General features: G+C 39.1%; 8 protein-coding genes across 10 annotated transcripts in view; 3 read left to right on the top strand and 5 right to left on the bottom strand.

Annotated features, from left to right (window-relative positions):
- The window catches only part of enc3 (ectodermal-neural cortex 3), an 11215-nt gene extending 4927 nt beyond the window's left edge, over positions 1 to 6288 (bottom strand). The window contains exons 1-3 of the mRNA XM_042006568.1: positions 6032 to 6288; positions 3818 to 4852; positions 2956 to 3730 (exon numbers count right to left, since the gene is read on the bottom strand). Coding sequence (XP_041862502.1) covers positions 2984 to 3730; positions 3818 to 4840 — 1770 coding nt within the window. The 5' untranslated portion in view covers positions 4841 to 4852; positions 6032 to 6288 and the 3' untranslated portion in view covers positions 2956 to 2983. The remainder of the gene's footprint in view (positions 1 to 2955; positions 3731 to 3817; positions 4853 to 6031) is intronic.
- A 4984-nt stretch (positions 6289 to 11272) lies between these two features.
- On the top strand, positions 11273 to 13232 carry timm13 (translocase of inner mitochondrial membrane 13 homolog (yeast)). The gene is made up of 3 exons (XM_042007078.1): positions 11273 to 11507; positions 11768 to 11836; positions 12138 to 13232. The coding sequence occupies exons 1-3, from the start codon at positions 11388 to 11390 to the stop codon at positions 12234 to 12236; spliced, it is 288 nt and encodes a 95-aa protein (XP_041863012.1). The 5' UTR covers positions 11273 to 11387; the 3' UTR covers positions 12237 to 13232.
- A 1051-nt stretch (positions 13233 to 14283) lies between these two features.
- On the bottom strand, positions 14284 to 25336 carry tmprss9 (transmembrane serine protease 9). Its single transcript, XM_042007077.1, has 16 exons — positions 24912 to 25336; positions 23218 to 23442; positions 22884 to 23011; positions 22739 to 22806; positions 22478 to 22653; positions 22316 to 22360; positions 21557 to 21670; positions 21248 to 21413; positions 20133 to 20407; positions 18859 to 19001; positions 18129 to 18408; positions 17924 to 18037; positions 17679 to 17847; positions 17325 to 17590; positions 15415 to 15551; positions 14284 to 14746 (listed from the first exon to the last, which is right to left on the bottom strand). Exons 2-16 carry the CDS (start codon positions 23363 to 23365, stop codon positions 14585 to 14587), a joined length of 2391 nt encoding a protein of 796 aa, XP_041863011.1. The 5' UTR covers positions 23366 to 23442; positions 24912 to 25336; the 3' UTR covers positions 14284 to 14584.
- Positions 25337 to 26902: 1566 nt separating this feature from the next.
- Positions 26903 to 29210, bottom strand: lsm7 (LSM7 homolog, U6 small nuclear RNA and mRNA degradation associated). The gene is made up of 4 exons (XM_042006908.1): positions 29138 to 29210; positions 28822 to 28912; positions 28623 to 28694; positions 26903 to 27336 (listed from the first exon to the last, which is right to left on the bottom strand). The coding sequence occupies exons 1-4, from the start codon at positions 29141 to 29143 to the stop codon at positions 27194 to 27196; spliced, it is 312 nt and encodes a 103-aa protein (XP_041862842.1). The 5' UTR covers positions 29144 to 29210; the 3' UTR covers positions 26903 to 27193.
- Positions 29211 to 29460: 250 nt separating this feature from the next.
- On the top strand, positions 29461 to 31665 carry LOC121653426 (kelch-like protein 23). Of its 2 annotated transcripts, XM_042006905.1 has the most exons (4): positions 29461 to 30130; positions 30236 to 30477; positions 30694 to 31105; positions 31235 to 31665. In XM_042006905.1, exons 1-4 carry the CDS (start codon positions 29493 to 29495, stop codon positions 31536 to 31538), a joined length of 1596 nt encoding a protein of 531 aa, XP_041862839.1. In that variant the 5' UTR covers positions 29461 to 29492; the 3' UTR covers positions 31539 to 31665. The 2 variants fall into 2 exon arrangements, with proteins under 2 accessions (XP_041862839.1, XP_041862838.1); XM_042006904.1 differs by having other exon boundaries at positions 29461 to 30477.
- A 7-nt stretch (positions 31666 to 31672) lies between these two features.
- Positions 31673 to 46083, bottom strand: LOC121653427 (ceramide synthase 2-like). 2 transcript variants are annotated; one of them, XM_042006907.1, is made up of 11 exons: positions 46015 to 46083; positions 44973 to 45149; positions 42576 to 42693; positions 40666 to 40784; positions 39135 to 39192; positions 38846 to 38896; positions 36603 to 36695; positions 35948 to 36076; positions 33999 to 34105; positions 33607 to 33763; positions 31673 to 33532 (listed from the first exon to the last, which is right to left on the bottom strand). In XM_042006907.1, the coding sequence occupies exons 2-11, from the start codon at positions 45146 to 45148 to the stop codon at positions 33326 to 33328; spliced, it is 1215 nt and encodes a 404-aa protein (XP_041862841.1). In that variant the 5' UTR covers position 45149; positions 46015 to 46083; the 3' UTR covers positions 31673 to 33325. The 2 variants fall into 2 exon arrangements, with proteins under 2 accessions (XP_041862841.1, XP_041862840.1); XM_042006906.1 differs by lacking the exon at positions 46015 to 46083 and adding an exon at positions 45519 to 45921.
- A 27540-nt stretch (positions 46084 to 73623) lies between these two features.
- fbn2b (fibrillin 2b) lies at positions 73624 to 139799 on the top strand. The gene is made up of 64 exons (XM_042006764.1): positions 73624 to 73835; positions 86898 to 86980; positions 87163 to 87264; positions 95221 to 95316; positions 96511 to 96606; positions 103768 to 103965; positions 106756 to 106881; positions 111887 to 112012; positions 114890 to 115042; positions 115784 to 115996; positions 116131 to 116274; positions 116460 to 116579; positions 116693 to 116818; positions 116904 to 117026; positions 117258 to 117533; positions 117625 to 117678; positions 117788 to 117913; positions 118330 to 118455; positions 118651 to 118770; positions 119176 to 119313; positions 119687 to 119737; positions 120063 to 120188; positions 120273 to 120500; positions 120648 to 120773; positions 120879 to 121007; positions 121176 to 121301; positions 121513 to 121638; positions 121795 to 121917; positions 122060 to 122185; positions 122433 to 122558; positions 123540 to 123662; positions 123803 to 123925; positions 124840 to 124965; positions 125064 to 125186; positions 125522 to 125644; positions 126161 to 126322; positions 126467 to 126535; positions 126682 to 126807; positions 126912 to 127037; positions 127156 to 127305; positions 127400 to 127471; positions 127573 to 127698; positions 128318 to 128443; positions 129255 to 129380; positions 129507 to 129623; positions 129911 to 130039; positions 130134 to 130253; positions 130462 to 130587; positions 130711 to 130863; positions 130953 to 131021; positions 131123 to 131248; positions 131608 to 131727; positions 131832 to 131954; positions 132110 to 132241; positions 132335 to 132460; positions 132543 to 132749; positions 132881 to 133006; positions 133183 to 133305; positions 133499 to 133615; positions 133751 to 133879; positions 133979 to 134098; positions 136334 to 136565; positions 136675 to 136828; positions 136951 to 139799. The coding sequence occupies exons 1-64, from the start codon at positions 73657 to 73659 to the stop codon at positions 137326 to 137328; spliced, it is 8640 nt and encodes a 2879-aa protein (XP_041862698.1). The 5' UTR covers positions 73624 to 73656; the 3' UTR covers positions 137329 to 139799.
- Positions 139800 to 139856: 57 nt separating this feature from the next.
- LOC121653347 (cortexin-1-like) lies at positions 139857 to 141300 on the bottom strand. The gene has a single exon (XM_042006765.1). It carries the CDS (start codon positions 141296 to 141298, stop codon positions 140918 to 140920), a length of 381 nt encoding a protein of 126 aa, XP_041862699.1. The 5' UTR covers positions 141299 to 141300; the 3' UTR covers positions 139857 to 140917.
- Positions 141301 to 143835: the final 2535 nt, after the last annotated feature.

Raw genomic sequence — 143835 nt, 5'->3', positions numbered from 1 at the left:
CTGCCGTGACCTTTCCATTTTACAGCAGCTGTCTGGGGATGCAACGAGCCCGCCAAAGAGTCCCTCTGTGGCCTCTGACCCCTCCAGGTGTACCCTATCACACAGAGCCGTGCCCACCTCATAAGAGCTTCGGTTAAAACCGTTAAAAAGGGAGAAGACTGCTTATGTCTGTGGGCTTTTTTTTCTTTTTTAGGCAAGGGAGGGGGGTTGTTAGGAGGAATGAGATGAGTAGGAGGGGTAATGAGGGGACAAAGGCTCAAACATGGATAGCAGGCATTTTGAGGCTGTTATAGTTCAGTGTTTAAAGGGGCGCCTGAGTGCTAAAGTTTTGCAAGGATCTCCAGTTACATCCTGTCTGCCTGTCGTCTGGTACCAACAACTAACCAAACTATACCTGATGCTGCAGCATGGAAAAGTCCTAATGATGGCTGCTGAGGCTGTTGAAATGAATTATGTTTTAGTTCTGCAGGTTTTAAGCCAGTTTGAGAAAAGTTAAGAAGTTCCATCTGGACTACAACAAATATAAACGTCACTGTTTTAACGTTTAGAAATCCTTTTGTAAACGGTCCGGCTCGGCCCTCAAGGCTGCGGTTAGTCACATCTGGTGGAAATGCAAAAAGAGCAACAAACTACAGTAGGTGGTGACAAAAAGAGCTGAGTGGCTGGTAATCCCATACAGGCAACAGTGACAAATCTTTACTAATGGGAATGCAGGCCGCACCTTCATTCTTCCCAAATTAGAGCAAGGTTGGCTGGCTCTTTAAAGAACAGGCGATGCCAGTAATGTGTGTATGAGGGAAGTAAAAGTGGAAAACAAGTGGTTTTTACAACTGTGTAAAAACTTACAATAATACCAGTGAATACTTGGAACAGCGTACTGGTGGTTTTTAGCAGCAGCGACACTAAAAAAGGGGAAGGGAACACACAAACACACACTTGCTCTCCTCTCTAACCCCAGCTGAAAGTTGACAGCCTCGGGAGCAATGTATTTTTAGGCAGGCGTTAGTCCCGGCTGTGTAAAATATAGCTTTGCTTCTGCTGGTCTTACTCACTTTATCTTCTCCTCTGTGAGCTTCGTAGTCCTCGTATTCTAATGGGGGCTTAAAAGCTGATAGGACACTAACTAATTGAGACCCCCACCCCCATAACAGTTCAGATTGCTTTTAAGGTTAAGACTTGAGAAATTATTATGTCAAAGAATCTTCATGGAAACAAATGTGTGTGTATTGTTATTCCGACACTTGTGCTACTTCACCCCCTCTCTGATCCCATGTCAGATGAAAAAGAGCCGACCAGCATCACGACGGGAAGTCTGCTTGATGAGCTGGAAACCTGAGCTTTTTCCATCACTACTGTAATTAAACATGAAGGCAGTCAGCAGTGGGCTGGTGGCTACGTAACAGTGAGAATTCATAAAGATGTGGTGCCTTGATCTTCTACTGTCAGCCTGACTGTCTCCATCTTGGCACCAAAAACCCTCAGCTACCATGGTTACAGCAGCCTATACCAGCAGCCTCATAATGCTAAGCCCCCAGCGCCTTCATCTCCAGCTGTTTACTGTAGACACAAGCCACACATAAGCCCTCAGCTGCTCACTTGCTTCCCCTTAAACTCCTTGCCATTAAAAAACTGTTTTGAGTCAGATGGAAAACAACAAGTTGTGAAGAGGACCTGAAATATTGTTTCTTTGAAAGAAGAAAAAGAAAAAAAAAACACACCACATGGATGCATTATCTTATTATGTTAAGCAGAATGAAACTACTGGGCCTGTGAAGTTTTATTACTCTATAAAAGATAAAACACCTAAACCAATAAAGAAATACAACAGTGTCTCATTCTTTTATTGCAAATCGGTCGTACTGAATGACTTTCCATCGCTTGCATCAGTGCTTAAATCAGATCACAGGAAATACCTCATGCCATGAAATTGAAAACTCATTCTACAACCACAGGGCATGTGTAAAAACAACCAGCAAAGCTCCCAAATGCCTCCAAAATGTGCTTCCTCTTTCCACTTCGGCTACCAGCCTCCTCCTTTCTATCCTTGTTCAAAACACTGAGAAACACCTCAGGGAAATCTCTTATCTAACAAGAAACTGTGAAAACAGCCACCTGTCCTTCCTTCAGGCAGCCTGAGCCTAGCAATTCTTAAGTGGCTTTGCCATGATAGACGTCAGTAAATCACATTTACATAATTTTGAGAAATGGTTTCTCCTTCTCTTGTTATGTTTCTGAATTCCTGATAAGATTACTGAACTGACGTTTTCCCTTTGAAAAGATCGCTCTGTCAGCATATTTGTTACTGATAAAGTTCTATTGTTATCCTGTTAATGGACAATATATTGTTTTATGAAGGACAGAGTTAATGATGAATGGAAGTCTGTACAGAGAATTTTCTAGAGATATTGGGTTCTTAATGATGCAAGACTGCAATCCCAAAAACCCTAACCCTAGCTATAAAATTATATGTTTAAATCCCTTCTGGAAGGTACATCCCCTTTTCTAACTTACACCTGGTTTAAGTTTATATCTCATGTCAAACCCTGCAGAACATCCTGCCCACTTGCCTCTTGGCACTACAAGCACAGACCTGATCCCCCTGCTGCTCCACCTCACTCCTGTCAGTGATGGAGGCCTCATGTTGGAGCCATTGGCTTTGTAATTACCGGCACTGCCGACATTCCTTCTGTTCTCTAAACTCCACTATGTTTATCTAACACACAGCAACTAGATAATGTATAACCACTGTAACCACTAGCAACCGTGACAACAGTGTAGGGCTTTGAAGTGGCCGCCTCGGGTTCAAAGTGTCACCTACCTGGGACCTGGTAGCTATGTAACAATATCTTACAAGCTAATTTAAACACACTCCTTTAAAAGATGGATCCCACATATTATCTGAAAATATTAAGACATTTTGTTTGTTTGTGTTTGTAGGAAACTACAATCACTCACCAGGAAGTCTGGGAGAGTCAGTGCATCTTTATGCTGGGAGGTACTTCCATGTGCTGACGAAGGCAGTAGGAATGAGAGAGTAGGGCACACTGGTTACACTGTCCCAGGAGTCTGATGATGGATCGTAACAGTCTAGTGTCTTACACCTCTGAGCTCCAAAGTACCCCCCAACTACATATAGTCTGTTTCCTGATGCCACTGCATGACAGCTGATCCGTTTCGCCGTCACGTCACCAAACTTTGACCACTGGTACGTCTCGCTGTTGAACCGGTATGCTGAGCTGGCTGAGAATTCTGTGTCGCCTCCGATCACGACCACATGGTTGCCAACCACGGCCGCTGCCGTGTACCGCCACAGCTGCGGACAAGCAGCCGGTACCGACCACCGATTCTGGCAGGGATCAAAGCACTGCACCTTTGGATATTTGTCTCTGTTGACGCTGGTGCCCCCAAAGGCGAAGAGTTTGTTTTTGGCACCGACAACGGCAGCGTTGCTCACTCCTTCCCTGAGTGGAGCCACCAGCGTCCACTTATTGGTCTGCGGGTCGTACTGTTCCACCTGTTTAAGAGAGACAGATGGAGAGGCAGGGAAGGATCCTGTGAGAGATGTGTGTCCTCCCACGACGTACAGCATGTGGTCGAGCTCTGCAGATCCGTGCCCAAATCTGGCGACCAGCATTGGCGCAGCTTTGGACCACTCGTCGTGTAACGTGTCATACACCCAGACATCTTTTGAGGCTCCGTTCTCAGAGCCACGGCCTCCAGTAACATAAACCTAAAGCACAGAGAATCAAATCATAACGTGAAAATTATCAAAACATTTTGTGAGACGCAGGCATTGCAGTGTACGTCACACACATACCTTGCACCCTATAGCACAGGCGCTGCACTCTTTCCTGGGGCTGGGGATGTCGGTTTTTGGTGTGATCTCCTTGGTCTTGTTATCGATCATGTAGACTTTATCACACATGAAAGTCTGTCCTCCCAGCAGCAGAAGGGCCTGGCTGACTTTTCTGGGCCGTGCACAGAACCCTGTTACAATGCCATCATTCTGAAGGATCCTCATCTTACACCGCACAGCATCTTCAACGATCTCCCGCCCCACTTTGTGGCACATCACAAGCTCCTCCGAAGCAACGTTCTTCAGCAGGTAGGATTCAGGCAGCAGCGCCAGGCGGACACAGCGCAGCAGCTCAGGCAACTCATTGTGCCGCTGCTCCATATCGGCTTTGACCCAGTCGATAACAGCCTCGTACACCAAGCTCTCATCCTCCACCTCCAGTTCTTCACTGAGGATTAGCTCCTTGACTTTGTCTCTGGGCAAGCTGAGGAAGTCTTCTGTCTTGAAGAGAGTAGCGAAGTTTGCCAGGCACATCCTCCATGACAGCTCGTACAGTCTCTGGCACTGGTGGGCGTCTGACAGCAGCATCATCCCCAGACAGTTAGATGGGTGGAGGTTCTTTTCTAGGAACTCTGCCGCTGCATCTCTGATGTCGTGGAACTGAAGCATATCTCCAGCTTCAAGGAGCGACTCTGCATTCTCCTCATTGATTATGATTCTAGCAGAGTATGCGTAGTCGAGCAAGAGCTCAAGCACCTCTGGGTGGAGAGAGTCGTGGAAGTTGACATCAGCGTCACGACTCTCCCTGAGCCCGCCGCTGAACATGGCCTCGAAATATCGGCTGCAGGAAGCCAGGACGGCCCGGTGGCAGGGGAAAGAGCGATTGCCGGCTTTCAGCACAACATCGGTGAAGACTTTGCGTTTGCGCAGCAGGTTGAGTTGAGTCAGCAAGCTGTCAGCATGGGACGTCTTGTGGAAGAGTTGGATATTCATGGAGCCAGAGCTGGAGCGAGACTTTCTGTTTTCGTGGTTGCTGACAGACATCTTGGCTTTGATCTGGTAACCGGAAACAGCAGAGAAGAGCCACTGTTTAACATCATTGTTTGACTTTTATAAGAGCCGGACAGAAGGACGGATATTATAAAGGTCATGCATGCATCTTTTATGTAACACTCCTCCCATGTTATGATTAAACCCAATAAAACACAATCAGTACAGCGGAAATGAACTTCAGACTTAGCAAGATCAAAGGAGATCAGATAGGGAGCACTTAACAGAAAGCCAATGAGTGCACACTGTGTGCTAGAGATTTACATCGATCAATAAAACATACACCTGTCATGACTCCTGAGAAAAAAACAACCAACACCAACTGTCTCTAAAGAAAGTTTTCTGTAAGTAATGTTAAAACAGAAGCAGCACCTGGGTGTGTTGTCTTGAATCACATCTTTCTCCCCCTATAAACATTTCAAGGTTGTGAGTCACTTCAAACTAAAGAGAGAGCCAATAAATTCTTGCCAGCTTGCTCTGTTCCTCAGCTGGCTCACATACAAAATGGTGCCACAGGCAAAGCTTTCAAGCCCACATATGATGTGACACCTCAAATCAGCTGCTTAAGGATAAAATTATGTCACCCCACTGCAACAGATCAAAACAAAATCCCTTTTTCTGATCATCTATACAGGGTCTGAGCAGACCTGCTGCTACCACACTGAGTGGGTGGATGTGTTATAATGATTTAAATTATGGGTTCAAATCGGGAGATGATGTAAGGAGTTATGAAGACATGTCACCGTATCTTATGGATTATCTGTAGGAATAGTCGAGGCATGGCTCGAGAGTTAAAGACTCCTTCTGTTTGAAAACGACCAAATAAATATCTTCCGCTTTAAAGCTCCTATTGTTTCACAGCAGATATATTTAAGTCGGCTATTCAGTCCAGCTGAAAGAGGGAACGGTGGACTTCCGTGGAGGGGGTCGGCGTGAAATCCAATTAGTTTTGTGCAGTAAATGTGAAACTCTGGTCAGCATTTTCACCATGCGCTCAACTTTCCTCCCAAGTTAGCAGCAGCAGCCTAAAAACATCCAGGCTGCAACTACAAACATCCGACTTCAAAGACACCCCGAAGTACAGCCTGTAACTAAACGCCTCACATTTCGGAAGTCAAAGAAGCAGCTGACAAACACAAATGTCCATGCTTGATATTTTAGGAAGATTACGCAGCTAATGTTTACCTTGATAGGAGCAGGACCGATCCAGATTCCTTTATCTCGGCTACAACTTGATCCGTCGCCGATTTGTATGAAGTTGCACCGCAATTTAGACAAACCCGCTTTTCGAATTTAAAACTATATCACGTCCTAAACAGCACAAAAACGGAAAAGCCATTTGTCTATCCTCGAACTTCTGGTTTGTCCGCGCAGGAACAACGTGGAAACTTTGTTGCTCGGTGAGCTACTGTTTGAGCCACGCAGCGAGTCTGAGTACAGACAACTAACCGAAGCAGCAGTGGCGTTCACGCTGACTCCGCCCACTCCTGCTGCTGCTGACCAATGAGCTGCGTCCCCATGGAAAGCTTTTGTTTCTCTCTCTCTCTCTTTCTCTCTCTCGCTTTTGCTTAAAAAAGGTGTCCTTATTGTCACAAATCACTGCTATAAATCATCCCACAACACCTGCCCCTCTGTTTGTCGCTTGTCTACCACTTGAATTTTACTTTCTCATGAACTCTCATAAGGAAGAAAACCTCAAACTAAATTATAAAGAAAAATAGAGTTGTCAAAAGAAGCATTAGCCCGTTTAAAGTATAAGTAATATTTTCAATATGAATGTTGTTTTTTTAATCACGTGCTTTTCATTTTCTAAAACCAAAGCTCTATTGGAACCAGTTAAAATGCCAACTCTGAGCTGTCAACACATTTTGACTGTAATATAAGATTACTTTGACTAATATTTGGTCAGTTTTTTTACGGACTGTAATGTATGTATAAACAATCACTGAAACTATATTTATTTATTTTTTTTACAGTAGGCAAAACCAGAAACACATTTTGCAGCGATGACATGCACTAACAGACCATCCATCCATCCTCTAAACCTGCTCAATCCATCACAGATATAAATGACACAAACAACAATGCACACTCTTACTTAGAAATACCAGTTTACCTAACATGCATGGTTTTGCATTCTGGTAGGAAGTTGGAATTTCTGGAGAGAATCCAGGCATGCAAACTCAACAGAGAAATGCTTGAGCTGTGATTCAACCCTGAAAATATTCTTGCTGTGAGCGATTGTTTGACTTTCATAAGAGCTGGACAAAGGGACTTCCACACTACTGCACAACCTACTGCCATTTCTTCACACATACAGCTGGTAATCACAGCAGAATGCATTTGTTCATACTGAGAACACTCAATATGATGTTATCAGTCTCATGAAGGAAGTGACTAATAGCCTTCTTTGCAGCAAGGGATTAAAGTGTCCAGTGTATCCACCACACCCATCACCATCCTCAGACAATTATGACCTCTGTTATAAATGTTTAATTATTTATGCGTTTTTTTTTTTTTTTGGTTAACAATTGAAAATCGTGTTTTCTGTAAATTGTAAAAGCCAGCAAAAACCAATACATATAGCATTAAAACATTAATTGTACACTTCTCAGATCTACTTGGAATGTATTTTTGTTTTTGTTTTTTTCTTTGTTTCTTTTTATTATGATATTACGGCAAAAACAGCAGAAAACCTGAAAAAATCTATTTATATTTCACATTATTTTTGTTTTGTCAGTGGTAGTCACCACCTTTTTAAGTAAGCAAAATATTCCACTAGGATTTTCTCACAAGTTCATTATATAGCCATCTGTAAGGCCAACCAGCATCTCTACTCCTGCAGTACCAGGCGTGGCACAGCCAACTCCACATAACCAACAGTCTTAATCATCATATGATTGCAGGTCAAGCCCTTCTGAGGAGCATGAGATTGTTTCTTCAGCTGAATTCCTGGCATTTTCTGAAGGATTTCAGTACTTGTGGGGTTTACAAGAATTTATAAAGAATGTCTCTCCAATCCATGCAGACTTTCTGAGTAACAATCAGGTTAGTTTGGAATGAATCAGGCCAGCCTGCACATACTTAAAGCAAGATACAGGACTTAACACTGAAAGCTTCTTTCAGCTTTTAGACATGCTTTTTTATTCTTTTCTTTAAGTGACAGATATATTTTAGTAATTGAGGAATTAAATTTTTTTCTTCAAAAATCTTTGTTGGACCTTGTCCCTACATGTCATTTAAAAGGGCTGCTTTTCATTTAGGTGTGCCAGTTTCAAGGCTCTGCTATTGTGCTCTGGTTCACAAATGGAGCAGAGCTTTTGTCCATGTTATTAGCTGCACCTGTGCTTTTCATGCTTTGACAAGTCAAAATATCTGCTGTGAAGAAGCATATTGAAAGCCACCAGAGGAGAATAAGATTAAGAAAGTGCATGCTTATTGTTCAGTGACTGGTGGTAATTTTAATTGTTGAAGAGGCATCCTGTCTTTGCACGGTGCCGACTGAACTCCAGCAGCAGGAGCCCCTCTTCCAGAGTGGATGCCACACTTCTCATGTTTCCCCATCCTCTCTCCCCATTCTTCTTACTGTCTTACTGTCACTCAGCAATTGCTTTTGAAGATTAAAAGCCACTGCTGTTTCTCACCCGTCAGAATTTTTTTGGATGAGAGCATGTCTCTGGGATGTTTTTTAGTTTTTTTTTTCGCTATTTCCAACTGTTTCCATGCTGAGTGATGTACATTTTAGTGCCACTGATGTCTGAGGTTACTAAATATCTCTGTTTTTTTACAAAGTCCAGGGGTAACAATCTGATATAACTTCAAAGCTTCACATCACATTCAAAGCTACCAACACTCACTGGTAATTCACATTATCATAACATTACAGTCTGTGCCTGTTGAAGCCTTCTTTGTAAGCTGACTGGGCAAAATACTTTCATACATACAAGTGTGCCTAAAGGCGATTAAGATTTTAAGAAGATTAGATTAATGAACTCATGATTATAATCTTAGGTTAATTCATTTTGCTGCACTTTAACCCTCCCCTCCCTTCTTCCACCCCGGTGGCTTGAAGCCAAATGGTTTTGAAAACTGTATGAATGTGTGTGTGTGTACATGTATTGTATAACTGGTCATTAATTACTCTCAGGCAGGCACGCCACCAATCAGACCCCCCACAATTATTCCTCAATACCCCCATCATTGTATCAAACCAGTGAGTGAGTGTCCGTTTAGATGACATTAACCGTCACATTATTGTTGCCAGCAGACTCACTGTAGCACATGTTTGTTCACTCTAGGCAGGTGGTCTTCTCAGTGAGGTCATCACGCCTGAAACATTAGGCGGGGGTCTTTGGAGGGGGTCATCCTCATTCCCAAGGCCTTAGCACTTAACAATGCAGAGGTTTTTATTTTAGTAGCAGGTCTTCTTGTAGCTCTTCTTGTAACTTAAGTTTTAAGTAAATGTTTTATTTAACTACTCCTTGTTTTGTCAAGTTTTTTTTTGCCAAGTGTAGGTTTTTAAAACTTATTTTGTTATTTCATTCAAGAGACAAGAGAAACCAAACCTCCTACTTTAAAGCCAATCCCTTAAAATGACAAAAGATAATGTTATGCTTAAAGGGAACATGGAATGTTCTGACTAAAGCTATTTCATAATTCTCCACACAGCTGAGTTATTAAATTTAAAATAACCAAGAGGGATAGAATTAAAGGTAAACTTCATCTGGACTGAATCAGTTGTTTCAGATTTTAAAGATGATGCTTTCTGTGTGTTACAAACGAGCTGCACAATCAAATAGTTAGGTCAGTAATGTGTAGAATGCAAGGAATACTGTTTTATAAGTAGTTAGAAGTAGTTGCTGGTTTTACATTTCAGAACAGGTCCAACTAGAAATGGTTCACTTTTGGTTCAGAGCTGAAGAGAGTTTTATTAGAATCCAGCTCCACCTTGTGGCAAATATATAATGGTGCGTGAGGAATTGAATGTTTTTAGGAGTAAGCTACAAGTAGACACTTTTAAAAAAAATTCTGTTATAAATTTATTTTACTATCATATAGAGCACTTGTGAATCCAAGATTAGATAATCAATCCACAAATGTCTGTGGATGTTTGTGTATTGATTTACTACATGAATCCTGCTGAAGGTGTGGTGGTTAGCACAGTCACCTCACATACAAAAGGTTCCTAGTTTGAGCCTTAACTGGTGCCCTTCTGTGTGGAGTTAGCATGTTTTCCATGCATGTGCAGGTTCTCACTGGGTACTGCTGCTTCTTCCCACGGTCCATAGCCCAAAGCCCAAGGATAGACTGGCGACCTTAACCATATGTGGGTAAGGGTTTCCAAAGAACAGAAACATGACCAAAGCAAGGTTATAAGGTTTTTATCGGGAAGTTTTGTTTGAATATTTAGGGATTGTTAAATATTTTAACAACATATTCTGACACAGCCATTTTCTTGATCAGTAAACTCAGTCAGGACAACTCTCTCTTTAACCTAACCCAGGGGTGCCCAAGTTCGGTCCTCGAGATCTACCATCCTGCAACTTTTAGATGCAACCCTTCTCCAACACACTTGAATCAGATGTCATCTGCATGTCATTCAGCGCTGCAGAGGCCTGGTAACGAGCCAGTCATTTGATTCAGGTGTGTTGGAGAAGGGTTGCATCTAAAAGTTGCAGGATGGTAGATCTTGAGGACCGGACTTGGGCACCCCTGACCTAACCCCTGATGGGGCACAAAGTGGACAGGGCTGTAAAGTCATTTGCTGCTTGCCTACAACTAAAAGTAGGTTTATATGTAGTTCAGATTGGAATCTTTTTCTTTTCTATACTATGTGTTTGGCACATTAGCAGAAAGACTCACCTTTCACTTTGCCTAACTGACAAATTCATACATCTTGTATCTTACATACATACAGTAGGAACCTTAACTTTTTCCTGCTCTTTCAAAGAATACTAAAAATGAGACTAATGTCTGCATGCCAGCACAGTGAAGATATCACTTTAGGGACCAATTTCATTCTGTCATCTTGTCTGTTTTGTAGTTGTTTGAAAATTAATTATCTTGCAAGTCCATACCTTAGATGTGTCATCGTATCACTTATTTTATTAATTACTTGAAATTAATTTTTAAAGATATAAAAAAGGAAAAATGGTAAAATTTAACAATGTTAAAGTCATGAGTCTATTTGATGTAATTAAATGGACTCAGGATAGCCTGGTAAAACTGATAGTTAATCAGTACCAGCGACTACACTACCCCGTCTCTGTTGTTGGAGGGAAAACTAGTCAATCCCATTCCAGAATTATCTAAAAGAGTCGGGAGAAGTAACAAATAAATGACACACTATTTTTTAGAGCCCACTTTTAAAAAAACTACATTTCTCATGATGCAACCGACTCATACGGAAGTGACGTTATAGACAGCCGCCTCTGTCAAGGGCATTGGAAGCTGTCGTTTACCAAACCTAGCGTTTACCATCTGCACGTGCAGTCTCTATAAATCCCCCAAAGTCGAATATCCGAGCAGGACGCAGATAGAAATGGATGGGTTTGGTACAGACTTCTCAGCAGGAGGGTCCGGTGGAAAAATGGACACCGGTACCATCATGGAACAGGTTAAAGTCCAAATCGCGGTGGCTAACGCACAGGAACTTCTCCAGGTAAATCAATGGACTTAGCTGCTAAGCTAACTAGACTGAGTTGAGGCTTTGCTATGTTAACATCAGTAGTTGGTTTATTTGAGATTAATTTATTGATCTTGTCAGCAGGTTAGATGGAGAGTTAGTATTACTTTATAACACATGTTAAACATGGCTCAGAGAAACAATCTGTTATTGAAACATACGAAACCAGCGACTCTTACCCAGAACCTCACTGTCTTAAGTAGGACACTGGCATAATTAACGTGTCCTTGTTTCAGAGAATGACAGATAAATGCTTCAAGAAGTGCATAGGTAAACCTGGGAGCACACTGGACAACTCTGAGCAGGTATGTGTTTGGGTGACGTGAGTTTATTTGGTTTTAGCTTCAGACTGGAAATGTGATTACAAGTTCACTGATTCCAGTTACATATCTTTGGGTTGCTGGTTATACAGTAGACATGTTTGGATTATCTTTCTTGTTTCTTCATATTTTAGTAAAGAATAACTGTCAGATTAATTAATAATGATGATGAGCATTGATAATAGCCCTAACATCATTAAGTACTTTCTTTTTGAGGCTTATTATTATTATAATAATTATTATTATTTTTTAACATTGTTGTTAACATCTCTGCATCCCCATATAGAAATGTATCGCCATGTGTATGGATCGGTATATGGATGCCTGGAACACTGTATCCCGAACATACAACTCCAGATTGCAGAGGGAAAGAGCTCGGATGTGAACATCCTTCTCCTCCTTCCCTTCCTTGGGCTGCTGCTGACAGTGAGGATAAGTGCAGCGCATCACTGGAGGTCATGAACTGTGCACACACAGGTGTATCATGGAAGCAGCACATCATCAACCTCTGCCACAATACCTCACAGACAGGCAGACAAGGCCTTTGGACTCCTAGCCATAAGAGTGTCTCTGTGGAGAGTTTGATTTCTGCTGAGGAACAGCTTACCAATAAAGCTTAATTATTTTATCTTATATGTAAGAACTACAATAATTCATCCTCTGTGGGTACTTTCCACATTTTGTGCGAATGTTTATACACTAGCCATGTGTTTAAATGGCAAAATAGTGTGATGTGGTAGAAACGCTTTACTGACTTTGACATCAGACAGAGTTTGAGTTCCACATGTGACAATTTAGGACACATAGAGCCCATAACTGAACAGGATGACTCCTAGTCAATATATGTTTCCAAAACAGTGTTTGGTGCACATTATTTGTGCTCAGAAAAGGACAAAATATTTAAATCTGAGATAAAAGCAACATTTCAGGAGTCCTTTACAGCCAAGTGTCTGAGATCTATTGAAACTCCCTCTCCAAGCATTTATAAAACCTCTATAACTTGTCTTCACTCATCTAAATTGCATTTTGAATTTTTGTTTTTTCTCGAAAACAATGCCAGTGTGCTATTAGATGGCATGGACATAACAATAAACCTTTACCTAAATAAATGTCATTTTGAGTTTGCATATAAGACCTAGTTCTGTCCCCTCTTCATGCCGGACTGCAGCTACTGCACCTTTGACTCCATCACTAGCTCTGGCAAGTCCCATCCCACAAGTTGACAGGAGTGTTTTTTTATGTTTATGTTTCAAATCCTGACTAATGTTAAAAACTTTTTTCCACACTGCTGTTCCAAAGTAGATCTGCTCCATCACACCGTTTATGACTTGTTTCACTTGTTATTTTATAACAAATAAAATATGGGCATGTGAAAGTTAAACTTGGATTTTCATTTGAAATCATCAGGAAGAACTGAGGAGTTTTCACAGCTGTGAATCTGACATTCACCAGCCTCCAGACAGCCCTATATCAAAGTACAGCAGGAGAACAAAACTGTTTTGTCTGGCATGTTTTCCAGGTGTCACTCTATCTGCTGCCCTCCACAGTAGTGGACTTGTTTCAGCAGAGGTCTACCTCACTCTAGATGGTATACTGCACCTTTCACAGCTTTGTGTGTGCAGTTTATCTGGTGTCTGGGAACCTCAGTCACTTTTTCCTGCAGAGTAAGAGCCAGAAAAGCCTGTGAACCTCATATGCAGTATGACTGAGAAAAAAGGAATTATTTCCATGGGAAAAAGCTACAAAGCAATAAAGGATGTCATCTTTTTTTTTTTCTTTTCATATGTTTGCCATCAATAAAAGAGCATCATCATCAGTTGAATTTATCAAGCTCAAGTCAGAGGGTGAATTACTCAAAGCTAAATCTAGCCTCACTTTTTCACATAGAATTATTTCTCCCCCCCAAAAGCCAAATTTTAGCGAAAACATTCGAAGTACAGATATTAAATAGACAAAGAAATGTACCCATAAATGACCACATATTCCAATCATCCACAACATTAAAACCAGCTTTAGAATATTTCGTCTCTAAACAGCCCTGGTCCATCAGGTCATACTCAGGACCTTTGGGAATATTGATTGGTAGTTAGTAGCAGGTTCCTGGATATTGTGGGTAATTTACTCATTTCAGCACATCTCCTGGATGCCTGATTAGATAGGGACTTTAGTTTCCTGAGAGTTTTTTTATTTTTATTTTTGCAGTATGCTCCAGTTTATTCCAGTTGGAGCACAGGTTTGGTCTGTAACTGTTCATGTTGGTGGTAAAAATCCCCGATTTTGTAAGTACACCAAGCAACATATGGCACTACAGAGATGTTATTCATGTCACCTGTCAGTAGTTTTGATGTTGTGGTTGAATGGTGCATAATCTCAAACCCACATAAAATATTGATAAAAAAAACAAAACAAAACACCATTACCAGTATTCTTTCTTTTTACCAGTCAGGAAAATAAATAACTGTAATAAATACTTTCAGACATGCATGCATTGGCTAAATGTCCATAACCCACAGCTTATGATTATTTTTTCAGTACATGATAAAAGAAAAATGTTCCGAGTCAGACAATTGCACAGTGTAACAAAAAGCACCTATTACCAGTTGGTCAAATATATCAATAGTATATATTAACCAAGTCTGTGTGTGTCTTTATTCCTTGTACAGTACAGTTTTGTAGAGACGATGCACCATTATGATCCTTGGCGCCCACAAGTGTTTGTTTTTTTTCCCCACTTTAGAAAGGTAGGTATGTAGATATCCATTTCCTGATGGATGTGACACGAGTGTAAACACCTGGGAAACCTATTCGTCCACATCCATGTCCCCAGCTGGTCACTCCTGCGATAAACCACTGGCCAGAGAGGTGACGGCAAGTCAGCGGCCCTCCAGAATCTCCCTGGAAGATTGAATCGATGAAAGAAAAGTTTAACAGCACAGTTATTTTTTTAACAACAGCAATGCTTTTAGGTCTCCAATTAGTAAAGGTGGGCAAATTAATTGATCACAGAAGAGTGTTGAAGCAGAAGAATAATAAAGAAGGAGCAGTTACAAGGAGAATGTCAATTGGATCACTTTTGAGATGCCTTGTGCTTTGACCGAGACAGGAATGCATGAGTGTTTCCTTACATAAGAAGATTACAAGGAGAGAGGAAGAAGGAGAGGAAGGGAGAAGGTGCAATGTGGGGTGTGTATTTTTAGGGAAAAAATATATTTTCATTTTAGACAAACACAAGCAAATATTTTTGTTTTTCCACTTAAAATGTTTTAAAATCCTTTTCTGTTTATATACATTAATATACATAAATTTTTTTTTTCAAAAAGTAAGTCCTGATAACCTTTAAAGAGTAAATAACAAGATTAACTTTGCTCTGACCTGGTTAATCATCCACTGTAAAAAGATGCAACTCAGCCATGGCACAACGTCCTAATTCTCAGGGCCTTTGAGAAGTTGGACCACACCTTGTGATCTTCTATCTTACAGCTAAGAGGCTGCCAAAGCTGTAACAATGCAGATGTCCAACCCATATCCGAAGAGGTAAAAGTGTGTTACCCAGCGTGTCTTACCAAACAGGTGTCCCTGCCTCCCTCCATGAATCCGGCGCACATCATGGTAGGAGTCAACACGCTTCCATAAGACTGCTGGCAGTCTGCTTGGTCAATGATGTTTACTGCAGCTTTCTGCAGCAAGTTGGTCAGTGAACCTGTGAAATGATAAGTGTATCATGCATTTTCACAACTATATGTGACTTTTTATTTAAAATGCTTCATTTTAGTTCGTCTATCTTTTAAGGGTCCTAGCCAAACGTGTGTTAAAGGGGCAAAAAACAAAACCATTTCACTGCAAACTTTGCTGTTGTGCACTGGCTGGAGACCAAAATAAAGTGTGTCATGAGCTACACCTCCCTCCACCTCTTCCCCCATCCCCAACTCGCCTCCTCTGCAAGCGAATGTTCAAAGTGCAAACACACTGAAGAAAACAATATCATTATGTTATGGAACATGTTAAAGTAACTTATTATGTTTATGTTGTTACTAACAGTTTAGGAGAAGAGCTAGCGCCAAATCCAATTGAACCCCTTTAGCTCTTGCAGTGCTCTCCAGTTTGGAAAAACAAGGCCAATGTTCATCCAAATTATGTCCCTTCCCTTATCGAATAACTCTAGTTCTTCACATAGCGGTTTTTTAAAATTCCTTCAATCTAGGAATGAAGAATTTCCGCTTATTGTCCCTTTAAGAACTGGAAGGGATGACAGCCCGCTCTGCAGTTTACTCACAACACTGTTAGGGTCTTTTGGTTTTGCTTTATTTATATTTTGTTTTTCAGTTTCATGTAGTCATGCTTTGTTCACTAGTTTAATTAAAGTTGCTTTTATTATGCAAGAGGCCATAACTACCCAGCACAGTAGGAAGTGGTAGTACACTAATTAGTCGTAGAAACAGGAAGAGAACAGGGATTAAAAGCACACACACAAAGCAGAGCTGGTTTTGTGTTTTTCAGTGATGTCATACAGAGCCAGTCTCTCTTGAGTAATGGCTCTCATTGGTCTACAGTTTCTTAAGTCTTCATGAGCATGTTTTTATGGAAAAAAATAGCTTGTTTTGCTTGTGTTCTAGTGGTTATTTTCTATAATCAGTGCTGACTTCTATCTCATACACTCATTTGCTCTTTAACAGTCAATCAGAGTGATCTCTTACTGTGCCAGTTCACTAACATAAACTGTTTGGAAGATGTTGAAGGAATTGACAATGCAAATCACTCTGCTGTGTTTGGTTAGCTGGTTGGTTACTTATAGAGGATGGTTTCTAAATGTCTGGTTTGATTTAACACAGGTGGCGACTGTGAAGTGCCCTAAAGACGCACCACTTTTAGGCAGTCTGTTCTTTCAGTTAGGGGCTGTAACATTTGGATCAATGTACCGCTTTCCATAAGAGAATGCCCTACATATAATACCTTCTACACTCAACTTAAAAACTGGCTGAAATAAAATCAACATTGTACTTGTTAAAACTCTGCAGATTTCCTGATGCATGATGTATGTTTCCTGCCTTGTGCCAGGATCATCTAATGGCTGCAGCATGCTTCATTTACAAGAGGTGCTTTAACTATGTAAATAACTGTCTTATTTTCATTATGATCAAATATTCTGTTTTTGAGTTGCATGATAACCTGCCCATGCACAAATGTTCTCATTTTCCCTGTAAATATTGTATTTTGTGAAATGCTGTGTCATGTGTATAGGTAGCCAGAACTTTTACTGTTGTCTAAACTTATGATTTTTTTATGAATGTTGGTATTTTACTCCTTGCCCAAGGACAACAGTTGAAAATTAGCTCTATAGCTAACACTGGCACATTTACAGCAGTGTTTATCAATGTGTACTGTCCTTGTCAAATAAACTAATAAAAATGTATCTAATTTATTTCCTCTTGAAATCAGAGTATGTGTCAGTGTGAGTCTACAGTTCCTCTCTCACCTCCTTCTCTCATGGATCCCCAACCTGCGATGTAGCACTCTGCATTCTTCAGGAAGCGATGCACCGGTGAGGGCAGACACACAGACTGGATGGTGTAGGACATGGGGGCTGGAACTGCCAGTTCCAGCAAAGCCACGTCATGGTCCATGTTGGTGCCATTGAATGATGGGTGGATGACTACCCTCTGGATGGGAATGACTAGGGCACCTACCCCAGATCGTAGCACAGATCCCAGGCTTACTACCCAGTTAGTTGGACTGGGATCACTGTGGACAAGAGTTATGCATGAAAATGATTAAAGCAGGACCAGTACCAGTCAAAGTGTGATGGCTGTTTTCCTAAATAAATTCATACCTTTTGAAGCAGTGTGCTGCAGTCAGTAACCACTTATTGTGAATGAGTGTGGCACCACAACGGTGAAGTCTTTGGTACTGGAGACTGCCAATCCAAGGCCACTCTCCCCTCCGAGCTGTTATTCCACCTATTATCCTATGAGATCCCAGTGCAGGACGCATACCGCAGTCTGCGGCACAAATACAACTCAAAAACATGTCCTTCAACACAAACAAACACACGGTTCTCTTTCTACATGAACTCACCACAGTTTCTTTCATCAAGCTTGTTGGGGCAGTCAGGAACTTTGTCACACTCTGGGTTGACTTTGTTAATGCAGAATGTGGAACTACACTGGTAGTTTCCACTGCAGTTCACAGCTGAAATACATAACAAATAATTCACTCATGTTGTAACAGTTTTAAATGAGGAATGAGCTCATAAATGTATGTGGCTCTAGGATGATATTACCAGGTGATGCTAGTACTGAGGAAACATTAATGGAAACAGTCCCAGGAGTCGGACCATAGGGCTCTATTTTTGCTGGTGGTAGCACAGATGCAGCATACTGGATGGAGTCATGAACCAGACTAGGATCTGTGTGCTTTAGAATCCAGTTTCGAAGCCTGGTGACGCGGGAATAAACCCCAGGCCTGTTGATCTGGGCACATCCCACACCCCAGCTCACTATCCCAGCCAAGAAGAACCTTCCCGGGGCCCCCTCACACACCAGAGGCCCTCCAGAGTCGCCCTGCACATAAAACACATAACTTCTGGTTTTCCAATCAAGAAGTTAATGAAACCTGAAAACCTTGCAAGTGTAATTTTGGTGACATGTAACTGAAGATTGGTTTATTAGCAGGTAATAAGTGTTTAATTAGGATGTCATTACTAGAAGCTAATTTCTACAGTCTCATAGCCTTTCCATCACTGAAGTGTAATGACATCCCTTCTGTCATTTAAAGCACATAAAACATTAGGCTGAGATCATCATAATAGACACTACATCCACTTTTAGGGTGGGAACAGTATTAATGTACAGTTTTGGCCCTATTTTTAGATTCATTGTAAAAAAGAAATGAAAGCCACATCATTGGTCTATGAATAAAAAAACAAGGAAGCATTGTCAGAAAATGTAACTGGATAGCTCATACTATAAAAAACAACCATCTGTTAGTTGTTTTTCAGAGTGTGCACTGACCTGACACGAGTCCACCTTGCCCTGCAGGAATCCAGCGCATATCATGTTTTGAGAAATAGCACCTCTGTACACAGAAGATTTATTGCACTCCTTGGAGTCGATGAGTTTCACCACTGCTTTCTGCAGAATGGGAGGCACTGCGACTGAACAAAAGAACAGAAGCACAGTGCAAATTAATGTCTTATTTCTTCAGATTTCTTCAAAAGAGAGATATTTTATGAAGGCAGCCCTCTTCTTATATAACTCTCCTGGTTATGCCAACCTAATTTCATCTGGTGTTGGAAACACACAAGCCTTGCTTTCTCAAAACCACCACCACCTGATATTCTTCCCTCTCACTTCTATTATGTTTCAAAGTATGATACCTTTATGTATTTTTTGCAGATTAAATAGCAACTCATGCCAGACAATCACTTCAACCATTTCCTTGGGTATTAGTTAAAATCGTCAATGCTCTGTCAGCTGTCTCTAGTTTACTTTCCATAGTAATTCCCCTCAAACTGACTGTTGCTGTTGACTGAATTTCTCCTAACATATTTCTTAACCATTTCATACTAACACTCAACTTGCTCGTTTCCATCTTAACTCTCTAGCCATAATCAATTTGCACCCTTCAGTCATTGGTGGTGTTCCCCATTGTTCTGTCCTGAGACTCGTTATCTTCATTATTTATCTCTTCCCTTGGAAACACTAATTTTCCCTTCTATGCAGATGACACCCAGCTCTATCTGTCCATCAAACCCACTTTTTACTTAGCAGAGAACATTTGTTTTGCTCAAAACTTTCTAAAATTCAACAGTGACAAAACTGAAATTTTTCTTTCTAAAATAACAAATATCGGAATTAATCACTTGTCACTGATAATTTTACAATTCCTCCTTACCCCTCAGGACAAGAGTCTGAGTCTCTTCATTGTTTGTAATGCTATGAATATGCTATGAATAACACTTTAATAATAACTCAGTCAGCTTATTTTCATCTCTGCACTATTAACCATCTTTGCCCATTTCTTTAACCCAACAGTATCACCATTTAAATAAGAAGATACAAAACCTTGTAGTGTAGTACAGCATGTGCTTGTTAGGTTTTATCCCTTTCTTTAGTGTGCCATAGCTTATTTGCAGATGTAAATTTAAAACAGCCCACCTAAAAGAAAATACTATATTTAGTTATAAATAAAATCTAATAACCATCTCTAAGTCTGCCACTCAGCTCCTTTCTGTTTTACATTACTTGTGTTTGCTGCTGATGTGTATGTATGCATGGAAACTCACAACTAAACTGGTTCAGAGCACCCCATCCAGACACCATGCAGCTCTGACCAGGAGCAAAAACATGAGATGAAGAGGGTATGCAGATAGGTTGGATGTTTGAGCTGAAGGTGAGAGGGGTCTCCAGCTCTAGCACAGTCACATCATTGTTGGTGGTCATGGGGTCGTAGTCTGGAGACACAATTATCGACTTGATGTTAACTACTTTGGACCCTGACTCCTCACCACTGACCAGGTTTGCCCCAACTAGGGCTGTCCACTCCTTGGGGTCATTGTCTCTAAAAGAAGTAAAGAAACAAATTACAGTATATTTATAGGGTCGTTGAAATGCATACATACAAGAAATGCTGTTTTAATGCGGCGGTACAACAAAGAACTTAAGTGTTTTCAGGACTTATTTGGTACATTACTTCTGCAGTTATGCAGAATTAATACATTTGGAAACTTAACAACTCATTTATTTTGTTAGCCAACACAATTTCTTTCTTCCTCCCAAGTACACCCTCAACAGCCCTAAAGCAACCCTTGGAGGACTTATTTAACTTAAACCTGAATACCAGTAAAAAAATCAGATACCCAGAATTTACAATTTTCTACTAATATTTGATGAAGGCTCTTTGAATACAACAAAAGTCATTAGGGGAAGGGAATTAAGGATGGGATTTACAGAAGAACAACAAAAAGGAGTGATTAAGAGGATTAATAAAAGTTCTATACGTTTTTTATTTAGTTAAGTTTTCTTAAGATAAATAATCCCAAATATTCCCAGGACTAGATGACAGATGTGATAAAGGTCATCAGTCCCAGTGCAATTTAAAGGATTTTTTTTTTTTTTTTTTTTTTTTTGGTCTTTGATTATTTAACTTTTGGCAGACATATCAAAATATGTCTAATATTCTGAGGGTGAAAATATGACCTCTAATTGCAGTTTTTAGAGGCATCAAAACTGGGTTATTCAATTCTAAACATTTAGAAATCCAAGCTATTATGTATTTGATAGCACATTGTCTGGAAGTCAAGGGCCCATCTATTTCTCAAAGGCTTCGAGATGTCCTCATAAATATAGTTGTAAAACAGAAAGAAAATATAAAGAGAAAGTTGCTCCATTCTCTGCCTACCTCTCAAAGCAGTGTGCTGCAGTGACTAGCCAGTGCTCGTTAATGATAGAGGCTCCGCAGGTGTGTTGTTCTTGGAGCCTCAGACTGACCTGCCAAGGCAGCTCCCCTTGCCGAGCATCCTCACCACCCACCACCCGACTCCCCATGGCAGGTCGTGTGCCACAGGCTGAGAGAGATCACAGGAGTTTGGGTGGATCAAATGAATGAATAAAGGTGAGCAGCAAATGTTAGTGTAGTCGGCTGCAACTTGTAGAAACTACATGCTTGATATCAACTGTGTAGAGAAAGGAATGCTAAAGAATCATTTACCACAATGAGCTTCATCAGATTCATCTGCACAGTCTGGGATGAAATCACACTCTGGATTTATTTTAGTGACACACTCTCCATTGTCACAGGTGAAAGCATTTTCAGGACACCTGGCTAGAAGGTCCACGAGAGAACGCAAGCGTGAGATAAATAAGAAATAAATTATGACAATTAGATAATTATTCATAAGAATACTGAAAAAGTCCAGACCAGGTATAAGCAATTTAACCCTGGAATAAATCAACATTTTAAATTAATCAGATTTGCTGAAAAATAAATTGTTTTAAACTGAATAAATCAGAATCCCAATCACTTTGTTATTGTGTAACTACAGTAGAAATGAAGGAGGCAATCCTTTAAGGTGCATGAATAAAAAAGCATACCAGACAATTTAAAAACAACATTATAATAAATAATATGATTACACACACATTCACACAGGCATACAAGTCCACATGTATTGCACAGCACACAATTCCTGAGGCAATTGTATTTTTTAAGTGTCTTGAGTGCCGTTACTGCTTTTGTATAGAAACTGTTCTTTAGTCTGCTAAGTGCTGCTTTGTGTAGCTCATAAAAAGATTTCAGACTGAAGATGCATGACTCTGATTCAGTGCACCTCAGATAATATTAGAGAAACAAAAAGCAGCAGAATAACGTGCATTTAATGAGTCATGTCAAATTTGCTCCAATATGAACATTGTAACCCATTTAGTATTTTAATCAGTTGTGAAGAAAACTTGTTGCATGTTCACTCACCTATTGGATCATCTCCGATTGCATAAAATGACTTCCCACTGGCTCCTGCAGGAATGGAAGAAAAAAATTATGTGTGGAAAATTATCTATTTTTGTCTCTAGCACCCAGTCATTTCCTTCTGGTGCCACAGACAGATGTATGATGATAATGCAGTTGTACTACCTAATAAGAAGATAGCGCTAATCTCTCCGAAGCCCGGCACCTCCAGTGGTTTCCCGTTCATTTCTGAGCTGAGTCCTGCTCTCAGCAGGTCCAAAACAAAGTTTTCTGAATACTGCTGGATTTTAGACACCCTGAAGACCAGTCTAAACGTTACCATCACATTGCCATTAGTGTTACTGGAAAGACAGGAAAGTCATAATGTTGGTGTCATTCTCTAGACATTTTTATGGGCTAAATGACCTCATTTCAGTGTCCACTCACCCATAGGCAACAATGCTGCAGTCATCATAGTGATGTGATATAGATGAGGCAATGAAGATATTTTTAATCTAAAAGAAACTTTGGAGTTTAACATTTGTTTATGGAGAAACGTTGTGATTTTATACTGTTGCAAATCAGCTCTCACCTTGGATTTTAAAGCTGAGGAAAGTATTATGAAGAAACCAGAATTCTCATCCTGTAGATCAGGACTATACTTCAGACCATTCAGCTCCACTGTCTCCATGAAATAATGTGGCTCCTGCACCGAGTATGCTAGCAGTGAAAGATAAAAATCAGCTCTCAATGATATCCTCTGTTATTAATAGACTAGCAAATATAAGGAAACAGAAGCTGATTTGATCAGTTGAGAAATTTACCCTTAAATCGTGGATTAAATCATCTACATAATTATTTGATTTACGTGGAAAAAAAAGTATTGGATGTGGTGATGAGTGTAATGTTACTGTGTGCAAACTCACCTATAAGAAGACCCACAAGGATGCCTATAATAAGAAAGAAGAGGAGGCAAGCTATAATGGCACTCCTGTAGCAGCCAGGGCTGCAAGTAGCAGAGGATGTCCCTGAAGATGACCACGACCCTCCTCCTCCATCCTTCTTTACATCCATGTTAGACTCACAGAACTCACAGCTCACATTCAAATGTCTTCAGTATCATAACTTGTGACACACAAAATGACCCAGACCTGGTGGAAATAAAACAATAACTGTTCTGTGAGTTGCTGCATTCTCCCCAGCATCAAACTCTTAAAGCCACTCTGGAACATGATTGATTTCGGTGGTCATACTTTTATCTCCAGGTTTGAGGTTAAAAACTAATATGAAGAGCCTATAGTTATGGTCCAATTTTCCAGTTCCATGTGGTGTGTAGGGTAGTGACATCTAGCTGTGAAAAGGCAGATTGCTACCAGTGCCATTTAATAAGATCAATGGAGCAGTGATTGTGGCTACCTAGGACTGATGCAACTTTTTAGATGTAAATAGTAATAAATCATGTATACTTGTTTTCATACAATTCTACATTTGTTACATTGCATTTAAATATATTATATTGCATTTCTACTTAAGCTGAAACTTCTATATGATGATGCAGTTTTTCTTCTAGAGGTAAATATATTAAATAATGTGTAGGCCATGCAATTCTACATTCATTATCTTGCATTTAAATATTTTATATTGCATTTCTACCTAAACTGAAACGTCTTTATTATGAGCAGCCAGGTAGTTCAGTGCAAGTACATAATTGATTCGTATTGACATACATTCTTTTAGAAAATTGAACTAATGAACATATTTTTGTAAAGAGAGTTATTTTGAAAGCATATATGTTGGTACAAAACATAAATATATATTTTATTGTCAGGTTGTCTGTGTTGTAATTTAGAATAGACTTGTGAAGTGGACAGGGATCATGCCTGACAAAAGAATTCAATCCTTTTAGAAAAACATGTTTTTTATTTATTTATTTATTTTATTTTGTATGTTTGTTTTTTTCTTTATAATGTGAGAATTTTTTAAATGAGTATTAAACTTATTTGTCGTCTCAAGTGAGAAAATGTGTCAACGTTAAATGGATGAGAAAGAAAAACTTTATTTATCGCCTTATGGAAATCATAACTTTTAAAATGAGAAAATGAAATAAAAAAAACTAATTTAAATTTATGAGATTAAAATATTCTGTAGTGTTGAATTGAATCAGAAAGCCCCCCCACCCAAAAAAACAAAACAAAAAAAAAAACAAAAAAAAAAAAAAATAAGTTTGGGCTACCTAGTTTAAGATGCACACATGGATGGAAAACTAAAACAAAAAACATGGTTACCGAACAAACATGCACTGTGGAGGGAATTGATGTGATCGCATCCAAAATGAAAACAGACATATGTGGGGATTAGAGTTAAAAACGTCTAACTACTTAGAAAAGTCCAGCAACAGTTCCCAGGTTGAGGTTGGGTTTAGGTGAGCGTAAAAGACACCGAGGGAGCCATGATGCTCGGCAATCACCAACCAGACGTGGGGAGGAAAGATTGCGCAATAACTTTTTAATTTCAGTTTATAGCTTAACTGTGCGCCGAGGAAGTTACTCCACTCAAGCTCTCTTCACGAGCACCTCGGTGTGAAGCGAAAAACATTGTGAATGAAGTTGAGCGCACTCACCTGTCTCCTCTGTCATTGCTCTGAACGTTGACACTAGACGAGACTGTGCAGCTCTCAGCGGGCACAAGAGGCAAAAACACGGCTGGAAAACGAGGCAAAGGGGCAAAAAGGTCCGCTATTTGTTCCACCTGAGCTGGGGCGTGCCGTGCCCTTCCCGCAGGTAACTCACTCTTTCTGTTTGCTTTGAGAGGTCCACTTTAGCCTCAGAAATCCCCGGTCCATCCGTGTTGATCCCTTTGGTCACACCCCAATGTGCACAGGCGTTTCTCCTGTCACTTTAAAGCTCTAATAGTCTCCAAGTTAACATCAGACACCACCTAATCCGTCATTATTCCCAAAAATGAATGATTAGAAATTAGTCATTAAAAACACTCTGCAGCTCTTCAGGGGAACTCTGTGCTCCCTCTAATGGGCTGCCTCTTTGTGCTCCATTGACACAGTGACTGAGCAGCAGAGGAGGGGCGAAGCCTCCTGCAAGCCTTGTTTTTTATTTCTGGGTTTACAACTCCTGGCATCCGTCCTTTCACCAGGATTAAAGCGCTAAACAGATCAAGGGGGCGTTCTGTGACCTGCATAACCCTTCAAACTCACTCTTCTCTCAATTAATAACATATTTAAATCTACAAAGTTGTGTTTTACAGAAAGCTTTAACAGCAGCCCGTCATCTCAAAGCATCTGGAATTATTTTTAACATAAATAAATAATCCAGATGTTTATCTAAAGTCATGAGCCACAGTAAATCCCTCCTACCCTTCTCCAAAAGAACAATCCCAAAGATAAATAAGTACAGTTATACAATTTCCCCACCCTGCTTAATATACTTCTGACTTAAAGCAGTTCATACCACAAATGTCTCTTTGTGAGTGTGCACACAGGCTTGAATGGCTTATCTTCAAACACAGAAACTCCCTTTATTCCTTTAAACACTTTCAAAGATCACAATCAAATTCTTCCATTACTGCATGAAAAAGAGGATAGCGCTGTATCCAGTTCAGTGGCTGGTCGACAGATCACTGACTGCTCACACGGGCCAGTAGTTACAACCAGCAGATAGATGAGACGTCTGTCAGGTGATAACAATTGTTCTCTCTTTTTGGCTGGCCGAGTTTAACAGCAATGACTCTGAGCTGTTGGAAAAACAGATGTTATTGTCAAGAAGCTGGTGGACAGCCAACAAGCAGCTAGCCTGGTTCAGCTTTCATGGTTCTACGTTTTTTTAATTTTGCCTTAACCTTGGAGTGTTGCTAGATTCCGTTCTGACTTTCAATAGCCACATCAAAGCTGTCACCAAGGCAGCTGTTGACAAACCCCAAAAGACCAACAGAAACTCATCCATGCATTCATCTCCAGTAGACTGAATTACTATAACGGTCTTGTAACAGGACTTCCCAAAAAGAGCATTAAACATCTGTAGCTCATCCAGAATGTTGCCATTTCAGTTTTAACAAGGACTAAGAGATCTAAACACATCACACCAGCTTTAAAATCTCAATTTTTAAAACCCTACCAATAGTTTACAATTCCCAGAATGGTACAGGACCAGAACACACGGGTCAGCGAATCCAGACCAAAGTCCAGACTAAACATGGAGAAGGAGCATTTAGCTGTTACGCTGCTAAGTGGAGCAAATTTTCAGTGGAGGCTAAACTTTCACCAAATTGCAGACACATTTAAACACAAGTTAAAAACATTTCTTATTCCCTTATGCATGAACTCTTAAGTTTTTTTTAAACGTATCTAGACATTGCTTGCTTTTAAATGACTAGTTTTATGATTTGTGCACATCCTTTTAATTATAGCTTAATATGACTCTTATGTACTTTTTAATGCTTCTTCTGCACCCTGCTGTAATGCTTTTGTTTGAGGTAAAACACTTTGAATTGTCTTATACATGAAATGTGCTATACAAATAACCTTGCCTCATCTTGGTCATGTTTCTACAGTTCCTCTGTGTACAGGCTCAGGAGAAAAAACAACTTGTAAGGCCAGCATAGCTTTCTTTTCCCCTTTATTTTCTTATCAAAAACAAATAATAGGAAAACATCTAGTCATTACAGATAAAAAGAACATTTCACTGTTAACACACGATCTCTTTACAACACAAATCTTTGTACTATTTGCATGACAAATTTTTCTTTGCTTATTATTCTTAACTCAAAACAGCATTGTTAAAAGAATAACTGTACTGTAATTATTAAAACAAAATTACAAATAATGGGAAAATACCTCAATAAAAAACAAACAAACAAAAAAACCACTGGTCTCCTAATAGCCTTAGCTAGTTAACCATCTTGCTGCTGTATGAAAGGATTTGGTATGGCCTCCATGCCATCCTGGGGACAGATGAGCACAACAGAGGTTCCTCTGCAGACCACCAGCCCCAGCTGTCTGGTGTCTTCTGTCAGCTTCAGCTGATCATCTGGATCTGAAGAGACATAAAGTTGTGTCTAACATGTTAGAATTATCATGATGCATCCAGTAAAAGGAATGTAAAAAATAAATAAACAAACAAGTAAATAAATAAAAAAATAAAAACAACTCTAATTTTCTCTTCTTGGTGTCAAAAGCTTTCTTTCCCCCCTTTCTGGTGTCCTCATTGTTTTAAGGTTTTGTCTCAAGTTAGCAATTTGTTCTTCAGTCTATCACAACTACATGTAACTATACTGCCACCTACTGGCAACAATTGGTTAATTTTGTTTACTCTGAACCAGTGTTGTGCCATGAAGTGATCTTCTACCAGAAACCAATTTGACGGTACTAGTAAGGTACTAGTTGGCCAGTAATTTGTACAGTATAACTCTTGAATGAAATCAGACCACTTCCATGTAGATTCTGCATTTTATTGACAAGAAACATACTAATTAAATGTTAATGTACTAATTAAAAAAATAAGTCATGAACATCAGTGAAAATAAAACTTTGTAAATCAACACATAAATCATAAACGAACTGGACTTTACATTCTAAAAACAAGCATAAGGCAAACACACATGAAGCCTAAACAGTGAAGCAACAACATGCCTGAATATCGTTTCTGATTACTGTACCTCTTTGTCTACAGCTGTGATTAATCCATTAAAGCACTCGCAAAACCATACATACTGTCATTAGCATTTGCATGCTGTGTCGGTTTTATACCGAGAGGAATATCTGCAGACCAGAAAGAGAAACTGGGCGACAGCGTTAACAGACTGAGTGGCCGTCTAATCAGTTTCTGGCAGACGATCACTTTATGGCATAACACCGGAAAACTAACAGCCTGATGCACATTTTCTGTTAATTGTCATTTTAAAGGCTTGCTTCAGATTTGCTTAACAGCTAAATGGAAACTTGTAATAAATATGATGGTCATAAAACACCAGACCTCTTGGTCTAAGGTTTGGAGCTGGTGATCCCTATTTGAAATATTACTATACGTATTGTGTCTCCAGAACAAATGAATGCTCAGCCTGTTACCAAACCTGTTATTTTTAGCCAGAAGTGTTAAAACAACAGACAAAAACAGCAAACATGTAGAGTGAGACATAATGATCAGGATGGGAAATGGTGCTCTACAAGCTATAAATTTATAGTTTTCCATGCCATTTCCCCTCAGTTTGCAGTGTTATAATGTTCATAAATAACTAAAAAAAAATTCTCATCACTGATTGTATCACACCGACCCTAGTCTTCGGTCTGTTATTTATTTATTTAGGATATTTTTCCACTTACCACGCATATATTCGATTGTTCCATCCAGTACGAGGTTAAGCAGCGGATCAAATCCTTTCAGGACACCACTAGCTGAAGGGGGAAATGCTCAGTGTCAACTTTTCACTAGTTAGGATCAATTAAACAACTTCATATACACAGTGATTCCACTGGCTAGCCAAATAGGCTAGTAACAACTTCCTAGCACCATTACACATACCTTCTCGTCCTCCTTGAAACTTTACACGAATCGGCTTGTCAATGTATTTGGACAAGTCAAAGATGCTCTCCTTCTTCTTCTTTTCTTTATCCTGCACACAGAAAAGTGCACGTTGTGTTTAGGTCACATGCAAGCTAACTGCTCACAAACACTTAGCACGAGCTTAGCTTAGCTTAGCAAGTTACTAAATGTACAAAAATTACTTTGGATATTTTGGAAAACATGCTTTCCATCTCTGGTGATATTTATAATTTTTACAATATATTCAAGATCGTATTTAGGCATAAAGCTAAAAAAGAATAAATTGTGAACTCACCGCCATGTTAGCTGTATGAAACGGAAGTTAAAGTTTGACCCCAGAGCCGTCCAACCAATCAAATCCTTAAGCTCATGAGTCTGACGTCATTTCCTTTTCCCTCTTTTTTTAAATTTATTAACTAGCTGCTTTACTATTTACTATTGTTTATTAAGGATTTTAATTAAATCCATGTTAACAGATTCCTGCCAACTGGGAATTTATGTAGCTTCTATTTTTCAGACTTATTTTCTCACTTGTTTTGGTGGAAGTCAGTCAGAGTCTAATAATACACTCAAGCTGTACACCAGTTGGTATTTTGTAAACCAGAAGGGGGGGAGAGCAGAACACATTTAGTGTGGCTATTTGCTGTGACATGGCCTGCAAAGCTAACACTGAGCTGAAATCTCAGGAGCAAAAATTCACACTTTTTTCTGAGCCAGTAAACAAAACTGAGGAAGATGAAACTGCTTTACAAGTAAAAGATTCTGAACCTGATCTAATCCCTGACATTGTCCTACAAGTAGAAGGAGAGAGATTTTTTGTCAACCGTCAACATTTGTCTCTACAGAGTCCTTACTTCAGGGCTCTCTTCTTTGGCTGTGGCGTGGAGAGCAACAAAAGACAGATAGAGATAAGAGGTGTGGGTCTGCAACAATTCAAGGTCTTGATGGAATACAGTAGGACATGCAGCCTAACTTTGGACAGAGAAAATGTTTTGGGGATCCTGGAGACAGCAGACTTTTTACAACTGGAGCGAGCCAGACTGTTGTGCTGTAAGTTCCTAGAGCGTGAACTGCACCTCAGTAACTGTTTGGGAATGATGACCTATGCCTGGCAGCTGGGCTGCACTCAGCTGTACACAGCAGCACGACAGGTGGTGCTCACACACTTCTCTGCAATCTCTGCCGAAGAGGATTTCTTGTTCCTTTCCAAGGAGACAATAGCAGATCTACTTGCCAGTGATGACCTGGCCATCCACAAAGATGATGTGGCCCTGGAAGCCACCCTACGGTGGGCCTCATTTGACTCTAAACGTGAGGAACATTTTCTGGAGCTTGTAGAGCTGGTGAGGCCGGAGTCTCTCTCTTTATCATTTATCACTGATCTTTTGACCAGAATGAAAAGCTCTGACCCTCGAGCCAGGCTCATCAGCAAGCTGAATGAACATTTCCCACCATCTTGGTCAATGGGGAGGTCAATACGGAGGACCAGGGCCAAAGAGACCCTCTATGTCCTTGGTGGGCCTCATGATCAAGAACAACAGGCACTGTATCAGTTTCACCCTCTGAGTGGTAGATGGCAGAGCTGTGCACCACTACAGAGGAAGAACTTAACCCAGTACTCTGTTGCTGCAGTAGGTAATGTTTGTATAATTAATATACTTGTTGTGATGAGGATAGTAATGAAACTAATAAATACAGAGCTCTGAATGTGTACAGGGAATAAACACAGGTTTTCATCACTCATTTCAGTGCTATTTTCAAATTGAATTTAAGATTTTTTAAAAACATACTGGTCATTAGAATAGTCAGTATCTTATAACATGAAATCTTATTTATTTTCTCATCATTTAGGAGACAATGTGGTTGTGACAGGTGGATACTTCCGGGATGTGTTGTGGTTCAGCGTGGACTGGGTCAAAATATACGAATGTGGGAACCAGCGCTGGGTAGATGGGCCGGCTCTGCAGAAATCCAGACACAGTCACTGCTCCACAGGGATGAATTCAGCTCTATATGTCCTAGGTGGCTGTATGGATGAAGGTCTTGTGGCTGATGTAGAAATGCTGGTCCTGGGGTCAGAGGAGGGCTGGAAGGAAGTGAGGCCCATGATTACTGCCGTGGAGAGGGCAGCCACTGCTGCTCTGGGGTCATGCGTCTACGTAGCATGTGGCCTGGATGAAAATGGGGAAGCTTATGCAGGAATTCAGAGGTATATGGTGAAAGAGGATCAGTGGGATGTGGTCTCTTATTCTCCATTTCCACGGTGAGTGAATCATCAAAGTGCACCAATTCCTCATCTTGTCTTTCTGATCTTGTCAAAATGAAATGGTTTCATCATGATAGCCTAATTAAAAATTAAACAGAAAGATTCATCTGTTCTGTCCTTTTCTAGATATGACTTGGTTGCTACTGAGCTCAATGGGGCCCTCTACTTGTTTGGAGGCCAAGCCTTGCGTTTTGACATGGAGACAGAAGAGTGGACGTTACTAGAAGAGGAATTCTTGGACAGAAAGTTCTTCTGTGGCTGCACCACAGTCACGGGACAGATCTACCTGGTCAGTGAGAGGAAGATTAACAAAGCATTCCCCAACATGGTGCTGCTGGACCCTTACATAGACACATGTATTGAGATAGATGATGCCATTCCTTGCCCTGTGCCCCTCAGGGGATGCATCACCATGAGAATGGTCACATGATGTAATGCAGCTTTGAGTTTTATTTCTTTATGCGCATCACAGATGCCTTAAATGGAGCATTTTAGTTGTGTGAGGTTTAAAAATTAGATACTTGGAAAAAAAAAGACTGAAAATATTTGTGAGACATCTGAACTTGTTTATTAAATATGAGATGTTTATTAAAAGTTTTCAACAGACCACACAATATACAACACACCCATGTGCACTCATTGTAGAACAGTCAATTAAAGCCTGCACAGAACATTTCTCCTGCGTTTACATCTGTTGCAAAAAATATGAACAATAGTGGGTCTCTTAGTCTGTCAATCATTGGATCAGCCCTTTGCTATTTAAATCCTCATATATTCAGTATATCTAGTCATGTAACATATATCTCCAAGTAAAACATGAATAGATGTTGTATGAATACACAGTCACTTTAAAGAGCTCCCATTAGTAACCTGTAGAATGTCATGCTTAATGAATGATATAATGATATTCTGAACAGTATTTCTGTTTTCTGCAGTAGTACAGGCCATAATCTATGTTTTCCACTCTGCTCCAGGATATAGGAAAGATACTCTACATACTATGTGTTGTCAAAAAATCACACAGAGTCGGTCCAGTTATATCAAAATATGTCAGTGGATTTAAAAAGAAAAAAAAAATCATTCTCTGTTTTAATTTTAGTAAGAGTTATTTTTGCACTTGTATCACAAAACATTTTATTGTAGTTAGGTCCATTATCTAAACTACCTTACAAATACCTATTTGTGTGCACAGGCCACATGGCTTATCCAGGACACTGTGGCAACCAGCACAAGTCATGTTGCAGCTTTTCCCATGTGTTTGTCAAGTAAAAGTAACTAAAGTATCACAGAATTTATACTCAGTGTTTTAGACAGAATAAAGTAAAAACAGCAGCCTAAAGCAAAAAAAAAAAAAGAAGCAAACTTTACCAAAAACCTACTTGTGAAAGTTATGCCATCTATGACAATGATGTAACAAGTAGGAAAAAGACGGTTCAAGTCTACTTCTAGGAGCAGTACAGTTTTGGATTGACGACCTTCTCCTGTCAGATATGGTGTCAACAAATAAAGGATATGCTATTCTTGGTACACCAGAGGGCGCCATATTTATCATAGAGAGCAACCCAATGATGCAGGTCTAAATCAAGTCTTCTCACTAAAAAATATAACTTTATGATTGCTACGAAGCTTCTGCAGTACCATTTTGAACTTTGCCACATTAAAAAAAGAATCATCTTACAGGTGGTTTAAAAACAAATTATCACAATCAATGTTTTAAATAATCTTTCTACACTAAACTAGAAGTTTGGGGGTAAAAGAGTAATAAATTCTAGCCTCAAGTTTGTTCTGTTTAAATGTGTTTATAAAAAACATTTTAATAAAAAAAAAAAGATTAAGCAATTACTTTCCTCATATACAAAAACACTATAATACAATGAAAAGAAGAAGCATAAATACAAAATCTGCACAAATTACAATTAGACATTAAAGACATTGTCTCCTTGTTTACCCAAATTTACTTTTAATTTTTACAAGTGGTATGACGGCGTTTCCTCCTAACTGCACACTGGCTGTTAAACTCTACAATCATCTGTGCTTGTATGCCCTAATTTTGCAGTAAAGCAGGATGAAAACCTATAATGACCTGAAATTATCAATGAACCTTGTTGGATGCACAAAACCTGTATGTGTGCATGAATCATGGCAGAAATGAGTTTGTTTTCCAGGAAGCTGCTATTTTTCCAGTGAGACTTGGTGGCTGTGAGGGGAGCTGTTCCACTATCTGGCTTTAGGCATTCTGCTGTTTATATTCCTCTGGTTGGTCAGATTGTTGAGGACACAGTTGTTAGCCAACGATGCCAGTTTGGAGTTGATTGTCCCCTTTCTTTGCTCCCAGCTACACTCACCCCCTTCTTCCTCAGGCCCGTCCTCTTCATCATTGTCATCCTCTTCACTCTCTTCATCGCTGCGTTCATCACGCTCAACCTATGGATAAAAACGTTATGGTTATGATCACTTCTACTCCTCCTCTCCTATCAAACAGTTTACAAAATACTCACTTTGCCCATGAAGGCAAACTTGTATACCATGCGCAGGATGAGGTAGGCCCAGAATATGTGAAGTGCTTGTAGCACTAACAGCAAAGCATTGAAGAAGTAATAACCAAAGAAAGGCTGGAAGAACTCTAGAGACACCACCAGGGTTGTGTGAACCACTCTGGAAAACAATGTCAAGCACAAAATCAGAGCTACTAAGGATACAGATTGCTTGTTTCTCTTATATAGGTTTCGTCAAATGGCATGTCAAACATTGTATGCAACCTGAACTAATAAAAAAAAAAAAACCAATTCAATTTATCTACCAGATTTTTTTAGCCACCATCTATGTACTAATAACAGCCTATTTAGAATAAACAAAACACATCTAATTAATCAGTTCAGAGCCAACGTACCTGCCAGGAAACACCACCAGTCTTGTGACCAGGAAAACCAAGGCAAAAACGACAAACAGCGAGTCACATGTCTTCGTCCACACTGCATAATGAAACATCTTGGCAGACTTGCCAAGAAAAGGCAGATAAAAATATTTCAGTTGTTAATATTTGAAAAAAAAAGTTTAAAATACAGTGAGTTGCCTTTCAATTATACTTAACAACAACATTAACGCCTTAAGCCTTGTGTCAACGTTTTTGGCTAATACTTAAAAATGGTATACCTATAATGACATGATAATACCTCTGCAACTGCAAGATCTATCTAAATACTTTCAGAGTCATAGTAAAGGGATGATATGTGAGATTTGTTGAGATGTGTAAATACCAGTATATGTGTTATTGGTAAAGAATAAATAAAGGAGGCACACAGCATAAATGAAAAAAGCTTCAGGCTTGCCTAAAAAAAGAAACATTTTCAGGATGAATATGTAAATCCATTTGGAATGATGCAGCTCTAAACCTCCACGAAATCATAGTACAATATGTGAATATTATCTTTGCAAAAGTCTATCAATTTGGGGACCTCAGGTTTTAAAAGGTTAAAAGAAAAACACATTTCATTTTCCCGTTACCAACAGTGACAAAACAGGTTTAGCCAAAATGACTTGAATAGACCATGAATAAACTATTAGTAATGTGGTAATTTTTCTAGCAGCTGATGTTATCAGACATAATTTAAAGCTGAGGTTGATGCCGCAGGGCAAAAAAGAAAAGTGTAAAAACCTGTTATAAATACTGTGCAAAACGCAATGTAGAAAAGCAGTGTGATTAAACAAACAAATAGGTATAAATATGTACATGTGGGAATTGTATAAGGAACAGTTACTAGTTTTATTATGACCAGAGCACAATGATGAGCTTAATTGTGGGTGGGTGGATGATCAGCTCTACTGGGAGCAGGCCTGGTAATGGGGTCTGACAGCAGAGTAGCAGTATGTGCCAACAGCCCATTTTACAGACATTCACTGCTACTGTTGAACGGTGGATGCAGAGAAGAAGAACTGCATGATGAGATAAGGCCCTGCTGCTGCAGGATACTGCTTCCAGCTATCCAAAACGCTGTTACATTTAAAACTGGGTGTTTCATAAGTAAGTTGAGGACATATGGTTACATGGACCCATGGCATTTGCTGCTGTATATGCATGTTGGCAGACATCCAACTGATTTCAACTTAATGAATACTTATAGAATACCAACATAATAAAGAAATATCCAAATAGCTCAGGTTCAGTCCTGTGATAAATTAGAGGCTTTTAAACCTTTTAGCTGCGAATAAAATTCAAGTTAAGGCCCAGAAACAAAACCTACATCACACTGGCATCTTATTTCTACTCTTATTTTCTACTCTTATCACAGGCCAGACATCACACAGTCACACCCAATGTTACATGACTAGCTCTACATTTTTTCTCCTGTTTGAGATGACAGTGATGAACTTGATTTACAGACGTTATCAGTGACACGTGCCACATGAACGCCTCATGAAACCAGGGACAATGGTTTCTGTCTGGGTAACTCGCAGGTAAAACTTTGCAGATTCAAAGATTATTTTAGAGGGATTTTTTGGTATGACCATGGGCCACAATGTTTTTCTGTGTTCTGCTCATGACACACTAGAAGGAAGCTTATCGTGTGAGGAAGCACAAAGAAAATTTTCCAAAAATGAATGATTCAAATTACTTATGACCTTTGAGCAGCATTTTGTTACCAGAGCAACATTTCCACAGCTTTCACAGCACCTCATTCCCTCCTTTCGTTTACTTCAGTAAATGAAAACGTCTGCTTCACTACTCCTCTAAAATGTATTTACAATAACTAAACAGGGGAGATGTACAGAGAAAAAAGGTTTTCTGTAAGTAAAACTGAGTGACTGAACTGCCATTTGAATAAAGGTGTGGTGCTTTACCTCGAGGAGGAAGTCGGAAGAATCATGGACCAGCATCACCAGCGTACCAACTCTCACATAGTTGGCACAATAGGAGAAACCGATGAGAAATATGGTGGCAATATGATGAATGACCTGCTCCTTGAAATCCTATCAACCAGTGCACAGAACACACAATATGGAGGAGTTGTAAAGTATTAATAACAAAAAAGTGCATCAGCAATCCAAATACAGGAAATGCAGATTTACACAGATTCTCTGGAGCTGCAAGCTTTGAAAATAACACTTTAGTTGAAAAGCTGATACCATGGCCAGCATTTCACAAAATTTCTTGAATACAAAAACATGGATATGAAAGAAAAACATTGAATATTTACTGTGAATTATGCATGAATCTAGGTAAAGGTGGAGAATATGACTTTAATTCACATTTGTCAGACTGTTCAAACTCTTATATTTTACTTTCAAGCAGATTTTAATATTTGCTAATCCAAGCTTATAAAACCTGTAAACAAGAGCTGCAATATCAGATAATCCAGATCATAATCTGTACAAAGTTCAATCTGTCTGGAGAAAAACATTTAGATTAAACTGTGCATAAAAAAAAGTTGAAAACAGGATATATTTGCTTTTTAGTAGTGGTGGTGGGCTGTACATCAGTCAAACTCATACTCACTTTCCGCTTGACATCCACAGAGACACACAGCAACAGGGACAAATAGAAACTCATCTCCAGTATGTAATACCAGTAGTGAATGTCAGCAACAGGCTGAAGAATGAGAGGAAGAGCATAACAATGAGTAAACATTAACTTTTAGCGTGTTAAAAAGGGCCATTTTACACATCAGCTTTTATGAGCTGTCAGAGGAAATTAGCTGGTGTAAAAATGCTCTGCACAAAGATACAACTCATCAACTTCAAGCAGCTCAAGAGTTACAACATTAGCACTGATATGAGGGTCCTATCTTGAATGTTTGCTGAGAAAAGACTGGATAGTTGAGAGTGGGGGTTGGAAGTAATGGGATCCCCCAAAAGAGTCCTTTGTCCTAAAGTTTCCCAGGATTCCCTACTGCACAGCATTTGTTGCTCAGCTGCATGAAAAAAGTATCAAAATCGAGCTGAAGGAAAAGCTGAAAAACACTTTCTTACGTCTCACTTTACTCTGAAAAATACAACAGGAAGTTGTGCCGTACTATCTCAAGTGAAAACACTTGCAGAAAACACAACTCTCAGTATTTGCAACAACACAATGGTAGGAAGTGGATTGAGGTATTTGACTCATAAAAATACATCCTTTACTACCACAAGCCTTCAGACAAGGAAACAGCCTGGAGCTGTAATCAGTCATGCTGCTGATACAGAGAGCTGCAGATTTTAGTTTTCCCTGTTCTAGTGTTTTCTATTCCAGGCCATGACCCCATGAGGAACACTGGCTTCCAGAGAGGAATGCCGACATGCAGGCATACCCAGCTGTCATCGGCATATAGCAGAGATATTAGTTTTCAAACTGACGGTGAAAAAAAAAAACTTTGGATATGCAAAAAGAGCTTTGCAATAAAGGAAGTGAAGCGGTTGAGATAAAAGTGGTTGTGCACTAACCACTCTAGGTCTGTAGAAATTCTCCATTATCATAGACTAATACTGTACAAGTTTTTTTTTTTTCCAGATAGTTAATTTCATCATTTGTTATGTAGATACTGATACGTTTGTTTTTACTGATTTTGCTACTCATGTGATTGAGAAATCATGACATATTCAAATATGATTAACCCAAATATTATTTATGGTTAAAAAATAAATAAATAAAAATAAAAACATCTAATCTTCTCTGCTAATGCCAAACAGCTCGTTCTGCTATTGACTCTAGTTTAGTGTTATCTACTGAATTGGATGACTGAAGTCTGAAGAAACATGATATATTGGTAATTTAACTATTTATTAATTTAACAAAAAGGAGCATATGGAAGAACTAGACACAACCACAACAGCCTGGCACCTCCTCATACAGGTCACCAGCTTGGTCACACACTGCTGTGGGATGGCATCCCATTCTTCTACCAGTTTTTGCTCCATTTCAACTAATGTGGTTGTTTTGGTCACTATGGGACTAACAACATGTCCAGGTTGATCCAACAAGTGTTTAATGGGGTTGAAGTCAAAACTACAAGCAGGCCATTCTATCCTCTTCACGCCCTAATTATGGAAGTAGTCCGATAAAACCTGCTACGGGGATCTCAAACTATGGAGATATAAGATTGCCGCTGGTTGCAGAATCTCATCTTGATATGTCTCTGCATTAACACCATCTCCAATGATGACAATACATTTTTTTCTAATGAGGAAGATGCCTCCTAACACCATCCCACTGCCTCCACTAAGAGCTGTTTACCCTCTCAATCAGCCTACTATAGGCAGAGAAGGTGTGGCAAGTTTTCATGGGTGCAACCCATATGCTTAACTCTGCTGCTCATCCCACAAATGGATTTTCCTTGCAAATGTGGCACCATTTAAAAAAGGAAATTAACAAGCTTTCCAACGGTATAGGATTTACTGCTAGGAAGCATTGTTACAATGAAGAAATAATCCACCAAACATAAACTTTCTTCCTTTTTGTGCTTTTTTAGATTGCTTAGAATATTTTCATCTTATTTACTTGTAATTCAAATTGCATGCAGTTTATGTTAGTGGGCTGAAAAGATTTTGCACAGGTTAAATTTGCATTCATGTTCAAAACTTCTCTGGCAAACTTCCACACTGCTCTAGATGCATACAACATCTATGTCTGAATCACAGAGTTAAAACAGTGTTTTTTTTTTATTTATACAACAGTATAGACAGAATTTACCAATTTAACTAAAGATATTTGGCTTTATTAAAACAAATATAGAAAATATCTAAATCACACCACCTCCTGCTTACCTGTTTTGGATAACCCCTCCAGCACTCTCTGTGATCCCAGAACCACGGCATCTGGAAGATCCAGGGAACATTCATTCAATAAAACAAACTCTGCTACGGATATCATCAGCTCAAATCAACTCAACTCAACTCAACTTTATTTAAAAAGCCCTTTAAAACAACCACAGTTGAAACAAAGTGCTGTAAAATTCATCAAAGCTAACACTTACATCTATGAAATATTATATCAATGTAATTAAGTGTAGGAAAACATTTGTCAATTGTAAAGAAAAAAAAAAGAGACACTTACATTAATGAGTGAGCCGAGCCCACCTGTGAACGCTATCAGGTAGAAAACAAACCGCCAGCTGCACAGACAGAAAAAACATTGCCATTTGTCAGAAGTTTAAATTAAATTATTAAATTATTAGCAAAAAACAAAACAAAAACAAACAACAACAGAAAAAAACACCAAAAGAAGATTGACAGGATATATGAACCAGCAAAAAAAATAACATTTGCCTTTAATCTAAGTTTCAGCACAGACAGCAACAGGCTTTACAACTAATAAGGCAACCTTTCATCCCACACTAAGGGCTGGAAACATCAAGTACTTGGGTATCAGCAAATCTGCCAGCCTGTCAGAGTTATTTACTGCCCACTTCTAAAAACAGCAGAAGATTATCTGGTCAAATTTTCCACTCACACTTACAGGACCCGCAGCACCAGAATAAATGAAGATTCTCCTGAAAACTAAATGACTTCTTTTCAGCGCTTCCTGCCATTCCAACAAAAATTGGTTTCAGTCTCACAGTTTTATCAGAAAAATACAAAAGCAAAAATTAAAATATACTACACTACAAAAAAGAACTCTTTAGTATAGATACCATGTCTTATCCTTGATCTTGGAAACCCTTAGACACCAAGACTAAGTAAATGCCTATAATAGTGTTAAAGTTATTAAAGTTCTTTATATTTTGTCTAATGGCGGCAGTCTGGGTTCGCTGTTAGTGTATTTAACATCTACCATGATGTCATCTTGTATTTTTATTTATTTATTTATTTATTTTTTGCCAGTGATTCTGAACATTATCTGTTGAGTTGGAAGCTATAATGGCTAAATTATCCTTCTCTCCCAATAGTAAAGAATCCTTTTAAAAAATTCCTGGACATGACAGTGATTTGGATCACCCCCAAAATGTAATCACTTATTTCTTAGTCCATTTCTGGTGTTAACAGACTGACGCTGCCGAAAACATAACCTCCACCTTGGCAAAGGTAATAGCATTGAACTACTGTCCTTTAGGAAAAACTTTACCATAAAATAAATGTGGAATGATAGATGATACTTTGTCACTCACAGATATGCTGTCACACTGCACAGCCATTTTAATGCATCACACAAGTTGAGTCACTTTGTCCATGCAAATATCCATGCACTAAACATTATTAACTTCTTATTGTACACATGTACACACAATCTCGAGATATGGTAATGTTGCCAGAATCTTTTTTTTTAAACTTCATTGTTTTTTTTCTATTTTTCCTTTTCTGTGTTTTCCCCTGTTTTTTCCCCTTTTCCACCTACACAATTGCATTCGAAATAGTTAACAGTTTCTGTAATCAAAAACAAGATAGAACACAGGAAAAACAACAACAACAAAAAGAATAAAGCAGCATTCAGCTTTCTGTAACACATGTAAAGCAGCAGAAAAAATGACATCATATAACAGACATCAGAAAACCTGTAATTTGCTGATCTTTAGTTTATATCTTAATCGTAAAAAAAAAAAAACAGAAGAAGAAGAAGAAGAAAAAAAAAGAAAAGAAAAGCAACTCACGATGCCTCACAGAACTTTTTTGTGTTGCTGGGTCGGTCCTGGTTTCTTCTGTGTCTGAACCAAGTCTGGATCTTTCTTTGCGAGAGTCCACACTGCTTCCCCAAGCTCACCACTTCACTCTAAATTCATGCCAAAAAACAGATTATGTATACAACCATTTGAATATGATTCCTTTATTACCTAATTAAGCGACACCTGCCAGTTTTAGTTACAGTAATCTCAACAAATGTTGTGCTACCAACATGACAGACTGATAGATGTGTTTTGAACTGAACCATTTGCTGCTGATGAGTCTGTTACTAGACTTCTTCTGTTAGTGTAATGGTTCATCTCCGCTCTTTCTGCAACCTGATAATTAACACAGGCTTCTGTTAGAGTTGAAAGCTCATCTCGCTGGCTGAGAATTAATTAAAAAGTAATGAGCTTGTTATTCTGACTTGGTGCTAAAACAGCAACATGTGCATCTTTTTATTTTGCTCCACTGTCTATATGTAGACCCTTACTCATGTGGCACCACATTGAGGATGCAAAATTTTCAACACACTGTGCTGTGCAAAACCCATACCTGCATTTTTCAAGGAAATCTACTGCTTGTTTGTTGCCTGTGATTTACATGCCAGAACAACAATGAACAACAGCTGCTTGTCTAGCCCTAATGGAAAAAAGGGAGGTTTTGCAAATGTCTGGGTACATATGCATGAACATACTGCACACATTTTGATGCACAGGCACAGAAAGAAAACACTGAACAGTGCTCATTAAGCAGTGAAAATATCAAAAGCATGTCTTGGCCTGACATGTGAACAACCCTGTCTAGAAACACCAACGCTGCTCTGCCAAATGAAACTAAGAGGCAGTTGAAAACTTTCCCTGTGAAACTGAATCCTGCTGCATGTCGACACCTGTTCATTTAGAATAGAAACTCACAATGCACGAAGGAAAAGTTTTACATCCATGAAATTATTGTTGTGCATCTTCTAATGCAAAAGTCTAACTGCTGAGCACATTCACAAAAGGAGTGATGTTGATAAAAGTTGACAACCGAGGGAAACAGACATCGTACTGATGGTGAATTTAATTAAGCACTTAAGCCTGAGGATATTTTTGGAAACTCAAAACTGAATCTCCACACAGCTTCACAAATATTAACCATTAAGGCTGTAAAAATTGTAAATCAGAGAGTGAACTTACAGTAATTCAAAAAGATTTCTGATTTCAAGAGTACTGAATATGTTGCAACAGGATATATTGGTACATCCATTTTTTGCCTCAAGCAGCCTTGTGAAAATGGTACCAGTTCCAGCTAATAAAATATACTTCCAACAAAAACAGTAAAAGTATTATTTCACATTTAATGACTGTACCTCATCCTCAGAGACTTCCTGTTTTATGAAGAGTCCGTTGTTCAGAGCTCATCCAATAACACAAAAGTGGTTTTCAACATTGAGGAAAACACGTCAAACTGTGTTAAAAAATGTGCTACAGTGTGTTTACTGATGTATTTTGGTGGGTTATTTTAATTAATTTTCCTTCCTGGTTGTTACAAACAGGTTTTACAAGCAGGAGGTCAGTGTATAGACTCCTGACAAATGATTAGTGCAATAATTAATGAGACTCCTAATAAATGTCAAAGAAGAAAATTTTTTATTGTTCTGTATTCATTCAATTTTTTTTAGATTGTTAGAATGACTGTATAACATTTTTGCAGACAAAAAAAATAACAGCATTTTTATTAATCGTTTTTTTCCCTTGAATCTCTATCAGTGAATAAATATACTTTAATAATTGTTTTTATTTGATATAATAGTAATTATTATTTTCTATTATATTTCTATAATTAAATTTATCTCTGTCAGATCTTGTATCTTGTAAATTATGAACTCTGAATCAGGAATAACAGGAATACAAACTTGTGATGGTTGCCGACTGTTTTGTTTGTAGAAAACTTCCAGCTTCGGGATTGATGGGGCTCGAATCCGAATCCGATCCTTCACCCCTAAATATTTGCTGAACGGGACGGCGATGAGCCTGAAGGGACATAAAACAGCAGCGAGTTGGAATGAAATGAATATTCTCTATAGCAGTGATCACCAACTCCGGTCCTCAAGGGACAGAGTTGATGATCCCTGCTCTATTATGTTTTACTGGCAGTGCAACAAGGTGAATAATTTTGATATAATTCCAGATGATCCTAACTCTGTACTGTATGCAGCATGGAAATGAGATATACCCATCAGGTGGCCCCTGACAGCTTGTAGAGCTGCTCCCTTTTTGATATTTGACCACATAGCCTTTGTCATTAGCTGATATTGCATGAAGAGACACTTGATCTGTGTGTGTGTGTGTGTGTGTGTGTGTCTGTGTGTGTGAGGAGATAGACAGAAAGAGAGAAAAAAATTAAGGATGCGAGTGTGTAAGCCTGGAGAAGATGTTTTGATAAATATGTTTGTGTGTACACATCGACAGTCACGTGTGTAACCCTGTCTCAGAAATAATTAGCTTGAAATGGGCATGGAGGGAGATGTCAGAGAATGAGAAGGTCAACGTGGCTTTACACAAACATACACATAGTCTCTGGTAACAGGAACCTCTAACACATAAACACATACGCACGGCTACCTGAACACAGGAAACAGCTGCAGCTTGAGGTGATCAAATGGAAGACACACCTTGTTCCTTTACAGCTGACTGACTGACATGTCCCAGGATCAACGCAATGCCTCAAACTGCCCCATCCATCACAACAACTATTGGTGCGTTCAGTTTGACTCTTAGGTTGGAAGTCGGCTCTGGGAAGTAGTACACACCTTCAATGGGTGAAGTTGTAGCTAGTGAGTCCTGGCTGACTTTTAAGGTTGGATATCTGACTTTAAGGGGCATTCTTCTGGCATTTTGAAATAGGAACTCAGAACATCCAACTTTCGAGTACAAATCAAACGCACCATACGACTGCACAGATGCCCACCACAAGCAAGGCATGCACATGCACACACTGGTAGTCCGCTTATGTTATCCTCTCACCCATGACTGCCTCTCATATAGTACATATAATGTTACTAGTCTGCTAATAAATACCTCATGAAGGGACAAATGTCAAACGGAGGACTGGTTTAGTGCACAGGCAGGTTAACTGTAAGTCTGCCTTGCTTTTAAACCATTAACTTGCAGTTTTGTAGTTATTTTCCTTCCTTTCCTTTATTTAGATGATACAAAGCACATAAACCATAAAATGTCTTTTTTATGAACGGTAGAAAGGCACCGTGTCTTGAAATATCCGCGCATGATTCTTCATGTTGTCTCATTTGAGTTGTTTGTAGGTGTTGACAAGGTCTAAATAAAACAGTTAATTCTGACTTCTGCTTCTCTGATACACAAGAGATCCATCATGTTAGTGACTTCTAAAATGTTGATTGATGATAAAAATATAAACATATGATCATTTAAATCTTCCAGATATATCTTTCAGACATTTACATTGTTGATTATAAGCCAGTTAATTTTAAAGCCCAACGACTTGCATGACCAACAACCCAAAACCCAAATATATTCAACTTGCTTTCAAATAAAGCAAAGAAAACAGATATGTTTTTTAAAAAGTACTTTAAAAATGACATTAACAGTTGCCTGAACTCTTATGTAAAATGTTAAGGGTTTCTAAAGAGAAGTCAAAAACCAACTTCTCTTGCTAAAATATTTAAACAACAAACACCTTTCAGGTATGGCCGATGTCTTAATCTCATGCTGAAGATAAGATTAAATTCCTTACTGTCGTCACTAAAAGTCTTTAAAACTTTTCGAGATATCGCCAGATGCATTAGCATTCACATTAAATCACTTGAGCCTTATTCCCCTGACGGCTTCCTGTAGTTCTTTCCAGGAAGTTGCAAAGACTTTTATTACCTTTGTGAACTAATACCGCATCAGCAGCCATTCAGTATTAGAAAGTTCATTTGCTATCAGCCAAGTCAGCTACAATATAAATGGACCACCTCCATCATGTTTTTGATAAGACTGGAGCCTGAAGGGCTTTTACAACTGTGTCAGCAGCTAAAACCTTCTACTCATAATCTCACACTGCATGCCTGGTCTGCACCCTCCTTATACAGGGGCACTAACAATGGGTAGAGGAGCCTTCATCCCTGAGCTTAACAGGCAGCCAGCATGACCACAAGTCAGACATAAAATCAGAAAACCGTTTATTGAAGTTTCAGTATCATCTAAAATTAAAGCTGCAAGTCTCCAACAAATATTGACAACTATATGATTTTTTACCCATGAATTAATGACCTAACTAGCAACAATCTCACCTCTCAAATACATATCTGAGGGCTATAAAGACAAAGGCCAGTGGGAGGGTGTAGATGAGATCCCTGGGTAAAGGAAAGTGGCCTTCATCTTCCTTCATCTCAATGTCCCGCCAGCGTATACCAGGAGGAAGCCAGAACTCCTCCTGCCACAGCCACTCATTTAACAGGGTCTCCATCCTGAAGAAAAGAGAAGAGGAGTAAGAGTGTTTGCTGGGCTATGTGATAAAGTTCACGATCAATTTATTACCAAATACCTAAATTACTGATAGAGATTAACTAATGAGTCAAAGGTTTGCAAGTTAAATCTCTTCCAATCAATTAATGTCAAATGATACCTGACTTTTATTTAAGATTTATTCATATTATGAAGAAATTCAACCCAAAGTGCTAAAACTTACACATAAAACATTAAAAATAACACTTATGAAATAAGCAAAAGGCTGTAAAATATGAATAAGATACAGTTGTTTGTTAGGCTAAGCAAAGAAAAAGAAAATGCAGCAATAACAAAATAACCATGACTCCACATGCATCCACACAAAATACCTTAGCAAAACACGGCACCATGCACGCGTGTGCACGCACGCACACACACATATTCATTGACAAGTTCATGCAAAAGCAGTTCTTCAGAACATTTGTCCCATCTAAGCTCCAGTTCTTCAGCGATAAGAGCTGCTTTGGGTTAAATCCTGCTTCCCGTAGTCGATTGCACATTGATTAGGGTGGAGCGGCGCCGCACGAGCGTTCATGTCCACGCCACACCAGCTGGATAAACACAATACGAATAACAGCGAGGTGCCGTCTCCAGGCACGCTGTGTCCCAACGGGAAGAGATGCGGGAATGGATACGGTTATAGGCAGAAAAACACACAAGATACAGATGATTCAAGGCGACGTGTGTGCGCTCAGAAGGAAGACCACCTCCCCCATCCCGCTCCAGCCAGGCAGCCCCATCAACGTCCAACCCACCCTTCTAATCAGATTTATTCATTTTACGAACAAAATTAAATAAGTGTAACAGAAAAAAAGACACGCTTACCTGTTTGTGCTCCTTGGATGGGATGGGTGAAGTGCAGCAGCTGCAAGAAGAGGAGAGAGGAGGCGGAGCCCGTTTGACGCAGCCTGCTGGGGGCGGAGAGAGGCGCGTGCTGTCACCATCAACATCACCATCTCATCAGTGAGTTTTAAAGGATGTCGCCAGTCAAAGTACGTCGTTAAGCTCATTCTTGTGTCAGCGCGCACAAAACAATCACTTTAGTCATCAGTAACCTACAGCACGTTCTGTTTTCTCCTGATTCACCGTCATGTGAAAATCAGAGTCAGTGTCAATGAACACGTGCAGATTGACTCTTTATTTTTTTTTTGTCTCTACCAAGGATCACCTAAGAATCATTACCAGGACAAATCTTGGCAGTTGTGGTACCAGCATCACCACAAAAGTCTGGTCTCCATGGGCACAGATAAAGAATCATTTATCAGAGTAAAAAGTGAAAGCTGACCTGATCTTTTGTAAAACGGTGCTGATGCTGGACAAGTTGACAAATGAAGGGGCGTCTCTCTGCTCGGTGAAAGAAAGAGGAAGCGCCCAAGTATTCTTGGACTCAGATGACCCCCATGCTGCTTATACGATTTTCACTATATTTTATTAGATATTATTGGGTTTTTACATCTTTCCTTGTATTCTTTTATCTTTTTTGTACAGTGACCTTTAGTGTCCTGAAAGGTGCCATAAATAAAATGTATTATTATTATTATTATTATTTTTTATTATTATTATTATTATTATTATTATTATTGATTTACTGTAGATGTTGTTGTTATTATTATTTTGTGGAAATGTAATGCTTTCAGCTGTTTTATTGTTTGTTTCCTTTTCTGTCAATGGTATGGGCAACATGGTCCCGATAAACAGCATCATGACTAAAACAGCTAATATTGAGATTTGTATGGAAAATTGCCCTTGGAAATGAACAATCTAAAACATACAAAACATTGGTCACTAGTGGACAATGTCATGATTTTGGAGAGTGTACTTAGAGTTTAGACCTGAAGTCCAAAATCCATGGGATCTATAAAGCAGAGAAGACAACTTCAAAACTTACTGAGGAACTGAAAATTGAGAATGGTCCACAATCTGAATAGAGACATGTAATGTTGATTCTGTGTAATGAGTAAAAAATAAGAATAATTTTCTATAATTTTGTAATTATGTAGAAACAGTACTTATTCCTTTATTTATTCCCATCTCTTCTAATGGTAACGTGGTTATATAATTTTCAACCTGATTCAGTATGATGATCAAAAAGTTCATTCATTTTTTACACTCAGCTGTGCTTAATTCACTATTATTAAGCAGCAATACCATTTAAGCTTCTGAGAAAATCACAAGTGCTTTCCCCTTGACTGAACCGACATGAGCATGCAGAAGGCTGTTCTCTGATCAAGTTTTTTTTGTAAAGTGACCATACGTTTATATGGAATTCTTCTAAGCATTTTCTTGTAAAGCACCAAAGGCAGTTAACAGAGAGACCTGTTGCTGTAATATTGTTGCTCTAGCTGAACAAAAAGCTATTACATATGAACAACAGATAACACTTCACACATTCACACACTCATTCAGAATGCACTCCGCAGATTTAAGAACACATCTTGCCAAAGGACACTTCATCAAGTAGACTGTAAGAAGCCAGGAATTCAACCACCAAACCTCCAATTAGACAACCAGCTCTTCCTTCTGATCCACTGCCACCCCTGTACAGAGTAGACTTAGTAAACAGGAGCTGATAAAAAAAGGTGCCTCCTGTCACTGATAACTGTTATCAATGACTGCTCATGTTCAGCTGGTAAAACAGGTATGGACACATGATGTTTCCTCTCATACCAATCATATTCCAACAGAAATCCCACTGAAAGAAAAAAGCATCAGGAGGAAACTCCACCCAATAGCTGTTTATATATACAAATTTCCCTTTTTCTTTTTGCAAATGAATAAAAGCTGAAATGGTATCCAGTGTAATGGCACACATTGATGTCAAGTATTGCTTTAATTTGAACTTGGAAAAGAATTCCACAAATTTTATATTCTAAGGATTAATCCTCAGAAAATAAACAAGTCATACAATCAGTAATCTAAGAATTGAAGATTATATGACATATAATCTTTAATCCTTTTAAGGAATTAGGCAAGAGGTGAGAGGGGTCCCTTCTGTTTATAAAAGCACTTCCATGTCCTTTGACTTTGCTGCTCTAAATGAAGCCCAAAGGGCAAAATCTTGAGGAAATTAAAAGCAGGAATGTAACCTGGAATCTATGAGCACTTTCTAATCCATGTGTTTAGCCTTGTCTAGATTCTAGATAGTAAATACAAATGTACACCGTGGAATATATGAAGAAACCTTCACTCATGGGGTCACACTGCCTCAGGTCTAAGAATGCCTGGTGCTTAGCGCGTTCTTTGAACGGACATGTTATGTTACTTGTGGTTAAGTGTTTATGACAAGTAAGGCTGTGAACTTGAGGAAAATTCAGACGGGAGATGTGACTGATGATATGGCATTAATGGAGGAAGATGAAGAGATTTTTCTGTCTGCACTTCAGGAATTCTCAAAATGCCTACAAGTGTTCCCACAAGAGGTTAAGTATGTGCTAAAATACTGTGCAGACCAGAGCGATTGTGACACACACACACACACACACACACACACACACACACACACACACACACACACACACACACAAACTCACGATTAATCTGGTATTTCAGGGTAGTTTATATTTGGAAATGTTTTCAGAAAAATGACTACTTTTTGTGTTGTCTTTTCACATCAGAAACTCTGCTACACCCTTTCGTTGACAGGTATGATTGTGTTACTTAGATATCATCTCTACAGTGAGAACATGGATATTTTCTCTCACCTTGGAATGTTTTGTTATCACTTCATGTTTGTGTGGTTTGATAACCTGTTTCCTAATGACTCTCACAGGTCATCGAATATTTATTAGAACTGTCCTCGTTGTACAGTAATCTAAGATACTTTGTCACTTCAGAGCATTTATTTGAACAAGCTAGAACAAAATAATCATTGACACTCTGAAGAGAAAATCCTGTAACGTAATCTAACAGCAGCACATGCAACATTTTAACCAATCAGAAATGCACCAAATGAACTGTTTACTTTAAAATGAGACCATGCTTTTATAGAAATGTTTTTTTCATTAACGTTGGTGTCCATCTGTTTATGTGTCCATACAAGCCTGTGTATGATTATGTGCTTGTGTGTGTGTTTGTGCTGGATAACTCTCACATGACTGATGTTACAAGTGGTACATCAGTTTCCAAACAGTGAATCTTTTCCCATATGTTATAGCCAACAGCTACAACTGATGCACAAATGGTGCACAGATGATAAACACACTTTCAGTTTTTTCCACTTGTAAACATGTAAAAGAGCAGCATAGTCTGTAAAAATGATGCATTTTAGGAAATGTTCAGATGCTGAATATTTACAGCATTTTCTGTGTAGAATCTTAACGTTATTATACCTATTTTCTTTATTATTGAGTTTTTAACCCTCCTCTCACTGCAATGTAAGTTTGTCTTCTTTATATTTATTTTTATTGTTTAATTTACTGATCACTCAGAATGTCCAACCAACCTGCTCCTCGGTTAGGAAGAGGTACATTAATGAAAGAACAAGTGCTAAGTTTGTGGAGGCCATAGCTATGTTACCAACAACCAGTGCAGAGTCAGTTGATGGACTCTGGATCATTTCAATCTGAAAGTCTTGAATGTAATGGATGCTGTTGCACCGATAAGAATCAAGAGCACTTTGAGCAAACAGAAAACACCATGGAGAAACACCACTGTGGTTACCAGCCTAAAAAGAGAATGCAGAAAAACTGAGCGGAAATGGCGGAAAAATAAACTTCAAATTCACTATGAGCTGTACAAACAAAGCCTGGGTAACAATAACAATGAGCTGTGCAAGGCCAGAGAGCTGCATTTATCTGAAATGATTAACAGGAATGTCAACAATTCTCGCACTCTGTTTGCTATGATTGAAAAACTTACAAATCCTCCTATACAGATAAGCCCAGAGCTCCTTTCCACTGAGAAATGCAACCAATTTGCCAACTTTTTTAGCCAAAAAATTAAAACAATTAGGCAAAATATTAATTCCACACAGTCACACAAGAAAACTAGTCTGTGTCTAAAACCCAGAAATAATTCTGTTATGTCGCAATTTTAAATGGTTGATGGTTAAAAATCCTACAAGAAACAGTTTGGCATTTGAAATTAAAAAACATGCACTCTGGACATGATACCATCCGACTTTTTAAAAACAGTTTTTACCTCAGTAGAAAGTGATCTCCTACTGATAGTTAACAGCTCACTGGCATCAGGCATTTTTCCCAAGTCACTAAAGATAGCTGCTATTAAGCCACTTCTAAAGAAAAGGACTCTAGACGCCTCTATAATGAACAACTATAGACCTGTCTCTAACCTCTCTTTAATTTCCAAGATTATTGAAAAAGTTGTATTTCACCAGCTTAATGACTTTTAAAATGAAAGTGGAAATCTTGATAAATTTCAGTCCGGCTTCCGACCCCATCACAGCACTGAAACGGCTCTGGTCAAAGTGTTAAATGACATTAGGTTGAATACTGATTCTAGTCAAGTATCAGTCCTGGTTCTGCTGGATCTCAGTGCTGCGTTTGAAACTGTAGATCAAAGAATCCTGTTGCACAGGCTGGAAAACTGGGTTGGACTTTCTGGAGCGGTTCTTAACTGGTTCAGGTCCTATTTAGAAGGCCGGAGTTATTTTGTTACGATTGGCAGCTATGAATCCGAGCGAGTGGCCATGACTTGTGGAGTCCCCCAGGGGTCAGTCTTGGACCTCTTCTGTTCAACTTGTATATGCTCCCTCTGGGTCAAATATTACAGAACTATGGCATTAGTTATCAAAGTTATGCAGATGATACACAACTTTATGTGTCTCTGTCACCAGATGACTGCAGTCCAATAGACGTATTGTGTCAGTGTCTGGAGCAAATAAACACTTGGATGAGGGAGAATTTTCTACAATTAAATGAAGACAAAACTGAGATTATTCTGTTTGGTAGCAAAGAGAAGAGGGTCAGCATTGGTAAACACCTGGAGACTCGGGCTCTTAAAATCACCAACCAAGTTCGTAACCTGGGAGTGTTGATAGACTCAGATCTGACTTTCAGCAGCCACATCAAAGCTGTCACTAAGACAGCTTTTTACCAGCTCAGAAACATCAACAGAATTAAAAGTTTAGTCTCCCAGAAAGACCAAGAGAAACTCATCCATGCATTCATCTCCAGTAATTTATTATTTTATTGTGATCATGTGTTGATGCCTTTTACTATTTTTAAATACCTGTAATGTCTTTGTTTTATGTAAAGCACTTTGAATTGTCCTGTACATGAAATGTGCTATACAAATAAACTGCCTTGCCTTGCCTTATGCCCAAGTGTTTTTGGTTTGATCTACCCTCACTAGCTGAATGTACAACATATAAAATCAGTTTAGATAAAATAAGGCCCGAATAGATAAGGAATTGGACAAGTAAAATTGCAAAGTAAACCAATCTTTTTCTAAAATAAGAGTCACCAGATTAATTTAGCCTGCAGTTTAGTTGTGATTGCCCTACCATGCTAAACCTGGTTTATTACATTGAAGTCATGTCTGTCTGTAACATATGTGCACCCTGGGAATGGCTTACCAACTTTGGGCTCAAACAACACAAACAGGATCCAATGTCAGACCTGGTTCATGCTGTGTGTGCTGCAACTCATATATCTACCCCTGCTCAATTAATTTTGGATCATGTCTGGTCCACACAACAGTTGCTATAGCCAAAATCAGACCTATTTTAACACTTGTCAGTGTTACAACCCCAGCCCAGCTAGGGAAAAGGGGGTGGCAGCTGTTTTTTGTGGTCTACACAGTTCTTGCCATAATCCAAGTCAGGCCCAGCTTAAGATATTTAGCTTTTGATAAGCTCACACAATGTCCTTCATAACATATACCAAGTTAATGTTATATAACATTTGGACCACTAACAGCCCAAACAACAGTTGATGGGACCATAGTCAGGCACTATTGATGATATTTGGTCTACACATTAGTTGTAAAGTCTATACATATATATAGGGCTCACATCTGGGCCACTTCATTGCAGTGACAGACTGACAAGATTTAGATTGATATCCACTGAGCAAACCTTTCAGCATGGCACAACAGCCCAACACCTAAAAGATCCACTTTAAAGCAGAGGTTTTCTGCGTTGCACACCTCAGTCTGGGCCAACAATAACACAGACAGGAGGTGAGGAATGTGCACAGGAAACCAGTCCTTAGCTGCAGCACCAGCAGCGGTGGCAGCTCTGAGAGGAGATGGCAGAAACATGCTGTTGGAGACCTGGCTGATGATGTTTCAGTCATGGCTAGAGCTGGGCACAAGCTCTTATGATCTTTCATTTGTCCACTATACCTCTGGTCTCCTTGAGTAACAACACTCCCAGTCATGCTCTTCTCTTCTTTTCTGTCAGGTGTTTTTTTTTTTTTTTTGGTTTCTTGCATCTGCCCAAACAATTCCTTGTGGAAGACTATTTAAGTAACTTTGAAAGCTTATGCTCTGTTTCCCCTCTTTCTTCATCTCTTTCAGTGTTTCTCTCTATTATTTCCCTTTAGTAACATTCTTTGTGCTATCCATTGTTTCTCATTCAGTTGCTTGTTGTTATTGGCATCAGTTGTTTCTTGGATTCCCAGACCAAGGCTGGTTTACTCTGCAGCTTTAAACTCTAAAGCCAACAGCACTTAACACAATATTTATCCCAGACAAGGCTAAAGCAATAGCTGCAGGCACATCGGAAAAAAATGTGTTTTGGGGGGTCTCCTACACAGACGACGTTTGACCTCTTCCCAATGCTAAGTGATATAAAGTTAATCCAGCAGAGGGCGCTAGATATTTTAACATCCACAGAAGAATTTTGACAGGACTAGCATTAGCAGATCTTCAGAAAATAAAACATAAATAAAAAGTTAAAATGATAAAACAACCTATGTTTATTCATATTTTTGCACCAAACGGAAAACTATAAAAAGAAAAGAAAAAAAAAGTTTTTTTTTTCTTCCATGAAATGGGTAAACATTATCAGATCTGCATGAGGATGTTTGAAAGTCAAGTATGAAGTCAGCTACAAAGCCTCTTTTACCCACCTGTTTACAACTTCAATTAACAGGCAAACTTGAAGTCAGATGGGGGCTATGTCATCAGTCGTGTCAGGCTGGGGGTCAATGGATTCAGCGTGAAAGTATTTATGAGGCTGGCAGGTCAAAAGAGCTATTTTCCAAGAGAACCTGCTGATGCTGAGGACTGACTTCATCATTTGGCTTTAAAAGGATGTTGCTTCAAAGATGATCAGTTTTAAAATGAGAAAAACAGGTGAGGCAAATAAACAAAAACCAAAGCACATGTGTGAAATTAATGAAAAGTTTTGATATTTGGATCCTGTGAATTGTGAATGGGGAGGAATCAGGAGGCCTCTCAATTTCTACAGGTTTAAAACTTCTGAAAAGAGAAACCAGGTGAAGTTGAACAGTAAAATCACTGCTCTTAGCCTCTTCTTTCCCAACCAATGGTCCACCTCACTAATAACCTGCTATTACACATACCTGGTGTTAGGCTACTTTTGTTAAGGTTAAAGTTCACATGTTCACAGGTAAAGGTCTGTTTCATGCATTCCTCTGCAATGATTGCTGTCCTATTCATCTCAATACAAATAAATCATTATACATAATTACTATAGGCAGGAATGACCTTCTCCTCCAGCTGTGATTGCAGATCGAGAGACGCTGGAGTCAGAAAATGCTCCTGCAGCTAAGCATTATAACACGTTATACACACAACATATGTTACAGGTTGATTAAGGAGTTCATTTAGCAAAAAAATGAGAAATTGAGAAAACAAAAAACTGATTTTTGAAAGTAACATGGACAATTGTTGCAAGGACAAAAGGAATGTGCCTAGAAATAATTGTTTCACTAGTAATATCATATTTTCTTTTTTTTTTTAGATAATTCACATGAGAAAACCTAAACCAGTGGTCCGTTACTTATATTAATCCCTTCTAGCTTCGGACAGCACCCTGCTTGACCACATAAGTAAATTTGCCTCTATAACCTGCAGTCTTTAAAATTCAACTGCAGCCATATTGCATACATTGTACAACAATGCATTTAAGTTGCGCTCAGTGTCATGAAAACAACAACACAATTCAAATAAATCTGCAGGAATACAATGGTTTTCATGTGATTCCTGTCTCATGTTTTACCATAAGAATATTGGAAGTTATTGGGAAAACCTTTGCAATATAGTCACACCCCTCTGTTAAAAAAAAGCAAGTGCTTATCACCTGAGCTGCCAAGACATATAACATGTAAAAGAGATGGAAGGCATTGCAGTGACACATGAATATTGTTTGATGTGAATTACCAAGTTTTTTTAATTCATGTTCACATTGTATAAACCAAATCACCAAACATTTAAAACCTGTAGTTCATGCATGTTTTCTGTAAAATAAATCACCAGAAAGTGGTTTACGTCATAGTACAAATTCTGCAGCTAGTTTATCAAGAGATCACCCTTCTGCCTTTTTTACATGCAGATTAGCAGGAGGGAAAATGTGCCAAATTGGAGCCCCTTGTGTAGAAAGGCATAGTTATGAGACAAAAATGAACAAATCATTTCAGGGTTTGGCTTCACACAGAAAACTTGAGGAATTAAGTTTTTGTTTTGATTTTTACACAGGTTAAGTTGATGATAAGGATAAAATATTGCCAGCCTTATCCTTTTGAGCCTTTGTCTTTACTTGCCATGTTAAGTTCACACACTGTCCCTTTTGAGCTCAAAATCCTGAATGAGCTTTGCTTATACTTTTATCACTATTTTAAAATCAAAATACCTCTTTATCTTTTGTAAAACTTCATAACCTCTCCAGCTTCCTTTAGCCTCCTCCATTTGATTCTGTAACATGTCCATCAGCAGCTGATATGGCTCCAGACTTCATAGTAACAACATTAGTGGCAGAACAAACATTTAAAAAGACTGGTATCCGCTTTAGTTTTGCGAGTCTCCCTTCATCTGGCTGTCCTCGGCCTCCTGCTTTACAGGTCAGGGCGCGCACATCTGCCTCTTCCCACATCATCTTCTCATTGTCTTCTCATGACATCACTGAATTACTCATAGTTTCACATCTTTCATCGTCATTTTCATAATGATTATCATTATCGTGCCGCCATTCTCTACAGATGCATTTGATTTGGCGTACTTCCTTTACAGTCTTCAGGAAGAGACTAATAGAAATAAAAGCTCAGTTTGGGTAGCGCAGGGGGCATATGGGGTGAGGAAAGGGGGAGGTGGTGGTGGGTTATATAGTTGGAGGCCAGTGGAGAATGGCTGTAACTGACTTCCAGTGAGGCCACCTGAGAACTGTGGTCATGCATCGTATACTTGGCCTTCCATTGTCATTATCATTTAAATAAAGTGTACCATCATCTGATTATCATTATCTTCTGTCATCATTCCTACAACAGACACCACCCATCCCTGCAGTGTCTTATCAACAGATGCTGCTTTGATTTCTTTTTCCACCACCTCACTTATCCAAGTTTTGAAGTGGTTGGAGGCAATTACACATTCTCTTTTGCATTATCTCATGTTACAAGCTGAGCTCTTTGTTCTTGCAGGTAATGACTGCGTTGTGATTGCAGCATGCTGCATTGATCTCTGTCTGAGAAAAGAATGATTACTGCGGAGCACAACTCTTATCAAACATCAGTATTAACAGACAGGAATGTGTTGAAGCGTTTACAAACCTATTGTACTGTTTTGGTGGCCCTGCTGGCAAGAGGGTGTGGCTGCTAAGGGTATCTTAAATGTTAAATGCTGCTTTTGCTTGTGAACATGAAAAACACACAGAGATATAGAGATGATAGAGCTCAGATTTGAAGAAATAGTGCAATTTGAATACACAGAATCAACATTTTAAGCCTTTTGTAGGGTATGTGGAATTGTTCTAACAAGCCCTTTAGCTATGCTTGCTAAATTTGTACCACACCAATGCAACACATGCACATGCAACATAGTAGCTGAGAAACTACAAGCTGCACACCATAGAGTTTTGGATTTTGTTAATAAAAAAATAATACATTGCAGCTTAATCTGTTTTTCTGGGTATGCAACATCCAGCTTTTACAGAAGATGACTTGTGGTTTCCACTCATTTTCCACTTTTCCCAATTTAATTTCTTTCATAACAATTGAGAGTTAGCTTTTGTTAGAGGTCAAGGCTCATTTCATTTGTGGAAGATGGGTTTCATATCAGAGCTATGTTTTCCTACTTTGTAACTGTAATGTACAGTTTTCAGTGGATGAAACATTTTAATAAACCAGCCTGATTTCTGCTATAGTTAACCCACACATAACTTAGCATTAAGTCATCTCAAAGAACATACCCTTCATGGATTTGGATCTTTAACAGCCTGTGTGATAAAGTTTAAATAAATACAAACATTAACCTTACCCTCCATGATGGAATTGTTCAATAACATTTGAATGATAAATAATTGTATTTCATCTCAGTCTGAGCAGGGTGACAGCTTTATATGTAACCCCCGCCCCCCCGCCCCCCCAGTCACTAGGCTGCGTAACTGCTTGTATCCCTGAACTAGCCTAAAATCTCCACTGAGGCCTTGTGTCAACAAGAGTAGAGTTTTTAAACCTCACATCTCTAAGAGAAAAGCTTGGACCTAGAAGCTTCTTTTGTGCCTCTGAGGTTGCTTACTTTCTGTGTTTTGTTAACTTCCCTTTGTGATTGTCTTCTCAGATAACCTGGTTTTCCTTCCATAGAAATGTAAAATAAATTCTGTAGAGAGTAATGCTGCAGCAGAGACATGTCAGTAACACAACATTTATTTTGTGTTCATGAACAAAAATGCTTTTTCTGTTTCTCTTTCCACTCTGCACTTTCAAGGCAAGAATGACTTCATTGTGTCCTGTGTGTGATACAGAGGTGAAATGAGGTTGTTACTTGTTGAGACAGCAACAGAGGATGCCATACTCTCAGCAGTACTCCAGAAATTTCTTTTCACTCTGTTTGTGTAGAGCCTATTAAAACTAGTAGCTTTTTTACTAACCTAGTCCTAAGTATAAACCTTGAATTACTAGCTTAGAGAAAAAAGAACCTGTTTTGTTTTATTTGTGATTTGTTGTTTTTAACTGTTTCTGTTTTTATCGTTTTTTATTTTATTTTTTGCATTTTCTTAAGCATATTGCACAACATCCATTTTTGTATGAAAAATTCTACACAAATAGAGTCTGATTGATTAATTGATCTGAAGTATCTGTAGTTAGGATGTTTCCCCAAGTTCAGTCCTCATGCTAACCTTGCCACTGCTATAATTTATCTGTTCACAAAAGGGAACTAAATTATAAAAAGGGCTGAAAATGACACAAAACACAAAATGCCTTTGAAGCTGGTTAAAATAGAGATTACTCCAAATTGCTGACCATGACCATATGTTACATATGAGTAAACAATATGTTTACTCTTACGCCAAACTTGTCAGCAACATTAGGATTCATTTAACTTTCTGGCTTTACTCTGATTTAGTTCTGTTTTTTGTCTCTTAACAGAATTTTAAGACATATCAGGCTCCAAATTCTGCACTGTGTACCTAATTTTTGGTGCTGTCACTTTACATTTAATGCAATATCAATATTATAAAAATCCAGATTATAGCAGCTTCAGTCTACAAAAACGTTCCAGCATGTTATGCTTGCAGAATCATGCCACATCTATTAATTCAGAAACATACAGTAGTTATTTTTTTATTTGTACCAATTCTGGCTCATCTCCTCACCTCTGCTCCCCTGTCTTTTCTCCATTCCTCCTGTTTTCTCGGCTCCTGACCCCTGCTGGGTATAAAATGCCCCTGATCCCATTCAGGAATTTGCCCTATATCTCCAGAATCGGGGCTTGTAGATGTAAATCACATGATCAGTGTGAGGGTATGGCCGTAATGAAGATGGACAGGCTGGAGAGATGGCTGACAGTGGGAGTCACATTCCTCAGGCTAGTCCTTTGATTATGGTGATCTCTCACACACATCCAGCATACATACTTTACCATGCTACTTCTAACTCTAAACATATACTAATATAACTCAAACTGTTTTAAAATGTAGTGAAAGTGAATTCAAAACCTATTGTGATCTGTTCTCTCCTCCGTATACAAAGAAAGATGACCACAGACCCCGGAGGTACAGAAAAACACTGGCACTCCTCTTTTCACATCTGTCTGAATCAGCTGATTGATCCTGTTTGAAGCTGAAAGATGGCCTTTCTCTTTATACATCTGTGTTAGCATCCATGGTTATCTAATTAGCTCTTCAATATCTGTGTGATGCCTGTGTGTAGAGTCTCTATTTTATTCAGGGATGCAAAATAAAGGACAGTACATTAATCAAGTCGAACAGAGCACTGCTGTGGCAGAAGATTACCCATACCTAATCTTGAAAGCACAATGAAACTACACCACTTCAAGTAGTCCCAGATGCTGGAGATCAACATTACAGAAAGTCTCACACACACGTCTTCATCAAGACCACACACTTCCATTGTCATGTCCCACACCCCTTTTACTTGTGAAATCTAGTAGATGGTCAGCTTTTATCTACATTAAGGATCTATTTCTCACTGCTTGGGGAAAGCAAATATTCAAAGAACCACAAAAATGATGAACTAGATGTAGAGTGTGCCCACAAGCTCTTTCAAGAAGTCATCAAGTATGACTCAACTAGACACCAGTACTAAATATTGACTCTTCCAGTTCCTTAGTGTTGGGCTGGCAGAGCAAACAGCTGGACTGCCACAGTCCTGTCTTTCATCCTGACAGCCCCTCCCCTCCTACCCTCAAGGCTCTGTCTGCTTCTGCACCTACAAAACTGCTTTCTCCATGTGGGGGGCCCTTGCCACTTCAAAGCAGGGGGATGGGGGACTAGCAGCAATGGCCCAGCTGAGCAGGATCACACTTGTCAATGCATAGGAAACCATGTTGGAGGCTGTGTGTGAGGAACTTCTGTTTTTCTTACTTAAGTTACATATTGTTAAGTTAAGTTGCATGTACAGCCCTAAACTACTTAGCTGAATGGGTAACATGTGAGCAACATCGCTGGGTATAATTATTTACATGAACATTTTCTATTTCAGTGTTTGCACAAAAACAAGGAATATGACTATAGAGGTATTCCCCATGTAATCTCAGAAAATAAGACTTCAAATTTAGTATCTCAGGCATGATGGCTATCTCAGCTGGATAGCTCAGTTGGTATGGCACTTGTCTCCTATGCGGGAGAACAGAGTTTGAATCCCTCAAATCTTCCTGTTGGGTCCTTAGGCAAGACCCTTAACATGACAGCCTAACACTGTAAGTCTGCTAAAAGCCTGTAATGCAACAAGTCAGCATTTCTCTTTATTATAAACTGAACTCAGCATTTAGGAGGAAATTTTAAAAGAAAAATTGAAAAAAATACATAAATTTTCACAGGAACATCTATTTTCAAGTAATATCGATTTTTAAAATTACTTCCTTGCAGTCTCTATCAAAGACAACCGGTAATCAAGATCAGTTTTACACAGTATTATTATTATCATGACCCTTTGACAGTGAATAACAGTAAATTTACCATTTATAAGGCACTCAATATTTCTTAATGGTTTCACTCAGTTCTAATCAGTTGAAACAGGGACACATCCACTAAGAGACAGTGTTAATTGACTGTTGGCATTTCAGTCGTCAGAACTAAACCATAATACAGTGTCAACAGAATCATTCCATCACAGTCATAAACAGAACATGACAGGTCTGCTTTTCCCCCCAGCCGGTGCTAACATCTCATATTTCCCTGGTTCTTCACCATTCTTGCAAATCAGATGCAAAGCAGCACCCAGCACAGTTGTTGTTGGCTTCTTTGACAATCTATGTAAAACATATAGCCTGACCTTGCCTTTCTGAGTCTGTGGTGCTCTGCAGATTCATTGCAAAATTCAGTTTTAATTTTTCTCCTGATATCTTATAAAACATAACATATCCCTGGCCCCTTTTTTTCTAAAACAAGGTGGAAGCATTAAATGCAATAGTTATGTTTCTGCAATTTGACAGTTCATGTCTTTTCTTTGCATCATTTTTTAAATAAAGTATACGCTTTAAATACATATTTCCAATATTTACAGTTTCTTGATATGTTTCTGGAAATAGGCTTTTAAATGTGTTGCGTGTGTATTTAGCTTTATCAAACAAAAATAAATTTGCTGTGTAAAGCAAACAAACTGAAGAGGCATCATAGTATATTTAACTCTAGACTGGTTTTTTATACTTCAGAACTATTTAACCATGGTTTGAGCAAGACAAAGGACAGAAATTAGATGCTAGTTTTTATGATGCAGAAAGCACAGTTGGTCATCTGATGCTTTTAACATAAATAAACCTTCTAAAAAACCTTGAAGGTCGTGGCTGTAGCCTTGCATTGTGTTTTGTGTATGTGCATGCTAACATATGTGAAGAGACCATCTGTGTATGTAAGTGGTTCAGAGTGTGAAAACTGACTCATCAACTGACTCAGATCTTCCTGCTTGTCACTACATATGCTCATCTCTGTGTTTTTACTTTACCCCCCCTTTTTTAGTTTGTGTAAATCTCCTGGGTGGTCCATTGATATGCAGCTTTAATGGACTTCACAGCGTATGCATGTCTTTTGGCAACGAAAGTTTGATCCTGAACAACATGTGTCACAGACAGTCAACAAAGTTTGCTTGTATTGACAGGCCTGACTTCAGTTTCCCATAGAAAATGATTTATTTTGTTAGAACATGTACAGAATGTGTTCTTTTCTTTAACTGAGGCACCAAATATCAACTTCTTTAAAGAGGCAGTGTCTTGAAATGATCTTCTAGCCTTCTTTTTCATGCACACTTCCACATTAAAGATCTACTCTTCCTTTTATTTTCATGATTCCCAGTGGAAAAGACATGAGGAAGACAACAGATGGAAGGGCCAGAGAAATGAATAAAAACGGGAAGGAATGCTTGTAGGCGGGTAGGATATTTCAAGTATTTTAGCTTCTTTTTTCTAAACTGCATCACTTCATCATGCTGCAGCAGCAGCTTAGCAGGTAAGGGAGGCTGCTCACTGTAAGCTGGATGTCCTGTTTTCTCATTTATCCAATACACCTGCATTACAAGAAATAGTTCACCAGTTTCACACCCATAAAAAGAATTTTGTGGCTTTTCCAGCACATGAACTGACAACACAAGGTCGCACACTTCTTGTGCCGTTTGTATTTGAGCTTAAACATGTCCACATGCTCTAGCCAAGATGTAGACATGCACACATGGGTAATTGTTGCTGTGTTGATGCTTTCAGAAAAGTTGATGAGAGAAAGGACTGCTCTAGTTTTTTGCTTATTTGAATCATGCATTTTAAATAATAATATATGCAACAAAAAATGAAATCTTTTAACCTTTAGTTTTGAGGTTTACACTACAGCTTACAACAACTATCTTCATCTGTTCTGCAGACAGTGATCAAACATTTATATGAACTTTAAACCCACTCAGATAAAACATGAAATGGTAGACCTCAAGCATCCAGATGGAACAAATTGTTGTTCCAGGTTAAAAGATGATGCAAGTAGACAAAAACTTTAACTTTGACTCAAATGTTTTGGCTTTTTGGGTAGAGTTATCGGTTGTTGTTTTAAAGAAGTGAATCCAGCATCAGAGCTAATTTGGTTATATGTGTCAATACTGCAATTATTTACAATTAATAGAAATTACAATTATAAATAATAAATACTTGATTTCTTGATATGATTTGTTGATCTGTTGTTTTGTGTTTACTGTTCTTATAAAGGTGAAACAATGTTGGGATTATATGCTGCATATTGTAACATGTAGTTATTTGCTGTTTTTCATATTATTTCATAATAATAGCTAACAACAGTCCATGAGTACAATTCATTTAACTTCCAGAGCTCACAGTCAAGCAGGAGCAAGCACATAAAATGCAAGTAGATTAGTTTTGGAAAGATGTTAGTTAAGACTAAATAATGGTCACACAATATTTTCTTTGCTTCATTGTCTTGATACAAATTTGCTAAATTTTATTAATGTTTTTGAATTTTGCAACCCTGTTGAGGTAGAAAAAATAGATGTGTTGTGTGGTGGATTTCCACCAGAGTTCGATAGATTAGATAAATGTTTGCATGCACATTTGATGTATTTATGCATGCATTTAAAGAGGTAAAACATCACCACAACCCATCAAAACCTCACTGAGCTTGTTTGAAATAACACACTCCAATGTAATGAAGCCACTTGATGAGCTGTATTGGAATGTTTTTTTCTTTTAAAGTAAATGAAGCAATGACTCAATTACATGGGTGTAGCAACATACATCACAACACTTAATCACAGAACAAACCCTCAGGCTTCAACACACGACCAAATGGTCAGCAAGTGTTGTGGATGCAGAAACATCTACGAATGAATCTTTTTAAACTTCAATTTTGACTCTTCTGAAACTGAGATTACGTTAAATTTCTGCAGAGTAGGGCACATTTCTACTCTGTCAGCATGTTAATGACACGTTTATGGCATGTTTATGAAAAAATATTTAAAGGATATGTGAATGTACATATCAAAGTGCTTATAACAAGGCTCTGATAGATCCTTCCAAAACCCAAGCTGTTCACAATAGTTTATGTTCATATCCTTCACTTCCAAAAGGCTAGAAGAAAGGATCAGAGAGGACTGGGTTTAATCTTAGATCCTACCTCTTCTTTTTTTAAATGAGTGTACCCCAAAGTCTAATATATTAATATCAATGCAGACTGCAAATTAATGATTTCATTTAGAAATTGGAGGAAATAGGTTGCACGATGAAAACACTAGAGAGAAATGGGTTATACAGATTTTAAATAGGCCTTGCATATTTCATAATCCAATCTGTAGCTGCAAAATCTAACCTAAAGTTGATTTTATGCACACAATTTTAGGTTTTTCTTGAATGTGGAAAACAGTGAAACATAGCTCTGTTTTCAGTTGAAAATATGGGGCATGGGGTTTTCTGCATGAGACCCTGAAGTGATCTGTGTTTTTCCAATTCAGAGCTTAATTTTTTTCTTCAGTAATATATATGGGTCTATGCCATCAGATAGCCCATTTTTTTAAGTTATCTTGTGTGTAAACTCAGATTTTAACTTTGAAAATACTCAGACAACATGTTTTATCTTCTTTGCACAGCAATGACTGTTTTGGTTTATTTGACCACCACTTATTTTGCTGGAAGAACATGAGCCTGCAAAAGTCACATGACTGAAACCTGGCCACAGCCAGGGATGTAAAATTAAACCAGCCCCATGTCAGATGAATAACTGTTATTGGCCAGCCAGAAAATTGGGTGGATGCATCCTGCTGGATTAAATTAAACATGAATGGTTCCATCTTTCAGGGTTGCCTAAGATTTTAGATAGACAGCACATTTTTGTCATCACAGCCCAACAACAAATGAAACAAAATGGGGTTTCTGGTGCAGAATGGGCTACGTTTTTATTGAAATACATAACTTTAAAAGAATCATTCCTGAATAAATAAATTCAATAAAAAAAAAAAAAAACTATTTCTCTCTGTACAATAAACATGTAGTATATTCAACATCTCAAGAGACATTTTTTAATCAACTGACCAGATGAGGTAGAAAAGTTTTCAAGGTAGATCATGGTCTTCAAGGTGAAAAGTGAGAAATAATCCCCCCTCATCTATTAATTTAAAGGTTACCAGCTGAAAAAATAGAATGGAACAAAACTCCTGCTAAATAAATCATGCGGTATCTTTAATAAACAAGATAAGATGTAATTTTGTTGATTTTAATGGTGCCAATAGGTACTTCCTACTGATTTTAGTCTTATGCTCTATTTAACAGACTGATGGGAGAGAGACTTTGCCAGGAAGTAAAAGAAAACTATTGCCTATTGTCTTAAGCCTTCTAATATACTGCACATTTTTTAAAAAACTAAATAAAACACAACAAAACAAACAAAACCCGCCCAAAAGAAATAAGTCTCTCTTTCTACAGGGTACTGAAATATTAGTGTTTTAAATGATAAGTGTGTCCACAACATGCACAGTTCTGAGAATAGGCACGAAAACTGCAGTACTCCAGTGTCATCGCCTCCCTTTTGCAGTCAACTTTACAGTTGGAACAAGAAATGACCTCACCTCGTCCCAGCTCCCCCCGGGTTTGAACAGGAAATAGAAAGAGCACAACCCCCGCCCAACTCTTTGCACCCACAGCAGCACTCACAAAGAGAGAACATCAATGTTACTGAACATTATGGAGCCCAAAAGTTAAAATACAGTCCTCTTTTTGGATATAAAGCATTTAATACTTGAAGCATTACTGAACATGAGATAAGCATTATTCTTAACCACTGCTGTGAATTTGCAGTCACTGAATTCCAGCCATTGTTTGGATTCCTCTGAGAGGGAATGTTTTATGCTCTTTGAAAATACAAAAGACGTTGCACACATCTGAAAGCCATTACCTCCTTAAACTGTTAGCAAGCAGTTTGAGGATTCTTTCCGCTCCCCTGGAATCTCGTTACATTTATATTTGCCTTCTTTTCCTTGTCATTTCATTCTTTATTCTTGAGATTGCAACCTCTGTCTTTTGCAGTTACAAAGGTTATGGAATTTCACAACCATGTCCAGAGAGTTTTACTCCTTGGTCCACTAAAACCAGTCTTCCAAACTTCAGCTACATATCAACCTCGCTCCATCCTTGTCTTCACTTTATGTTTTAACAGACATTCAACTATTGCCAATCAAACTGTGCAGAGTTACAATGTGCTTTATCACAGGGGAGCAACATCACGTGTATACCAGCCTCTTCCTCCCTTGGTTCCCACAAAGCAAACTGGGGACATGTGAGGCAGGTCTTCCCTCCTCCCCATCATCCTCTGTAGCCTAACCTTGCAAAGGCGCTGATGTGTTTGTGTGCTGTTTTATGAGATCACATATTCTCATACCCCTTGAACACTGACATCCTTTGTCTCTGCTCATGGTATACTTTGAAGTTCTGCATTCCTCTCCCACTGCATCACCAGGGCTGCACAGCTGCATGAGGCTAGCTCTGAGAAATGCAATAATCCAGGTAAGGTGAGGCAAGAGATTCCTAGAGGAAGAGCTTAGAGGGTATGTTTGTTTGTGTGTCCGTCTATTTCTGCAGAAAAGTGATAATATTTTCATCCATGCAGGAAAAAAAAACCACAAGTGAACCGCAGGATTCCCAACTGAGATCATCTGAAGTCTGTGACGCTCCACCCTGACCCCACAGTCTCAAACCACAAACCCCAAGACCATGATGACACTACATAACCAACCTCTAAACCTTCAACTCCACCTTACCACAACCACACACATACAGTTGTGTATGCACACACCATGCTTCCATGACCTTACGCTTGACCTTTGCCAAAACATGACACAAGCTATGGAGACAGGGAGAGTAAATTCTGCATGGAAACAACAGCGTTTCTGGATTTATTTATTTTTATTTGTTTTATATTTTATTATTATTTGAGGGTTTTGGAATTCCAAATAAGTAATGCCTCATTTAATATTAATACAGTAAATGGAAAGGAAACCTATAAAAGTCTGGTTTTCTGCTATATTACTTTCTTTAATTAGAAATTCAAACATTTTAAATCTTCTCTTTTTTTCTCTTATATAAGACAAAAAAACCCATCTTCATGTGTATGTAAGGTATGCAAAGTCAATTTGACACATTACAGCAGTTTGGACCAATATTTGGGTTAAATCTAATGGGAATATGTGTCCAAACTTTTGACTGGTACTGTATATGTAAATCAACCTCACAAAGCCTTGTTGGCTGCTGTCTTGTCACACATGAACAAAACAGTAGTTACATAAGTGAGTTGAGAATGTATAAGCAGTATGAGGCCCAAAAAAGTTTGCTCATCATTCATGATGGCGCATCCCAATCAGTCAGATGGAATCAGTGGACAACCAAGGTAGTCTCAAAGAACCATTCCACAATTATAACCAACAAGTCGCTGCAGATAAAGTGGACATGCTGTCTAGAGAGTTTTACTTCTTCACTCATGTTTGCTTTGGACACTTTGGTTTGAATATTATTTGAGTCCCGCCTGAGACTGATTTTCTAATTTTGCTCTTCTTTACTGTTTGCTTTGGTTTTGATAAGAAGACTAAAATTACTTAGTGGATTTAGGAAAAGATGCTTTGGTGAAAATGAGTCTTTCAAAACCTGCATGCTCCTATTAAAATGCCATGAAGCTGGGAACAACACCAGGCTGTTTTGGCCAAGACATTTTTAGATGATACATATCTGTAGTTCGTAGAAAAGTAAACAGGCAATACTTCAATACACATCTAAATAAAGATGTGTGATTTACATGATGTAAGGATGCAATGTTCTGCATGAGACTTGAGACAAGGTATATGACATTTACTGCACATTTACATACATCATCAAACACGAAATATTGTCTATATTAATATTATCCTTTCTCTTTTCTAGAATGGTCAAGCTTTTCATGTCTTTCCAAACTGTTCCTCAGGGCAAAATGGATCATGTCTGTGGGAGCAATGACCATTGGCTAAGTTATATATTAAATCATGGAGAAGAATATAGCCCACACCCTAAACCACTCACCCTTATATCCCTTTAGGGACATACAAAGGTTTGGAAAAATACTTTTAAAAAAAATGAGTGCAAGAAAAAAAAAAGAACTTGCTGTAATAAAAACAATGTAAATAATTTCACATGAACTCCCTGAGCTATGTCCAGCTGTCCAGCCTCTGATGACCCAGATATACACCAGTTCACCCTTATGGGCAGAGTACAGCATGACTAATTCTGGCCATTATTCTCTCCCTGCTGAGAGGCTGTCATGGAAGTGATTTTGCTCAGTAAGGACTCTCCTGGAAGAAGCTCTGATCGTGCATCGGTGGTTTCTTCTGGTTCTTGTAGCACAGGCTACAATTAGGCATAGCTTCAAGAATTCAGCAAAAAACATTAGCAAAGAGAAACCAGTCACGCAAAGACAAGGAGATATAGCTGCATCACAGTTAAGTCTTCCACCAAAGAATAGCAGCAATTATAAAATATGACATGGAACACTAGTAAGGAGTTGGATGTAGGAGGTAGGAAGGTTTCTTTTTTCTTTGTTTTGTGTGTCTGTGTGTACATATGTGCAAATGAAAATCTGTAGACAATGGAGGCCTCATCTGGTTTCTGTACTGGCTTGTCATTTTTTATACCATCAGAGCTACACAAGACCCCAACCTCCACACTGCAGCGATGGCTGAGACCCCACATTCCTGCTCATTCTGGCCCAGAAACTTCAACTAACATTGCACTCCAGTCCATGAAAATTTAACAGCTTGCTTTTGTCATCATGAATCCACATAATCACAACATCCGGTCATTAAAATACATGGCTGTGTGTGTGTGCCATTAAATGCATCTTGAGGCAAACTTGAGGAAAAATATAAGAGATTATAAGTACCCATTGTTCTGTCATTTAGTAAGCCTACTTTCTGACTAGTTTGTATTTTAGGTTGACATATGGAACATCCCCGAGTGTTTATGCATGTCCTTAAAAATGTATGCATGGTAAAAAGGGAGACTGGAAACAAGTGAGAAACAGTGTGAGAAAAATGGGGAAGGAAGGAGTAATCACAGTAAAACAATACACTACAGACAATGGTGTGCTTTCACCACAGCCAGATACTCTGAAATGTGGTTCTGTTTAGAAGTGTGTTTGTGTGTGTGTGTGTGTGTGGCAAAGCTATCTTCCATAGCTTAGCTGCATGTCACAGGCTGATTTCACAGGATGCTCCCCACTGGCAGAAATTTTGAAATAAAATAAGGTGAGAGTAGTAAAATGCACAGGTAGTAGTGCATTCAAGGGAGAAAGTAGCACCCCCCCCCCCCCCCCCCCCCACACACACACACACACAAACACAAAATGATTTAATTGAAATTTACAAGATTTTTTTCAGTACTGTTGAAATCATGTGTTAGAAAAACTTCATGCTCAGTGAGTAAAAGTTCCACAGAGATAAAAAGCAACACATGCATGGTTGTAATTTTCCAGCTTTGTTAGTCTTTGTCTGAAGATATTGATGATGCAGTGGTTATCATTTACTGGACAGAAATTGTGTTCAACCAGAAAGATAACTGAACAACAATGACAAAAAGACACACCAAACTACACACACACACAACACTGCAGACACAAAACAGCCACAGAAACCTAAAATGTTCAGAAACAGAAAACAAAGATCCACAGAACACAAAAGAGACTGAAAAAAATAAATACAAAAACAGAAAACCATCACTAAGCGGCACAAAGCATTAACAAAGAACACAAATACCTGCAATGATCAACAAATTGAATAAACTGAAGCGCAGAACAACTTAGCATCCAAACAAAGATATTAAGCAACCATAACAAGACACAACATAAAATACTGTAAAATAACAACAAAGACCCAAACAAATACAGAAATACTGTAAAAATGCCCCAATAAGAGGTAACCTACAAAGCAACATCAATCTATTTTCTATACTTGTGGGGGATAGGTGCATATCAGTAAAGAGTCAGGGTACATCCCAAACCGATTACCAGTACATCACAGGGTCAACACAGAGACAAACAACCATGCAGGCTCACAGTTTCTTCTAGGATGAACTTAGAATCACCAGTTACGTCTACATGTAACCATGGCAACCAGTAAAAGGGCAAACATGACAGTGATGGTCATGTTATAGAAAGAATGCATTTCAGCTCAAACCAGCATTTTCTAATTCTATTGAAGTAATGTTGTTATCTAGACTCAGTTAGGAAGTGAGACAAGTATTTTAGTAAACAGCTGTACCACTGATGAAATGTATGTTGTTCTTGATGTCATGTCTCACAACGCAAAGCATTTAGCTACTTCATCCAATCGCCTTTTTCCACCTCATGTAGACTTTTTATTTGTTAAAAGCAAGACTTGACAATGATGTCCGCACCCATGTGGAATAACTTATATTTAAGCTTTAAGAGTGGTACTGGATGACATTATGAGTCATATTTAGGGGTGTGAACAAACAACAGCACATCTGTCAGTCGGAGGACTTGTTGGTTTAAAAAGATCAAACTAGTTTGCTGACAGAGAGAAGTAAAGATGCAATAACAGTCATTTAGAGTCTCACCTGGAAAACATTCATGAGGCTTATATAGGCAAAGGTACTTATGACAAAGCTTAAAGAAAGAGAAAACAAATCTTAACTTCATGACCAGTTAATATATAATTCTGTCTAAACATTTTAAAAGCGATAACAATACATTCAGTCTATAGCTGAATCTGCTGTATTGTGTCAGTACATACATTAAAAACAAAAACAAGTATAGTACTTTATTTTTAAAAAATGTTATGAATTGGAGTCCACAGTAGGATTTTCATTTAAGTTACTCCACAGGGAAGCTTTTAACCTTTTTTTCAACATTAGCAGCATAACTACAAAGAGGCTGGGCAAATGTTGGAGACTTCAGGGGAACAGATGTGCCAGCCTTTGATTTTGATTACATGAAATTTCAGTTCTACAAAAAACAACACTGTCACAGTCTGAAAAGTAAAAATACATGATAGCCCATCAATCTAGAAGTGGAAATAGTTTTGAGTACCTTGAAATTGATCTCATTTATTATAGAAATGTACAGGTATTAACTGCCTGCTGACTATGTTTTATATCACTGCATTCCTGTCATAGTTTCTTCACCAGAATTGCTTTGCAGTTTTGTTTAGAAAGTTGCAACCAGTGTGCAAGGAAGCAGCATCTGAGATGTGCTCAGCTGTCCTCACCCGTATACCACCCAGATGGCCACTGTCAGTGTTAGCTTCCTATCAGCACTTGAGGCAACAAAGCACAAGGATGTGTCAATCACAAGCACCAGTGGGCTGGGGTAGTAAATAGCAGGATTATTTGGACAGGGAGCATACATTTGACACTGAGCTTCAAGGTTGTGAAAGTAGATCAGTGAGTGCCCCCCCCCATTTTAAACCATCATGACCCAGTAACCTGTCATGGTTTATATTAGTTTCACTGTTGATTTTTTTCATTATGAGCTCATTTTCCACATTTTGACCAGAATGCAAATAATCAAAGATTTCTTACTGTGATAAACTGTTATCTTGTCAATAGGATAGCCTGGAGGCTTGTTTTACTTTTTAGATTGATGATAGTGAAACCATGTCAGCCACAGTAGGTTTAGCTGCTTGGCCCCTGTTATAACAACTCTAGGAGTCTTGAGGAATGTGGGTTTGTCCTGCAGTCCGTTACTACCCCCTCTGTCTCTGCCTGACTCTGTGTCCCCTCCCCTCTTCCAAACAGGGCAATTCCCTAACTTTTCTCTTTTCTCACAAGTCTATCGTTCAATATTCCACTGTAGGGCACACATCCTGTCTCCAGTTGCTGGGCTTCTCGACGCTAAGGAACTCCAACTGCTGCAAGGTAGCTATATGCAACTTACTAGATACATATCTTGATGACTTTACAATATGGATATGAATAGCTTTGGTTGTGAGCATTGTTTTCAGAAGCCCGTTGTTTCACGGAGATTATCCTCTTATGCATGACTGCAATAAGTGAGGAACAAAATTACAAGATTAGGATGCGGACTGCTGGCAGAAAGAGTGGAGTGTGCACTGACCAAAGAAAAAACAAACAAAACCATAACAAACAAAAGAAAAATGCGGATCAGTCACGTTTTACGACTCGTACTAGAGAGTTAAAGAGAGAGAGAGAGCGCGCATGCTAGACCCATTTTTCCATTTTGAACTATATTTTTTGTGTCAGTATGAAGGAGCTGATGGAGCCTCTGTTCTCCATTCATAAAGTTGCGGTGGCACGCACAGCTTGTAATGTCGTGGAAAAAAAAAAAAAAAAGATTTGCCTTCCCGTCAGCCTGCAGCAGATGACTTTAATGGCTCGTATAGACAGCTTAGATTTGTGTTTTGATTCAGCTGCTGCAGCAAAAAGAACCAAATCATTCCGTCTTTAGTGGATTCAGTGTGAAACTCTGGTGAATCGTACACGAATCTTATAGCCCCCGCAGAATTTTAAGTTGCGTTTTGATATTGATTACTGCTCAAATCCCGGGTGGTACCAAAAAAAAAAAAAAAAAAAAAAAAAACAAGAAGAAGAAGCTGTGATATGTAAAGCAGACACACCGATGATCAAATGATTGATAATGCAGGATGGATGCTGTACCTGCTGCAGCTTGACAGCACGTTTTCACAAATGCTCAGCAGAGCTCCAACTATTGGGTAATTGTTCGTGTATTTCTTTTGTTCAGCACTGATCCCGCCTTCATACCTCTGTTGAATGAAGCTGCAGCCGCATTTTTCATATGTTTAAGATTTAATAAATAACTAAATGAATAACTTTGTCATTAAGATTAATAAGCACCAACAGGTTAAACAGGATGGACACACACAGTGTATGATTGATTCACATTAATGTCAGCTGCTGCTCATCTACTGTCTTTCATTGAAATTAGTGTGTGTTCCAGTATGTTGCAATCTATATACCTTTTCTTGTTCAGATATGTAGGTAGAACTCAAAGCTGGAGGGTTGGAAGTTGGGTTTGCTGAAGTTGTATATCACCAGGGGCCCACATTTCACTGTTAAACCCGCAGTTTATAAAAAGGAAGAAAAGAGAAAAATAAACCTAATCACTGTCCAGCTGGAGTTTGTAGTGAGAACAGGGTTGTAAGACTAAAGGTTAGGGGCCAATAAATTAAAGATAATAAAATACACATTCAGACTATATATTTAACACAATGAACAACAATTAGCAATTTTATGTTGTTTAACTTTTACCTTGTGTTTTCAATAGGCCACATAAGTAATAGATCTTTTAAATAAAAGAATTACCACTCTTCTTTCTCGTTTGGAGTGAGTGATTTGTCATCTTATGTTACTTGCCTATTTAACTACTAATTAACTTTTAGTCCCATTTAGTCCCAAAACAAAACTTTAGATCAGGGATTCACACCATTTTCAGTATTTAAATCTTTAAATAAAGGTAACATTGCAGGTTCATGTCTTAAGAGATGAGGGGGTAGTGTGCCCCATTTTAGGGTGTAGAAGATATGTTGTTGTAAGATGGATGGACAGATGGATTAGTGTTGAAAATAGGAAATCTGATGCAGCCATTATGTTTAAACAGGGTGATAACAGCTGTACTGCAGTGAAGAAATAAGTGTACAGTGGTTTACAAGACAAAACCAGTCTTTAATATGTATTTAAATCTCTTTAAATGTTTGTGAACATTGGAGATGGAACAGCACTGGATCTTTTATTCTGGGCATGTTTCTGTAATCAGTTTAAAACTTTGCTCTCTGTAGTCTTTAGTTAGTACAAACAATATTGCATTTGCTGAGTGATATACTACTTATAAGACTGCTTTGAAGTTCAACATAGTAAAAACAGACCTAAAATATGAGCCTTTTTTATTTTCCTCAATGTTCTTCTTTATTTGTCTCTCAGCTCATATGTTTCCCTTTTTCTATTGTGACCACCAAGCAAGCCAAAAAGAAAAAGGAAAATATAATAGCATTAGACTTAAGAATGGTAGGCTAGCATCCGGCTCACATTGCATTTTTCTAGGTTAGAAAATGTATAAGGGGGAATTTAATCTCTAATAAATCAAAATGAAAGGGAATTTGCTGTTAAAAAGTTTAAATGAAAAGGAGCTTAGTTATTCTAACTTATAAAGTATTAGCTTAGTTAGCAGTTAGCTAAATGTAACAAATATACAGCTGAAATGATCACATAAAATTGCTTAAATTAACAGAAAAGTGACTGAAAATGTGTCAAGGGCTAGAAATAGAAAATATTTACCCTCTTTTTAATTAAGCTGTTCACAAACTATGCTAGTTGTTAGCAAACTTATCAAACTATGCTACTCATAGTTATCTGATATTTAAAATAAGTTCAGGTGTTTTCACCTCACATTAACAGACATTAGTTGAACAGTTACATTAAAAACTGGATTTAAAGTGATAGAAGTGAACATGTGGGACCTTGTTAGTTGACCTGGCCTACTCGTACAGAAACATGATTGTGTACAAGAACACAAACTAACAGATCATTTTGTTGATAAATTATTTCATGAACTGGTGTGAAACTGTGCTGGGTGAATGTGTGTGTGCATCTCTGTCAGAGTTGTGGGTGTACACCTGATGAATGTGTGCTGTATGAGATATGCTGAACTACTTTCTCTCTTAGTTTAAATTTGATATGTTTCTTTGTTCGACATGTTTCTTAGTTTTATCTTCTTTCTTCCTCTGTCTAGGCCCTACTCTGGAGTGCACAGGTCTTGGTCTGGACCTAGATCTAGATCCTGCTTCTCAGTCTGGGTCCACACTGTCAACAGATAGTCTGAGAGTGAGCTGTAGCAAAGGTGTGAATTGGTTGGAGGGATAGCCAAGCTGACCAATGGGATCAGGGAAGCTGGCTCAGGTGCTGCTTGGATGGGTGGCAATATGCCTTGGGGCACTGAACGTGGCTTGTGGTCAAACAGGAAATGGACCTTACGAAGCTAGCCGCTTTACTAGCAGTGTGGACCAGAGAGAAGTGCAGCGGGTTCGGCGACGTGGTCAGGAGACACTTAGAGGGTAAGAATCAGTGTACCATCTTTTATAAACATGTTAAAAAAGAAATCTATTTTAGTACATTCATTTTATTAATATTGTATTGCACAGTTTTCATAAAAAGAGTGTTGCAAAATAAGTAAAGTTTTGTGTTGCATCAACAATGTTTGTAGCTAATCCTGAGGAAGGTTTAGAATATAAATGTTTTTTCTCTGTCAGCTTTCCTGGCAGCTTTCTTTCAACTGCTGTGCTTTCTGGGCCCAGGCCAAGCTTACCAAACACAAAATTATGTTGCTGAATACTGCTGCATTGTTTTCTCAAAACCAGCACATGTTCAGCCTTACAGGCTGCTTGCCTCACTAAAGTCTGCCTATGGATCCAATGCAAATTACCGTTTTCATGGGAAAGAGAGGGAAAAGCAGCTTTCTATACATCCCATGAAGGGCTGATGAGCAAAAAGCATGACCCACATTCCCCTGGGTGTATTAAAAAGTACAAAGTGGTTACGGACCACTGTGGTGTTTTCAGTTGATGCAGCCAGTTGGAAAATTATATGGTGAGGTACATGTGAACATATGCTTGTGTGTGAGTGTTTTAAAGGTATTTTTTATTTATTTGTCCATGTGTGGGGAGTAGAGGGTTAATACAGATCACATCTCACCAGCTGCAACCCCCCTCATTCCCCTTTCTGCTCTCCCTCTCTTTCACATTGATAACCAAACACCACACGTGTAGATGTGGAATACAGTAAAGAAAATTTCTTTGTATATTTCTCTTCTCTTGATTAACAAAAGATGGTTTCTTGGAGCCAGTTTTCATTGTCTGCATCAGGTATTCAAATCAGTCTCCCATCTGTCCCAGCTTATGGTTCCCTCAGTGCCAAGCCACAGGAAATGAGGTATTTGTATCACCAGAAGGGGGTATGAAAAGGGGCATTTGTCGCCCTGCTGTAGGTAACAAAGCAGCTGAAGGAGTAACAGAGGGCAGAAATGGCATCAGTGCTTATGAGGAAATAAGAGATGAAGAGATACCACATAGATTAAATTGGGAGTGGCGTTTTCTCTAAGGCATGTCCAATTTCTAGCTATTAAACTGAAGCAGGTTTGTCTACCTTAAAGGGATTTTAGGTTTTCCTGTAAGTGGAGTTGTGAGGAGTCAATGTCTTCTTCAAATGTCGGTGGTCAATTTGGAGAATTGGAAAGAAATTTGGCAAGCCAAACTAAGTAGCAAGTGGGTCATCTACATAAATACAGTATATCTCAATGGAGTGTTCATACAAGAATAAATGAACTATAGTTTCATTTTTAGAATATGCAATCTCTAGTGGTTGTGAGACCAAATGCATGCATATTGTAAAAGTGTCGTCCAAGGCACTAATGGCTGAAGTGTAAAAACAGTGTTTTTGTCATCCATCATTACGGTAAGAAAATTAAGCTACTGACTAATTACAACAAGCAAGTTTTGGCATAACATATTGTGTTTATGTGTAACCAAGGCAATAAAAAAGACATTCATGTGGGTGACAGTGGCAATGTAAAAAGAATGTATTTTAACCCTAACTATGATATTTTCCCAGCCCAAACCAACTATAGTCATAAAGGGTTTTGTGCTGTGAGTTTCGGTGCCATACAATTTTTGTGAGTATTTAAAAAAACATTTGAAATGTGAAAACACTCATGTGGATTGTATTTCCATCTCATCACTTGTATTGGCAGTACTTTACAGGTTAGCATTTAAGGGCATTTAAGGGTAAACAATCTATATATTTGCATCAATTGAAAGACTTGTTAAGGAACTGAACGACTCAACCCCCAAAAACTTTCATCGCAGATCAAATCTTTTGCTAATTTTTACACGTTCACATCGACAGTGGTTTACTGTTGCAGATCAGCCTGACAATTTTGCTAGTCTAATCCTGAAGAACAGGAAGGAAGGAAGGACAGAAAACTAAGAGACTTTATTAATGAGTGGCAGGCTTGGAAGGGTTATCAAATAAGTCTCATATAAGTGAAGAGAAAGAAAAGTCAGCCAGGGGTCACACTGATTTTGTGAATGTGTAAGGTGCTTGTCCATAATGAATAAAGAAATTCCTCTTCCTTCTTCAATTAGACATATAATACCAGTTTTATGTGAAAGTTTAAGGGATAAATTTTGGACCTCAAATGCCTTTTGTTCTGTTTAAAGCCACTTTAAAAGAATTATTGCCTGTTTCAAATGCTTTTGTGCATCACTACAGTAAATTGTTGCATTGATGTACACGTTCAACCTCAAACTAGATATTAGTTATTTTACCACTAATGAACATTGAGTATTTTGATATAGACACAAATTTGATAATTGTTTGCCAAAAATTCTGGCAAGCTTTGAATAGATTAGCTAGCAGCTTGCAGGTCTGGCTTCATAGTGTTATCAACTCAGCTGACAGCGCAGCTATATAAATATAACCATTTATCTCAAAGAGTAATCAAAATAAAGAGGAGAGTATCACAGAAATATTTGCAATAGCTGAATATCCAATTTTTCTTCAAAACCACGAGATGTAAGTGACAAAAACAATAACATTACCTTCCAGAACATGGAATCGCCTGGTCTTCAACTTCTTCAGTCAGTTATTATGTGACTTAGATGCAATAAATAAATAAACAAACAAACAAATAAATAATATATAAATAAATAAATACAAATAAATATTGAAACACTGAAGTGGAATAGCAACTCATCCGGTCTTCCCAGGTGTCATTAGGAAGTGTTTGCATGGTATGTTTAGGGTTTAGCCTCAATACTTTCTTCACTCTTCAGTAGTTGTGGAAGAGACTGGCATTAGCCAGGCACAGTGGTATGTGTAATGCTTGGATGTGGTATCTAAAATTGCCTTTAACCAATAAAGTTCTTTGTAATGTGTATTTAAATTGAATACAGAATATCTAAAAGTACTCCAGATGTGGCAGAAGTTGCTAATTTTGAGTGAGTATTAACCATTAAACATCCTTCTGATAGCCAACCCTCTATGTTCTGACATTATGAATTCCACATGACCAAAGATTATGCACGCAGCAGGAAATGATCTTTATGCTGTCCTTCACACCTTAACTGAGCCACACTTAAATCAGGAGCTCTAAAGAATAGCTTAATGTTTCTATCACATTGTGTTATGTTTCATGAGGAGTAGGTGCTTTTTCATCACATTAAGCTTTGAACACACAATGTAATGCTTAGACAGTAAAGTAAACATGACAGAAAATCTTTAAAACTCAGCATGTGTTAAAGCTGAAAGGTTCTATGTGTATGCTAATCTGCTTCTGGCTACTGTAGGTACCACAAAACCATTTAACAAAATGCTTGAATTATTTTTTGTTATTTTAACTGGATATCTAGGTGTTGTCTGGCAATTGTAACTTGAATTATCCTGACAGTTCCTCTCTGAAGCACACACAGAGCTAATGCTAATGTTATTTTCAGTTTTAGTTTGGGAGTTATTACCTTACAATTACTAGGGTTCATCAGAAATGGAGTAAAGTGAGTCATCTGCATCTTCTAGCTTGTTTCCTCTAACCAGCTCTGGACAGAAACCTTAATGGAGAAGAAATCATGTTTGTGGTGAGTGAGGGTTTTGGCTGCCTCTAAGGCTTTGTTAAATTAGAGCCAACTTTTCTTTCACAGAAGTTGTTGAAATGTATTACCATCTATTCCCCCTCAGCTAATTATAATCTATGAAAACCATGCTTGCAAAATGCCATTGGACTTTTATCTCAGAGATGCAGTGCTCACAGAGGGTTGTCAGAAACTCAGTATGGGTTTCACAGATTCTCTGTGTGGGATATGGAGAGAGTTAGTTTAATGATGGTCATTATTCTGGCCTTTGGCTTTGGTGCAGTGTTTGTTTACTGGCTCTAGCCCCATATCCCCTGGTGTTTCTCTGGTAGCACTGGTTCTGTTGCTTACCTACTCTGATTTATTGGCTCCCACAGCACACTGCACTGGCATCAGTCCACTCAAGGGTGGTATCTGATCAGACCTTGGGCTTGTTGGCTGGGCTAGGCTGCTTTACTTCATCAGTGACTAAATGTCTTGTTGGTAGAAAATGAATGATGAAAGTGTGTACCAATCTTATGGCCTGCCAAATAAAAAAGTAAATCTCTATTGTTTGACAAGACCACTCAGAATTACAGACTTTAGTCAGTCTATTCTTTCGTTGCCCACTTTATTAAGTTAGTCTTTCTTTGCACAAATCTGTTAAATAGAGATGCCTTGAGCGCTGGCTAACTTGAATTCCAGCATAATTTCACTCCCATTCTGATGGCCTGGATGGGGGCCACTTTTTCCAGTTGGCCTTGGCACAGGCCAAACTTGACAAAGAATTAAACATTTTTTCATTTTGAATGAACTATTCTATGTTAAACCCACATTATGTCTGTATTTTGATGGCAGAGAAAATAAAAACAAAACAAAACACACAGACACAGACAGACACACACACACACACACACACACACACACACACACACACACACACACACACACACACACACACACACACACACACACACACACACACACACACACACACACAAAAAGCTTGAAAAGAATTTATTCTTGACATGAATAAACAATGGACAGTTTTTCTTGCTGTTTTATGCATTAGTTCCAGTGTTGGGAAAGTTCAGTTTCTACAGAAACTAGTTCAAAGTTCAGTTCACACATTTAGTTCATAGTTCATAATTCAATTTTTTTTTTACTTTTACGTTTTAAGTTCACAGTTATAAAAATGAAGTAGTTCATAGCTTTCTTTTCCCCAAAATGTTGCTGCGAGCTATTACCCTCTGCGTACTGGCATTTTCCTATTGTCGCCACCCATTCAGTCCATGCTGGTAGCCAGCTGCAGCTTTCCCTCCTACAGTACAAAAACATGAGGAAAAACTTGCTTGAATGGTCTTTTTTTAATGAGGAATTATTAAACTATCTGAGGTAGGAACCAGGTTGAGGTAGGAAACAAAGAATGTACCTCAAAGTGCAACATTTAAAGTGCAAAACATTTAAACATTATTTTTCTTTTCATTAAGTCATCAGTTTTTTGTGAATGTATTTTTTTCTGACTTGTTTGTCCAAAGAAAAGTTCTAGAACTTGGGTCATAAAAGTGCAACATTCAGCCCAAATGCATTGGTAAAAAACAAAACAAAGACAGACATGCAAGACCATGTGTCTTGCATTTGTCAAGTTTATGAAAGCTGAGGGCTCCTCTTTCCTCAAAGGCTGCAGGTTTCCGACAATATACTGCAGAAGGTTTTCTAGCTGCGGCTGGAGATGAAAACAGCGGAGCTGCTGCAACTGTATGCTGTTATTTAGTTTTGGTTGGTAGAGGATGTGCTTTAGCATGCCGTTGCCAAGTCTTTAGATGGTTTTTAATGACAGATACCTTGGAAGGTTAGCCAGGTGCTTTATTTCAATATGCCGTTTCAGGTTTGCTGTTGGCGTTGTTGATGTTCGGAGTTGCTTCTTATTTTAAGTGATCATACGAAGATGCTGAAGTGATCACTGAGGCAGAGATGACGCTGCTGCCTTCATTGGATTTTGCCTCCATGTTTCGCAATTTGATGACGCATGCGCGGTGCGGCTCTGTGGTGGCTGGTGTTGCCAGATTTGGTATTTTTCACCCATATATTAAGGCCTGTATACGACATGTTTTAGCCGGGATTTTACCTGGAGAGCTTCATGGAAATCTGGAACTCTTATTGAACAAAGTTCAACTACAAGAGAACACAAACGCTAGAATGAGCACGCTCACAATAACGTTCATCAGGCAGAAATACAGTACGTTCAGTTCACGTTCACCCAAAATATGAACGAGTTCATGAACGATAGTTCAGTGAACTTGTTCAGGCACAACACTGATTAGTTCGAATTTTGGGTTTTATGTTTCATGTCTTATGTGTACTAAATGTGCAGGCTGAGAATGAGCTGTATAGTCAGGATTATCTGGAGTTGCTTCAAGTGCTTTATAATTAATGTACCATTCTGAGTTGATGAAAGCTTTCATAAACTTTTTTTTCATTTGTCAGTATACATGTTATTTTAGGCCACCAAAAAAGGTTAATGCTACTCTTTCTCTTATCTATTAAAATGCATTCTCACATAAAATATGTTATTTTGCCTTTGCCTTTTCAAAATTCTCCAACATCAGGGACAGGTCAGAATGGCAGGCAGCCCTGTCCAATACCCGTACCCTCTAATTCGGATTGGTGTTGTTGGGATATTTAGATAAGTCTTTGGAAAAAATAATTCTGAAAGCATAATGTGCTACTCTAAAATCTTAATCAACTTTTCTGCATTAACGCTGCTATCACAAAGGAGGTTGTCGAGGGTTCTCAGAACAACCTGTGGTTCTTTCCATGGTTGGTCCAAGCAAAGAGCAACTCCTTTTTCCAAAAGAACAAAGAAAGATCTAGACTACTGATTGGTCTGACCACTGTACACATTTCCACTGTGTGATGGTCCGTCCCAGATGCTTCAGAGCCCAGAGAAGTCAACACTGTCTCCAGACAAATTTAAAACAAGGCTTATTTGTTCCACTATAATGCTTGAAGTGGTGTTTGTGAATGTAGCTCTGCATTGTAGTGCTTCACAAAGGTTTCCGACAGTAATGCCTTGCCCATGTACCCTTTCAGTTAATTCTTATTTGCAATGAGGTTTATGGCAGAATTTAAATAGCAAATTTAACAATGTAGTTAGCCTTAAAACTGCTGGTTGGCTCAGGACACAGACTGAACTGACTCTGTGATATAAAAGCATTCATTTGTCAGAACATGCAGGAAGCACATCAAGGATCACATGGCCATGGGGTGTTTTTATTCCCATGAGTCACTAATTATACACTTAATTCTTACAAGTTCTACATGTGCGCTCATTTATTCAGTTAAACTTTCCTTCAGAAGTCTCTTTGTCTACCATATACTGAAGTAGATGATAAAAAATGTAACCCAGAATACCCTCAGAAAACACCCTTAAGAGATAATGGGGTAATATAAAAATGTAACTTGAGGTTTTGGAGACCACAAACTGAGCCATTGAAATTTTGAGAATGCTTGAAAAAAAGAAGAGTTTGTACCCAATGTAGGTGCTCTACTTTTTTTTTCAGTCACTGTGTTGTTTACTGAACTAAACATGTTTAGGTTCTTACTTAATAATAATAAAATCACTTAATTTGGCTTAGACAACAACATTATGATGTTGATTAAAACACTTCATTTGCTAAAGTTTACGACATGCTAGACTGCATACTTATATTTTCTGCAATAAGCTTTTTTTTCTATTAGCAGTGTTGCCATGACAAGTGACAGCCTAGGTGTGAATGTTGTCTCACGTTTGTTTTGCATACACATTTAAGCACTTCAGCATTGGACACCTAGTGCTACGCAATGCAACACCTTAGCAGAAATCACATTAACTCTTACACTTCATCTGTCTTCCGTTTATCAGCTAAATGGGGAAACATGCATTGAATCATGGGTCAGCTGGTTTGCTTTGCTTGTGTTACATATAGTGGAAAGCTGGAAAATTTTCAGCTAACCATATGGCAACATAGGTGCCAACCAAATACCCTGTGTGACTGAAGATGTGACAAATCAGGAAGTTAATTAAATCCACATTCCCAAAATTCAAGCATGTTAACTTTAGTAGTGTGAGATACCATACTTTATAATAATTTATAATCATGTTTAAATGTATTTACTTGATGAAGTGACTGCCTGCCTAAAGGAATCTTATATTTGGGGTGATAACATTGGTCCTCTGCTGTGTGCTTTCATTAACTAAATGGACCTATTATATTTACCTTTTTTTTTACTTAGACTAAAATTAAAATACAGAAAGAAAAATTCATTTGTGTTTAGAATTAATATTTTACCATGCATGCATCTGCTTTGTCTCCTTTGGTGCTTGGGTCATTCTCTGTAGTATAAATTCCTGCATCAGCCCCACTTAATGAGCTGATAGGAGTGTAAAAGGCCCAGGTGTTGCTGGAGGCAGTAGAAAAGTAAGCAGGGGACCTCTGACTTATGACCGTTACACCAACACACACATAGAAGGACACAGACAAAAGACTCAGAGCCTTGACAACTGTGAACTTCTGCTCAGTGTCTTAATGGAAACAAACTGTCTGTATACATTTTTCCATGCCTGCTCAGCACTATCCAACCTTCCTGCAGTGATGACTGCTGCTTTGAGCTACATTAACCTTTGACCGTGTGGATTCTTCTTAAAGGTGACCCTCAGGCTCCAACTTTACTTTGCAGTTTTCAATCTTATCTAACTTGTTTCTTAAAAAAAAGAAAAGAAAAAATTATTCAGTATAAAATTTTAGATCCAACTAATGATTATTTGCATAGCAGAAATTATTATCTACTATTTGTTCTACATACTATATAAATATCTGTTGATGGAAAAAGTCCAGATACTGCTCATATATTTTTCAAGGGACCATCAGATAATTTTGGTGGTAACCTTAACCCCACTTTACTGAGTTTCTTAATATTACAAGATAACCACAAACTAATAAGGGTTGGTAATTTCATTACACTTACTCCATATCCTGAGATCTTTGTGGAACTGTGCTCCCTTTCAGCTTTGAACAGGATTTACAATATCATTTTACCCTCCAAAGCAGTGGCAGCCATTTTCTCTTTATTACTATTAATGACAGTTAATGAGTGATCCACAGTCCAGGAGGCAACTTCAAAGGCAGCGACGAGGCCACAGAAGAGGTAATCTCTTTTAGATTGAGCCCTAACAACAGTGGGACATTTCAAAATCACGGAACACCCTTGGGGCTCCTTTTTACGGTTGTTTTTCCATCCTTGTTTCATCCTCTAAAGCTTCTTTTCCGTGATATGAAGCTGGGCACTGACCTGGAGGAAAGACTTCAGGGTCAGACCCTGACAATCCTTCAGATATTGGCAAACTACAAATGTGTAACAGTGGAAAATCTTTAGTGCTATGTAAAGAAATACATCAGGGAAGAATTTTCATGACTGCTCATAACATACTGGAATGCTTATGTCTCACTCTGTCCATTCCTGAAGTTTTTCTGTTTGCTCCAGAAATTCAACCCCAGACAAAGAGTCTGGCCTCTTCTCCGCTTCTATGCATATCACTGTTTTCCGTACCAACTCCTCCTCCTGCTTCCTCTTCTTCTCAACATGAATGTGTTTTTTTCTACCCAGCATTCTCCTGTTCCTTTCTCACCATTCTGTCTTCCTCTCCTCCCAATTGCTTTCACTCTGTCTTTTTTTTCACTTCTTCCATTTCCCCTTCTTCTTTTATTATTATTATCCTTTCTCTGTCCCACTTATTCCACCATCATAAATGTTTCTCATCTGCCTGGCCACATGTTTTTCTGCCCCACTGTCTCCTTATGTCTTCTGGTAAATTGGCTGGAGGTGTTCTCTGCTCTCCATCCATTAGAGATTCAAACCCCAGCTGTCATTTTCCTGGTAATAACCCAGTGTTACCCTGGTTACTGTCCATTGAGGAGGGGAGAAAGGTTTTCCATACATACATCAGCTTTACTTGCAAGTTTAATGTCTAAATTTACAATAAGTGGAATCAGCAGAGATGCAGAAGTGACAGCTTTCTGTTTCATGCTTTTCCACGTTAACCACGCCCACCTCAGATGTCCGACCAATCACACAATACTTCTCAGAGCCCCACCAGAGGTAAGTTCTGCTCGACTAATGTTTAAGCCACAAAAACTTCCAAACCACGAAGAAGAAAGATCTCACTTTTGAAAGCTTTCTGACACCATTTTGTTCTTGTGGCCCAGGTTTGGGAGTTCTTGCTGCTTGACATGGACACTGCCACATACACATCTTCGCACTGCCACAGAAAAAGTTTTATGTTAAAGATTAAGATTAAGCTCTGTTTAAATGTTAAAGTTGGCACCGTGAGTGCAGTGGACAGTACAGGAAGTCACACCCACTTGGTTCACCATTATATGACTGATGGCAGTGAAATTCTCTTGTTTTTTCAAGGTGGTATCTTTTGAGGAAGTAGAGTCAATGTGTTTCACGGGAAGAATGGACCAACTGATCTTGAACAAACTAAATATAATCACTTTCTGCCAATTCAAGTAAATATTTTAATTAGGTTCAAATTTTCCTCTTTTTATTCAGTGTGGTGTCATTCCATGGATGTAACGGCTATGAAAGTGCATCATTTTCTAACCCTATTTTTGAATTAACAGACACGTCCATGAATGCAACAGGGCATGTACTGTGGAAGTACAGAATATTTGGTTTTTTGGTAAATAAAAGTGTCCATACAAATAATGGTAAAACGTCCTGGTAATTTTCTGCCAGTTTTTTTATGGAAATTTTTCTTAGAGTGCAGAAAAAAAGCTGGATTGTCATGATGATTTTTACTGCTAAACTTTTTTCTCTTTTAGTTTCAGTTTGGCACTAAAATCACAAAACCAGTCTACAGAATATGCATTAAAAACCTCTATTTAAATTGTCTGGTGACTGGTCTCCGGACAGAGTAGGTCTTGAATGACTTTCTGTAAAATGCTGAAGAGTCTTTTTCTCATTTCATGTTGGTCAGTTAAAAATAAGTAGTATTTTGATGATGTGTTACCTATAAGAACACCTGCATTTGGGACCCCGTGTGGCTCATTTCTGTTCTTGATTCAACTGAATTGAGAGGCTGCTTATGAAAACAAATTTGCTTTTAGACTTTTTGCGCAATTAAATGCCTATAATCTCTTAAAACTGATGAGCACTTTTTCCATAATGTACTATATATGTATGATAAATTGAGAGGACTCTTAAAGACAAGGACTTTAAGAACAGCTGAGGGGAAGCAGCAACATTTGTGCCTATTTTGTCAGTTTTTTTAAGAAAAAAAAATGAAATAGCTTTATTTTAAGCCAAAGATCTCAAACTCTGGTCCTTGAGAGTCACTCTCTTGCAGATTTAAGATGTTTCCCTGCTTCAAAACACCTGACTCAACACCTGGTTGTTGGATCTGTTTGATTCAGGTGTGTTAGAGCAAGGAAACATCTAAAACAGGAGTGTCCTAGTCCAGTCTTTGAGATCTACTATTCCAAATCTAACTTTTGGAGAAGAGATGCATCTAACTTTTAGATGCATCCCTTCTCTAACACATCTGAATCAAATGATTGAATTCCCTCATGTGCATGTTATTTAGCTCTGCAGAGGCTAGGTATCAAGCCATTCATTTGATTCAAGTGTTTTGTAGAAGGGATGCATCTAAAATGTTGTAGAATAGTAGCTTTTAAAGACTGGACTGGGGCACCCTTGATCTAAAACCTAAGACGAACAGAAATGTGAGTTTGCAGCTCATCAAGTACAGCACTCAGCTTGCACAAATAGTTACGTTTTCTGTGGCTCTGACGACACTAACGGTTGGTAAATTTTATGTCGACTAGATAGTCTAAATATTTGACAGACATTTGCAGTGCTGTAAACAATCATTAAAGCTTACATTTAGGTTGATTGACTCTTCTACTACTGAGCTGTAACATGGGATATACAGGATGCTACCATTACATCAATGGACAAAAAGATCAGAATATCTTCTCTTTGGTTCTGGCAGTAATTTTTAGTTCTTTTAGTGTTTTATTTCTTGGCATCATAAAACACTGGCTAATCTAGCGTTACTAAAAACAGTTTCTGCTCCCCAGTACATAATAAATTATGTCCTCAGGGCAGAAATAGTCTAAAATGATGTGATCCCAGTGCTAGCTAATTACTATAACATGAGCATCTGGATCAGACTTTATCCCATTTTATCATGCTGTGGTCCCTTAGCCATCAGCAAAATCCAAACAACTTACCACCAATACAAAAATACCCCTCATGTGTTATTATGTGTCTTGAAAGGGCACTTACTGCAACCACATAGTCTGCATTTTGTTAAACGGCTTTATGAGAAGATAAGTTCACACCATTTCATGCTCATTTCAACTAAATATATGGATTTGAGATTGTTGCATATTGGGATTGTTCCATTTTCCCCTCTAAATCAGGGATCCGCATCTCTGGTCCTCAAGGCCCACTGTCCTGAAGACTTTCAACGTTTTCCTGCCTAAACACACCTGACTTAAATTAATGCAATTATTATCAGGCTTGTGCAGAGCTAGTCAGATATGAATGAATGAATGAATGAATGAATGAATGAATGAATGAATCAATCAATCAATCAATCAATCAATCAATCAATCAATCAATCAATCAATCAATCAATCAATCAATCAATCCAATTTTATTTGTATAGTCCTTTACAACAACCAAAATGTACCCAAAGTGCTTTACAACATTAAATTTGAATCAGGTGTGTTGCAGCAGGGAAACATCTAATACCTGCAGGATTGTGGGCCTTGAGGACCAGGACTGGTGATCACTGCTCTAAATAATCTGAGTAATAAGTAAGTTTGCAATTATTCATGAATGACAAAAACTGCAGTGCTCTGAGTGCAAGCTTGTAAAGCAGCTGTGGACCTCAGTCCTTCTGCATGTTTATGTGTTTGTGAGTGTGTGAGTAGTCTGTCATTTCTAGATGTGGTTTAACCATTTCCATAGAGGAAAACTGTGTGACTACCCTGTCAGGCCAATTGAGCACTCCATATGGTGTGATGACTCTTACATCTGTCAGGCTGGGTCAAAGTTTGCCGCTAGCTCTCCACGAATCTGACTGAAAGGGCTGGGCAGCTCTGGATATTTGCCAGAAAACAGGACAGCCAGGCATGGAATTCCAGAGAAATGAGGACTTAACACGTCCTGTCTGTCTGAGTTTAGCATTTAGCTCTGAAAGAAAACATAACACTAGTCCTTATGTTGTAGGCCCCTTGCATTTCCTCCTCTTCTTGCTTCTCTGAAAATACCTTCATCCATCATTTGATGGGGCTTTGTGTTAAACTTTGTTTTGTTTATTCTGAAAGCAGTGACCATGCAGGACTTGGGCAGCTCAGAAAATAACTCAAAACTGTATATATTTGTTTAGGGATTTTATTGAAATACATTTGGGAGGTCTGGTGAGTAGTAAGTTTCTTTGTTCTGCCTTTTTGTATCTTACAGACCCAATGTGTGTGGCTCCCGCTTCCATTCATACTGCTGCCCAGGCTGGAAGACTCTGCCTGGAGGGAACCAGTGTATTGTTCGTAAGTTCCTCCATCCTTAAATCCTCTTTGATACAATTCCACAGAGCTCAGTGAGATAAGAACAAGTATGAATGAGATAAATCTGCTTATGTTATTATGTATGCCTTAAGAAATAAAAAAGGAAACCCACTGAATTTAGTCTTCTCCTCTCTATTTCTTTCCTCTTCTTTTCTTTTCTCCAGCAATTTGCAGGAATTCATGTGGTGATGGCTTCTGTTCAAGACCCAACATGTGCACCTGTTCAAATGGCCAACTTTCTCCCAACTGTGGAGTAGTAGCAGGAAGTGAGTAGTGGGGCTGGGCTGGCTGTCATGGGGATGTCTGTATGTGTAATTGGTGGGGGCTCGGGAGGCTGGCTCTGGGGGCCTCTTCACGACGGTGGGTGGGGGCTACTGGTGGGGCCTGGGTCAGGGGCTGTTGGCTCTGGGCCGGGTAGCCGGCCTGCCACAGTGTGGGCTGAGTGACGGGGCCTAGGCCCCGGTGCCAGGGAGCTGTTCTCCTCATAGGGGGCTTGCCACTGGGTTGCTGCGCGGCCTGGTGTCTGATAGGTGCTCTGGGGGCCCACAGTGTCTCCCAAGTGTGTGTGGGTTTGGGTGGGAAGGAGGTAGGTTGGGAATGTCGAAGGGAATTGGCTGGGTAGGGGCATTGGACAGGTGAGGATGTAGGGCAGGTGATGGGTGTGGTGGTTGGGTAGGGTTGTTGGGTGGGTAGGTGGATAGGTGGGGATGTTGGGTAGGTTGATGGACAGGTGGGGTTTTGGGCGGATGGTTGGATGGAGGGGGTGGTGAGGGTGGGGTGGGAGGTTGTTGGATGGGTGGAGAGTAGCCTGAGTGGGCCAGAGAGAGATGGTGTCGTTGTACTTTATGGTGTGAGTGTGGATGCGGGATGCACGAGTGACCATTAGATGTATGTTTGGGAAGGTGAATGCATGTATATATATGAGTGTTTGTGTATGTGTTTATAAGGATATAAATGTATACATTATTACTATTATGTTTTATTATTATTATTATTTTTATTGTTACTTTTGGTATTCCCCTCTCTTCGGGGTGTGGTGCATGTGAGCTATTCGGGATGAACTGTGGATCCCTGGCTGCTGTCAGTTTGGGCTCTGGGCTTGGTCGGGCTTGGATTGTCCTGCCCTGGGAGCAGTCATAGCAAACATGGTGGCCTACTGCTTCCAGTGGGGTGTCTCATCTTCCAAGGGGAGTTTCCCTTTACCTGGCCTATCACTCCTCACACCCCTCCCCCCCATGCTCTTGCATTTACATCCACACACTTAAGGCTTTGGGGACTGTGCACATTGCATGTGGTGTGGTGGAGTGGGCCTCAATGGCTGCTTCTTCTGCACTCTGGGATGGCTTGTTCCTCACCTTTAATCACACTTATTTTAATCACCTTTAATCATATTTACATAAAAACAATGACACTACAAAAACACACACACACAAGGCTTTGTGGGGGTGAGCTTTGTTATATATGGGGGGGGGGGGGGTCCTGGAGGTTGTCGCCACCAGAGCTGCATGGCTATATCAACTTTAACTGCATTACAAACACACACTGTCCAAACACCAGAAGGGGTGAGACGGGGGTCTTCCTACACCCCAGTCCTGGGGGCTACCCAGGGCAGGGAATGGTTTGGTCTCCTGTCTTGGGGCTGGCATCACTGCTTGGGGCCTGTGGCTCCTTGGTTCCTTCGGTGCTGTGCTACATGGGGATATTTAGCCACCTAAAGAAACTTAAAAAAATTACTTTAACAGGTTGTGTATGCTCTGTGCCTTTTTTGCTTAGTAACACAAAACTTATTGCAAGGGAACGTAAAAGAAAAAAAAAATTGCTGTCCTCTAGGGGGCTCCGTGGATTAATAATTTTTTTTTAACATTGTCCTGTGCAGCATTGTGACACGCAGACCGGTGGTCTGTTGGCCAAATTGTATCGGACAGATTTGCGCTACCAGTGGAAGCATCGCCTTCAAACCACCTGTCAGCTACTTTGTTAGTGAAAGGTCCTGCTCTGATTTGTATCTAAAAATCTTTTTATAATCATGAATGATCAGCCCTGTGCCTCCAAGATCAGCACAGCACCAATGATTTAGAGAAGACGTCCCCTTGCTTCTTTTTGCTGTTTCACTGTGACTAGATATCTGAACCTGATCTTTCTTCATAGATGTGTACATGGCTGACTGATGACTGGTAGATTTTACAGCTGTTTCAAACTGAAAAGTTATAGAAAATAAAGGCAAACAATATCTAACTGAAATAGGCTGCTATTATCAACATTTTTCATTCTTTTGCTTCACATGATAGTAACATCGGTCTGATTGACACGAGACTGATACATTTACAATACTTTTGGGTAAATATGTGCCAGTATGAACCATGAACGGCTAGTTTCCTCCTTCTCATCTGAACAATACACAAATGCAACAGGAGAGGTGGTACTAGTGACAGAAAAGCTGATCACTGACAGCCATCATGGTTCACAACAGGACCTAAGGAGGCTGCCACAATGGCAATTTAATTTGTTTAGCACATTTTATTAGTGAAAATAAAAATAATATGTAAAAAATTTTTTATCCCAATTGGAAAATTAGCTTCAGCATTTTACTCATCTATAGAGGAACTAGAAAGCAGTGGGCTGCCATGTTCCAGTGCCTAAGAAGCAGTTACAAGTAAACTAATTACAAGGAAGAATTACCTAAATTTATATTTAAATGACAAGTAAACCCAATGTGGTGAATATAGAGAGACAAAAAAAAAAGGGGGGGGACAGATTATACAATCATTTATAGAGATATACAAACATAAGCACATTCACTCCACTAAAGATATAGACACACATAAATACATTTATACAAAAAAGAAGTAAAGCATCAACAACAAAATGTAGGTTTGTAAGAAGAGCATTTGGAGTTTAGTTTAGAATTATAGACACAATTTCTTTTGTCAGGCGCATTACGGAATAGTAATATGATTTTGACCGATTAACTGACTGTTATTGTTTGGATAATCTGGAAAATAAGGTGTTACAATAGCACAACTTTTGATATTTTTAAGCAGTTGTGGCGACTCTAGAAGTGTGATTATCGAAACAGAAATCAAGGTTTCTCATTGCTTACTGTGTGTTAGATACAGTGAAGACAGCTATGAACAGATTTTCTGCTTCTGACTACTTGGACCATCAATAATTTCATTTTTTTCTTCGTTCAGTTGTGAAAGGTTTCTTGAAATTTTCATTAGTACTATTTTTTGGTACTAAATACTGGTACCCCCTCTCTTATTGTAAAATGCATTGTTTTCTTCTTTGAGGGCCAGCACAGAAAAGTTTAGATTGTAATAGCAATGAGTAATGTTGCAGGTCTGCTCCACAGCCTGCAGGTCACAGGGTTTGTCAGGATTAAAGCAGAAAATCTAGCTGCCCCAGCTCAGTCTGCAGGGCTTAGCAACACAACACTCACACTGTGTGGAGAGGAGCGAAGTGTTGTGAAATCAAGTTTGTCTTTACAGGATTACCACAGGTTTCAATATAAATATAGTGAAGACATTGTTAAGTACCACTCTGGGAGCATGCACAATGTGTGTATTAATCAATGTGCAGTATTTTCAACTTCCCTGCTTTAAAAGGCCAAAGTCAGCTCGTCAGTCATGCCTGGACCCTGTCAGACCTCTTTCTTATGCACACATTCCACTAAGCCCACAAACACACATTTCCACCCACACAGACTCATTTTAAACAGACAAACTGTGAGCATCATCTGGTTGTGACCCAGAGACATAAAATGTGATTTGCTTCAGTCGTAAGTAAGGGCAGCTTTAAGGGAGGGGTGAAGGGAAACTTCCTGTGACCTGTAGACGTCCTGCAGAGTCGGTGCTTTGGTGAGAGCTATGAAGTCATGGTCCTCATGGGCTTCAACGGCTATTGAAAGTAAAGTTATAAATTAGCACAGCAGCTCAGCAGGGCTGGACTGAACTTACTGTCTTACTGTTCTTCTCAACTTTCCTTAAGGATTTATGGTGACCGTCTTTTGAGACATAGAAAAGGACAGAAAGATAATGAGATCCTCTGTCAGTTTATAAAGTTGTTAAATTGTTTAATTACTTTTGTTTGTATGCCATATTTCGACATCTTGCTTTGCTGAAATGTAATGCATCTATGGAGCATGAATGAAGAATCATTAACACCATTTTAGTCTTTCAGCTCTAATGAATGTCTCAGGTCAGACAACTTTGTGATTAGTGATAAAGTAAAGCTGCATCATTTTACCAAATATAATCTCAGAGGCTAATTGGGTGGTTTGCATTAATCCATGTGATCATGTTTCAAATGCTCTTTGCTCTACTGATACAAAGCTTTGTTCTGATTTGGGTTGACCAGAGTTAAAGAAATAGCTAAATTAAAAAAAATGTTTTAAAAAAGGGTATTTACAAAGACTAGGGATCATAAATTGGTCACAGTGTATTAAGACTCCTTGGATCCCTTCACCACATTAACATTACATTCTTGATTTGTTACAGTTGAGGAGCTGAAATTATAAAACGCTTGCGTGGATTCCATATGATACTGAATTCAAACAAAACCAAACAGAGGTTTCGTGCACTAGATACATATGCTTATCAATGCTACTATAACATTAGGGAGAAAAACATTTGACAGAACTTTCAGGTAATTTCTTAGGTTCAATCAAAATTAGAAAATGATGCTGTATAAAAACCTTCTACCAAAAACATTCTCTAAATACAAGTAGAATTCAAGTATAAGGACTAAAACATCCTCAGATGCTTTATACCTTGAAAACAGAAGTCAAAATTCTTCATTGTAGCTATTGTATTGTCAAATGTGCCAACTGCAAATTTGTACATGGCATCTTAATGTTTTGTGTGTTGCCTAAGGAATACAGAGGTTGAAATAGGTCAGCAGGGTGTTTGTTAATTCCTTCGTGTCATCAACATGTCTGCAATTATTGTTTTGTTCACATGTAGTTTTTTTTTTTTTTTTCTAGCAGAACTTCCTGACTGCCAATGCAAAAACATGTTTTTGTGTGCATAAATACATCTTACAGACAGAAATAATTCAGTCTTTGCAAAGTTAAGGTTGCCTCATAAGAATGAGTCACATTTACCGATAACCTGGAAATGAATGTCATTTCCCAGACTACATGAGTTCACGTGGCAAGTCAACCTTGTAATCAACAGGTTTAGGGCTGAGCAGCTGTGCAGAGGATCATATAGAGTTGTCTTTATAACCTTGTCTTCCCATAACCATAATTACAAAATATTACCAGGGATGTTCTTACCACTAATGCTGAGAAACAGCTGTCTTTAGACTGAAAGGCTTCCATTGGTGATTGACATGGAGCGGTAGAGAGCCCTGGGAAAGCAGAGAGGGGGCTTTTTAATTAGGAACCATACCACTTCAACATAGTCCTCTGCAAAGTAATGCTCTGTCCTTTTAGGCATAAGGTCAGCAAACAATTTAAGTGAATACATTGATCAGTTTAAAGAAAATTGATGATGTGTTTGTGGTACAGGATTAAATCCACTGGGGTGGGGTGGGGGTAGATTGTGAGCTTACTGGAATGGAAAGTCATTTTTGCATTTACTGAGACTAACTTGTCACTGGTCTCTGGGTTTTGTGTAAATCAGGACAAAAAACACAACTATAAAACTCCCCAGTTTTCCATTAGACACACACTCTTCCTCACAAACACACTCACACACTAGCCAGGACTTCCTGTGTTTCTCAGCCTCTCGTAAAAAACACCCATATGTGAGCAGCTCACCGACGACACTAGCAGAATACAAAGGTGCATTGTACCACCATCATGCTACACCCAATTCATTTTGGTCACTGTCCAGAGGACATACACACACATGTGCACATGCTCATCCCTCCATCCTGTTTTGCTCGACACGTGAAGCTTTCCAGGCACGGGTCACTGTGGAAAGCCACCTCTCTCTGCTTGCAGAAGATGGAGTGCCATAAGGAAGCGAGAGAGTTAATTAGTGAGATCATTCCCTTTTGTGTCCAAATGTGCTTGTTTCCTCTTCTCACCTCCTCCTTCTTCTTTCTACTAGTTCCTGTTACAAAGAAAACACATGACGTCGAGTAGCCTTACCGTCTTTCCAGTCTCATATCTCATCAGTCTCTATTTCTGGGTTCAGAGAGTTCAGTTAGTGGACAGAGAGACTCTCGCTATACAAAGTCTTTCCCCATGCTTCCTTGACCTATTTAAAACTATGTTTTTGTGGAGAGTGGGGGGTTTACCCAAATTACCCTCAGCTTTGGGGAACTCTTAGTTGCAGTACACTGGAATAGTTTTTCTTCATGGTTTGTTCTACAGCAGGGAAAATTGTAATCACTCACTGCAATCTTTATTCATGTTTCACATCACAGCTCCAGTAATTGGCTGTAAGTAAAGTAAGAGTGAGTACTGCATGCCGTTAACCACACGTCTTGCATTAAGCTAAGAAGAGCGCCTGACTCATTTCCTTTAACAGTGACCACGATGGCATCCTAGTACACTGACCTGTAAGCTCAGGCTTCCCAAACAAATTTATCATGATATATTTTCAGAAAATAGTCGTTCCTGTCAAAGCTGTATGTGGAGACAGCCAAGTTTTACACGTGAGAGCATTTAATGAAATGCCTTCTAAATCCTTACTTACAATTACAATCATAACTTTTTCAGTAAATTACACCTCTGCCTTGCACTCACCGAAACCAAACAAGGTCCACATCCAAAATCGTGCTTTGACTCATGTAACATTAGCCTATCATGTGTATGCTTCCAATATGGCAGATGCTTGTGATCACAAAGAAAAGTCAAGACAATATTCTTTCTTTATGACTCACAAGCCATACATGTACTGTATTTTGGGGTGAGGTAAAATAGGTAGGTGGATTTTAGTGGCTAAAATAATCTGTCTGTTGGATAAGTGTGCAAACTCAGAAACTCTCATTAGAAAAAGTCAACAACCGGGAAGCTTGGTCATTTCCCATCTGCTGCACAGCTGCATGCCAGAAATGATAAAGGAAAATACACAAACAGGCAAATGGTAGGAGAGAGGGAGGCAGATAGATAAAGAGGAAATTAATGTTGAAGTTGAGCGATTAAGATAGAGACAGAAGAGCGTGACACCACAGAGGATAAAGGGAAAATGGCAGCAGGAAGAAAAGGAAAAACCCAAAGAGACAAAAGGATAATAGAATATCCTTCTGAGCTACTTTAAAAGAAAAAAGGGAAGATGCAGCTCTCTGACATCCAGCACTATATGGTAAATGTCTTCACTTCTCTCATGCTGGTTCTACAGAAAGAAACCTCTCTGCCCAGAAGACCTTTGTAAAGGTGTTCTTCTATGTTTGAGAATGTCAAATTGTCAAATTTGGATTGTGTCATTACTAAAATTTCTTCCTACCATTTATTCAAATTTCTTTACAGTTTCCTTTTCATTCACCAAATTCCTGACTGACCAGAATGTAGTAGGATAAATCTGTTGACCCCTGTTCTGCTTGATCACTGTGATACGCTGCTCCTAGTCCTCACTAAATCCAAGAAACTGGATCACATCAGTCCAGCTCTGAGGTCTGTACACTGGCTCCCTTTTTTGCCAGAGAAGTGACTTTAAAGTTCTGCTGCTGGTCTATAAAGCTCTGAATGGTTTAGGACCAAATACATCAGTGACTTCTTGACCCAGTATGAACCTACCAGAACCCTCAGGTCATCTGGATCATGTTTCTTATCGGTTCCCAGAGTCAAAACCAGACATGGAGAAGCTGCATTCAGCTTCTATGCTCCACATGTCTGGAACAAACTCCCAGAAAGCCTCAGATCAGCTGAAACACTCAGTTTATTTAAATCAAGGTTGAAGACCCACCTGTTCTCTGCTGCATTTCACTAGTTTTTATTTAGAAGTCCAGATCTGCATCTGGTTCTTTTACACTGATATCTTAGCTTTATCTCTTTATCTGAGCTTTTTTTTCTTTCTTTCTGTTTTTATGTTATTAATTTTATCTTTTTAAATCTTGCTTTAAGGTTTAATGTTTTGTGTAAAGCACTTTGAATTGTCTTGAACATGAAATGTGCTGTACAAATAAATTTGTCTTTGACAAGAAATACAAAAAAAGAAAAAAGAAGAAAAAAAAACAAATCCTAAAGAAGTATAAAATTCGTTAAAGTTTTGTTTATGGACAAGGACAGCTAATGTGACTTTTGAATGAATAACCTCTCCTCTCTCTTACAGTTCAGTCCTGTAACGTCAGGTGTATGAATGGAGGCAGCTGCTCAGAGGACTCCTGCTCCTGCCCCAAGGGATACACGGGCAACCACTGTGGACAGCGTGAGTGGAGCCTACTCCAGAGTCATCAAACCTGGGTGTAAATGTGTGTGGGGATGGTGCATATGCCACCTGCTAGACTGCACACTGGGATTATATTAATTAAACATCTTCAGTATAGTCACAATAATAATAATAAAATAATAATATTAATAATAATAATAATAATAATAATAATAATAATAATAATAATAATAATAATAATAATAATAACAATAATAATAATAAATAAAACAAAGCAAAACAGGATAAATTCCTTCTGCATATTTTAGACCTTTGAAGAACTTGGATCTCATAGGTAAACATGAAATATATAAATCAGGCTGAAGATATTTAAACCAGTTATTTGTAAGGTCACAAAGGGCTCACAAAAAAGGCTGACTTTGCCATTCAGAAATATTTATATTAATCCTTTTAAACATAATTTGGCAGGCCAACTTGTTCCATTTTCTCTTGAAAAGATGCCCGAGATTTTAGGCCTGAAATTAAACAAGACTTAGATTATTATGCTAACACCACCATGATACACAGATTTTTCTAAGATTATAATAACATTTTCAATAAGATTTTTATTTTTTAAATATTCTCTTCTCATTTACACCATACTATATAAACTATTTTAATCTAATCCATCCACAGAAACATCTGGTTGCCCAAATGACTCTTCTTGATTTTTATAGCCTGTGACTCTTGATAAGCACCCATAACTCTTTTCCTGAGGTTCTTAGACATTTCTTTTGTGTGTGCTATGATTCACTTCCGCAAATGTGAGTTATAGAGATCAGAATTTTAGACCCCCATTGCTTACATAAAACATGGCAAAGACTTTCATTTGATTCCCACTGACAGAAAACACTCAACTTAAAATGAACTATTAATATGTAATCCTAATTACATCCCCTCAGGATACTGATGACCAGTTCTAGTGTTTTTCTTTCATTTGTTTTGACTGAGTTTTCTTTATCTACAGTTAAGACTTGTGTGAAAATCTGATGATATTTAAGGATATATTTTATATCAAAAAGCAGAAAATTCGGATCAGCTCTTTTATTTTCAAGCAGTTTAAAATCTTAAAATGAAACACGTCATAGTGTTTTGTCAAGCAATAGAGAATGTGCTATGAACCTTTTTTTTAAATGTTCTTTGTCTGTGAAAAATATGAACAGCATAACTTCTTTTCTTTCCATTGTCTGTTAGCTGTGTGTGAGAATGGCTGCCAGAACGGTGGGCGCTGCATCGGGCCCAACAGATGTGCCTGTGTCTACGGTTTTACTGGTCCGCAGTGTGAGAGAGGTGAGAGCCCATCATCGTTCTTATGTTTAAACTGTGTGTTATAATTTTGCCCTCTGATACTACCTCATTTCCTGCTTTGGACTATAAGAGAACAACAAAGTTCTTATTTGTGTGCTTCTGGCATTCAGTCCTATGAAACTGTTTTACTAGCCAACAATGCTGCTCATTCTCTGCCTATCATTATCATTATTGATTTAGTGGAGACCAGCAAGAAAATGAGTAGGTAAACAGACCAACTATCCATGTGACCAACTGACTGCCTTTCTGACTATGTATAGTATAATGTGATAATAAAACCTGAGTAAAATTAAAGTAACAATGCAAAATAAAAGAAAAAGCTACACATTTTAATGAAAGGAAACCACATTATGTAACTAAACAGAATCAACCTTGCATCTGAGTAGCCATGATGGATACCAGACTGAGATGGTTACCAGATTGGAGGGGTGGTAGATTGTGGTGTGACACTTCCTTATACCAATAGACTCCCTACCCACACATTTACTCTTCTGTTAAGAAAGATATCAATCCCGGAAGGCTTTGAGATTGCCTTGTGGCTGTGAAGTATGTTCCCATCAACAGATGTGCACTTGATACAGCCTCTTGAGAATTGTGGATGACTTCATACACTCAGACAGACAGTGGGTGTTTATCTCCTGCGCTTTGAGGTAAGTCTGTGGTGGGAAGCGTTGACAGGGTGTAAGAAGTAGGTCATAGAGTAGCAGAAGAAAAAAAATGTCTCAATTGATGGTCATGTTCAATTTCTTTCCACCATGGTTCATGTTCTTAGAAAAACGGGAAGAACCTTTTTCATCTCACATCTTACCTGTCACTGACCCATAACCTCCCACCTTCCCGTACTCTGTTTCTTCCTACACCATGCTGGCACGGACTGTAAACCTGTAATTGCACTCAATTTATCTCTGGTTTTCTTCTGTACCCCCTCCCTACTCTACTACAGATGTGTGTATATGCCTTTGTAAAAAAAAAAAAAACAGCCACATACCGTCCCCTTTCTTCTCACACACTGGTCTTCCCTTCACTGGTATTTTGTTATTTCAGCTCCTTTTATCACCATTTACTTAACTTTAGCAACCACTTAATCAAACTCTGTAAATTTGTTAGCCTCATTCTCATTCCTCATCTCTTTCAAAACTCTTGGGTCTTGTTTTCTTGGGAAAAACAACATTTTAAGGGCTGAGTTAGTCTGAGGGAGCCTTAAAAACATCTAGCAATAAATACCTCCCCAATCCATGCAACATCCCCACAGGACTGACAAAATAGTTTCTTTGTGGACTGGTTGTGGACATTTCCTGATGAGAAGTGGAACAAGGTAGAGAAGCAGAGACAAGGGGGGAGGGTGCTGAGAAGGAATTGGGTGAAAATGAAAATGGACTCCCCAGCTGTGTACACAAAGCTTGAAGGAAGGGAGTACAAACAGTCCTCATGTTGGAGGAGTGGGATAACCAAAGAACTTTTAGGTAGTCATGCGGGAAATCCATATAAATCTATATATCCGTGGGCTTGCTGGGCCAGGTATCTTTTAGAGGAAGAGAGGTGTTTGGCTAGCTTTATATTAAGGAATTGTGTAACAGACATAAAGTTGATACCTTGCCAGCATATGATGGAAATAATTTAAAGGTTGGAAATGAGCATTTAAACAGTGATAGTTACGTTGTCCTTTGGAAGTCACAAAGTTGTGATACAGAAATCTATAATGAAGGGTTTGGCCTGAAATGGCTGCAGGGTTCCTGGTGAATCCTTTTCTGATCTTGCTGTTTACTGTGGTTCTAGAGTTTGTGCTACCGACGCCACAAGTCATTAGGTTTACTGCATGATTCAGTGAGAAGACTTGCTGAGGAGCTGGGATTATAAAGGCAGTGCAAGTCAACTGGTGAGAGTGAACTGGGCGTGGATAGAATCATCACAAGCCTCTGAGTGTATAAAAAGTATGTGCACGTGCATTCATGTGTAATTGTGTGACGCCTGATGATTCAGCAGGAATTAGAGTTGGAATTCCCTTTCACATTAAAATATTTTCCACCATCTCTGCCATCACTGGGTTGTCATTATTTGTCAGCTACATGTGTGTTTTGTTTCTGCATGTGCATGTATGGTAAGCTTCATGAATCTGGGTTTAGTTGTGTTGGTAGATGTTTTGATCCATCAGCTGTGGCAGTCTTGAGTTAAAAGTCTAGCATAAGTGATTTTAGGGGAAACATACTGACCGTTTCCACCACAGATATCAAACCTGGTACAATTTCACACAATTTTTATACATGCAACACACAAGGGAGTGGTCAAATAATTTCCAGGATTTCTTTCCAGAACAGTCCAGTCTGTCTCTGTAGACGTACAATGTCTGGCCAGTTTTCGTCCGGTCCAGAGTAAATCACATGGGAAAATTGCAGGGGAACAATTTGCATCCTAACAATAAATGACATCACATGCATTTTAAGGTTATTGAGAGTGTAGGAAGTTGTGCTATTTCTGCTCTTTTGACTCTGGAGAGAATGGCTGGACTGGATGGCTGTGTGACAGTGGGTGAGACTCCAAGTCAGGCATATGCCAGCCACTGTGTAGCTTTGCTAAATTTAATCTACAGTAAGTATACAGTATTAATGACTCCATATGCAGAGACTACTGCAATGAGACAAGTAATAAGCCCAAAAAAAGTACCCTAAAAATATTGAGAGGATTTTAAAATCATGCAGCAATGTGCTTTAATACATGCCTGAAAGTGTGTGTCTTACACTCTAGCCTGTGTCAACATAACAAGCCAAAAGCTTCATTCAGACACATATGACTATAAGTTTTGAATTAAATTACTATGTCATGGGCTTATCATTATTTAGTGTCTCATTTTCCAAGCTGTTTTAAATGTCTGCTTTTCATGGGGGAACTAAATTTTGATGACTCATTACATAAAGATTAGGAAAGGGTTCACTCATACTTTAGCTAGATTTAGAGGTTCTGGTTCATTCAGATATAGATTAGAGTAGTGTCACAGGATGGTGATAGAAGCTTTCATCTAGCTTGATGGTAAACTGACCGACTTACTTTTTCCAGTTGAGAAAGAACAACAAAGACTTTCTCACTGTGTCTCCTGAGGCTGTTGTTGATGGAGACTGGAGCCTACTGGCCTGACTGCTTGGTGGCGTTTGCAGTCAATTCAGTCTATTGTTCTACTGCTGCAAAGTGTTGGGAAAAGTGACCCAAAACAGACAAAAATAACTGAAGATGTGAAGATAGATTTGACTGTACAATGAGTTTATGTATAGAAACAATGAGAGAGGAAGTGCAGTGTTTACAGTATGATGCCATGTCAGTTAATCCAAATACTGCTGTGCAAAAATGCCTCCTAAAGCAAGTATTCAGCTGTTTTGTTTGAACCCTGTGATCTGTTTAGTTGCATTCACAAGCATCAGCTTTAACATGAGGCTAAAGCCTTTCAGATCTTCAATCTACCAGTTGCATTCCTCCCACAGTCATTTCCCCTAATGTGTGTGTTTGTGTTAGCACTGTGTAAAGCATTTAGTCATGTTTGAGTGACTGCTTTTGGAGTGGAAGAAAGGACTCCTAGAGGAACAATTACAACCAAAGAAAAAAGAAAAATCTGAAGCCTGTTGATAATGGCGTGATAAGACTTAACAGAGAACACTATTGTTGGCCAGGATGGAGATAAACATCTTGCACATACACACACTTGTACACACACATACAAACAAACAAACCAGTCCGCACATATGAATAATTTATTTGCATCCACTTTAGCAAAGAAACACAGACATAAACAAAATGTTCAATCAGATATTCCACAAGACATGCATTAAGTATGTGCACAGCAACTTGAACACACATGGGATAATTCGAAAATGTCTTAACAGGTGAGCAACAGCATGACGTTTTAGGCTCAGAGTAAATCTTGCAGCTGTATAAAGTCTGGAGAGGACATCCGGTTGAAAACACATGCATGCTCGCATATGCACACACCCAGAGGCTTTACACATGGTATATTTATTCTCCTTATTCATTTGACCTGCTGAACTCCTGTCATAGGGAAGTATTTATAAATGATAGTAACCTCGTTTCCATGTTTTATGCTCATATTTTTAGTTTCTTATCATCCCAGACGTTTGCCTGGTGGGAGTTTTATAAATACTAAAGCAAAATAAGTCTGAAATGAGATTTTTTTCCCCCCTTCCTCCTATGTGCCATTTCCTTTCCCATCTCTTTCCCTCCCTGTGCTCAGGTCAATGCCCAGTCCCATCTCCATGATCCCAAAACTGGATGCACTGGATGGGAAAATGTTAGAGTCTCAGACAGGATTAAATATAGTCTCACTACACTGTGTTATCCTTTTTTAATTCAACTCTCTCTAGAGCAAAGAATAATAGATTTTGATGAGAGATTGTATTTTTTTTTCCACTTAAAATCGCTGTCTCATTGTGTCTATTGACCATAAAAGTATCTTATGTAAAGGTTGAATCCTTTCAAAATTGTGAAATGACAAGCTGGCTAATTCATTTAGACGGATCCAGGCCAAACTGTGGTCTGGATTCTCACCAACTACAGTTTGTTCAGACTTTTGTCAGAGGTTCCTTTGTTTAGAAAATATAAGCATTATTAACTCCTTATAATATTGACATGACTCCATTAAGTCTGACAAAAGTGGGCAAATTTTCAGAACTGATAGTTGGGTCTCATTTTTAGGTTCTGACTGTTAGAGAAATCTTCATAGGAGTCAGAGGTCACTAAGTAGATATTTTTTGTAACTAAGGAATAAATATTGGATAGCAGAATGTTTTGATCTGTTTAGCAATTTGAACTGTAATTAGACAAAATTGCTTCCAAATGATGTCAGCCGGACCAAGTCAGGATGTTGGATTGCTCTCTTGTCCCAACCTGCCAGTCCTTGTGGTTTCACTTGTCCATTAAGTTTATATATATGACCTACAGATGTGCAGACTGTTATGCTCTGACACACAGACAAACCTCTGGACTGATGCATGAAATCTGTATTTTCTTATGCATAAAAATGTGGAGGCATAGGGTTCATGTCGTCATTTAGCTTGAAGAGGAGACTTTGAGATAGGTGGGCTTTAGAGTTAAGGATTGGGTTATTTGTTGCATTTGAAGGTGGCTTTGATTGCTGCTCTGATATTTGGGTTGGACAGATGCTGCGCATGTACAGAGAGAAGTATGTACATTCTTGTGCATACATGGGAGACAGCCAAGAAAGGGGCAGTGTTTGAGAAAGAATGTGTATGCTTATATATTTAATTTATCACACATGCATGCATTGCTGGACTTGGCTGCTGTCTGAGGCTGGATTGTTGGAGCATGGGAAAGTCCATTTATTAAGAGTACATGAGCCAATGTAGGGTGTATTTTTATTTTTTTGTACTACTTGTTATTTTCACTTTTCATCCTCATTGTCCATATGAACAGTTTGCTTTTGAAGGAAAAAGCTTGTTATATTTGGTATCTTTTCTTACTGTCAAACAATCTCCTACATCACATCTAAATGGGAATAAAATGATTTATTTAATTCACATTGAATCACAATTTAAATCATTACAATTATATTAATTTAAACCAGTTCACAAGAAGTTTAGGTGTTTATTTATGACATTTTTATGACAGCTCAGTTTCTGACGTGATGTTTTCACTGATTATGCTGATTCTATTCTTTACTTTGGATACTTGACAAAAATGAATAAATGAAATAGCAACAGCCTTACTTAGTGTATCACAGTGTATCTGGTGTTTGTGTGTATTTGAGTGCAAATGTGTATGCAGGTATGTGGTGCATAATGAAGCTCTGCATGGTGCCAATCAGATCACATGAGCACTGAAGATCAAAGGGGAGTCAAAGACGGATATGAAGTGGGCAAAGAAAAATGTAGACAGATGGATAAGAAAGAGAATTGGCCTGAGACCCAACCTGCACTCTGTATGCTCCATTTGACCTATTTTCTGCTCCCTTCCTCTTTTTTCTTTCTGTTTTTTCTGCTCTTTGACAAATTCTCAGTGACCCTCGTTCACATAGCAAAAGGGCATACGGGTAATATAAGGGTAGTAAGGCCAGAGAACACCTCCCAGCAGACACCACCGCTGAATCCTTTCTTTCCATCTCATTATGTCCTTTAGAGTTAAGCAGGCTGTCACTACCTTGGCTAGCCAACCATGCAGTGGCCTTTCATCTCCACAGTGACAATCTAAAAGTCTAGTCTTTTCTTTAAATGAAGGCAGTGTCACTGAAGAGAACTTAATGAGGGGTACTCCCACAAAGTAAGCCATCATTAAGCTGTATGAGACTGAAAGGATGGACGTCATATTGCTGGAATGGCTTGAGCATGAAGTCCCTGGGTTTGATTTATGAAGTCCACTTTTCAAAATTATGCCATTTCCAACTGGTAACTGGCAAGCAGCACTGTAACAGTGGTGGTAGTTGCTCATTGGAGCTAAGGACTCTTTATTCTCACACAATGTTCATATGATGCATCTGTTTGAGTGTGAAGGAATTTGAACATTTATGCAGTTATACAAAAGAAAGAACCTTAAATCTGTCTCAACACAGAATTTTTATTTATTTTTTTGGTAAAATCACTTAGTGATTGTTATTGATTACCGTTATTTACCTATTTTTACCTTTTATAAAATGGTTGCACAGACATGTCAGTAGAAACAGACCACAGAGGTCACCGCCATGCAGGCTTTCTTCACAAAGACTAAACACATAGCGGTCATTCTAATCCTAACACCATGCTCCTGCTGAAAGAAACAGTGTTAAATGTGTTTTGCAGATTAATCTGAGCAGGCTCAACAGGATGATGTCTGAAATCACATGCCAGACATGACCTGTAATGCTGCCACAATCGGATCTTGTTTTGCTTAATTTCTTAAAGAACCTCCGATTCACAAGCGACCTTCTTTGTGAGCCAAGATTTAATCAAAAAAAGAAATGAAGAAAGAAGACACAGGCAGAAAAATGTGCAAGTCCATTAAAAAAAATTCCTCATTTATGGACTTTATCTGGTTTCATTTAACACTAGGAAACAAAGCAAGAGGAAGCAAATTACTGCTTAATCATTTAATAAGTCAAATGCTAAATCTTTCATCAGCTAACAAGGAACCCACGTTTCTTTCCATCCACAGACTACAGGACTGGACCGTGTTTCACTCAGGTGAACAACCAGATGTGCCAGGGCCAGCTCAGTGGAATCGTCTGCACCAAAACCCTATGCTGTGCGACCATTGGTCGAGCATGGGGCCATCCCTGTGAGCAGTGTCCTGCTCAGCCTCACCCCTGCAGACGAGGTTTCATCCCCAACATCCGCACTGGAGCCTGCCAAGGTCAGATCTCTCACTCTCTTCAAGTTTACACACCTGAGTGATCTTCTTTTAACTTCATGTGAACAGTAATGAAGGGCGTATGTTATAACGCATATACAGCTGCACACAGCCACAGCAGTAAACATTCTAACCATCACTTTATCCATCATCATCATCTGCTCACATTCCTGCTGCACAACATCCTCAGACTAGTGTTAACAGACCTATGTTGAATGTACACACAGTAAGCCGGAAATACAAACGCAGAAAAAAAAAAAAAAAAAACTAGTGTTAAGTCAGTAACATCTTTCCCTCTCTAATACTAATTTATCTCCCTTTTATTAAACCACATATGGTTCATACAGGATGTATCCTTTAATCTAATAATAAATAAAGGACTCATTGAAGGATAAACCTTCCCCCGCTGTTAAAAGAGCTCTTTACTTCCTTTATAGCTCAAATTCATCCAAATAAACCACTGGGAGTAATAGTTGAGCAATAAAAACAGTATTATAAAGAAAGAGTGACCTCACTTCATTTCTCTAATCATGGTTTTGGCTTGAAGACCCCAATGTTTAAACAAAAATCCAGAATTACAGAGTGAGGATGGTATGTACCAGGCATGGAGGATCATCCAGACATAAAAGGTGCACTGAGTGCATTTTTGTAATGACGTCCCTCATTTTTCCATGTTACCCTCCCAAATCTTGCCAAAGGGTTCATCTAAATCACTGGAGCACCCCCTTCAAAATAAATTTAAAAAACACCTATAAAGTGTACACACAGCATTTCCTCAGGTATTTAATTTCCTATTCTTTGACAGATTCATTGCAGACAAAACACAATTAACTTTCTGCATGCCTGTCCAAAAATCGATAGCCCTGACTAGACTAACTAGTAAGCTTGAGCTTGCATCAACATATGACACATGTGGAGGTCATGTCCCCTGTTAAATGAACCAAGCCAGCCCCTTTTACAAACACCAGACATCACCCGAGCGAACTGCAATGGATAATGTCTAAATGTCATCATAGTGGAAGACTGTTTTATAGTTGCACTGATTTTAACAGTGTGGCAGCATTTCTATCACGTCAAGGCTAACATTAAGTTAACTTAACATTTATTGCACTGTGAAAAAAATAAAAACTAAATGTTGTGGTTCTCTGCAAGCTGATATCTACACAGTAGCTCAGTGCTATTTCTATTAGTTTTCTTTCTCTGTATGTTTGCTTGTTAGGTAGTTTTGTGGCAGCAAACAAGCCCTCCTCTGCAGGGATAGATGGTTTATGCAGGTATGTTTATGCAGATCAAGTGACACAGGACAGGAAATTGTAAAAAAAAACGTCATTTTGCATGGCTGTAGTTATGGTGTAAGTTCACACACAGACCAGTCCAAATCAACTGCTTGAACATATGTATTTTGGAGTGAAGAGTTTCTCTCAGTAAGTCACTTAAACAAGTTCCAGCGAAATTGAGATATAGAGGCAACATACATTTATTTATTGTACATTGATTGTTTTAATATTGATTGGAAGCTGGAGCATTTAAACTATATGTAAGAGATGAAATATGAATGAACTTGAACCAAAATCTAATTAGAAGCTGAAACATGACAACGTGTGTGAACAGTTGTTTATGTATATACAACTGATAATTGCATAGCCATTTGATTTTCAAGTTATTACAAAGTCCTGCATATGATACAGTAATAGAGCAATCCACCTAGCTTCATGTATAAGTATGTATACATTATTTATGAGGGAAATTGAAAAAAAAACAAAACAAACAAACAAAAAAAAAAAAACAACACACACACACACATCTGGAATCTGTAACTGATTTGTATGTAGCTCCTCAACTTTCTTTCTTTTTGTAAGAGCTGCCAGGTTGCTCATATGCAAGAAGTTTGCCAGCATAACACAATAAATCTCTATGTGGCTCACATACCACCTGTCTGACTTTCTTTTTTACTATCTGTGCTTTCTTTGGTTCTCTGAATGTCGGTTTCTGCCTTTTTCCCTCTTTCTAACGAAGCACTCATATGCTTTCACACACACACACACACAAAGGAAATCTAACTGCCAGAAAGCCGATAGCAACGTCTCTCTGGCAGAAGTACAAAGCACACATGAGCATGAATCCAAATGTAAGGATTCCACTGCAGGCTCCACATCAGGATGTTGGCTCTCTTTCTCTCTCAACCTTTCACATACAGAGTTCTTCTTGTCTAAACCACACTTATTCTTTTTCAATCAGCAGCAAATGAATGTTGTTGATGTTTAGAAACAGGCTGTTTTATATATTATTGTGGTGGGGTGCACGTGCATGCAGCTGGTTTGTTTATTTATTTATTTATTTGTTTATTTATTTATGTGAACATAGCTGCTCAGTCACAATACTTGGATCCTGATCATTTGCTGATGGGGAGGTGAATATAAACCCATAGCATGTGAACATAAACAGTAACCCTAGTTTTTACTGGAAGGCACCTACTGAATTTTACCCAATACTGGTAAATGTGACTCAGACTGAATTCTGGGGAAAGCTTACATTTAAAAAGGTAATTTCCTGTTGAATCAAGAGCTAAAGAAGGTTTTTTCTGGGCATGGTCTTAGACATCACAGCCAATGCCAAATTACATTACATGTGGTGAAAAAAGACTTAAAGCAGCAGAACTGCAAAAGTTTCTTTGAACTATTATTAACTTGCTCTTTTTAGGTTTTAATTTTATCAAAAGCAAAATATGCTGTATCTCTGGAATCATTTTTGCCTCTTCTCACCCATTTCTATGTCTGCCCTTCTTTTTCTTAGATGTGGATGAGTGCCAGGCAGTGCCAGGTCTGTGCTCGGGAGGCAACTGCATCAACACTGTGGGATCATATGAATGTAAATGCCCTGCTGGCCACCGCCAGAGTGAGACCAGCCATAAATGTGAAGGTGAGTCTCATCAGAGCAGGAGCAGCTGGGCGGCTGAGTCACTTTTAAAAATTTTGAAATAAATTTGATATTCCTGACTGAAAGTTTTATGGTCACTGTAAAGAAATCGTGTTGGCTCTCGTTTGTTTTCCACAAACGAGCATTGGCGTCTAAACTTCTGAATGATGATTGACTAGGGGAATATTAAAAAGGTGGATTAAAGAAGAATCAGTTGGGCTTAAACTACTTTGTTTGGGGAGAGAAACTTTCAGAGGAAAGAAGCAGTAGAAGATGCAAGAAAGAAAAACTAAGAACATTCATGTATAAAAGAACTGGATGGAAAGCGATGTTCTTTTTTTTTTTTTTTTTTAAGAGAAAATTAAAATCTTCTTTCGGAATCAGGAAAATGTAAAGAGTCCACCTGTTTCACAAATTTGCCAGGCCTGACGTAGTTTGGTGTGCAGAGAATCATCTCTAATCACTACTCTTGACTAATTTATATTAAACCATAATGACAAAAGCTTTTATAAAGCTCAGGTTTTATTTTAATGTCCAGCTAGCAACCAAAATACTACCAAACTAACCCCTTCAGCTGGGATGCACCTGGAGCGGCTGTAGCTCAGGAGGAAGAGCAATCGTCTTCCAACCAGAATGTTGGTGGATCCGAAGTGTCCTTGGGCAAGATACTTAACCCCAAGCTGCCTCCCGATGTGCCTATCGGGGTATGAGCGTGTGTGTGAATGGGTGAATGAATGGAAAAGCGCTCTATAAGTCCATTTACCATGATACAGCCCCCTTTTGGAAAAAAAGTACCTTGATTTCATTTATTACCAAACTAATCTTTTCCAAAGACTTTGAAGCTAAGACTCTTGTGACATCTTAATAAGAAGCCAAGCATTTTATAACAGATCAACTTTACACAAGAACATATTCAGATGTTGTCGAGTTAATGGTGAGACATTCATGTACTGTGTATTTTATGACGAGTGTGGGTTTTCTGGAATCGGTCTGACAAATCTCCACGGGTGCTTAAAATGTTAAAGTAGGCTTGACATGTGCACATCAACACGCACATACACATGGAAACGTGTGCAGACTCAGCAGAGTGGACTCACGTTACAGTGTGTTGATTGGATGGAATTTAAACAATGCCCAAACTTAACAGCCTGATACTTAGCCAGGCAGGAGTCGTGTCTGCTGGACAGAGGCCGATGTGTTCTCAGTCATCTGGGAGGATTACAGAAAGCTCTTAAACTGCTTCAGCCAGAAGAAATGAAATTATTATCTGAATTTGAGTTTTATGCACTTGTAGCAGGGCAGATAATATTGGAAGAATACAATTGTTTATATTTGCTGGGAACTAGTGCTTCCACTTACAGATTCATGAGGAGCAATTGCCATGACAACGCAAGAGGTGATTTATGTCTAAGTGAATTAGGAAGGAAATCAGATGGATGACTTCTCTAAATTCAGCATAGTTCAGTTGTGGTTTGCTGGGGAATGCTACCTCGGTTAAGGAGAGAATGAAAGATGCTGAGGTCTGCTTGATGAGATGTGGGTGTGGATGCTGTAGCCACATACATAGCAGAGACAGGCCTGATCAACTACTACACACATCCCTAAGACTGTGTGTGTGTGTATATATATATATATATATATATATATATATATATATATATATTATATATTATTTTATTAATCCAAGCTGGGAAATTCTTTCTCTGCATTTAACCCACCCTAGCTACTATTCCAGCACCCAGGAGCAGTTGGAGGTTAAGGGCCTTGCTCAGGGGCCCACAGTGGTTTACTTTAGTTCTCATCCTGGGGACCTGAACCCAGGTTCTCCAGACCCAAGGTGTTCCAGTCCATTTGTATACTTAAGTACACAAAAATGTCCATTAATTCAATTATTCATTCATGTCTCACATCCGGATGGACAGTCTGATCACAATTGCATTTTTCCTTTGGATTGCAACATTCCTTTGGGATTAATAAAGTATTTTTCATTTAATTTTATTTAATTAATTTCATCACAAATATCATCACAAAACATCCTTTTATATGAGTGAATCCAGGCTACTATAAGCATATAGTGCAAGTCACTTTAATGCTAACAGTTTCAAAAGCAAACAACTTCTAGTCTGTAAAGAATCGGGTTTCATACACTTAATTTAAAACACAAATATCATTCACAAGGGAAATGGGAAACCTCTTTAATTTACAACATTCAGGATAAAAGATAAACAAAACAGTCTCACTATTAACAACATGTGTAAACTGCTCTATTAACATTACACCAGATTTAAAATTGCTGCATTGGCTCCCCGTGTGTTTCAGGATTGATTTCAAGGTTCTTTTACTGGTTTATAAATGTCACAATGGTCTTGGACCTTCTTATTTATCAGACTTATTATGAGCCCTCGTGGGCCCTGAGGTCCTCTGGTACTGGTCTTTTAGTTGTTTCTAGAGTAAGGACCAAAACATACGGCAAGGCCTCTTTCCATTATTACAGACCTCGTCAGTGGAACAGCCTGCCAGAGAACCTCAGGGCTGCAGAGGCTGTCGATGTTATTAAAACGAGGCTCGACCTATGTTTTTAGCTTAGCTTTTAACTGAATTGTATTTGATTTTAATTTATTTTATATAATTTTATTTTGTGTTATTTTATTTTCATTTTATTCAATTTTATTACTTTTTTAGTAAAATATTTCATGAAGTCCTTTATGCGTATTTTTAGAATTGCTGATATTCGTTGTTTGTATTGTTTCTTATGGTTATTTAATCTTTGTTTTAACTCCAATGTTTTCCTCATGGGGATCTTCCACGCTGTGTGTTTTGCCTGCTTGGTCTGGGGGATGTTGCCATGGTGACTGCCCTTGTCAGGGTGGCTAGGGTCCTGTACTACAGCCTTAGGGTTGTTGTTTACACCTCATCCTGCCCTTATCTGGGTGTTGGCTATGGCGGCAGCCTCTGTAGACACGGGTGGACTGTATCCTGGTGTGGATGGTTTCCCATGATATTGTTTCCTCACAGCAGCATCAAGCCAGATATTTATTACTTTTAGTATTTTATACCTACAGTAGAGACAGAAATTAGGCAGTCACATTTGGGGAGAAAAGTTTGTAAGAAAAAGTGTTATACAAATAAATGAGATAATAAATTCTAAATTATACAAATAAAATCTGGTTGATTTGTATATTTTTTGTATATTCCTAAAGTTTTCTGAATAAATGTGAGCTAATGTCACAACTTCAAAATCCTGTTTGTATATTTGGTCAGAGCAGGGTCAGGGCAGAAAGAGTTCAGTCTTTTAAAAGATTGTGAAAACAACAGAGGAGTTGTAACGAGCTTTTTTAGGTCACGGATCTACAGGAAACTTATGTTCAGTGAAATCTCACCAACAATCAGTCCAGTTCCTTTAGGGAAAGTTTTCAGTGAAATGCCTCTCTGCTTTAGCTATTACACAGCCTCACCGAAAGCTCACACAGTGAAATTAGAAAGGTTTTTGAAGCATTTGAGATAAAGTGCGGTTAAGATGTCAAGGGTGTTGGATTGGTTTTGGCACGAGAAGGCACCTGGTTTTATGGCCGGCCTTTAGTCCAGACTGTATCCCACCCCCTTTTTTTTTCCCTTTTTTAACCATCCTCATTGCTCTACTTTTTCTGCCTCTCCATCCATTTTCCTTCTATAAATACAGTCCTTTGGCTCAAAACCAGCTGTTAGTACTGAACAAAGAAACACTTAAAGCATCTGGGAGCCTTTGTCATTACACAAACCGTCCTCCCTGTTGCTCTGACACTTACAGATTCTCACGTATATTCATGATACAAATAAGCAGCCACTGACAACTTCATTTCCATTAGATAAAAAAGTGGAAACATCTTGGTGTGAAAGGTTTTTTTACAGACTGATGGCAGTTTTGATGACATTTATCCAGGCGAGACACGTTTCCCTTTGCACAAACAGGCAGTCAGTCCCTGAGCACAATGTCTGTGTGGAGTAACGTCTGGCTGTGGCTGCTGCTGACACAAGGTTTATTTGGCTGAGCTTTTACAGCCTCACCTCAGCCCTCTGCCACTGCTGTCAGACAGGAGTCAGCAGGGAACAGCAGCCTTTTGGCTTCCCAAGTTAGGCATTGCTACACACTAAGATGCAGACATATACCTCTCACAGAGAACATGGATTAAAGTTGTGTTCTCTTGACCCTCAGAGAGAGAAATACTTGCTTACATTTTACTTTTCCAGTTAAACAGAGCACACCCACATTACCATATACACCACTTCTGCACTAATACTGTAATGTAATTGTGCCCAGCAGTGGCTCAGTCATTACATATGAATAAGCGTGACACATCGTAAAAAACCAATACTTTCTGGAACTTTACTTTGGGTTCCCCCCATTATAGAGAAAGAGGCCCCCTTTTAGAATAATATAACTTGATGCCGTCATAAAGCATAACACACAGAGGTGGCCCCTGCCAAAACATTACTGAGTCACACCATAGTACGTATAAATCATGTCAGCTTATTGCTTTAAGCGTGCGTGATAACATATTTACTCCGCATTGGTCTAATCTGTTAATATTACACACATATGGTTCCTTTTGACTGGAATTCAACACCTGCAGACATATTCAAATCCACTGATTGCTTTATTGTCACATCTTAAATCACAGCCTATGTGTGTTTTTTGTAATAGTAAGTACTGACATAACAGGAGAATTGCTGTGTTTGCATTGATGTTACATTTTTTTAATAACCTGAACTTTTCATGAGAGCCTTGTCAACCTTTTGCTTGTCCAAATTCTCTGGGTTGTTCCTGTTTGCCACATGTTTGAATGACTTATAGTTTTAGTATGATTAGAACAATCCAAAAGCGATATCATCCTGTTAGTTTGCTTAGAAACTGCCTAATAAATTCTTACTGCAACATGCTACTGCATGTTTCCAAACAAAGAAACTTTAAATATTTGAGAATCATCAGATTAGATGAAAGTAAGGTGTTTATGATGTAATTGTGTTTCAGATATTGATGAATGCAGCACTATTCCTGGTGTCTGTGATGGAGGAGAATGCACCAACACTGCTGGAAGCTACGTTTGCACCTGTCCACGAGGCTATATTTCCAGCACAGATGGCTCCAGATGTGTGGGTGAGTCATTCAGGCAAATAAACACTTTTTTTTATATATAAATAGTTCTAGTCTCGGCTGTGCATTTCTTCGCCCCCTGGCCAGCTGACAGCTTCACATCTGGCCGGTAACTTGCCTCCCTTTATCACTGCTTCCTGTGAGTAGAATTGTGATGTGTTAAGGTGCCCTGCAGACCTGTGGTCACCATGTGCAGACCAACACACTTGCACGCACTATTTGGCTTTAATCTACTCCAAAGTTAGTGCTTATCTGATTCACATGCAGTACATAATTCACTGACACGCCCAATGAAACACTAGCAGGTGTTAATGTATTCCTGTAGTCCTCACCCGTTATGGCAGCAACAGTGAACCACAGTATTGTGTTTTTTTTAAGCTCCAAAATGGATCAGCTTCAGTGGGACAGACACACTTTTCCACATCTATTTCAATCTCACTAGACAATTATGATAAAAAAAAAAATCCCCTCTTGGTTTTGCTAAGGAAGAGTGTCAGAGGATTTGGGTTGATTTATAAAAAACTAGAGACACGTGACATGCAGTGGATAAATGGGTTGGGAGATGATGGCACTGCTAATTCATGTGTTTGCATGTAAATCTCTCACTTTCAAGGCTTTCAAGCCTGGTTTGATGGAAAAATGTCACAAAACAGAAAACTAGTATTTTTCTAGATGAAGCCAGTATACACAATATCAACAAAAAATATGTTGACAGAGAATATGAAATGCTCCTAATTTGCTGTCTGGATTCAAAATGATGTTAACTACATTATTATGCTACTTTAAAAACTTCCTGTTTGATCAATTCTTTTGTCAAGTTGAGAATAATAGGAAAGGAACTTACATGTTCAGCCCAAACCAAGTAAAGCTGGCACAGCCTATAGACTGTATGTATTTGGCCATTTTATTATATTTTTCATTAGCATTTCTGTTGTTACACAGATGCTGTTAAAGAGTTGGGCACTAAGACTCAGCAAAGTAATGAAAGTAAAAATATAAAACCTAAGATGCAAAAATTATTAAATGGGAAAGTCTTAATGTGAGAAGCAACATGGGTGGAGGATGGAAGCGTGACAGTGCAATTTACAAACAGGTGGCGGACTGGAAAGAGGAGATTAAGACAGATAAGTACAATAGCAAGCAGCCTTAAGTGATTTTTTTCCCTTTTTTTACATGTGTGTTTCAAATGGACACAGCCCTCCAAAACACACAACCCAAAGTTCTCATCTGTCTGTTGTTAAGCATATCCATATTTTTCTTTTCCCCCATTTCCCCCCCCCTTTCTTCTTCTCTTCCCTGAGGTGATATCTCTCTTTGCCATTATTTCTAGTTCTCTCACCCAATCTTTCTTCCTTGTAAAGCCCAGATTGCTCCCTCAGCCAACATCTCTTTGATTTGCAGTGAAGAGTCTTGCTGTTTACAGTGGACCAGTGCACGTTCCTTCTTCATTCTTTTTCTCTCTCTTTTTTAACGTCTTAGAAGCAGGAAGTTTGTTCTGGTCTGGAGGCTTTATTGTGTGGCTAGTGTTTTGTGAGATGTTCTGCTCTGTGGTGAACTAGGTCGATGGGAGCTGTTTAGGGGGGTTGACAGTAATCAGAGCCTAATGCCCTGTCACATGGTGGTGGCATGAAGAAAAGAAGACCTGTCCAGTCAGTCTGTAAAAACACCTCAGAAAATGAAAGCATATGCTTGTGTAGTGGAGCCGCAACACTAGCCAGCAAACCCCAGTCTGGATCCAATTTAAGTCATCATCATCTTCATCAGAACCCCCACCCTTTCACTTATCCTCCACCATGCCTCCAGCTCCGTCATTCCTCTGGGAAGGTTTTGTGGTTTGTGTACACGCTGGTGGATATTTATGGGAATGTATACCTGTATGCTGGTTTTTCATGTAAATGTGTGTGTACTGCACTGTGTGTGCTCCCAGACAGAGCACAGCACCTCATGTTCAATCTAAATGGCAAGAATTGCTCCACATGGAACTGATTAATCCCAGACTGCTGGCTCATTAGTGAGTTAATCGACTTGTGCTCCTCCCTCCGGCCTCCTTCACTCATTTTTTCTCTTTCCTGGTCCTTACTTTCTTTAGATGCATGCCAGATTCCCTTTCACATATGCTGCACACTTTCAAAAATGATACCCGCATGTTCTCTGCCATGCTGCTTTTTATTTCTTTGGTTACTTTCTCTAAATATCCAGAGACTCCAGGTCTCGTTCTCCATCATCTCCTTACATGCTCATTGAACCCCACCTTCCTCTCCTGTTCCATTGACCCTGACCTAAAAGAAACAGTAACAAATAGGACCCCTTTTAGGGGTTTTCAGATGCCTGTAGTAAGTTGAGACCCCAGGCAACCCTTCCTGCTGGGAACCTATAAAGAGGCTTCCACTTCAGGCATGATTGAAAGGGCAGCTAAGTTGTCTGACTTTTTAGTTTTCTAAAGTTCCAGCTACATGTTTAGTTGGCAGAAATGTAATATTATATTAATTGAAACTATGTTCTCATCAGTATAATTAGTTAATTTTGTTAGATGAAGCCTTTTATATCAACAGATTTAATGCATGATGAATTCAAAAATCAAATTTGTATAACTTTTCAAAAGTTACCTTGAAATTCTGTAGTTACAAGATAACAAGCTATCAAGCAACATAAAGAAACTAAGAAACTAAACATGAGAAAAAATAAATGGATATAAATAAAATAATGATTTTTTCAAATAAAATCATGAAAAAGGTTTTGTATCTGCACATGTGTACCTTTCTGTCCATAGAGTAGTATGGTCATATTTATATTTTTTTTCTTGACTTTCTTTTGAGCTTAAACAACTATTGCTGCCTCTTTATTCATCTAATTATATTAATTGATCTCATCTGCCTTCAGATCAGCGTGTGGGTGCCTGCTATGCTGCTCTGACAAATGGCCGCTGCGCTGCAGAGCTGAATGGCCAGTACACCAAGATGCAGTGTTGTTGTGACACAGGACGCTGCTGGGCTTTGGGACAGATCCCTGAGATGTGCCCTGTCAGAGGCTCTGGTGAGCATGCACAATACACAGGACAGAAGACACAGAACTCACATTTTAGATATAGACAGCTACATATCGGACTAACAACACTTACAGACCCCAACAAAGGGAAGGCCTTAAAATTGGACCAGACAGCCTTCCCCTTGGCACTTATTCACAATAGACTGTATGTGACTTGGCATCAACACACGCAGCATAAAAAGGAGAAGCTTTTTAAGGGTAGATCAACTCAAGCTGAAGAGTATGATGTCAAAAAAAAAAAAAAGGTTAAGATTTAATTTCCATCATCTCTTCTCTTAAGTTGGAATTTCAAAGTTTTGCTTTCCGTGATGCTCTGTGATCCATTACTGATCAGTTACAGAGCTACCCCTTTCACCACTAAATTGTGTCTTGGACTGAAGAACACACTATCCTTGTTTTTTATGCAAACTATTTAAAACAAAGGCCTGTGTACATGCATGCAAACATTCACATATGTTTCTGTAGCCCAACATCAAAGCAGATCAGATCAACAAGTGCATGTATTTTTATCTATCTCAAACCAGAGAACACTTACAGTTTTACAGATGTATTTATTTCTGAGTTGTTTTAATTCATTCCAGCAGTGTGCACATATAAAGTATATAAACTGATCTTAAACTCAGTTTGAGTTAGAATCACTACAGCAATCCCCATAAACTATTCCTGGTTCATAACAAATGAAACACCCTTAACAACATTAGCTTACTTGTTCTCTTTTATCTCTTCAAGACGAATACAGGCGGCTGTGTATTGTGGGTGTTCCACAAGGCCATGGCCTCTTTCCTAATGGATACTTCCCCAATAATGGCAACTATGGATTTAAGTTCCCCAGTGGGCCCAATGGCAATGGTAATGGCAATGGTGGTAACGGAAGGGGAAGCTATGGAGAAAATGGTGGGAACTTTGGAGGCAATGGAGGAGGTGTGACCCACCAAAACATTGGTGAGCAGTTCAGAGATCTGGACGAGTCTGTGAAAATTCTCACTTCAGATGGAGCTCTGCATTAAGATAAATTGTATTCTGTTTTGTATTTGTATTTGCTTTGTTTTGCTTATGTGTCTGTTGTGTTTCCTCAGGCACTGTTTCTGTAAATGATACTATTGACGTGTGCAAACATTTTACCAAACTTTGCTTGAATGGACGCTGTATCCCAACACCTCCAAGCTACCGCTGCGAGTGCAACATGGGCTACAAGCAGGATGTTCGTGGAGAGTGTATTGGTAGGAAAATTGCTCACATAGTTTGTACTGTGTAGAGTTACTATGGGACAGTGCCAGACTTTATTGCATGCACTACACTGCCATCTTCTGCCAGTTTAAGGAACTTGATACAAGGGCTGGTTGATGCTGACTGATCATGTGTGGGTAAGGCAGTTTCTTTTTTTTTTATTTTTTCCTCTCTATAGATGTGGATGAGTGTGCGAGTAACCCATGTATCAATGGAGACTGTGTCAACTCAGCTGGATCATATCACTGCAAGTGCCATGAAGGATATCAAGGAACCCCTACAAAACAAGCTTGTATTGGTAAATCTAATCAGAATTTCCTAAAACTTTGACATTGTTGAAGGAAACTGTACAGATTTTAATAAAGCTGAGGATAGTAAAGACCCTTAACAATCCTCCCTCCCCCTTTTTAGATATTGATGAGTGTATTGTGAATGGAGTGATGTGTCGCAATGGCCGTTGCGTTAACACAGAGGGAAGCTTCCAGTGTATCTGTAACGCTGGCTTTGAGCTTACTCCTGATGGAAAGAACTGCATTGGTAAGAAGCAGCCACAAAAACAATTAGAATTTCACATGAATCTTCACCATTGTGAAACTGACCAAACTTGTCTCGGCCCCACCAGACCATGATGAGTGTACCACTACCAACATGTGTCTCAATGGCATGTGCATCAATGAGGATGGCAGCTTTAAATGCATCTGCAAACCTGGGTTTGCACTTGCACCCAGCGGACGCTACTGCACTGGTATGTGATTTATAATGTGGAAACACATACATGAACATTTTTTGAGTGAAAGAGAGTGTCTCAGAGCAATGCTGGCCATTTTTTAACCTATGTGAGCTCAGTTTTATGTTACTGTGATTTGCATATTTACCTATTTATCTTGACGTTTCCTCTCTATTGTTCTCATTTCTATAAGCTTAACAAACTTGACCTGTGATGTGGCATGTACATCAATGACACTCTCTCCATTAGACATTGATGAATGTCAGACTCCTGGCATCTGCATGAATGGCCGCTGCATCAACTCTGAAGGCTCCTTCCGCTGCGAGTGCCCACCTGGCCTGGCTGTCGATGTAGATGGGAGAGTGTGTGTGGATACACATATGAGGACCACCTGCTATGGTGCCATAAAGATGGGCACATGCTCACGTCCATTCCCAGGTGCAGTGACCAAGTCAGAGTGCTGCTGTGCTAATCCAGAGCATGGCTTTGGAGAGCCTTGCCATCCCTGCCCATCAAGGAACTCAGGTAACATATTTGTTCACAGCTTTGTTACTAGATAAGGCAAAAAACAAAACAACCTTATTTAACCATGATTTGCTCATCATGCGTCTTCCAGCTGAGTTCCAGGCTGTATGCAGCAGTGGTATTGGCATCACGGCTGATGGCAGAGGCGAGTATATGTTATACAAATATGAATGTTACTACAATGTAAGAAAAAGACCAACTCTTTTATTCTTCAGTCTCAATATTTTCTGATGTTAACATTTGGTTTCTCCTAGACATCAATGAGTGTGCCTTGGACCCAGACATTTGCCAGAACGGCATTTGTGAGAACCTCAGAGGAAGCTACCGCTGTATCTGTAACATAGGCTATGAGTCTGACTCGAGTGGCAAGAACTGTGTTGGTGAGTCATTGTTTGTTTTTAAAGGTTCTTTACTGCAAAATTAGCCATGTTTATGAAGTAAGGTAGGCATATGTAACTGTTTTAGTCTTTTAGACAGTTGTTATGACACTAGGCTGGACTGAGGACAGTGATTCTTTTAAATCTTCATGTTTACCACTTTGCAACTTTTTTACGAGGGGTACAATACACATCATTCTTTGTTGCTGTTGTTCTGATGTAGGAAGTTAAGTGTTGTCCTATAATTCCTATTAAACGGTTTCTGTAAACCCTTTCTTCAAAGATGTCTGCATTGCAGCATCTGTATGTGTGTTCGCGGATGCTGACATCAAGCTGAAGCAGAATTTTTTGTAAAATTTTGAAATGTTGTCATGACCTACTGCCATGATCACCAAATATTCCATCTGTCCTTCCTACAGACATCAATGAGTGTCTGGTGAACAGACTTCTATGTGACAATGGCCTGTGCAGAAACACTCCTGGCTCCTACACATGCTCATGTCCTAAAGGATTCATCTTCAAACCCGACTCAGAGACCTGCGAAGGTGAGAGTTTGGTCCGTCACTGGTTGCATTGCTGTGTTTTTAATCTGTCAGGGTCCTTTTGAGTTGGTCTTACCAGATGTGTTGTATATACTTTCCAGTAAACATGTGGTTCATTAAAAGAGGATACACATATTGTAACAACTACTTACACTGGACTCTCAGCTCTGACCTCAGGTGTGTGTTTGCACGTTTCAGATATCAATGAGTGTGAGTCCAGTCCATGCATCAATGGAGCATGTCGCAACGTGGCTGGATCCTTCAACTGCGAGTGCAGTCATGGCAGCAAGCTGGATTCTACAAACACCATCTGCGTTGGTAAGACTTTTAACCTGTCAAATACTAAACATGAGTGTTAATGGGAACTAAGTGCTGAATTAGTCTTTTCTTTCGTATCATTTTAGATAGTTTAGATAGTTTTCCCTCACAGAGATTTGCCACAGATTCAAAATTATGTGTAAAATCTAAGACTCTTAGATAAATCTAAACCTGTTTCTTTGAGAGTTTTTTTTTTTTCTTTCTTTCTTTCTTTGCGGAAATTGCTCTGAAAAAAATTTTGCTTGGGAAATGTTTGATTTGAAATAAAAATGCGCTGACAACATTTGTTAGGTTTGTTGTTTGGGCTATTTTGGTTGGAACACTGAATGTAAGCAAGACTGTTTACACGAGAATTCTTGAGGGTATCTTTAATCAAGCCTTCTTTGTTGTTCTTTGGCTTTGCAGACAGTATGAAGAGTACTTGCTGGCTCACAATACAGGATAACCGCTGTGAGGTCAACATCAACGGAGCCACGTTGAAGTCTGAGTGTTGCTCCACACTAGGAGCAGCCTGGGGCAGTCCCTGTGAACCCTGCGAGATTGGTCAGTTCTCATGCACAGTTAAATTCATTCAACGTGTTTACAGTTAAAACAACAGTCTAACACAAATCTTGGTGAAATAAATGTAATAGTAACTAAAGGCCTGTCGTGATGAAGACTGACTACATCTGGTTGCATCTCTGATCTCTGTCACTCATTGAAATGTTTTACCATCATGTGACAAATTGTCAGTAGCAAATGCCCAAGATTGGTGTATCTGTGTACACTGTATGTAAGCATGGAAAGCAGTCAAGCCATATAGTAAACATCTGGCTGGTGTCAGTAATAACTAAAAACAAACAATATCCGTATACTCTTTGCATACAAAAATCTTACAGAAAATGTCACACATACTTGTTATCTTCTGGTTTCTCAGACACTGCTTGTTCTCGAGGATTTGCTCGCATGAAGGGCCTTGTTTGTGAAGGTACGAATATTTACCCACTCCTAACAGAGTCTGCTTCATTTACTGTTATCTTCATATTCAATCTGCATATTCTTTTTCAAGCCACCATCCAAAATAATACGCAGACTAGCCTTTAATTCTCCAACTATTATCATTATTATATCTTGAGAACATTTTTAAAATAGTTAGCCAGTGTTCCTTTCAGATAATCACAATGTACAGCATTTGTAATTTGAATGATGAAGCACCAGAAAATTGTCCTTTTCCCTAAAACAGCATGTTTTTGTGTGTTTAACTGATTATTAATGCCTAATGACATGATAATGAGATGTTGCACTTCCTGTAGACATTAACGAGTGTGAGGTATTCCCTGGAGTGTGTACAAATGGGCGATGTGTGAACACCCAGGGATCGTTCCGCTGTGAGTGCGCAGAGGGTCTGACCTTGGACAGTACAGGACGCACATGTGTTGGTAAGCAGACAGTAAATTTGTCCTGCCAATGTTTGTTGTTACTGCACAAGCATGGCTAACTGATTTTTTAATCACTTTCTCTAGATATGCGTAGTGAGCAATGCTACAAGAAATGGCATGAGGATGAGTGTGGTGAGCCACTGCCAGGAAGGTACCGCGTGGACATGTGTTGCTGTTCTGTGGGTGCTGCATGGGGAGTCGATTGTGAGGAGTGTCCCAAAGAAGGCACGCCAGAGTTCAGAACCATCTGTCCCCGAGGCCGCGGCTTTGCTAACAGAGGGGATATTCTGACCGGCAGACCTTTCTATAAAGGTACAATGTTTCTCAAATGACTCAATATAGATGCCTTGGACCTAAAATGCTGTTTGTCCAATTGCATTTGAAATGTAGTGTGCTTGTAAAGGGAAAACATGCCAGATATTTAACCTTTCATTGTACTATAAATGTGTTTCGTTCTAGATGTAAATGAGTGCAAGGTGTTCCAGGGTCTGTGCACTCATGGAACTTGCAGAAACACTATTGGCAGTTTCAAGTGTCGGTGCAACAACGGCTTTGCTCTTACAGCCGAAGAGAGGAACTGCACAGGTTGGAATGGGGCAGAGGGAATCAGTTTTATGTAAGTTGTTTAAAAAAGTTTCTGTCACACACAGTCAACACTCAGCCGCCTTTTGTTTTGTGCTTGTGTTTTAGACATCGACGAATGTCGAATCTCCCCTGACCTGTGTGGTCATGGTACATGTGTCAACACACCTGGCAGCTTTGAGTGTGAATGCTTTGAAGGCTACGAAAGTGGCTTCATGATGATGAAAAACTGCATGGGTAAGTTTAAAGCACACTCACTAGGACATCTATATAAAACACACTACTTGAATTCATATCCACAGTGTGAAATCATTGGTTATATTTTTGCATTTATTTCATGTTCTTCTGATTAATTTTTTATCTTCCTCATGTTCATCTTTATCCTTTCATATTATTGGATGACAGACATTGATGAGTGTGAGAGAAACCCCTTGTTGTGTCATGGAGGAACGTGCTATAACACAGAGGGAAGTTATGAATGTGAATGTCCGACTGGATACATCCTCAGCAATGATGCAGCTGTCTGTGAAGGTGGGACATACATGCTAAACAACATGCTATATGTGCATACACAAATGCTAATGTGGTGTAACATTACTTATCCTGATTGAATTTTAAAAACATTTCTTTAACAACAGTAGGCATATCATTTGGTATTTATGCACAGTCAATGTTCAAATAACTAATTTATTATACAAGAACAAAATATCATTTAATTTTCTATCCTTGCTTGCTGGTTCAGATATGAATGAATGCCAGCTGAGTGACAACTTGTGCAAAAACGGGCAGTGTGTCAACATGCCGGGGACCTATCAGTGCTCTTGTGACACCGGCTACCAGGCGACACCAGACCGCCAGGGCTGCGTTGGTGAGTAAAGCAAGTTTTACCAGTATAAAAAAATTGTAATGTTTGATAATGAAAACATTTAATAAATGTGCATTATGTTTGTCTTTTATTTTCTTTCCTTTTATGTTTACCATTGGGATTGAGTGATCTAATCTCTGATGTTGCCTCTCCTTGCAGATATTGATGAGTGTACAATTATGAATGGAGGCTGTGAGACTCACTGTACCAACTCGGAAGGCAGCTATGAGTGCAGCTGTAGTGAAGGTTATGCTTTAATGCCTGACCTCAGGACTTGTGCAGGTAAAAAAACAGCAAAAAATGTTACTCATAAGCTAGCATCCTGGTTTTTTTTTATAGGTTTTATTTAATATTTTCTGGACCTTTGCAATTTGGTGGTTCAATGTGACAAAAATAAAATCTCTCTCTCTGCCGTATCTGTTAGACATCGACGAGTGTGAGGAGACTCCAGACATCTGTGATGGAGGCCAGTGCACCAATATTCCTGGAGAATATCGCTGTCTGTGTTATGATGGTTTCATGGCTTCCATAGACATGAGGACCTGTATAGGTATGATGATAAACAATCATTTTCAAGTTACTTTAGAAAGAAGTGTTGCCATCTTTAAACCCATTCTTGTGCATTCTGCCTGCCACGTTTATTTTTTCATTCACTGAGTTACACAGGTCTAGAAATACTTTTGTTTCCATTTAGCTGTCTGTGGGACTTTCTCTGTCACACTTGTTTTCTGTCACTCTCAAACCCACTGTGACAACACTGTTGCATAACCAGTGTCTGTCTATCCCTGTCTATCCAGATGTGAATGAATGTGATTTGAATCCAAACATCTGTCTCCATGGTGACTGTGAGAACACTAAAGGCTCTTTTATCTGTCACTGTCAACTGGGATACTTTGTCAAAAAGGGATCAACTGGCTGCACAGGTACGAACTCACACACACACACACACACACACACACACACACACACACACACACACACACACACACACACACACACACACATTTTATTATATATATATATATATATATATATATATATATATATATATATAAACATCAGAGACCAAGCTGTCACAGAGCGGTCTGAGCCTGTGTGTCCATATCTGAGCTGAGTGTTATGACAGCTCATCCATGCATACAGTAGTTTCAGGTCTATGTTTTAGAAATGAATTATTTAATCACAGCCCGGCACAGCTCAAGACCAAGCATTACTGCTAGTATAATTAAAACTGCTGCGGTTAGTAAAAAGCAAAACTAGAGCATTAGTTTGCACGAGCATTCCTCTCCTGCAAAGTAAAGCCGATGATTTTACTGATGTGGAGTTTTTGAGATTTTGGATAACTTTGTGATAATGCTGCAAATTTCAATAGTTACAAATAGTCTCACTTTTATGTTAAATATTTAATATTAAATATGTGTATGATAGAAATTAATTGTAGTAGCACAAAACAGTTTGAAAGGGCACAGAAGAGCAGATTTATTTGGCTGATTTAAATGATAAATGTAATCAATACTATATCTTCTGTTCTCAAACTAGTGAAATGTAAATTTCATTGCAGCAGTGTTTTTCTCATTTGCAAACAGTACTGAACTTTGCTTGAATATAATGTTTTTTCTTTAATGGTGTATGGCATCCTCCTTCACGTCTGCTCACGTATGAAACTAAAAAAGATGCTATTTGCTTGCAGTACCTACTCAACCATGCATAAGGACATTAAATGCCAATAGTTCCACCATAATTTCTTCCATAAACTGTTTTGTTGGCTTAATCAAAAAGAGGATAATTCTTGTTCTTATTTGTGATGATGGTTGTGGGTTGTGGTGCTATTATACAGAAGTACCTACAGTTGAAGACAAAATCTCAAGCAGCCTGAGTTGTTTCACTGATCTTCATGTTTCCAGATGTTGATGAGTGTGAGATTGGAGCTCATAATTGTGACATGCATGCTGCCTGTATCAATATGCCCGGAAGCTTCAAATGTCGCTGTCAAGATGGCTGGGTTGGAGATGGCATCAAGTGTGTGGGTAAGTCCACACTCAGATCATCTTAGCTGCAATTTATAGATCAGATATTAGTTTAAAAGAGAAAATGAGGAAATAGAATTCTTTCTTTTTCTTAACAGAAAGTTCAACTGTTCCAATAAAAGTTCTCTTTTTTTCTGCAGATCAAGATGAATGTTCTTTAGAGGATCACAGCTGCAACCCCAACGCAGACTGTGTCAACACCCCGGGATCATACAGGTGTACATGCAAAGAGGGCTTCAATGGAGATGGCTTCTCATGCTCTGGTAAATAATGTCCTGATGTATTTTAACTTTTTGTGCACCCTAAGTTTGTTAAAGCAATTTAGAAAAATTAGATTGAAAATACAAGCCCCAAAGTAGGATGAAAACAAGAAAAATGAATGCATCTTTGATTGCTGACATTGCGTAGCAACAAGCTCAGGTAACAAGGGTTATACAAACAAATATAACAAGTATATATACAAATTAGTATAAATAAAAAGTAAAATAGAACTACTGGATTAATAAACAATTATGTATACATAGATATGTACATATACATATAGATGGCACCATGCAACCCTCTGAGTTTACCAATGTATTGACAGACAAGATGACACCCAGTTCTCAGTTCTCAGAGGCAGGTGAACTTGTCTGACAGATTAAAAGAGTGACCAACCATGGATACAAATGACAAATAAGGAGCAGGATATCCAGGGATAAACCGGGGATCAATTCTACAAAGTAAAACAGGAAGCAAAATAAAAACACTCAGCGAGCTCAGAGGTCTTCATCTGAACTAAGAGCTAGAACAGCCTGACATCTTGAACTGAAACCTAAAGAACAGACTGAGAACATAATACAACACTAGAAGCAGAAATCCAACAAGAACTAAACTCACTAGTAACAAAAAGACAAAGACGAGATGAGAAAAACTATGAGGCAAAAATCACTTTTTGTCCTTAAAGGTGGAAAAAAAGTGAAAAACAAAGATCTGGCCAAATATATTGTGAAGTGCTGGTTTCCTGCATTCTGAGGAGGATTGAGCCTGTCTTTAAATATAAAGTTGAGTTTTATGATACTTGCTCCTACGATGTAGCTTGTACTAAAAGTAATGAAATCCGTGTAAGGTCACACAGTTTCACATTATTTAACATATCACACTCACTCCTGTTTTATTCTGTATAATCTGTTTTTAGACATGGATGAGTGTGCAGACAATGTCAACCTGTGTGAGAATGGTCAGTGTCTGAACGCTCCAGGAGGCTACCGCTGTGAGTGCGAGATGGGCTTCACTCCTACAGAAGACAGCAAAGCCTGTCAAGGTGCTGCGCTTGTTCTTTTACACTCTTTTTCTACAGTTCTTTCTCCAGGCAGGTTTTTGGAGATGACATTCTCCTTATCTTTGCTGTCTCTTCCACAGACATTGATGAGTGTAATTTCCAGAACATCTGTGTATATGGGACATGCCAGAACCTTCCCGGGATGTTCCGCTGTGTGTGTGATGATGGTTACGAGCTGGACCGCAGTGGAGGGAACTGCACTGGTATGTTCAGAATTTTAAGTGAAAGACAGTTGCTGTGTTTCTTAAACTTCTATGTATCATGTATAATGTAGCATCATGTGATAGCAAACACATTTGGATTGGTAATACAAGAGTTTTGAACAATAAGAAAGCAAAGTATTAATAACTCAAATTAAATGTTAATGTGAATTAATTTATATATGGAGGTAGATTTTTTTAATAAATGGTGCTGTGTGAAGAGGATATTTTTGGGAAAAGTAAGTTTGGAAAAATTCAGTGTGTCACAACCCTCATGTTTGTATAAAATAGCAGGTTGGCATACAGTAGCTCAGAATGTCTGTTTGTTGATGCTGCAGATATCAACGAGTGTGCCGACCCTGTGAACTGCATCAATGGACTCTGTGTGAACACACCAGGAAACTACCTGTGTAACTGTCCACCCGACTTTGAGCTGAACCCCACTGGAGTGGGCTGTGTGGGTGAGTTGCACTCTGAGGTGTGAATAAAGACACCTCAAATCCAATATATTATATATATTGTATATAAACAATAGATTATAGTCTGGAGCCTGTTATGGACCATCCTTTCAGACATTACTATTTAGGAATAAAATCTTTGTCTTACTGGTATATTTCACCAGTAAATTACAAGGTTAACTCAGAGACACAAACAAGCATTAATGCTCTCACTTAAATTAAGATTTACCAGCAGCCAAAGATGCATGTGTTTGGATTGAGGAAAGATGAGCACCAGGAAAAAAACTCCACACAGAAAAGCTTCAGTTAAAGTTTGAACAACTAGCCATCTTACTGTGAGCTGAGAGAGTTATCCTCTGCAGCCACCTCACAATGCATATTCACACATCTTAGAGAAATCACAGTTCTGCTGCTGCAGCTTGCACACCTCATGTGCACATGAGGCGCACGGACTGGACTCAGCAACTTTGTAATTAGAATTGCTTAGGCTGAACTAATGCTTTTCTGTATTTCCGTCAGACATCCGTGTTGGAAACTGCTTCTTGGATGTCCTTGCTCGTGGTGATGGAGGAATCTCCTGCAGTGCAGAGATCGGCGTGGGTGTGACCCGAGCTTCCTGTTGCTGCTCCAAAGGAACAGCCTGGGGAAACCCTTGTGAACTCTGCCCCTCCTCCAACTCCAGTACGCACAACAAAACCCTGATCATAATAATTTACTTTAAATATTAGCCTCTAAATTCATCTCCCACTTAAAATATACAAATAGTTGGGAAAGTCAGATTTAAAAAAAAGTCATCATGATTTGATACATGTCTCTATCTTGTAGCGGAATACAAGACTCTTTGTCCAGGAGGAGAAGGGTTCAGACCTAACCCCATTACTGTGATCCTGGAAGGTAAACGATCCAGTTTACTTTCATTTCCAGCTTTGTATTAAAATAGCTGCAGCTACACACCAAGTTGAGACTTCCATTTCACAATTTTGAAGATACATTTTAACAAAAAATGAATATATCATTGTCAAATTTGAATTATTTTGTAGATATTGATGAGTGCCAGGAACTACCAGGTCTCTGCCAGGGTGGACACTGCATTAACACATTTGGCAGTTTCCAGTGTGAGTGTCCAGCAGGCTACTATCTGAATGAAGACACTCGCATCTGTGAAGGTATCTTCAGATCCCTTTTTTTTAACATTATACAATTAACCTACTAGTAAACAATAATTTTTCTTACTTTATGATTTTTTTTATTTGTTATTATGTCTTTGCAGATATTGATGAGTGTACGACACATATTGGGATCTGTGGGCCTGGCACTTGCTACAACACACAGGGCAACTACACTTGTGTGTGTCCCCCTGAATACATGCAGGTCAACGGAGGAAACAACTGCATGGGTGAGTGGGAGTATCACTTAAAATCAAATTTTATAGAAATACTCTTTGTGGCTTTGCTTGTGTTTTTTGCTTTTGTCCTTGTTTTGGGTCAACATCTTATTTCTTTAATGTGATGCAGACATGAGGAAGAGTGTGTGCTACCGAAACCACAATGACACGTGTGAAAACGAGCTCTCGTTCAACATGACCAAGAAGATGTGCTGCTGTGCCTACAACGTGGGGAAAGCTTGGAACAAGCCATGCGAAGCTTGTCCTACTCCTGCTACCAGTGGGTTTCAATAAAAATCTGATAACATACTTTGAAACAGCTTTGGAAATTTTCCATTACTGTCCACAAATCTCTTCTGCCTGGATTTTTCTAGTTGAGTACCAGTTGCTGTGTGGTAACCAGGCTCCTGGTTTCATTATTGATATCCACACCGGCAAGCCAATTGGTAAGGGCACTAAAAATAAAAAAAAAGTTCTGACATTCAAACCACTACCTTCTGAGCTGAAAGTTTTACTGTTGACATGATATCTTTCTTGTTTTTTGCAGATATTGATGAGTGCAGGGAAATTCCAGGTATCTGTGCTAACGGAGTGTGTATCAACCAGATTGGGAGCTTCCGCTGTGAATGTCCAATGGGCTTCAGCTACAACAACATACTACTAATTTGTGAAGGTTGGTCTTGAGGCTCTCCAAAGCCTTTTTTTTTTCTTGTTTTTCTCTCCATGTCTCAAGTAGCAAAGGATGACAATGGAAGACATATTTCCAGAACAATCTTACAAAGCATTTTGTTCTTTTCTTTTTTATACACTAAAAAACAAAACACACACTATTACCACAACACACTGCCTCTGCAGTGTTTATTAATGTGCCCCATACATAGTTTAACAAATATTGTTTCCAGCACTACTTAAAATATGTTAAATCACAGCATTCACACACTATTAGGAGCATGCACACACACACACACACACACACACATACAGTACACACTTACATCGACACAGTGACTCTCTCTTTAGCTGAGGCACTTGTACAAGTGTTCCACTCAGTGAAGCTAATGCAACCTTTATTTATCATGAATTATGTCCTTGTAAAGACCAGTATAGTTGCTCTAAATAGGGCGGCCTGTCAGAAACATCAATCATCCAGAACCTAACTGTGACTGTCTGAACTGTACAAAAGACAAAGCAGAGCTGTTGTGTTTTCTCTCCTGCCGTCTACAAGATGATAGCCTACTTTGACCAGAGACTGTGATTGATATACTGCTTCTCTCTTTCCCTCTCTGTTATAGATATTGATGAGTGTAACAGTGGGGACAACCTGTGCCAACGCAATGCCAACTGTATCAACATTCCTGGCAGCTACCGCTGCGAGTGCTCACAAGGCTTCAAACTGTCTCCCAGTGGGGCCTGTCTGGGTGAGTCCGGCCTGTCTGACAGGCCTTACAAGACTTTTCCATCTGAGAATACCGGAGTAGAAGACAGATGGAAGGAAAATTGGAAAAATGTAAATGCAGGAAATGTTAGTTTGTGTTTTGTGTTGAGGGGGACATTTGAAAACCTGCCGAGTATTGATGAGTGTTTATGAATTGGTTGTTTTTCCTGCCGAGTATTGATGAGTGTTTATGAATTGGTTGTTTTTATTGTGTTGAGACAATAAAATATTCTGCTGTGATTTCTGTATTTAGTTCCCTTTACCATTTAGGCTTAATATACCTAGTTGAATAGGGTCCACTTCAGTGTTTTACATTTCAGCACAGCGCTGCCAGTGGTTTGAACATTTTCCCATATCGTGCTTGAATCATAACATTAACTCTATTTATTTTCTGTGTTTGATATTTCTATGCAAAAATAGCCTCTTAGTTGGACAAACCTGAATATGTCCTCATTGCTTAATTCATGTCACCATTTCAAATCTTCAAAAACTCATCATATTTGGATTTTCAGAGTCTGACAAATTTTAGGCGGACAGTTTTAGGTATTCGAGTGAACTCTATATTTTGGAAGGCTGTTTTGAAGAAGCCTTAGGTCTGAATGGGTTAAAGGGAGAGGACAGACAAAAATGTATAAGATGTCCTGCAGCAGTTGATTAAATGAGAAATTTCTTACTCTTTTTTTTTTTTTTTTGTAAAGCATGTAGACTGTAGAAACTGAAATAAAAATGATAAACCTGCATATGAGCGTAATACGAGGTCCCTAACATTTCTTATATGCTTTACGTACTCACAGATCGTAATGAATGTCAGGAGATCCCTAATGTGTGCAGCCATGGACAGTGTATTGACACACAGGGCAGTTATCGGTGTGTCTGCCAAAATGGATTCAAAACCACCGCTGATCAGACAATGTGCATGGGTGAGGAATGCAATGAAAACACAAAGTCTTCAATATATATTCATATATTCATATATATTTGTAATCTAACACAGTATATAGTTGCTGCATAATGTTTAAAATGTGTTTTTTTGGTGTATATTTCAGACATCGATGAGTGTGAGAGACAGCCGTGTGGTAACGGCACCTGTAAAAACACTGTGGGATCCTACAACTGCCTGTGCTTCCCTGGCTTTGAGCTCACACACAACAATGACTGCATGGGTATGAATCGTTTAGTGTTCAACACTAGTTTCCTCTAAAGGTCGAAATCTTGACAAGAATTTGGCTGACATATTATTACAAATAAAATAATGATGCCCTTTTCTTTGGCAGCATTACACACAGCCAGACATGTAATAACATTTAGATTTGGTTTCACCGATAAGGATAAACATGAGTCTACATTATTTGTGTCTTTGATTCTTGGTGCAGAAACGAAGCTTTGGACACAAAGAGCTCTAAAACCAGGAAAAAAAACGTTATTCTCTGAATTGTTTTTCACCTCACAGACATAGATGAGTGCATTGCCCTTCAGGGCCAAGTGTGCAGAAATGGACAGTGCATCAACGGGCTTGGTTCCTTCCAGTGTCTTTGCCATGAGGGTTATGAAAACACACCTGATGGGAAAAACTGTGTTGGTGAGTCACTTTAATTCACAAGACTAATAAAATCAGGCTGAGGCTCATGTACATATTTCATATACACAGGCTTTACTATTCTTATTTTTCACAGATATCAATGAGTGTGTGAGTCTGCCCGGGACATGCTCTCCAGGAACCTGTCAGAATCTCGATGGGTCCTTCAGATGTATCTGCCCTCCTGGCTATGAGGTGCAAAATGACCAATGCATAGGTAGGACACAAGCATACCCACACAGTTAATGTTCTGCACACAGTCAAACCAGTTTATTATAGTGGCCAAAGTTTTGATTTACATCTTTACTCTAAGATCAGGGAGAAAGGGACATTGGACCATCTGCTTCAGTTTGCACTAAGACATGTACATAAAGCAAATGCACCTGTCCTCTTTTTTATTGCCCTCTTTTACGCCCACTTCCCAGATATCAACGAATGTGATGTGGAGCCCAACATTTGCCAGTTTGGCACCTGCACCAACACCCCCGGCAGCTTTCAGTGCTCCTGCCTGCCTGGATTTGTACTCTCTGAAAACAAACGACGCTGCTATGGTGAGAGCAGGATATGGTGGAGGAGGATATTATTATTGACAGTAAAGAACACACAAGCTACCACATGTTCAGTGTGAGCAGCACAATCAATGAACTGACTTGAATTTTTCTTCCTCTTGACAGACACCAGAGAGAGCTTTTGTTTCACCAGATTTGAGGCAGGCAAATGCTCTGTCCCCAAAGCCTTCAATACCACCAAAGCCAAATGCTGCTGCAGCAATATGCCAGGAGAGGGCTGGGGACTTCCCTGTGAGCTGTGCCCACAAAAGACCGATGGTGTGAACTGCAGACGCACAAGTTCATAAAGACGTGCTCAAAGTGTGAACTGTAAAATGTTAAATGTGCCTGTTTTTTCTGTTGTTCAGTAACTGCTTTTGACACTCTGTGTCCTTATGGCCACGGAGTCCTGCCCGGACCAGGCAATGTTCGTGAGGGTGAGTGTCACAACACTCATCTAGCCCCTTAAACATAAAAAAAACATGAAGAAAGGAGCTTGCATAAATTTGAAAGGCTAATTATTGTTTACTCTATTTAGACATGAATGAGTGTCTGGATAACCCTGGAATCTGCCAGAATGGCATTTGCATCAACACGGATGGTTCTTTCCGATGTGAATGTCCCTTTGGATACAACCTGGATTACACTGGAGTCAACTGTATTGGTAAGATGGTTGCTTCTATCAAATTGTGCAATACACAGATTTTCAACATAATTAATGCTTTGTTGGAGTCAAAGACTAAGAACTAACAATTTTTGTAATTTATTATGAAAATGCTGCAGCTGTTCATGCAACTAATATAGAAATAGATGTATGGCTTCTCCTTATGTGTAGAAGCTGTGACCTTTTTTTTCTGTGTCACACAATGTATCTTCAAATTCATCATGTCTTATGATGTTTTTTTAAAGACAGATTGTAGATTTTTTCTGCATTAGTCAATTTTTTTAAGCTACAAATTGGTGGTTTTAAAGTCTAAAATAATATGAAAATGTTTTCACTTCTGCTGTCTCTGGTGTTTCCAGACACTGATGAGTGCTCCATAGGAAACCCATGTGGGAATGGAACTTGCACCAATGTGGTGGGAGGTTTTGAGTGTTCATGCCAGGAGGGCTTTGAACCTGGACCCATGATGACTTGTGAAGGTCAGTGGTTCATACACTCTAATGGCCACTTGTACAGTTGCAGTTATTTTCAGGATGATGTAAACTAACAGTAAATTAAATCTTCCTGGCTTTCTTGACTCAAGACATCAACGAGTGCTCCCAGAATCCTCTGCTTTGTGCTTTCCGATGTGTCAACACGTTTGGTTCCTATGAGTGTATGTGTCCCACTGGTTATGTGCTGCGAGAAGACCAACGCATGTGCAGAGGTGAGTGCGCAAAAGATCAGAAATGAACAGTTTTACTTGTAGCTTATAAATTCTGCTAAATTATCAGCAATAACTCTTTAAACACAATCAAAAAATAACCCTCAGGGGAATTTACAGTTTTACCTAATGGCCCCCTGTCATTGCCTCCTTGATAGACCAGGATGAGTGCTTAGAGAAGCTGGATGACTGCATATCTAAAGGCATGTCCTGTAAGAATCTGATTGGCACCTTCATGTGTATCTGCCCTCCTGGCATGCAGCACCGACCAGATGGAGAGGGATGCATGGGTGAGTAAAATTGCTTCAGCCAGAGAAATAGGTTACAGAAGAGCACAGATGTTGCTTCTGTACTTACCCACTGTACTTGGTTTTGTACTCCAGACCTGAATGAGTGTCACGCCAAACCTGGCATCTGTAAAAACGGGCGCTGTGTCAACACAGTGGGAAGCTACCGCTGCGAGTGCGATGTTGGCTTCGAGCCAAGCTCAACTGGAACTGAATGTATCGGTAAGATCACAACTGCTGAAGATACCCAGAAACCCTAAGTCCTCAACAAACCCATGTATTTTCCTATTGTTCTTTCCTTTAGACAACAGGAAGGGCTACTGTTACACAGAGGTTCTGCAGACTATGTGCCAGCAGTCATCAACCAACAGGAACAGTGTGACCAAGTCTGAGTGCTGTTGCAATGCGGGTCGAGGCTGGGGGTCACAGTGTGAGCTGTGTCCACTGCCAGGCACTGTACAGTACAAGAGGATGTGCCCATATGGACCTGGCTACACCACAGATGAAAGAGGTGAGGACAAAAAGTGATAAAAAGTACAAAACGTCACTTGAAATTCCCTCTTTACCCACAAGAATCCTAGTTAGAACAAATTAAATCAGAACTAGAAAATATTAGAGTTCAAGATGTTTCTGTTCTTACAGACATCAACGAGTGCCAGGTGTTGCCAGATCTGTGTCATAATGGACAGTGCATCAACGCCATCGGATCCTTCCGCTGCCACTGTAATGTAGGATACAAGGCAGACTTCACCGCTACATCCTGTGTTGGTATGGCTGATCTCTGCCCTCTTTGTCTCAAACACTCAGTTTGGTTAAAAGGTTTTATGATTAAAAAAAAATGTTAAATACATTCACATAACTTTAATCTTAATATTTTAATTTACTTTGAACATTTGCCTTGGCACCGTTCCTCACATTTCTCTTTTGCTTTGTGTATACTTCAGATGTGGATGAGTGCACTCTGTCTCCAAAACCTTGCAACTTCCTGTGTAAAAACACAGAAGGCAGCTACCTGTGCTCCTGCCCCAGAGGATACAGCCTCCAACCAGATGGAAAGACCTGCAAAGGTAAATACACTTTGTCTGTAGCAGTGTCCAGAAATCAGTTCAGCATTTGTGGCTGATTACAGGCTCTGTTTTGTGCACAGCTACATTCAGTAATTTATATTTAATGCATAGGCTGTTTAATTTGTTCTGTTATGTTTAAATTCAGACTCTGTAGATGCTCAATAGTTTTAATACCTACTTATTTTCCTCTAAGATTTGGATGAGTGTTCGACAAAGCAGCACAACTGTCAGTTCCTGTGTGTTAACACCATCGGAGGCTTTACCTGCAAGTGTCCTGCTGGCTTCATTCAGCACCAGACTGCCTGCATCGGTGAGTCCAACACCAGATCTGTACAAGAGACCCAGCTACAATAAAAGTGAATTAAAAAGGATTAAATAGGATACAAATGAATTAAATAGGATAAAAATGGCTTTAATGGACCATCTGTTTCTTTATTCTTTGCAGACAACAATGAATGTTCAGCTCAGAACAGCGTGTGCGGTTCCCGAGCCTCTTGTGTCAACACGCCTGGTAGCTTCAACTGCGAATGTTCCAAAGGATTCTCCTTGGACTCCACAGGCCTAGAGTGTGAGGGTGAGCAGAAGCATCTACAAAGATCAGCATCATTCAGTTAGAAGTAGCTTGTTCATTTGGTCTGTTTATTTAAAAGTGTTCATTTTTCATTTTCCTCAGATGTGGATGAGTGTGGCAGTAACCATCGCTGTCAGCATGGCTGTCAGAACATGCTGGGAGGTTATCGCTGTGGCTGCCCTCAGGGCTATGTGCAGCACTACCAGTGGAACCAATGCGTGGGTGAGTTACTGTGATTTAGAGTTTGGGAGTTTTTCGTCAGAACAGTAATCAGTACGGACACACCACTGGGTGCATTGCAACAGTGAGCCAGGAAATTTATGATGGCATTTCCTTTTTGGCTCTTGTGAAATTACATCAGGTATATGTTTATTTTAAGTATAAATTAACTTTACAGTCACACAACTATATGATAAAAACAAATCCTGGAAGGATCGCATCAACTCCACAAGCTACTAATATGCATGCAGATCAGGTGTCAAGCAGTTTAAAGGCAAGGCAAGGCAGTTTATTTGTATAGCACATTTCATGTACAGGACAATTCAAAGTGCTTTACATAAAACAAAGACATTACAGATATTTAGAATAGTAAAAGGCATCAACACATAATCAACACATAATCACAATAAAATAATAAATTACATTAAAATGATTAAAAGCAAGATAAGTTCAAAAAAGTTACCGTGCAGATTTTATGCATAGGCGCATGAGAAAAGAAATGTTTTTAACCTGGATTTAAAAATGTCTACATTTGGGGAAAGTTTCATCTCCACTGGCAGTTTGTTCCACTTGTTTGCAGCATAACAGCTAAATGCTGCTTCCCCATGTTTAGTCTGGACTCTGGTCTGGACTAGTTGACCAGAGTCTTTGGATCTAAGAGCTCTGCTAGGTTTATATTCTCTGAACATATCACAGATGTATTCTGGGCCTAAACCATTCTGGGATTTGTAAACAATCAGAAGGGTTTAAAATCTATTCTGTGACTGACTGGAAGCCAGTGTAAAGATTTCAAAACTGGTGTGATGTGTTCAGGTCTCTTAGTCCTGGTTAAAACTCTAGCAGCAGCGTTTTGGATGAGCTGCAGATGTTTAATGCTCTTTTTAGGAAGTCCTGCTAAAAGACCATTACAGTAATCCAGCCTACTGGAGATGAATGTATGGATGAGTTTCTCCTGGTCTTTCTGGGAGACTAGACTTTTAATTCTGTTGATGTTTCTGAGATGGTAAAAAGCTTCTTAGTGACAGCTTTGATGTGGCTGCTGAAAGTCAGGTCTGAGTCTATCAACACTCCCTTGTTACGAACTTGGTTGGTGATTTTAAGAGCCCGAGTCTCCAGGTGTTTGCCAATGCTGACCCTCTTCTCTTTGCTACCAAACAGAATAATCTCAGTTTTGTCTTCATTTAATTGTAGGAAATTCTCCCTCATCCAGGTGTTTATTTGCTCCAGACACTGACACAATAAGTCTATTGGACTGCAGTCATCTGGTGACAGGGACACATAAAGTTGTGTATCATCTGCATAACTTTGATAATTAATGCCATAGTTCTGTAATATTTTACCCAAAGGGAGCATATACAAGTTGAACAGAAGAGGTCCAAGGACTGACCCCTGGGGGACTCCACAAGTCGTGGCCACTCGCTCATATTCATAGCTGCCGATCGTAACAAAATAACCCCGGCCTTCTAAATAGGACCTGAGCCAGTTAAGGACCTCTCCAGAAAGTCCAACCCAGTTTTCCAGCCTGTGCAACAGGATTCTGTGATCTACAGTATCAAACGCAGCACTGAGATCCAACAGAATCAGGACTGATACTTGACCAGAATCAGTATTCAACCTAATGTCATTTAACACTTTGACCAGAGCCGTTTCAGTGCTGTGATGAGGTCGGAAGCCGGACTGAAATTTATCAAGATTTCCACTTTCACTTAAAAAGTCATTAAGCTGGTGAAATACAACTTTTTCAATAATCTTGGAAATAAAAGAGAGGTTAGAGACAGGTCTATAGTTGTTCATTATAGAGGCGTCTAGAGTCCTTTTCTTTAGGAGTGGCTTAATAGCAGCTATCTTTAGTGACTTGGGAAAAATGCCTGATGCCAGTGAGCTGTTAACTATCAGTAGGAGATCACTTTCTACTGAGGTAAAAACTGTTTTTAAAAAGTCGGATGGTATCATGTCCAGAGTGCATGTTGTTGATTTCAAATGCCAAACTGTTTCTTGTAGGACTTTTAAATTCACCATTTTAAATTGCGACATGACATCAGAATTATTTCAGAAAAGCACATCAAAATACTTAAGGTACGTAAGGTAATCCTTGTCAAAGTGTAATTTTCTGAAACAACTGCAGGAATTATACATGACAGCATCATCTTTAGCTTAAATTTACTAAGCACTCACCATCTACTGTGTTAATGTCTTCATCCTCATATATCTCAAAACATCCCTCATTTTACCCTGCAGATGAAAACGAGTGTCAATCTGGGACGGTTTGTGGCTCTGCCTCCTGCTACAACACACTAGGCAGCTTCAAATGCGTGTGTCCATCAGGCTTTGACTTTGAGCAGAATGGTGGTGGCTGCCAAGACGTGAACGAATGTACCTCGGGCACAAACCCCTGCATTTACGGCTGCTCCAATACGGACGGAGGCTACCTGTGTGGCTGTCCTGGAGGCTTCTACAGAGCAGGACAGGGGTGAGGGAGATTACATCAAGCAGATAGTATTTTATTTTTTTAAAAAAAGGGGAAAGAGAGTTTAATGTGTTGTTGGTATTAAATCTAAAATGTGTTTGTCTCCATGCAGTCACTGCGTATCAGGCTCAGGTTTCCCAGGCCAACTTTTGGAGGGTGAGGAAGATGACAGTCTGTCTCCTGAAGCCTGCTATGAGTGCAAGGTCAATGGAGGTGGAAAGAACGGACGACACAAGCGAAATACTAATGAAAATGAACTCAACCAGGTAAATGTGCTGACAAGTCCAAATCTTGGTGCTTGTCACAGCTTTTACTATTTTTACAGACTAAAATGAGTTGCTGTTCTTATTAGAAATCAGTCAACTGTTTATCTTTGTCCTCGCTGTAGGAGCCAACAGTGAGCATGGCCAGTGTGGACACCCAGACCTCCATTCCCATGAACCTCTCACTGGCTTTGCTTCTCAACAAAGAGCCTTTACTCGAGCTCTTGCCTGCCCTGCAGCCTCTGGAGCACCATGTACGTTACGTTATAACCCATGGCAACTCTAACGAACACTTCCGCCTACTGGAACGTCGCGACGGAAAGAGTGTGCTCAGGCTTGGTAAGAGACCACCTCCACCGGGATCTTACCGAGTAGAGATTACTAGCCTGCCGCTCTTTGGGCCCCGTCGACTACATCAGCTGGAAAAACAACATGACAGTGACTACCTACAAGGGGAAATAGGAGATGCCCTGCGCATCAAGCTTCACATCCATCTGCACTGAGCTCAGAGTGTGCATGCAATCCCACTCTGGACTGAGTTTTAACCTTTAATCCAATAATTCCTGCACCCTGTACCCCCTCCTTACACCCCCTTACAGGACCATCCAACCGACAGGGGGGTGATCTAGGGCTAAGAAAGACTGAGTACATCAGCCCAACTCTACCACCACATTGTTACTGTTCAAGTTATCATATGTTCATGTTTTGTGCTTTTTGTCTTTTTTTTTTTTTCACCTTCACTCCACACCTACCTGACCCAGCACTCATTCTTCACTGAAAGCCTGTGGAGGAGATGGCAGAGAAGTCCTTTTATGCTTAGACTCATACAGAAAAAATAGCACTTTCTTTTTAAGACAAGAATAAGAAATTACTCTGAACATGAAAGTGGTTGAAGTGCTGTGAGAAGTCTTTATGCATCATGTATGGTCATTTTTAAACCCCATAGGGCTGCATGAGAAGCTTTCGTCCTGTTTAATAGTATGAAAAAGTGATATTAAGGCTCATAATAACTGGTCTGAGGACTCTGCCACCTCTCTGTGATCTTGAAAAAAACAGATCACAACACTGGGGATAAAGGTTTGTCATGTTTTGCCCCTCTCAGTATTGTAGTATGTCATTTTAATGTATTTGTGCTGTTTGAAAAATGTTAACACGAAGGACTGCAACATTTACACAGCATTTCAGGTTCTTAAGTCCATAGCACTCTCTTCCTTATGGCTGGATACCAACCAAATGTCAGATTAGAAGACAGCACTCGAGCTGTATTCTGCTCTGATGTGACTGATTTTTGCTATTGCCCATGAGCAGCGCAAAGCAGGGATTAGCGTGTTTGCGTGTGTGTGCTGTCATGTTTGGTTACCTCAGTACCTCGCTCCAAGTTGGACACCATGCTGTGATGCTGACTTTAAAACAAAAGAGGGTGCTAGTGTCCCTCAGCATCCGTCATGGGCAGGGAATACACCAGCTAGTAGCTCATAGACTTTAAAGAAGGTAGATCAGGTCCTTTATTTATCCTCTATGGGATTTTGACTTCAGGTTCATTGATTTTGGACCTGAGAGGAAACTTTTTTATTAAATGGATTTTTTTTTCCCCCACGTCAACCATCAGAGGCTTTTAGCTTCTCTTAGTTTTACTACAAACTTTCAAATGCTTCAGGAGAACAGAGTTGTATCTGATTAAGCTGACTTTATCTCACTTCTTTGACTTTACTGTTCTGTAGCTCGTTGTCTGAGGACTGAGCCATGTTTACAACACAAAGAGACCTTGCTGGATGGAGCAGCAGTCTCAAAGGTACATGACATGTTAAACTGTAAAAGCATTGCTTTACAGTATCAGGCCACGCACAGGTGAACACGAACTTCACAAAAAAAAATAACGTCAGGTCATACTTCATTACTCGTGATTGTGTTTTTTTTCTCTCAAAGAGAAAAAAAGGTGCTACATGATTCCATCTCTTTCGCTGTACAAAGAAAGTGCAGTCTTGAATCTGGATTGCAAAAGTTTACCTTTTTTTTTTTTTTTTGCTAAGTTTTATGTGTGTGTCTGTTTTTGACTGAGAAACCAATATTATCAAACTTGCTTCTTGAAAATTAAATTGTATATTTTTAAGTGAAATGTAGATTTTTCTTTTAACAGTCAAGGAAATACAAAAGTATAACAAACACTCAGTAAGATTGAAGACTTTAAGTGCGTTTCACTTTGTTTTGATTTAGAAGGAACCTCTCCCCCTCGAAAAAAAAAAGTAAAATGTCATCATCATATCAGCCAATCATTGACTCACATCTGTTTATTATTCTAATCCTGGAAAATAAGACAGAACATCACACACAGGGAAGTTTACACTGTCTGTACTGTGCCATAAGAATCAAAGCAAACTTGCAAACCCTGCTGGGATCTATGGTGCTAAATAACAATCCTGTTTTTTTCCTCTTTTTTTGCCATTTGTTTGGGGGTTTTTTAACATGCAAAGTTGCTCCACTGTACCACAGCCTACAGTAGATAGTTTTTATAATACATAACCATTTTCTAACCGGAGAACCTTTGTATACTTTGTATCTTTAAAGTTAATTTGTCTTTTTTAATTCATTTGCCATTTTTGCTTGCTGTATCCCAGCTTCAGTGTCAGACTTGAATTTTGTCATCGACTGTTTGCAGCAAAGTCTCAAATACTATAATAATACAGAAAAGAGCAGGAAGTTTCTTTTTAAAATAAATAAATAAACTTGACTTTGGATGATGCCAGAGTTTAAGTGAAAGCTGATGACAATCATGCAGTCACACCCACCCGCTGAAGCTCACTGAATAAATCAGCCATGATGGTATCTTTTAGTATTCTAAAAGATCATGCAATGAAGAAAACCAAAGATTTTTAACACCAAATGGAATCTGTAAAATCAGCGTGATTCACGTGATATTGTAAACTTCTGTCCAATGACAATTACAGCAATAAAATATTGTGGGTTATATTTTTAAGTCTTGTCTTCTTGTCTTTTTTTCTCCCTAATAAAAACAACACAGAGATCACCAAAGTAGTAAATAGCAGTCATTTTTTATTTAATTTTCAACATGAACAATGCAAACTCCCCACACTGTTCAACTACCAGCTCAAATTAGAGAAGAGTAATTAAGGAAGAAAATATCATTTCACCGTTTTAATCCAGTGTATCAAAAAGAAAGCAGATAGTCAGAAAAATACAATCACAAAAGAGCAGAGCTTTCAGCTTTGCCACCTTCTAAAACAGGCTCACATGACTACCTGAAAAATCCACAGTCTAAATACTGGTTGAGTAACAGGAAGAGACAAAAGATAGCAAAAAGGAGACTCCAAAACTTGAGTCTAGAATAGAAAAATAAAGCTTTCTTTTGCCTAAAGGTTGCTGTTTGCTTCATCACCACACTTGGCAGGCAGACTAAAGCAAAGGTCAACATAAACTCTACTTGCAGTGATAAGGGAGTATATAGTTTCAATATGGCTTCTCAGATATAGACACAATAATACACACAACATAAACATGAACAGACACAATTTCATGGAAACTACCTCCTTGGGTCTTCAAAAGCATCTGGAGCTGCAGTGCTGTTTGAGGATCAGAATCAGCACTACAAAGTTTCTGTTCCTTGATCAGCACTTAAATCATAGACACTTTGTACTGGACCACAGGTTTTTAAAGGGGCATCTGCTTAAGTGTAAACTCCTTCATTTGAGTTCTGCCTATGAGGGTGTTCAAAAATGCAGCTTTGAGGTTGTGAGAGATGTGTCCAAAATCATATAGTGTAACACTGACAAGCTCTGGGCTTAAGGAAACTTAGGCCAACAATGATAGTGTGGTGTGGTAAAATGTTACAGTAGGTCAGGTTAAGGCAACAGTGCAGGTAATGGTTTTTGTTCTTTGTTTTCCAAAATCTGAGCTAAAAGTGTTTGTGTTGCAGGGAGAGCCTCTTATGATTTCACACAGTCCTGCAGCCTCATATTTACACCAGAAAACAGTGATTTAAACCTAACAAACTTTTCTTTAGTCTTCCCAAAAACAAAAGAAAAAAGTCTGTGTGGAATGAAATATTTTTTCTCTTGTCCACAACCAGTTTTTACCCTACACCAGTGCATAATCAAACTGACCCCTCTCCAGCCCCTCCTTGTGGTCAGTCCAGGATGATGCAGGCATGCGGCTGTAGGGGTCCAGCAGGATCCTGAAGCACCTGACCAGCAGGAAGACCAAGAAGAGCATAAGGAGGCCTACAAAAGCCAAGGCGGTACGCTGTTCTGTGTCCATTCCAACCAAAGCCAGAGGGGGGCTGCTGCTGCCGCCGCCAGGACTGCCAGGCAAGGAGGAGCTGGCCGGGGACAGCAGCAACTCGTAGTCAAGTGTGGCCACATCATTCATCCTCCACGGGGCCCGGAGACAGGGCTTACACACTGAATGGATGGTGGGTGGGTTAGGTGGAGGTGTGGAGAAGGAGGGGAAGGTGTTCATTAGGGGTGATCTAGAGACCTTTGTTCACCTTAGTTAGCAGGTAAGTATCAAGAAGTTGACCGTGAACTCACTGTGATTTATTTGTCTAAAATGTGTGCATTCTAGTCATGGTACACATTTCCCTTTAGTGGGCACTTTATGTTATCAAATCTAGGTCAGTCAAAGTGACGTGACCCAGACAGATCTGACCCTAATCTACTCTGACAACGTGACAGACACACACACACACATATGTACACACATAAACTTTTCAATTAATATGGACTACTTTCTTCTGTCACACATTTGAGAGAGTGACTAAAAATTCTGATGATGCTGTATGGCTTCCTTATTTGAGTGGCCTCAGGCAGTAATTTGTCTAGTTATCAGAGTCACTCTGCCACATCAGTTCTAATTTCCACCCTCAATCAGAGCAGATAGGGCATGACACTGCCTCCTGCTAATGCAAACAAACACACAAAGATCTCTGATCAATGTCAAGGTCAGTGTCTGCCCGACGAGTCAATGGTGTGCAGATGGACATCTAACACCTAGTTGGGTTCAGCTGTTTAAGCGCATGTCTGGGTGCTTGAGCCACTGACACAACTGTTATAAAACCAATGCTATTCAGAGAGTCTGTAAAGTCCAGCAACCAAGTGTGTGTATAGCTGTGTGTGTGTGTGTGTGTGTGTACATGTGTGAATGTTTGTACGCAGCTAATTAGATCCAGAGGTCAGCCGATAAATGGCTTTGAATATTAAACAGCACATAACCTTTTCTGTTGCTGCATACTAAATGCAAAGTTTTCCCTTCATCCTGCTAGCTGGAGCACAGTAAGTGGGTCAGAACTGTCAAATGCTGAAAGAAGTTTCTTCCACTGTTTCGCCTTCCGGACGACTGCTTTAAAAAACATGCGCCTCTTGACAAGAGAAGCAACAAGAGGTAGAGAATGTTTTGTGAAGGTCTGAGTTGATCTGTTAGGTAGGATGATCTGTCAGTCACAAATGAAAAGTGCCCTCATGTCAATCCAGAATGTTTATGATGCTTTTCCAGCAGTCCTCAGCAGATGTGACAAAGGGGTGTTACCAGATATATTATCACCAGGAGTTCCTGGTCATGCTGAGCCAGCAACCCCCCCAGCCTAAAAGAAATAGAAGCAATTTGTTAGAAAATTGTCCAAAAATCACATTATTCAAGTTATCAAATATACACACAACAGTGTCCAGTTAAATCCGATTTGCATCCTTTTTACATTGATTTCAATGTGGACCATAACAAGCTAACAGCTATTCCCTCCTCATTTCATTATGCAGTGTGATTATTGCAACCCTCTGCTCACTAAATAATGGTGGCATTAGCCTTGTGTGTGGAGAACACTGCACCACCACCCCCTGTAATGGCACTCAATTAGGAAGCCGGTTATGGTATCATTATTGCTGCATTAGGAGTAATGAATGCAAGATTATAAACACTGATATGGCATTACCTCACCCCCTTTTTCAGTGCAGTCACGGGGGGCATGTGTTCCCTTGTTGACCCCTTTCCTTCGTTTGCTCATATGATGGAGGAGAAGACAAAGTACTGCAGAGCCTCATTAATAATCTAAAATCACATCTCCTGTGGCAGACCAGGTTTCAAATCATTGAGGGAATGTGATACATAAGTCGTTTACACCTGCTTACCTGTCTGGACAGAGTGGTGACTGGGCTATTTGTTTAGACAAATGTGGTGCCAACGGATATGAAGAGAATTGTGTGTGGGTGTGTGTGTTTTAATCTTGTGCTTTAGAGAGACAAAGACAAGAAAGGCAGAGGGAAAACAGAAAAATAAAGAAAAAACGTATAAAGACTGATAGAGGAACTAGTGATGGATGAGCAGAGCAGAAGTTCATGTGGTGAACGGGCAGCGGTATAGAGGAGAAAGGAGATGTTCACTGGCACAGACTGGACTGACTCTCCTCTGCACAACCATGGCAAAATGCCCCCTCCATATACTGCCTGTGTCTGCCTCTCTGTCCTGTTCAGTTCAAAGGTTTTCTATCTGCTCCTTCATCACCCAGTGTCTCCAGGGCGCTAGCTGCACCAGGCTGGCTGGCAGCAGGGTGACACATGGGAGTAACAGCCATGCTACGAATGGTGTGTATGTGTGTATAGGTGTGCGTGTGTGTGAATGCAATTCCAGATTTTACTGACTTTCAGCAATATGAGACACAAAACTCTGCATTATGAGAGGCACAAATTAGTCATTAGTTTAATTAAAGAAAAGCTTCCAGATACAGCTCAGGGTTATGAGTCAGGAAAGGTGGTTGGACTGTTTTATAGCAGAAATTTTGATTATTTAAGCCAGAACCAAAATTCATTTAGTGCATCTACTGAACTTTATTTTCTAACAAAATCAGCAAAACTTATTCCAAAGACAAAACTGAAGGTAGAAGAAACCCCAAACAGCTAGCAACTGAATGGCTGCATCAAACACATCGTAATGTCAATGGGCTGAAAATTTCAGACTACGGAAGAATTTGTGCCCAAGTATAAAAAATAAATTTTAATCTAATCAAC

Source organism: Melanotaenia boesemani, chromosome 14, assembly GCF_017639745.1.
Source record: "Melanotaenia boesemani isolate fMelBoe1 chromosome 14, fMelBoe1.pri, whole genome shotgun sequence".
NCBI lineage: Eukaryota > Metazoa > Chordata > Actinopteri > Atheriniformes > Melanotaeniidae > Melanotaenia > Melanotaenia boesemani.
Note: the sequence above shows the minus strand (reverse complement) of the source record. Positions and strands in the feature narration are given on the sequence as shown.

Coding starts and splice junctions, on each gene's coding strand:
- timm13 (XM_042007078.1), top strand. CDS start 11,388: ATGGATGGGTTTGGTACAGACTTCTCAGCAGGAGGGTCCGGTGGAAAA. Junction 11,508..11,767: donor ACGCACAGGAACTTCTCCAG/GTAAATCAATGG, acceptor TCCTTGTTTCAG/AGAATGACAGATAAATGCTT. Junction 11,837..12,137: donor CACTGGACAACTCTGAGCAG/GTATGTGTTTGG, acceptor ATCCCCATATAG/AAATGTATCGCCATGTGTAT.
- tmprss9 (XM_042007077.1), bottom strand. CDS start 23,365: ATGGATGTAAAGAAGGATGGAGGAGGAGGGTCGTGGTCATCTTCAGGG. Junction 17,848..17,923: donor GCTTGATGAAAGAAACTGTG/GTGAGTTCATGT, acceptor TTTGTGCCGCAG/ACTGCGGTATGCGTCCTGCA. Junction 14,747..15,414: donor GAGGCAGGGACACCTGTTTG/GTAAGACACGCT, acceptor TCAATCTTCCAG/GGAGATTCTGGAGGGCCGCT.
- lsm7 (XM_042006908.1), bottom strand. Junction 28,695..28,821: donor GTTTCAAGGAGGACGAGAAG/GTATGTGTAATG, acceptor TTCCCCCTTCAG/CTAGTGGTGTCCTGAAAGGA. Junction 27,337..28,622: donor AACAATCGAATATATGCGTG/GTAAGTGGAAAA, acceptor ATGTCTCTTCAG/ATCCAGATGATCAGCTGAAG.
- LOC121653426 (XM_042006904.1), top strand. CDS start 29,493: ATGGCCTGCAAAGCTAACACTGAGCTGAAATCTCAGGAGCAAAAATTC. Junction 30,478..30,693: donor GTACTCTGTTGCTGCAGTAG/GTAATGTTTGTA, acceptor CTCATCATTTAG/GAGACAATGTGGTTGTGACA. Junction 31,106..31,234: donor TCTTATTCTCCATTTCCACG/GTGAGTGAATCA, acceptor GTCCTTTTCTAG/ATATGACTTGGTTGCTACTG.
- LOC121653427 (XM_042006907.1), bottom strand. CDS start 45,148: ATGGAGACCCTGTTAAATGAGTGGCTGTGGCAGGAGGAGTTCTGGCTT. Junction 36,696..38,845: donor GGAGGGGTTATCCAAAACAG/GTAAGCAGGAGG, acceptor CTCATTCTTCAG/CCTGTTGCTGACATTCACTA. Junction 34,106..35,947: donor CTTCCGACTTCCTCCTCGAG/GTAAAGCACCAC, acceptor TTTCTTGGCAAG/TCTGCCAAGATGTTTCATTA.
- fbn2b (XM_042006764.1), top strand. CDS start 73,657: ATGGGATCAGGGAAGCTGGCTCAGGTGCTGCTTGGATGGGTGGCAATA. Junction 120,501..120,647: donor CGGCAGACCTTTCTATAAAG/GTACAATGTTTC, acceptor GTTTCGTTCTAG/ATGTAAATGAGTGCAAGGTG. Junction 131,955..132,109: donor AGACCAACGCATGTGCAGAG/GTGAGTGCGCAA, acceptor CCTCCTTGATAG/ACCAGGATGAGTGCTTAGAG.
- LOC121653347 (XM_042006765.1), bottom strand. CDS start 141,298: ATGAACACCTTCCCCTCCTTCTCCACACCTCCACCTAACCCACCCACC.